The 121,896-nt window shown below is 41.7% G+C and overlaps 2 protein-coding genes across 4 annotated transcripts; both read left to right on the top strand.

Moving 5' to 3' along the window:
• Window positions 1–17,981: 17,981 nt before the first annotated feature.
• TMEM131L (transmembrane 131 like) lies at window positions 17,982–97,468 on the top strand. Its single transcript, XM_063156342.1, has 35 exons — window positions 17,982–18,105; window positions 18,418–18,488; window positions 25,522–25,565; window positions 52,075–52,146; window positions 53,050–53,173; window positions 54,214–54,330; window positions 56,375–56,485; window positions 62,260–62,337; window positions 64,278–64,431; window positions 66,230–66,288; window positions 66,644–66,752; window positions 67,712–67,817; window positions 68,459–68,612; window positions 69,242–69,412; window positions 69,717–69,786; window positions 71,766–71,883; window positions 72,461–72,599; window positions 73,595–73,704; window positions 75,331–75,403; window positions 77,444–77,586; window positions 78,201–78,343; window positions 78,669–78,855; window positions 79,945–80,130; window positions 81,016–81,165; window positions 81,711–82,324; window positions 84,462–84,613; window positions 85,887–86,011; window positions 87,541–87,698; window positions 88,513–88,698; window positions 89,779–89,857; window positions 90,895–90,977; window positions 92,322–92,442; window positions 94,510–94,598; window positions 95,421–95,563; window positions 97,056–97,468. Exons 1-35 carry the CDS (start codon window positions 17,982–17,984, stop codon window positions 97,332–97,334), a joined length of 4,842 nt encoding a protein of 1,613 aa, XP_063012412.1. The 3' UTR covers window positions 97,335–97,468.
• A 15,588-nt stretch (window positions 97,469–113,056) lies between these two features.
• Window positions 113,057–120,879, top strand: LOC134418270 (toll-like receptor 2 type-1). Of its 3 annotated transcripts, none has more exons than XM_063156337.1 (4): window positions 113,057–113,188; window positions 113,260–113,378; window positions 116,256–116,325; window positions 118,119–120,879. In XM_063156337.1, exons 3-4 carry the CDS (start codon window positions 116,312–116,314, stop codon window positions 120,502–120,504), a joined length of 2,400 nt encoding a protein of 799 aa, XP_063012407.1. In that variant the 5' UTR covers window positions 113,057–113,188; window positions 113,260–113,378; window positions 116,256–116,311; the 3' UTR covers window positions 120,505–120,879. The 3 variants fall into 3 exon arrangements, with proteins under 3 accessions (XP_063012407.1, XP_063012408.1, XP_063012409.1); XM_063156338.1 differs by having other exon boundaries at window positions 113,146–113,188; window positions 113,281–113,378; XM_063156339.1 differs by lacking the exons at window positions 113,057–113,188; window positions 113,260–113,378 and adding an exon at window positions 115,744–115,994.
• The last annotated feature ends 1,017 nt before the right edge of the window (window positions 120,880–121,896 follow it).

Below are 121,896 nucleotides of genomic sequence, written 5' to 3'. Positions count from 1 at the left end.
TATAATTAAAGCAGTTACTAGTGCAGTGGGTGAAAATCAAACCTGTTTTTAGCAGAGTCTGTTGCTCTGAACACTATCAGGAACAGTATCAGGTCCGGCTTTTCAAAATCTCATGAGGAGATTATCTTTACAATACTAGGCTGAGGTGTTAGGTAGGCCTGCTCTTTGGGACTCATGTTGATTGGCCACTGTGAAGTAAGAGAGATGCAGGAGAAAATATTTATGTCTACCTGATCTACTAAGAAACCTTAATTAAAGAAAGTTGCTGATTGTTTCTGCCCTGAAACATCCCATTCTTCCTTGTCTTTTATCTTGCCATCCACATGCTCTGTACAACACCAAGCATCAGCTCTAGGACTCACTTTATGGCACTTGCAGAGTGTTAAATGTTAACTGTCACAAAGGTTTAGGTTTTGACACGAGTCAGTTGCTAAGCCTTTCATTAATGCATGATGTAAAATGTCATTGTTGTTTGGGGGTGTATGAAAGGGAAAATCCGGGCTCTGACACAAATGGCACGGAGATGCTGTAGTCACGTGACAGAGGTGGAACCGAAACTTCTTGGGACAATGAGGGGAAGAGAAACCCAGTTTGTAGTTTGTGATGGTGACTAAGAACTTCAATGCAAGAGCTCCTTAGAGAGTTCTTCTGTCACCCAGGCATATTTCCACCAGTCAGGTGATCTGGTTGGTGCTTATCTCCATGTTTCTTTTAGAGGTGAGGTTTGTATGATCATACTTTTCTGTCGTATATCTTCTCCTTTTCCCTCCTGTTCTTAAATTACCCAGTGATTTCAGCTAGGTTTACTCTGAGGGGCCCTGGTACAAGCTCACAATTTATTTATCTCGTCTGTTTGGCTGCCTGCCTGATAAATACAGGCTTTCCCTTTCCCACCTACCACTTTTGGAACTCTGAGAAGGGGTAGAGCATGCTGGAGGTGGGAGGAGGAAGAAAAGATGTCAAAGATGGTGATGGAATATGTGAGGGTCTGGCAGCATTGCTGGGGCTGAGATGGGATGGTGTGTGCATCCTTTCAGTGGGAAGGAACAGGTGACTTAAACAAATGATGTCCTTGACTAATCCTCGGTGTCACACATGTGACTGGGTTCTTCCATGATGGCAGCAGGTAACGCCAGCTAGACACAGTTCCTGTGTAAGTATTCTTGTGCACAAGGAGTCTGCCTCCACAGCAAGGATAGCCTTTCTCTTCAGCCTCTTTTTCTCCTTGTCCCATTTGCGTTTTCTACCCCTCCACTGTCGTTTCCCTTTTAGATCCGCTTGCGGCAACCACGTAGGCAGAGCAAGCGAAGCACTGCAGTCTGTACAGATGGCTGTCTGTCTTACTCCTCCTCCCGCTGACACTGCTGTCAGCACACACACCTTCCAGTGCACAGGCATGCGGGAAGGGAAGCATCTATCTCTGCGTTAGACTTGCCTGTTTAACCTGTATGCACAGAAGGTTGCATGTCAAGAAGACCAGGGAGCAGAAATATCTGTGAACAGCACCACCAGCACCACTGAACTTCCCAGTGTCACTTCAGACTCTTCTATAACGCCTCACAAATGAATGAACAGTTTTTGTGCTGTGTGATGGTTGTACCTAACCTAGTTAGAAAAAATTTCCTTACAAAAAAAAGTTCCTGCTGAAGTATTTATAAAGAACAGTTTTTAAGCAAAACCTGCTGCACAATTTTCCATTTCCAGTATTTGATGAAATCCCAAGTTATTCGGAGAAAGGATGAGCCTTTCCATATGAAAACTTAATTTTAAAATATACTCCATCCTTTTGTTTCAAAAAAACCTTACTGGTCTGGCAACCAGTGCTGAAGTAAATCCTGTAACCCATCCAAGGGACACCTTTTTTCAAGTGAGATGATGAACTTCTGCTGTGCTGCTGCTGAAACTCAACAGGAGAAGCTGTTTAAAATTATGACTTCTAGAGAAAGCCAGTGATGGACGTACTGAAGCCATGTCTTACAGGGATTCCCACCCTAGATGGACACCTTTGATCACGTCACCTTTCTTCAGGCAGCACCTCAATGGCATTCTGGAGATGGGAATTTTATGTTGGGATGCAAAAAAAAAAAAAAAAAGTTCTCAAGTTCTCATTTTTTGAACTCTACAGTGAGAAAAATGGTCATGTATTCTCCCCCTTCCTGCTAAGAAAAAAAGGGGAGTAAAAAAGTCAATCACATGCTTTCTTGCATTATCATTACTAGCCATGCAAAACAATGCTTCTGGCTGATCCTGTCATTCTGGAGGATTTTTGAAGGAAGATAAAAAGTCAAATTTTCATACTTTGTTTTCAGTTTCTCAGAAAAGTTAATTACCTATTTAATCAGATTTTTTTTTCCTTGTTATGCTGTTCTCAGTCAAAGACATACTCCCAGTAGCAGAAATGCTTTTTGATTAATTTTTTTGCATGGACACCAATTAATCATCATAATAAGCTATATTCTTCTGTGGGCTTTTTTTTTTTCTGAAATATTACTAGGCAATATACTCTTCCCTAGGTTTTAAAAAGTCAGTCAGCTCCTGAGATCAGTGATTAAAAAATCCAAAATCAAGGCTCTGCAGCAGATCTGATTGTTATTTCTGTGGCCATTGATGCTGTACCTGTCTGAAAAGGATATGTAAAAAATAACACTGAAGAAAGTTATACTCAGTGCTCCAGAACACCAGTCTCTGTATCATCTGGTGAAAGGCAAGAAGCCTGGATGATGCGTTCCATTTTTGGTGTAACTACCATCCAGAGGCTCAGCAAATGAGTAATTTTTTTTCAAACTAAGCATTGAACAAAGCAGCTTCAAATCCATCTTTGTAATCCATCAACTTTTTCTGGTACTTTCAAGCTGTTTATAGAAGATACCTTAGATTGGGGCTAGTAAAAATGAAAACAGATTCACAATCAAAACTTCAAAATTTAAAACGTTAGGTTCAAAATTGGATATCACATTGTTGAAGCTGTCTTTGTGTTCAACAAAAAAAAAATCTAGGAGCCCCTTCCTTGTCATAAACTGTTTAAATCATTAGAAGATTGTACAAACCTAAGAGAACCATTCATGTCAGGGTAGGAAATAAGTCTTCACTCTTTCAAGTAGGCATGATCGAAAATCTGCATTTTGGGGTTGTGTGTTTTCATGCTTATTCTTTCTTCAGTGCTTATACTGGAACTAAGAGAATTTTCTGTTAAATAGCCTTTACTGCTATGCAAATTTGACTGATGACTGGATAGGAACTTGGGGAAATGAAAAAAGGGAATTTAATGTCAAATTTTTTGGTTCTTTTTAGACTTTTCCCTCATCAGTCTTGAGCCAACACAGTGGGCATTGTCTGACCTCTGGTTTGAACCAACTTCCCAAATCAGAAAGCCATAAATGGAAAGCATTGATTCCTGACTTGATTTTCCAACTTACCAACTCCCCAGCTGCATCCTCTAGCTTTTGATAGGGAGCAGATAGAAAAAACAATAGCAATGAGTTTTTGCAAGGTTTTTTTGGCTTTTTATTGCTACTGTTATTGCCTAGCCTATCCTCATCCTGAAATAGGGCCAGAGGGAGGAGAGTTCGCTGCTTAAAATGCACAAGTAAGATCTATGCTTAGATCCACCTTTTATGGCAGTTCCCCTCTCTGCCCTTCTAGACAGCTTTATTTTTGACAAATTTACCATAACAAATGCATATCTTGGCAAGTGAGTGGTGAATAGTCATACTATAAGTGCTTTTGCATCATAAACTAGTATGCAATAGTGCAAACAATAATTTACAGTTTAGTTTAAAAAAATTCTGAAAACAAGGCTTGCCAGGTGTATTACGGAGTTACTGCAAGAAATCCTTCGATGTCAAGCTGTCTGCTTTATCATGTAGGTTTTTTTCAAGGTAACATATTTCAGAGACTTTAGTTTCATACACCATGCCAGTACTAATTGCACAGTCCTGTCACCTCTTGTATGAACAACAGCAGTGATAGTGGGACCCGTGGCCTTAGCTTTTACCAAAATTAAAGAATTTCTGCCAGGAAGGCAGCAGAGGATGATTCTGCTCAGAAGGTTCTGTGTTCTTGAAAAAGAAACATTTCTGCATTGAAGTCCTTTCAGCTTGCTTGATTTCTGAGTACTTCAAAAAACATCTAGATCTGATTGAGTGAATGTGTTTTCTCATCAAGCCTGGGTTTTGCCTCTTGTCTTTGCTCCACCTGACAGGTGTCATCTTATCTTGGGCTTGAGCCGTTAGAGGCTGGCCCGGGAGCTGGGGCTGCGAGGTTGTTCTGCAGTGCTGTGGGTGGCTGTGAGCAGAGATACTGCTCCTTGGCTGCTTGGGTGCACAGAACAGCCTCCTATCTGGGAAGCTGGAAAGCTCTTGATAGCCTTCCATGAAAAATATTTGTGGCAGTGCCAGTAGAACCTTATTCCCTTTATTTTAGAGCTCACATTCGTTTATTTATCTTTTCAAGTCTGTGGCCAGCCTCCTATCCCTCAGCCTTCATAGTGCAAGGAGAAGCAATAAAAGTAAAATATAAAGTAAATGCAAAGCAGACCAAAGACTGAAGATGAGTGGGAGGAAAAAGCCTCATGACTTTTACTCTGAAGTCAAATTTAACAAGAGAAAGAGCCTAGAGGTCCCTCCTCCCTCCCCTACCTTGGGTAGCATGCATTTCTCAGTTTGCCCTGTCTGTGTGACAGCCACAGGAATAAGCAAAATCTGTGCCTGTAAAGGCATCAGGAGTGCTGCCCTCCTAGATTCAGCCAGTCCCATGTGCCCTTGAATTTGACAACTGAATTTTCAGCCTGTTCATTCATAGTAGAACTGAATGACAGAAGAAAATGACAGCCTGCATGAACTACCTTGAACAGAGGTGCTCACCTGTCTCTGGTTTTTGCATGCTGAGATGCAGTGCCACTCAGCCTGGCTAAAGCTGTGTCCTGGGAGAAGCTTTTGAGCCCCATATTCATAGCTTTGAAGGTCATAAAAGCACAACAATAGGGAGCTGTGACTGTTACATTTAGCACTGCCATTCCAGGCTACTTTAAAATGTGTTGTTTTAGTTCTGTGGGTCATCTGGTCAGGTTCTTGGTTCAGTTAGGGGAATGGGATGCTGATGGTTCACCATCCTTTAAAATAAGCTCTGTACCATAAATGCTTTCTTGTTATTCTCAAAATTGGTTTCCATGGTAACTCTGTCGCTGGAACAATCTTTCTGTTGATGAAAAGGAGGAAAATCATTTCCTTTTTAGGCATCCTCTTCTCAGTAAAATCCTCTTTTTGCAGAACCCTGTTTGCCTTTAGGGAATCAGAATTCTTATCTCTGTTCACCTCCACCAAGTGTACTGAAGGTTTCACCCCTACAATTTCCTTCTTCCACTCCTTTCTGGCTTTTGAGTTTAAACCATTACTTTTGCTTCAGAGATAAAAATCTGTGACGTTTCTGCTACAGAATTCCTTGGCATGTGGCTTCTATCTTAACCTTCTGGCCAAAGCTTCTTGAATTGCACCTGATTTTTATGAAAACAGAATAACTGCTGGAGTGCTCTCTGCAGCAGGCCTGAGAGGCTGTGTAATGCAGGATGCTGCTGGATATCGAGCTTCTCACCTTTCCCATTTTATTGCTGACTTGTTTTTACAGCTCTGCCTCAGGATGCCTTTCTGCCAGAGCCCTGGATACCAAGGCAGAGCCCAGTGATCTGTGCTACAGTGTGGAACTTCTCTTGAGGAAAACTAGTGATTGCTCTGCATCAGTCATGCAGAGACTGCAAACAAGTCTTGAACTCTGCATGTGCTGTAATGTCTTGCTACAGAAACAGCTGTTGGTGTCGAAATGACACAAGAGGCAGCTTTAGCTTTAGCTTGATGTGGGGAAAGGTAGCCTCTGCAGCATCAGGTGGCTTTGAGACTGAATAGCTTTTGTGGAAAATGTGCTTCAGTCAAATGCCACTTAAAGTACAGTTGCATTGCAGCCTGGCCTATGGAAGGGACCAGCCTGAATATATCTTTCCATCATCGGCATAAACAAGTCTTGCTAATTTTTTTTCTTGAAATTAATTACATTTTACTTATACCTCCATCTTACCTGCAAACTTAGGGAAAGATCTTTACCCCACAGTGCCTTTTCTCAACTGAAGCTTTAAGCTGGTTTTCTCAACTGGTATGCTTTAAGCACAACACAGCATCTTTTGTTCCTGGCCCCCAGGCAGGTTATTGAGCATTTTTCAACATCTGCCTGGACATCCCTGGGGATTCAGAGTGGAGCTGTGCTAAATGCCATGGGAGGCATTTGGGCATCTGTGTCTCTTCAGAGCTTTTCAGGAGACCAAGTTCTACTGAAATCACTGGGCGCCTAAAAATCTTCGTAAGTTAGTCTCAGGTCTCTTCCCTACCAGATGGATTAAAATAAATAAGGGAGATTTTGTGAGGGTTTTTTTCCCATTTTTCTGTTGTTAAGGACAGCAGGATTGTAAATCATCCTTTTCTGTGGGAGCAATTGAACCTGGTTCTGAATACAGCAGAAATATGCAAACTAGATGAATGTCATTTTGCTTACTACTGTTTCTAGGGCCCAAAATACATTGGACAGGATTTGAGGTCTCAACAGCAGCAGATTTTTTTTTTCAGAATAACTTTTTTTGGAGTTGACAGTAGTGTTGTGTCCTTTTCCAGTTTGACAGTCAGTCTCATCCACATTTAATGCTTTTGAAAGATGAATGCATAACCTTCAATTACTAAAAGCAGAAATCAAAATCAACCAGATTTCAAGTTTAATCCATTATGCTTTTCCCCATGTTTTCTTGATTGGAATGAGAGTGTTTCCTAGGAGACTTAGAGGTGAGTTTGCATTCTTTTCCTTGAGAAAGTTGCATGAAGCATCCTCTGTTTTCACATGCTTGTCATGCTAAGTATAATAAAGAAAATCTTGTGAATTTTTCCCAGATAGGTAGAATTGGATGCTTAGATTTGGATAAAGCAAAGGAAGAGAGCCTAATTCACCAGCTGAAGACTGATGAGTTGGCATAAAAACTAGATGAGTCCTTTTGTGGGTTGAGCTAGAGTATGTCCGTGCAAACTCCTAACCGCTGGTTCTCAGGACTATGAATTGTGGGGAATATAAGATTCTAGCTTTTTACTTCATGTTTTTCTGGTTAATTGTGCAAAAATTTGTCCTTTTAGAAATACCAGCCTGTCCTCCTTGCTATTGTATGTCATATTAGAATATAAATATATAAATAATTTCAGAACATTTTCTATGACTTTTTTTTGTGAGTTTTTTTTTTTCTGTTACTAAGGTGATTACTTAGTGAATGCATTTAATTGATTTTGTTCATCCATAATTGTATGGCCACAGATAAATCCAAGCAGCAAGGCACCAAATCAGAAGTCTGCATTGAGTAGGGATCTGTTTCTTGATATGCTCAATTAAGACCAAACAAAATATGCCAACAGACAATGTAATTCCTTTAAGGAGTATTTCTAGCTTGAGTGGTAACATGCTTTTACATCTGTATGATTTACTGTCCCACTCTGTCTGTGTAATCCTCTAGTTCATGCTCTTTACACATGGCAGTTACCAGACCACAAATGTATTTTCAGGCTGAACCTTTCACCCTTTTTTTGCTGTAGGAAAAACGATTGTATCCCTCCTTTTGGTGTTTCAGGGAATCATGATAATGATTAAATTGCCTCTTGAGATTCCTATACTACCAGTTTCTAGCATATCTGTAAAAGAATATTCTTAGCATCAGTTCTATTTAATTATTCAAGTTATTTAACCTAATTGTGAACGAGCTAAAAAAGTCACTTGGTAAGATTTTAGGGGCTTTATCCTGCTGCTGAGTGCACACATATGTGCTCCTGGACATAAAGAGCTCGGAGACTGAGAACAAGGTACCAGGGTTACCCCATGTGTTTGCAGTACCTTGACCTGGGAGTGGAGGTTTGATGAACCACCCCTCCACAGCAGGAAGCACCAAAGGGAAAACATGGGCAGATGCTGGCACTGTGGTGTTTGGGCTTCTCCTCATGTCAGATAAGGGGCTCTGTGTGGTGGTGCAGGCTGCTGGAGCCGTGCTGGATAATGCCTGTGGGGAGTTAAACCATCCACAGGGATTCTCTCCTGGTTTCATTCTTCTAGCACTTAGATGAAGCTGCTAAACTGAGCAATATTAGTGGTGGGCAAGGAAATTCCCTGTGCCACAGGCTCCAGCACACAGCTCTAACAAGCCCGCTCTGTATTTCTGGCTGTATTTATTTTGAATTTGCTGCTCAATTTTAATGACTGAATAGATCTCAAAGTTGGAACAAATCTGCAAGTGACAGGACCCTCAAGGTGCCCCAGAGCTTCAGCAGCAGTGCTCATCCATGGCCTCTCAGCTGCCAGCTGGCTCCCAGGTGGCCCAGGGGCAGGGTAGGGGGGGACATGGCACCCACCAGCAGGGACTGGAGACCCTCTGGGACCTGCAGTGGGAGCGTGTGCCGTGCATTGGCAGGGCAGGAGTGCACACAGCTGCAGGAGGCTGGCCCTTCACCAGGCAGCCTCCATATGTACATCTTTCTCCCACTTCTCCAAAAATTAATACACTCAAAAGTAGTTTAGCTGCAGGGATGCACTGTAGATTTCCTTAGTTTAAATGAAGTGGATCAGGGACTATATCCCCGGCTGGGGTTAAACAGGCCATATATTGTTGCCTGCCTTTTTACATCTGGGAATAAGCTAGTTGCTTGTTAACGGTACCTAGCAAGTGAGAGAAGAAAAGTGGCCTTAAACCTGACTCTGGCAAGGAGAAAAATCAAATGGAAAATATGCATTTTTAATACGCCACTGGGTAAGCATATAATAGAACAACATTCGTTGTAACCTGATATCCCTCAGGAATGAGGGAAAAGCTGACTGCTTGCTCCACTGAGCCAAAAAAATAAGAAAACATGTAAGTGCAAGTGTGCAGTCAGCAGCATAAGGAATAACGCTTCAGAAAGCTGAGAGCAAAGCTGGAGTTCTGAATGTTGAAACCCTAACAGTTTTACATAGAAACACAACTTATTATTGGTAACCTCTTTGTAGGGATGTCTTCAGTGACCTGAAGAAAGTCCATATCCTTGGCATTTATCCAGCCACCAGATAGCTGTTGTGGCAGAATCTAAGGAAGTACTTCATGTTAGCAATCTTTTGATTTCTTGCTGGAAACTAAACAGATTTTGGATGTAAAAATATAATTCATTACAATAACCAAAATGTATTTCCTAGGGCAGATGTGGTGTTTTCAGAGGTCTGATGTCTTATCAAGGCCTGTAGAGGAGCAGCATATTGCATTTCATTTGAATATCGCTCAGCATATACAACAGCTTGGAAAAGCAATCCTGCATGACCTTCAGGCACCTGGCAGAGTACATTTTTGGCACAGCAGGTGGAGAATGAGGCATCCAGCTCCTGTGGCTGATGATGTGCACTGGTTCCCATCCAGAGTGTGCTGGAGCTGTACTGCTTCCTGTCCAGCTGTGAGTGCCATGCCACTGGGAATAGCTGGTGACCAAAGGGCCACAGCCCTTGGGATGTCAGTACAGCAGCTGAATGCTTGCACTTCCCTGGGGAAAGGGCAGAGCTGCTGTGAGGTGAAGACCTGTGCATTGAAAATATGCTCCCCTAATGAACAGAAAGTTCCTGCAATTATTTGGAAGGAGGCTGTACAAGTGTCATTTTTGAAAGACAATGATAGAAATTACAGTTGCAGGGAATTGCAGATGTTCTGTGAAAAGAAATGTACAAGCCTAAAATTGCTCCCTGGGAAATAAAGTAAGTCTTCAAAATTTTCAGATGTCCTGATTTTCTGCAGCACTTTTCTAGGCAACATTCAAAAGTGGATTATAAAGTTGTAAATATCTAGGCTGATTCTGGCTATAGGAATTAGACAGAAATATTACACTTTCAGCTCTTCCCAGGACAGCCTGGGCCTCTCTTCTCCCCAAGGTGCTCTGGGGTCTGCATGTGACAAAGGCTTCTGCAGAGACTCCTTCAGCAACCAGACCATTTCAGGTGAGGGGAGCCATGTGGCTCCTGTCCCAGCATTGCCTCCCTACCCTTGGCTGAGCTGTCTGTGGGTAGCGCTCAGGGTTCATGTCTGTTTGTGCCTCGGAGGGAAGCTTGTCTCTAACTGGGCACCCATGCCTGCCACCCCTGAAGAAGCATCCCACATTTACACATGATGTTTGACTTCAGTGGTGATGGAGCTGGGCCTCTGGAGAGAACTTCAGTACCCTGTATTGCAGAAGCGCCATGAGATGCTCCACTCCTGCCTAGATTTTACTGCTCTGCAGTGTAAGTATCCAGAAAGGTCTGTTCGTGCTGTGGGTTGAGTATGGGAACCATGAGCTTTCTTGTCCTCATGTCATTTGGGTTGTACTGCTCTAAGTACCCTGTCACCCACACCACTGCTGCCCATGCAGCCTGGGTGCAAGGCAGTGCTTCTCTTCATCCCACATTAAAACCACCCTTGACATGAATACTGTTAAATGCCAATGCTTTGGGGTGGTCAGGAAGGCTTTGTAATAGCACCCCTTGTCCTCAGGGAGGGATTTATTTTCTCCTTTGTTATACTGTGGCTTTTTTTCCCCTAAATGAGGAAAGAGCTAGGTGCTGGAGGAGAGCACTTGGTGACAAGCTGGTGGCTGCAGCCACACAAGTTTTCAGCAGATAGGTGAGCCGAGAGGTCAGGCCATGCCCAGAGGAGATCCCTCCTCATAGCAACTCTCACACAGCAGGCAGGGAACCTGGCTGCAGTTGGAGAGCCTGACCTGCATGTGCATCACGATGCCCTGGCACTGAGCTGGGCAGCAACCAGATCCCTGGATTCTTTGGGCATGTTAAAAAAAAGGTGGCCTTATGTCTGTGGCATGAAAAATCCCTGGTACTTCACAGACTGTGCACATTACGTTGTTTTGGGTTACCTAAATTTCCTTCTCAGTTTTGGATGGAAGTGAAACTCTTATGTGCTGTCAAAACTGGCAGGGGGGTGGTGGAGGGGGGAGGAGAATTTTGCACGGCAACATCTTTTTTTCAAACAGATCATTCAATCAAGTAACTGCAACTCACAGGTTTTCAGTTGCTCCCCTAACTGCCCTCTGGCCGGTACTATGAAAGAAATAAACACATTCAACTTCTTTTTGTGAAAAGAGAACATCTGTGACCCATTATCATAGGATGTGGAGGCAATCTTGGAAGCACAGCTCTGGCAAATTTGCCATTCACTTCTCCAGGAGTTTGGCATTGCTGTTCTCTTCTATTTCATCAGCATGTTTATTTTTGTTATAGTAACACTTCAGGACTTAAAAAAATAGCTACAGCAATAGTTTACAGTGTTTTAGTAAGCTTCTAACAGTACTGTTTCCAATTTGGTTGTATTTTTAAATGTGTTTTACTTTTGTGCTATGTTTTTTCAATGTCATCAATGCGTCTTCCTCCCTTAAGAGCATCTGCACACATGTGGAAGTGCTGCATTCTTGACAGCTGTGCTTTTTTCTGACGTGCTGTGGCACTAAACTGATTCTGGTTGCTTTACACTTTGTCCAGGCTTCACCCCTTTGAGCTCAAATTTCCCATGCCCGTTATCTGCCTCCAACTAGTTTATGTTCATTATTTTCAATTGCAGTGAAAAATGGCTCCACTGGGCTGAGGACTGAGGTTAAATAAGATGACATTTTACCCCCAGTAAAACCTTCTACAGCTATCAAAATTGAAAATTAGGCACATGGTAACTCTGCTGGGGCTCACACCGTGTCCTTTTCCAGCCCATCAAGCTTTGCCTGCAGCTGTGCCCCCATGAAGTGCTGTGGTCTTAGGAATGAGATGCAGCCTGCGAGACACGACATGGCTCTGAGTGCTGCTGAGGTGTGCCCAGCCATTACTGAACAGCATTTGTCATGCTGTGAAATCCTATTTTACTGTTTTATTTCTAAACCTGCTCAGGCACCATGGCTTTTTTACAAAGCTGGTATTTATTACACCTGTTTGCTACAGACTGTCCTTTCAATCTACTTATGGGCATCCTGTTTTTACATGGATCATTGCCATTTTTGTGGGGGTCTCCCTCTCCTCATCATTTTCCCTAGTGATCAAGAGCATTGGGGGTTTTCCCAGGGAAGCCTGACAAGGCAGGAATGGGGACTTCATGCCACTGCAGCCCAAGAATACCTGTAACCTTCACCACCTGAGTGAGGTGGCATGGGTAGGGTGGATGCTTATTTTTGGGATTCAAGAGGATTTTCTCCTCTCGCCTTGAGATGTTACCAATGCAGTTTCTCACTGTGGTTATGCAAACTGCATGCCCTTGCCTAGAAATGGTGACAAGCAGGGTGGTACATTGAAAAATGAGTGCCTCTTTGGGAAACCACAGTTTTACTGATGCCTGTTTTACTGCTCTTTCCCTTTGCTCGTAGGTAATGTAGTTCTGCATTAAATGCTGCCTTTTGAACAGCCCTGGGATGTGCAAACCACGTAGAACAAAAGCTGGGCATCTTGTGGAAGCATGGCTGCTGCATCCTGCCTTGTTTTTATTGTGTGTGCTCTAGCTGTTATTTTCTTTTATTCATAACAGCTTAGAAACACACATATCAATGGCTTAGAAATCATTCCAGAATGAGAGAATAAATATGCAAAGGTACAAATCTCAAAGGCAGAAAAAAATTTAGAATGCTTTTCTTCCCTTTAGTCCAGGCATGACATTCAGTGGTAAAAACTCAATGTGCACCCCAGATTTTCTGTTCCCCCTCCTCTTTTGTGCCTAGGTACTGCCAGGCTCTCAGAGCAGCGTGTCATGTTTTCTACATGATGCCATCACTTCAAACCATGCAGTGAACTCATGGGTTTAGGGAGTCCAGCGTCATTGTCTCTGAAGCTTTCAAAGCTTCGCTTTAGTTTAAATGCCTCTTTAAGCACAGACAAAGCTCCAGCAGGCTTGCTGAAACTAAATGAAGCTTATAAAGCTTTGAACGCTATTGTAACATGGTGGGTCCCGCAGGAGACTGCAAAATCCTGCTGTGTGCAAGGATCCACCACGCTTTCAAGTGGATGCAGTGTATGTGCTAAAAAATGTAGGCAGAGCAGGGCAAGGAAAGGACAGAGCACATCAGCATATTTTTTTAATTACCTAGCATTTGATTGATACCACAATGGTAACAGTGCTTTTAAAAATAAAAATATACCATTCTGCTTTTCTTGTCAATATTTCAGTAGTTGCACCATTCAAATAACTTAATATTGTTCTATGTTCATCAAACCTTCTGTGTGATCATATAGATGCTTCCTTTAGCATGCAGATTTTTTCAATCAAAAATGCATGAGAAGAGGGAAAATGAAAAAAAAGTAGGCCAGGTAAGTCAACAACCTAGAAAGTCAAAGCGAGCTGGCAAAAATTCTGCTTAGAAACAAGATGTTTCTTATCCGCAGTAATGAGTGCGGTGTCATTAACAGCTTATTGGGGCAGTGCCGCTGCCTGTTCGCTCTCCCGTCCTCAAAGAGGCGATGGATGGGCTGCTGACCCAGATCGGACGCGTAAGACGAGAGCGATTCCTCCCTGACAAGCCCCAGCAGAGACAACTAGTCATTAATTGTAAAAATTCTGCCAGCGTGTGGTTTTAGAAACAATTTGTACTTCTTTAATTACTCTGCCAGGGCAGGCTTTGTCCCAGACACTCTTATCAGGCTGAATTAGTCTTTAAAAGAATTAGGCTCAGCCCAGCTCGAGCTGCACTCACAATCTTCGCTAAGAATCTTTGCTCGGAATGGGGGGGCGAGGGGGAGCGTGCAGTGGTGGAGCGCATGACAGTAATTGTCACCAGAAGGAAGAGAGAAACTCTTGTTCCCGTACTGTTTTATTATTCTAATGATGCAGAGGGGCCCTGGCGGAGATGGCAGCCCCGCTCTGCTGGGAGTTACACAAACATTGAGCTGGAGGGAGAGTGCCTGCTCCCAGAACGCCGGCTGGCTAAGCAAGGCAGCGGGGCCAATGCCAGGGAGAAAAGGGAGGGCTGCTTATCTTCAGCTGTCCCGCGGGCAGCCGAGCAGACTTTTACGGCTGTACCCTGCCAGATTCTCTGTCGCTAATTTTTTTCCCCCTTCCTGTGCATTCAGCCATGCGCTGGTCTTTGGGGATCACACAGGTGTGCACTCAGGTTTGAAGGACCTGGCTGTCCTTGTGTGGGACGGAGCCCTTGGTGAATGCCCTGGTCGCCCAGCAGGGGTGTTTGGGGAAAGGCCGTCATTTGGGGCGGAATGAGCTAGCTGGGCGAGGAGATGACCCAAGGCAAGGCGTTATCGCCTCTCGATCTCTCTTTGGGATTTGTAGCCTTATCAGGGGGAACTGCCCAGTGCTGCACTTGCTGATAGGGCTGGCCCCGGGCGTGGGGATGTGTAGCCATGGGGCCGATAACAGGAACTTGGCAAGGGAGGGAGGCCACTGGGGAGGAGGAAAGGCCCTGAGCTCCACTGGAGCCTGATGCAGACCCTAGGATGGGCATATCAGCTCATGCCAGTGGGGCTTGTCACTGCTGGTTTCCCTGCTGGGGATGGCAAGGTGAAGGTAACACTGCAGAGTGAGCTGACCACTTTCTTGGGGCTTTTAAAAGGAAAATATACCACCTTCAGTGCATACTGCCTCTCAAACTGCACCTAATTGAAATACCTAAATATGCTCAATTTATGTGGAGCATTGACTGCATGTGGTGCAATACATGGCTGCAAATGATATGATTGCACACTATAAAGTCTTCTGCTGGGCTCAGTTCCCCCAGAAATTAATTTTGCCTAGTGTTTCTGTAAAGTCTCACATCTTTTTTGAAAGGTAAGTAACTATTCCCATGTTGCAAGTAATAGGGATTTGTAATGGCATTTAGGGCTGGATTAATTTCTGTGTGCTTTATGATTTGCAGAAGTTTACAGTACTATTTCCAGACTGCTGTAGGTAAAATTTAGCTCCTTTTCCTTGTAGTTCAAGGGCAAGGCAAACAGTAAAAATAAATATTTCAGCAGCATATCCTACTCCTGAAAAAAACAAGTCAAAGATTTTAAAGTACAACAGCGCAGGGAGTTGTTTTGCATGAATACTGTCTACAGCCTCAAAAAAATCTTCTCTAGCTGGAAAACAGCATCATCAATAGGTCTGTGAGCTTCGAAGAGCAGTGTCACGTTTGCAGAGAGCAGGAGGTATTGCACCAGGTTCACAAGCTGGACCATGCCCCCCTAGTGCATCATCCAACAAGTTCCTCATCCAAATGTTTTAACAATTGTTTGCTTTGCCCTGTTTGCTTTGCCGGGTGAGTGGGGTGAATCCATTCGCTCCAGATTAGTCAGTATTTTCTGAGGAACAGAAGAGTACCCTGGTAGCCCATCAAAGAGGGCCAGCAGGGACTTGCCAGGCAGCCTTTGTTTCCCCTTTCACACCAAGCTCCTTCTCACCCGTAGGTCTGCAGTCAGACTAGAGGAGCGAAGTTGGTCTAAAATGGAGTATTTCCACATACATGGCATGAAGTACATCTCATCTCATCTCATCTCATCTCATCTCATCTCATCTCATCTCATCTCATCTCATCTCATCTCATCTCATCTCATCTCATCTCATCTCACACCAGAGGAAGAGTCTCAGGTATATTTTGCTGGTAAAGGGATGCACAGAGGCACAGGAGCAGCGATGTAATTAGGCTGCCTGCTCCCCTCTGATGCCTGTTACACAACAAGTATCTCCCCATACAATCACATCGTGGCCCTGATTTCCTCCCAGTCCTGCCCACTGCATCTGAAAAAGCGTCCAGAAAGCAAAGTGTTCTGCTGTTCAGATTGGTAAAAGTGGCTCTACCATGACTGTAGAAAGCCTTGCTTCCCCTGCTCCCCAGCCCTTTCCAAAGCTGCAAACATATATCCCTTGCTTTACACAGAGCAAGGGGGAACCATTTCCAGGGTGAGTCTTATCCCAACCTGGACTGCAGCTCAGGCCAACTCTCTCACTTGACATTTTTAAACCTGCTTAGCTAAACCAAGACTGTCTAGGAGTTTCCCTTTAAACCCCAAGCTGTATCTTGCCAGATCCCTTCCTGCAGGCACTGAAAATGGAGTTGACTTTCAGACAGGCAAAAAATTATCAACTCATGCTGGCACAACTTTTTAAAAACTCATCAAGAAAAGCTAGTAAGTTAAAATAATATTACTCTACAGCTCAAACGACTACTCCAACTGGAACCAGTAGTTGCAGAAGCAATGGGAACTGTTTGCTACTGAATGCACAGCACGTTCATGGTGCCATGCAGCCCCTGGGTGGGGTTGTCATATAAGGAGGAGGTACTCTCTTTTTCTCTAAAGCAGGTACTCAGGCACCTGTCCAAGCATAGACACGTTAGCCGACACAGAAACATCCAACCATTCCTATTTTGAAAGGCTGTGTTTCTCTGCCAGCCCTGGGGTGCTCTGGGGCACAGGTGCAGGGGTGCCACAGTGTTCCTCTGCCCATGTGTGGGAAAGCCCAGGCAATGAGGTTAAAGACACAGGGGGACAGCGTGGAAAACAAAAGACCTGTCTAACCATTAGGGAGCAGGAAAAAGAGGAGGATAGGGGCAGGAGACAAGGCTGCGTTGCCAGCTGTATTTTGGTGGTTGTGCAACATCAAATGCCAAAGTCTTCTTTAGGAAGAGAGTGGGCACTTCTTTGTGGAGACCCACCTGCATCTGCAGTCAAACCTGAATGGCCTCTGGGTGGGAAAAGCTTTTCCAAGCACTGAGCAGAAAGGACATTGGGCAGGTGACCCACCACTGCTGGGGACCAAGGTCCCAAATGTCCTCATGTGTTGTCTCAGTTCAGGACTAAAAATGGTTTTTGTCATTTCTTTAGCTTTATTTATGAGCCTTTGCTGACCGAGTCCCATGCTGCCAGTGTTTGTGTGAGTTACTATGTGTGATTGGTAAGGGGAGAACCAGATGCAATCTGGGGCCCGTGCAAACCTTGTTAGCAGAGTATTTGCTTTATTTTTTCTCCTTGAGGTTTGCAGAACTAGTTTAACAACTGTTTTTTCCCATAATTAAGGCATCTGAGGGGGCTTTTTTTTTTTTTTTTTTTTAGCAGAAAAGACTTTTAAAAAAGCACTTTAAAATGCAATTAGAGGGTATGTGAAATACATGTTAAAACCTTGTGACCCTCACAAAAATCTCTGGGCTCTGTTCTACACTTCTGTTTTGCGAACACTGTGTAATTCCTTGAGAGATCCAACAGGCACCTGAAGAGTTGCTTAAGACCAAAACACTGTTGCTTAAGAACAGCAGCAGCGACCCTAAACATATAGTGCTGCCAAGCAGTGAAGGAATACTGAGGCAGATTAACCGGACTGGTGGCACTGGAAGAGGCTGCCCTCCCTAGAGACCTGCAAAACCCATCTGGAGGAGTTCCTGTGTCACCTGCTCCAGATGACCTTGCCTTGGCAAGGGGTCGACTCGATGATGTGCAGAGATTCCTTCCGGTCCTAGCGATCGTCTGATAACGATCCTGCGCAACAGGACCACCAGATCGGGGACTTTGTCTTCCCCCCTACCACGCGCCCCCGCCTTCCTCGCTGCGCTCTCCCCTCCCCCTTCGCGCGGCATCCTGGTTCCTTCCCTTCGTACTTATCGTGCTTTTTTGTTTCTAAAAATCACCGGGGAGCGCCGGGCCCCGGCGCGGTGACATCCCACACGGGCCTAAGGGCGGGCGGGGTGTAGGGCAGCTCGCGGTCCGACCGCACGGCCGAGCTACACAAAACCGATCCGTCTTTCCCACAACGCCTCTCTCGCCTCCCTGTTGCTTTGCGGGGGACTCGGCTGCGGCGCCTCCGGGAGCGGCGGGGCGGTCGCGGTGCTGCCGGGCCATGTGCGCGGCTGGGGCGGGGCGGGCGCAGCCGCGCTGAGGCGAGGGCGGTGCCGGTGCCCGGTGCCGCCGCCGCCCGCCCCGCCCCGCCCCAGCCGCAGCTCGGCGCGGCGCGGCTCGGCATGGCGGGGCTGCGCTTCCCGCAGCACGGCGGCTACTGCCGCGCGGCCGCGGCCATGAACCTCCTGCTCGGCGTCTTCCACGTCCTCCTGCCCTGCTTTCGGCCCGGGGAGGCGCAGGGACAAGGTGAGAGCGCCGGTGGGGCAAAGCGGGGCGGGGATGCTGGCACTGCCCGCTCCGGGTTTGAGAGCGGAGCCGCCGCCCCCGTCGCCGTCCCTCGGGCGGCTGCCGCGGTGGCAGCCCGGGGACACAAATGGGGCCGGGACGCGGCTCACCTCTCCCCTCGACTCCGGTTCCCTTCCTCCCGGCCCCGCGGTACCCGCCGGGCCACGCGTCTCTGCCGGCCCGCCCCGGCGCGGGGAGCCCCGGGCCGCCGCCTGCGGGCTCCGGCCGCCCGCCCCCTGCCCATCCGCGCTTTCTCTCTCTCTGCCCCCGCAGCCATCGAGCCCATCCCCGGCGTGGTGGAGCTGTGGCAAGCCGAGGAAGGGGAGCTCCTGCTGCCCGCCCAGGTGAGGGGCGCGGGGGGGGGGGGGGGGCCGGAGGGCCCGGGGCCGTTGCGGGCGGTGCGGGGGTGTTGGGGCCCGGCGGACGGGCGCGGGGCCGGCGGGGCGGGGGCGGCCTCGCCCGCCGCTGCTGTCACGGCGCAGCCCCGGCCCCGCGGCCCCCCAGCCTGGCCAGCGGCGTGCTGCTTCGGCTTCATTTATTTTCTGTTTGGGGTCCCCCCCCTTTAATTATTTATTTATTTTAAACTAGTGCTTTTGTGGTCGGAACGCACCAGACGGGCCTGTCGTGAATATGCATATATTTATATCTCAGGCCTGCTCAGGTGAAGCCATTTTTTCCCCCTCAAATGACACATCATTTATGGTGCCGTTCCTCTCATTCTAGCGCATTTTGTTTTTGTCTTGTTTAGCCGCTTTCGTTGGGCAGTACCAAGATGTGATAAATTCTGTGCTGGCGAGAGGAGCCAATATGGTACAATGCCCGGCGGGGCAGGAGAGCGAGGAGGGGCGCTGGGAGCGGGGTCTGGAGTTTATGGCATTTGAGGCAGTCATTTAACTCGCACTGACGGACTCTGCCATATGTTGAGCTCGGCCTTCTAGACTTCCAGGCACCAGGCTCATAAACGGGAAGAAGCAGTCCTTAGGGACATCATCTTATATGAGGGGCAAAACCGGGTAATTTATTTGTCTTCAGCCCATATATCATTCTCTGTTTAGTGCTCAGCCACTGACACTCATTAATGTAAGGAAAAATAACAGAAGTGCTGTTTCTTAGCTAGCTAACAATTGATGCTGCTTCCCAGCACCCAGCATTTTGTACTGTGGGGTTATGAAGTGTTATCTATTGTATGTCCAAATGATTTTATAAGATACATTTGTTGTGCTGTTGAGATTTTGCCTGTTGCAGATGTGGTAGTAGCTAAGGGGAGGTGTAGAGTCACTGTGCAGAGATGCTTGAGGAGCACAGCCTTGTGCATCTGCGTTCTTTACAGTGGAGATGTTAAGATGCATTAGATGTAGAACTGTGTAATGTAGTCATTTTTAGTTGCTTCTCATAGCGAAGCTGCAATTGAGTGATGATGATGTGATGTTTACTTCCTGAGGAGATTAGGTCCTCTTGGAAAACACTTTGTTCTTGAGCATCCTCATAAAAATATGCTTTAGCTTGGCTAAAGAAAAACCAGGCATAAATGACCCGTGAATTTGGCATAGTTGAGCATATGGTCTTGCTCAGTTCTTGCAGCAGTGAAAACAAAGCTGAGGCTGCTGTTCCTCCATCATTTCTGTAGAGGTTACAGGCAGGAAAGAAAGAAATCTTCTGGCTTCAGTTGTGATGGAGTGAGAAGTAAATCACAATAGGCTTGCTGATTTAGGAGGTTTAAAGTCAGATGAGCTGGTCTCTGAGTACTAGTGGTGCATTGACTGGTTTGCATGGGTTTTCCCCTCTGAGCTTGAGGACTACAGCAGCATCTGATGCATGAGTGCCTACTCAAGCTGAACGGAAGGACTGGGCTCCTCAAACAGGTTTTAAGACAAAAATTTGGTTACAGGCCCTGATGCTTAGTCTTTTGTTTCCATCCAAATGTGGATTTGGGCTTTACCCAGCCCTTGTTGGGCTTTAGCCCTGTGGCCACATTTGAAACCACCTTTTCCATTTGTTGTGGTGAGGAGGAAAAGAGGTTTCCCAAAGTCCCTGTGGATGTGGCGAGGGACCCTTTCAGCACCTCTTCTATGGAGCGGTGGCACTGGTGCACAGTGGCTGGTCATGGCTTTTCCCTGGATGCCCAAGGAGTCAAGGGCTGCCCATCCAGCCACGATCCTCTGGCTGGTATTTGTGAGGTCCTAAAGACGTGTCAACATCGTTGCCCTCCTGGGTGACTGCTGGGATGGTGAGGGGCATCAGTGGAGAAGCCAGCATCAGTTCCTGAGATGTGGAATGTCGCTACATCCGTTAACATCTGCTTGCCCTTTGTTAGAGAGATGTTTAAACTTGCAAGAGGTTTATTGCTTGTTGATCACGTTTCACTTTAAAAAATGGTCTGACCTACTACTGCTACAAGGAGGTTTTCCATGTTCTCTTTCTTGCAAGAACAGAATTTTTCAGTTAAACCCTTGATGAGGATTGTTGCCCAGTGTTCATGTATCACAGCAGTGGTGATGTGATGGTGAGGGTGTAGTAACAGGGAGAACCTCCTTGCTTTTGAGTGGTTAATAAATGTTGTTTGGTAGGGAATATCCAAGAGTTGCTTCATTCCCATGTTTGAAGATGGGTCTTGATGAAGACTTTGGGAAGAGGATTGTTCTGGCCCCTTGATTTTGTTTTTCCTGCTTCTTTTTGGAGGGAGTGTGGCACCAATGAGGATTTCACCTGCAGAAGGGAAAAATCCAGGGAAGGAACTGTGCATAATCCTCTGCCAAAGCACCTCCCTCCAACTGCTCTCAGCAGGAAAATGGATTAGGTTGCCCTGTCTGCCAGCCCTTTAGCCTGTTTCTGGCGGGTTACCAATGCTGTCTGTTGGATGTTTTTCTCTTTCTGTCATGGCTTTACACTATTATCTTATTTTCCATGCATCATCAACTGCCTGCCTGTGACAGAGCAGTTTTGAGCATTCCTTGCTGCCTGCAGAATTTGAGGATGAAAGTTGGGTGGATTGGTAACCCATTCAGCCATCCGGTTGCCTGCGCATGCTTTTGTTCCAGGAGCACGTAGCGAATAAAGACATCACGTTAAGGGGTGAGGGAGGGGAAACAAAGCGTTTTAATATTTGTAATTGCTTTCTAGGCCTTTCACAGCATCGCTTTGTCTACGTGAACTGCATGAATTTGCATGCTGGAGCGCAGCCCCCCAGGGCCCCCGTGCCTCCACCCCGCCTGGTTGTTCTACCTTCTGTTTCCTCTTGCTTCCCTTTCATTGTTTGTGCTTCTCGTGTGCCCCCTCCCAGCTTCCCTCTTATACGTATTTGTGCTTTTCCTTTTTTCTCCTCCCCTCAAGCTTGTGGGCTTTTGATTCTGGCTTCCTCTGAAGGCTGCAGAGCTGTTTGGGGATGGCTCACCTACTGCTCCTGCTCCGCAGCCGAGCCCGAAGGGTGCCCGGAGCGCTGCAGTTGGTGACAGTGTGCGTGGGCTCGCGTGCTGGGGCTGAGGGGGAGCTGGCTGTATCTAGCCTGCTGACTGTCTTCCACTGCTCTGCTGCTTCCTCCAGCATTTCAATGTTTCTTCCTGGATTCCCTTTTTAGCTCTGAGACCAGCTGGTTTTTCCCAGTTGGATGCGGTGGCTGTATTCCCTTGTGCCCATTTCTTCTTTCTTGTTGAAGGTGGTGTGAAGCGTGGAGTAACCACAGAGCACCCACTGGCCTTGCTCTCCTTCTCCTTGCTCTTAACCTCCCTTTCATAGCAAATGTCCCTGGGATGGGCAGCTGGATTTTTCTTTGAAAACCAGTGGGATTTTGACATGGAAAATCTTGAGTGTGAGAGACTTGATTAGAGCAGTTGTGGTTTTTATAGGTCCCTTATAATTTTGTGGTTTTGCATGTTTGTTTGCAACTTGTTAATACATACTCAAGTAAAATGCTTGAGAGAAAAGCTCCTTTATGTGAGACTTGACACCCAAGCCGTTCACCACTAAAGGCTGAAAAAGCTCCAGATATTTACAGCCAGGTTGTAGCACTTCAGTGCAAAGCTGAAGGGCAGTTAGTTATGTTTTAAACATAACATATACATACAAGTGTAGGAAAGAAATACAAATGGCAATTGTTGTTCAAGGCCTCCACCACTTAAAAGAGGTATCAGAGAGTCATAGTTGTGTGTTTCTGTCTGTGAGAAACCATGTAGGTGGTTACTGGGAGCATCTGAAGGCAGGGGCAGGCGGTTTGGGTACCTGCAGAGCGCTTTCACTTTGGCCCCTTCAGTTCGGAGGGAGGGACTACCTTAAAATGACGTAATGAAGGTTAAGTTTTAGTTCTTGTTATCACAGCTGAAAATGACAGCAAGTCATCAAAGTCAGTGTGTACCAAAACTGTATTTTGGTGTCAGTGCAGTGCTTGACTGATGTGATGGGTTTTCTGCTGTTCCTGTGTGTCACATGTAGGAGATGAGCAAGATGTTTCCTTAGAGGAACACCTTGTGAATGTTTCAGTTTGGTTGCATATTCTAAGGAGATTACAATAACTTCTTGTTTCACTTTACTGTGACATTGTTTCAGGTGTTTGAATTTTAGAGGAAGATACAGCAGTGTTTACTGTATCATAGTTGTTATAGGCACTGAACAAATACAGAACTGCTGGCTGAGTTTTCATTAAAGGGCTCTGCTCAGGTTTGAAAGATGTTATTTTTCTCTTTTCCCAAGTAGTAGGAGCTTGTCTTCAGTTTCTGTTCTTCAGTGCAGCTCAGGGGCTAATAAGGTTAATTGTTCTGCTGGTTTTGAAAGCTGATGAAGACCTTGATCTTACATATATTCATCAGAGATAGGCGGCACTGCAGTGTGGCATTAACGAGCCCATGGGCTGTGCACCTACTTCAAAGCAGGGTTTGTCTGAAGACACACAGTTTGTGTGAAAGTCTGAGACAGGCTTGGAGTGGGAATTGTGTTCCTCTTTGGGCTTTTAAAAGGCTTCTCCAGACCACCAGCTGAGCTTCTGGATGGTGCTGATAGGACTTGGGGCTGGATGGCCATGCAGATTATGCAGTAGCTGTCAGCTCAGGCTCTTGAGACTTGTGTGACACAAGAGGGGTGCTTTCAGGGGCTTTCCAACAAAGATAAGAACCTGCCCCATATTCAGGCTAGTGTTAGGAGGAAGGGAATTTTTTTCTTCTCATAGGTAGACTGTTGGGAACTGCATTTTCAGGAGGTCTTGCTGCCTTCCTTCCCCCTGTAGTCCTGTAGTTTGAGAATACTAGTTTCAGTGTAAACCTTCATGCACATGTAGCCTGGATCACACAGAGGGAGTGAAGACAGGAGAAAGCTGAACATTGAGGTCTGTGTGTGATCAGAGTTGAAGGTGATTTTTAATTTTTTTTTTCCTTGCACAGTTGAGATGTGCTGTGGCTGCACTGTAGACTGGGAAGTTTGCTTCATTGTTGCTTGGTGAAAAGTGAAGAGGAGAAATAGTAAGGTGGCTAGTGTTAAGGGTGAGCACAGAGTAATGACACAGACCCAGGTTTCTGATGCCTGGCAGATGCTAAGCCATTTAAAGGAGGAACTAAGCCATTTAAAATGAGGATAGGTTGCTATCTGGCCGTGGCAGAGGCGCTGTTTCTGGAGAAGGTGGATAAGGAGTCCTCTAGTTCTGCTTGGTATTGTACTGAGGTCCTAAAAATACAAAAGGAGCTTGGAGAAGCTGGAAAATGTGATGGGTTTGTATCATGCCATCCTGGTGAAGTCTAGCAGACAGTCTTTGCAAGGTCTCTAGAGGAGATGGCTGGGTCTTCATGGGGGCCAGGTGCTGGGACCTCTAGGTAGATCTGAGCTGAAGAGCTTTGTTGTGTCCTGCAGATCCTGGACAATTAGCATGGTGTTTCTGACCTCTGGGCAGGCATACAGAAAGATTATCAAGTCCTCAAATTAACTTGTACTTCCCTGTCAATCTTGTTCCAGATTTGGTTATGTTATGGTGGAGGCTGTGCTGCTTCTCTTGTATGAGCTGCTTGTGACAAAAGATGGAAGTTCAGATGTGTCTGGTAGCTTTTGGCAAGATCTGTATTAGTATTATCCATAAGGTCATTATTTTAGACACAATAATTATTAGCATTTATGTTAGCATTCAGCATATTTGCTGCCAGAGTGTGGTTGTCATTTTTCCTCACTACATGAAGCTCAGATCTTCAGAAATCCTGATGTCTGTCCCATTCAGTAGGCAGGTAGGACTGCCTGATGTGCTTAACATCTGAAGCCTGTAGAAAGATGCTTTGTGTTTACAGGTGGTTTTTTTTTTCCAGTATGTGGTGAAAATAGGTAAAGTCAAAGCTGGTGGCTTGGGGCCTGTTCCGTGATATGCTTACGTGGGAAACATGTAGGAGGGGTGGTGGAAAGTACAGCCTTTTAATTTTAAAAGATTTTTTTCCCCTTACCTTTTCATTGCTAAGGTCTTTAGTTCGTAGAGTTTGTAGAACCATCACCTGCAGAAGCAGAAGCTGGGAAAGCTCACCAGCTGTTCCTGGCAGGATGACTGTGACCTCCTCCTGAAAAATGTTAATTGCCCTAAAGTTGTCCCTGGTTTCATCAGCAGGGGTTGAGTGGCTGTAACACACTTCATTTTGAGTTGTACCTAAAGCTTTCCTGGAGATCTTGGCCAGTTCAGAGTAGCTGCCTCCTTGTTTTAAATGGATTTCCTGCAGGGAGCTCATTGAACCAACACTTGAGTTCATTTCTGTAGACAGCTCAAAGTGGTTAGTGGTGAACTGCAAGCTGACACAATTCAGCTGCATGTCTTGAAAATTACCTGAGTGCAGCAGCTGAGCTAAGATGATGTGTTCAGAGCTTCTGCTCTCTCTGCTTTCTGTACATTCTGCTAATCAGTGATAAGATCTGGGTTTGGGACCCCACCGTGCCAGTTGGAATGTGGTACTCTGCCTTTGCTTTTGGCATTGACAGGTGATCTGCATTTCAAGGCATTCTGCATCCTATTTCCCCAGGTACTGGCTACTGAAATTTACTGATGGGGCAGAAAATTTGAAAGTAGAGGAAACAGTCTTTCTGTAGTTTCAGGGTAATTGTTGGCTTTAGATTCTGTGTGTGAGAGGATTTTGTACAGATGCATAAATGGAAAATGGGTCTGTTCGGTCAGCGTTTGGGAAGAGCCAGCAGAGTACCTAGGTTAAGTCACCATTTATCCTTTGCAAGATGAGCTGAAACCTCAAATGGGATGTCCATCAACCACCTTACCTGACTTGTAAAGGAGTTATAGGAATTCTAAGTTTCTGAATTTGTTTTGCTAACAAGTCACATGAAAATCCATCTGTGATGGAGTTAAAGTGGTATATATGTCCAGTGTAGCATGTTGCGGTTCTGAGATTCTTACACAGTATTTTCTCTGTTTGTCAGGCTGATTCAGAGGAGGATGTGGAAGAGCATCCACAAGAGCAAAGGTAAGCTAAACTCAAATGGAAGCAAGAGCATTGAAGTTCATTTTGATTTTTGCTTTAGGAAATACCAAAGTGTAATTAGGGCAGACTACTAAAACATTACTTTTTTTCTCCTGCCTGTTAAATAGTTCTTTATTACTTGTGTCTTAAAATTTTCTCAACTTAATGTTAATATTGATTTATTAGCAAAACCAGAAAACCTGTGCTCTGCATATGCAAGTACAAAATACCTTCCTGCATCTTTTTCTCCTAATCCTGTCTCTAAGATGAATTTACTTCTCATTGCTTTCACACAAAAAAATAAATGTTTATTAATTGTTTTGTTGTATATTTTGTAATTAATTTTTTAAGGCAAGGAACAGTGGTCCATTACAAAATTTGTAAATGTAAGCAGTCTTGGAGTGCTAATTTGCACCAAGGCAAGGAAAGAGGTGAGGGAAATTTAAAGCCAAAGGTTTATTAATGTGTTGCTATGGAACAATAAATATTCTACCCTTATGTCTTGAAATCAGATACATAATGAAGCTCTTCAAAACTATAGCCACAACTCTGTGGTTTCTGTTAATATCAGGCCTTCTGTTTGGAAGGGATGGGTAAATAGCATCACAGATAATTTTTTAAATATGCATTTTGTTTCCTCTGAGCGTCCAGGTTAAAATGCTTGGACATCTACCAGTGAAACACTTCCTTCCTTTGGTATGTGTTAATGTGGTTACAGCTTTCAGTACCATGCCAGCCAGAAAGATCATAAGACTTAAAACAAACATGTGGAACAGCACTGTTTTCTGAGGGCAGCAGTCAGCCACAAATGTTATTCTCATTTATCTCCAGTCTTTGCCCTTAGCTTAGTTCTGAGAGCAAACAGGTCTGATAACACACAAGCCTTGGGAGCTGGCAGAAGGAGTAAGCCTGGGGAGCGGGATGGTTATGATGGGTCTGTCCTGCACTGCAATGCTTCTTCACATGGCTTTTCCCCTTGCTGCCCCATTGGGAGCCTTCTCATCTGAGCCCAGCATCACATTAAGGCTCCTGTGCCTCATCTCCGTGGGAATTACAAAGATGGTTTGGAAACAGGATGTGAGAATTACTGTGGCTGCTGACAGCTGGTGCTGATTACTTGTGCTTGCCTAAGTGCCCCAATTCCTACCTGCAGAGGGGATTTTTTTTTTTCTTACCTCCTCTTGTGAAAAGAAGGGTAAAATACTGAAAGCTGCATTTCACTGCACAAATACAGAAGTTTCTGATTTTTCTTTTCATCTGGGAACTATTATGTTTTGGATGCAGAATTTTTACTGTGTAACTTTATTACCTGCATGCTTTCTTTATTGAGAGGTAGTCAGAAGGAAGCAGTCTCTAGTGCTGTGCTTAAGTTTGTTTCTGATTGTTTCCTTAGTAGTCAGAGAGATGTAATTTAGATGGAAAAAAATTCTCTACTTGCCTATTTTTCTCTGGAGGTGGATGGGGTAATTGGCTACTATGGCAATAATAAAAATATTGAAAATAATTAGTTCTTGAGACTCAGAGAGGAAAAAGTGATAGGTGATTTGACTGGGTTTTTTTTTTTTACATCATTCAGGTGCTTAAATTTTTTTTCTAGTAATTATTCATTTTCAAAAATGAATTTGTTTTTTGGGAGTAAAGTTTGTAGAGGTTCACTTGCATGGTGGAAACATCCTTCTATTGTCATACTGAAATGCTTCAGGAAACTTGCCTGAACAAATCCTGGCTTGTGTGCATCTTCTAAACTATTTTGGTTTGCTGCTGTATGTAAACACATACATAGACCTGTGTGCGCTTTACAAACTGAAGGAATGTTATAGTGTGGACTTCACGAAAAAGAGGCAGCAAAGGTACCTTGGAAATATTAGAATTTCTTAGTTTATTTCTGGATTAATTTTCATTCCTGTAGCTTACATTGCTATATGGTGAAATCATGGGGATTTCCTTTTCCTGTAGCAGCAAAACCTGAAGCTTGCAGCATCTTCATCTCATTGTCTGACTGCATGCCCTGGGGAAATCAGCTGAAGCTACTGTAATTTGATGTGAAGCCCCAAGAAGCAAAGCACCTTAATGTACGGGATAAGCAGAGGTTAAAGGAGATAGAGAAATCAGAAATTTCCCCAGAGATGAGGGAAGTATAGGGAGTTCATAATCTTGGTGCATAAAGGAGAAAGTCTCTTTCAAAAACATTGTTTTATTCAGTTTTTGATTCTAGGTTAGTGGGTTCCTTGGGAGCCTGTTAACCTACTTTGAAAAAAGCAAACACAACAAAAGCAGTGAAGTATTAACAGTCTGTTAACGGACTTCCTGTGCATGTGCCTCATCAGATCTTCCTTTTGGGGTGGTCTTCTTGGTTTGCTGCTCTTGTGGCAAGTGCACAAGGGAGATGAATGTGGTCTTACCGTTTCTACCTTAGGTTTAGCTTTAACAAATAGAGAAATTTGCATGGAGGTGAAAGACATTGTCAAAATAGTAATTTTTGTGAAGAGCTACTTCAGAGGTGAATGAGAAATGGTTGATTAGGTCCATAGGTTTGCAGCTGCCCTGAGCAAGGAGATCATTATCAACTCCTTAATTTCCACCCTACGATTCCTGCTATTCTGATGCTTGGATGCTTCCACAGGTTCCTTCATGCTGTTTTGTGTCTCTGTGGATCAGATTCTGAAATAAGAAATGCAGCGTAGTAGACACTTGAGTACTGCTTCAGGCCACAGACTTTAACACAATTAAAGTCATGTGTATTTGTACTAGCCTGTCAAAAAGCTTCGAGTTTCCTTAAAAACCTTTTCTTACATTTGAAAGCCAGGAGTAAAAAGATGCCTTTCATAACAGTCAATGACAGATGTTGACAAGAAAAGGTTTTGTTGTTGTGTTTGGAGGTTAGTTTTTTTTGTTGGTTTTTTTTTTTTTGTTTTTTTTGTTCGTTTGTTTTGTTTTGGGGTTTTTGTACACCTGCCCCTTAATCCAGGTGATTTTGGTTGCCACAACTGGCAGTTACAAATTTTGAAGGTTTAGATTCTTGCTAAAGCAGCATAATGAGTCAGGATCCAGGAGAATGGCCTGAAGTTGTGTAGGGAGGTTTAGGTTGGATATTAGAAAAAAGGTTTTTCAGCTTTTCTTGTTGGCCACTGGAACAGGCTCCCCTGGGAAGTGGTCAGAGCTTCAAGCCTGACAGAGTTCACAAAGTGTTTGGACAGTGCCCTCAGGCACCTGGTGTGGCTCTTGGGGATGGTTCTATGCAGGGCCAGGAGCTGGACTTGATGATCCTTGTGGGCCCCTTCCAACTCAGGATATTCTGTGAAATGCAGAAGTCTGGCACAAATAAAGAGACAGTACTGTCAGGTGACGTGCACAAATGATGCTATCAAAATTTTTAGCTTTCTTCTTCAAGGAAGTAGACTTGGACTACAAAAAAAAAAATTTCATGTGTATGTCATTATTAGTACTTGGATTTTGAGGACTTCTGGAGAAAGATCTTTGAGGATGCAGTTTTGCAGCTGGGCAAAGGAATTAAGGAATATTTGCACCAGAATAAACTGCTGTACTCAAGTGGAGCACACATTCTTAATATGTGATGCACAGTGATTGTCTATGAGAAGGGAAATCCAAATCCATAAAATACTAGAAGTATGGAATGAAATTAGCCAGGAAGAGGACATTTTCCAGCCTTTTCCTATGGCAGGGCATACTTTGCTTAGAGTTGATGGGTATCAAGTGCTAGGAAAATTCCAAGTGTGATGCATTTGGCTCAGTCAGGCATTTCTGTTGAACCTTTGCCTTTGATCTCTGGAGAGCATTTGACCCTGTGGGCTGGAGCTGCTTGGAGCAGTAGGTGTATTGGCTCCCAGTGGGCTCCTGCTAGGGTGTCAGTGCAGCCTGGGAGTGACAGCTGATGCCCAGCACTTTGACCTCTCCTGATTGCTTGGTGGAATTACTCCTAATCCTGTTGTTTTTGCTGTGCCTGTGAAATAGTGCTCCAGATATGGAGGAGAAATTGAAGGTAGAGGTAGCAAGGGAGCAGCTTAGTAGCTGCCTGAGAGAGAGCAAAGCAGTGGAGGTGCAGACTGCAGAATTGCTAGGGGGTTTAGGGAATACTGAGGAGATGGAGTTACAGCATTTGTTTCAGGAAGAATCTGGACTGGCAGTGGGAGAACGAACCTCCTGTGCATTTTGAGACTGTACATTGCAATTCCTCCCTGGCCACAGCTTTGTCTCTAGCCAAGAGGCACAAATGAGCTCTGGCACTGTGGATGGAGTATTAAGACACTTCAGAGGTGACTCATCCTTCCAAAAAGCCTGTGGTCTTAGTGCCATCGTTTTTGACAGTCCCAATTAGAAAGTAGTGGTGTGGGACTAGTGGTATGCCTGTGTGCCAGATAACTAGCTTGGGTGGTGGCTATGGCAGGAAAAAAAAAAAGATTGAAGAATAGGTTAGGATCAACCAGATTTTCTTTTTCCTTCTGCTTTTTTTAACTGAAATGACTAAAAATTGATTTTGTGCCAGCAGAAATGTATGAATATTAAAAAAAAGGTTTATGTTGTATTTATATTTAAATATTTTCTATTAAAATCAAAATCAAAGTGAGTATGCATTGAGAAAGTGTTTCAAAATGAAAAGTTGAAAAGTAGTTCTGAGAGTGTCAGTGAGTGCTTAAGCTGTCTGAGAGGAACCATCTTAATATTTTCAACCTAAACTTGTATGGAGTACCACTGATCATTTAGACTGTCATTAAACTTACCCCAAAAGTAAATTTTATATATATACATATATATATATATATATATATATATATATATATATATATATATATATATAATAAGCTGCTTTTATTAAGAGTTTAGTGTTTTTAAAAATTTTTCTTTTGCAAAACAAGCAAAAATCCATATGTGTATTAATAAAGAAAAGAAAAAGCGGAGTTTCTTGGGAAAAAGCTTTTTAGTCCCATTACTGTACTTGCATAAGGTACAATTTCTGTATGCACAGAATGTATGTTTCTAGTGGTTAGCACTAAAACCTTCTTCAATATTGGCAAACTTTTGTTTTTAATTGATAATCATGGCTGTTGTATCCCACTTCCACTTTGTCTAGATCATCAAGGGACTACTAATTTTAAGTTTTACTGGATGCCTAAAGAAATGAAATTTACCTAATCCTTAGAAGTAAGGGAGGAGAATTAAGATGGACACACCCACCTATAACACTTGGGTAAAAATCCCTAAGGAAACACCTGTAGGGAACACAGGGTATTGTGAAACTGGACTAAAAGCAGCTTACTGAAAAGAATTGCAAGAAGTCAGTGAAACTGGAGGTTCTCTTGTAGATGAAGAAACAGATAGTTCCTTCCATAGTAATCAGTGTTATTCTTTCTCTCCTTCCTTATGCCTTTGCCAGGCACAGCTAGGGTGGCAGGCTGAACTCCTGCTGCTTTAATTGTTTATCTCTGTTTTATGTGGCAGTTGATTTACTGATGAACTTTGCCTTGCTGAACTTTGTATTAGATGCTGTTAGGAACAGCTCTTCATGTGGGCATTGCTTCTTCCAAAATACCTGTCCTTTTACAAAATTATGTTGCTTGCCTGATGGTACAAGCAACCATCAAAAAATGTGCCTTTTTTTTTTTTCCCTGGGACATTGCATGGCAGTGCTGTGTGCTAACAAATGTTTCAGCTATTGTTTGTTTCTTTATTTCTAAATTGTTTTCAGACATTTCATAAATGAGACAAATTGCCCAGGCCAGCTGTACAGCGTTCCATACCAAACTGAGGAGGTGACCCTGTGGTGGCTTTCTGTGATCATGAGATAATGGCACATGGCAGTCTTGCACTTGTTTGCAAAGAAATGTCAAACTTCTGTCCTCAGTGTAGGTCCTACTTGACCTTGATGGAAATACTTTAAAGGTGATGTGTGGCCATATTTAATTACTCTGAGACTTGCTGTTGCAGTCCTACTCATCATCAAAATCTTGTCTGTTTGCATTGAACAAACTGCTGGAATGTATATTTCTCTCACTTTTGTGCACTCTCTTGGGCTGGAGGATGTTCATGGCTGGACCAGACACTCTGATCTATGTTAGCTTGTATGCCATCTAAAATAGACTTTCTCATCTGTGGGTGACAACTTGGCTTTGAGAAATGAAGGCAATCATGGTATGGAAGTTGCCAGTTGGCACTTCTGCCTTTGTTTGGCTCATGATGCCTTGAAAAGCCACACAGGCTTCTATGGAAACACCAGTTTCTATACTGGTAAAAATAGCAGGCTGGGGCTGTGAGGTCATTGTTTGCACAGGGATTAGTGTGTATGGAGAAATTGTGTTTGTATGGAGAAATTGTGTTTGTGGATATGTGCTACTGGAGGAAACTTTCTCACGTGTAATGATCTGTTTTAAAAGGACAGACTATACGTTTTGGTGCCCTATATAGTTACTTCTTTGTCTTCTTCTGTTAATAATGTCTTCACTTTCTGTTCTCTGTATCTTCTGCAGATCTCTTGCATACTGTCTTACGGCATCTCTACTTTTTTTTTTAACTTCTGTCTCAGCCGTGCCTGAAATGGTTGTAGTGTCTGTACTGCCAGAGGAAGAGGATGTCTTGCACTCTGTGGCCTGGTGCTCTCCCTTGCCTTGTGCAGCCCTACAAGTTCTCTGGATTATAAGAATTTGTTTTATTGCCAGGTTAACATTTACTTGTGATCATTCTCTGGTTGGTTTCCCTGTTGCTCTTTGGCAGCATCAGCTGAAAATGTGCACGGAAGTTCTCCCTCAGTGTCTACAGGCTGTTGTGTGGGACGGGTGCCCTGTGTCACCTGCAGGACGTCATCTCTGTTCTGTTTGTCTCACGCTGGTGTGGCACTGCTCCAGACCTTGTGGCATCTTTTTGCTCTTTCCTCAGTCCTTCAGACCTGCCTCCTCCTGCCCCTGCCTTTTGGGCAGACTGGGAGTGGATGGTTGTGTGGTGATACCTGTGCCAGGGCTGCTCCCTTACCTGCAGTGCAGGAGGAGCTGGGGAGGAGCCCAGCCAGATCTGCACTTCTGCTCACTGTTGGTGAGGTGGGTGAGATGAGCAGGCTAGTCCTCTAAAGTGTGGGGCTGAGATGGACAGCTTCTTGTGTGTTAGGAGTAACACCTTCGAGTCAGTGGCTGTGGGGTGGGAGTGGGGCAAAGCACTTGCACTGGGATGATGGATAGCCTGGGGGACAGCTCCTGGGTTTTGGGTGGATGGTGTGGAGAATCACACAGTGGCAGCACTGTGTGAACAGTTGCTAGCTGGTGCACACATGTGCACATCATTTGTTGTGCATGTTTTTTTGGGTTTTTTTTTTTTTTTTTTTTTTGGCACTTGGTAAGCTCCCCACAGCCTATATTTTGGGATAGAGCCCACCCAGAATGCATGCCCTTTAGAGTTAGGACAAGCCTGGTCTGAGCAGGTGAGACAAGGGCATATAGTGTCTTATTTCCCATTGTGTTTGGTTCAGTACTGGCTGCAGAGCTGTGTGAGAGCAGAGGCAGGTCTTGGGGCACAGCCTGTTGGTGCAGTCATTCAGCAAACACATGGGGAAGGTGAGCTTTTAATGCCAGGCCAGTTGCACGCTGCTATGGCTCTGCAAATCTGCTTGGGAACATGGCATTTTTCTTGTTAAACTTAACCTGATTTGTTTTGAAAAAGGGGATGTTGGGACACATTTTGTGTGTTTAGAGAAGAGGGAAAGAAAAGCAAAAGTAAACAGCTGCTGTGGCGTGTTTGTTCATGTTCGTTTGTAAACTTGGTGTCCCCGTAGCCTGTACTTGCTGCTTATGTAATATAAGTAGTTCAGAATAGGAACTTTCTTATTATGCTTCTACTTTTCCATTTTAATACACTGGTAATGGATTTCAGATGTCTGTTAATCTCAGGCTAATCCTTCTGATTTGTGGGCAGTGGGCCACAAAGGATTTAGCTTTTGGTCTGTGCGTTTATTATAAATAAATTATTTTCACCTCCATAATAGCTGTTTCTTAGTTGCCTATAAGAGGACTTAATTTGCAGTAATTTTACCATTTTGCAGTTAAGCAACAGACATCTGGAATTGTAGACCAGTGTCAGCAGTCTGAAAATTGACACAATATAAGAATTTAGCTTCACCATTTTTCTACTCTTGCAGATTGGCAAATTGTGACAAAATAGAAGAAAACCTAAACAACAGTTTGCTCACTTGTAGGAATTTATGTGCAGTCTGCTTCTGAATGACCAACCCCATTACTCTCATTTGATTATTATAAGCAGAGCATGAAAGCTCTTGAAATCTATCTAATGTAGTAATAAAGAGCTATAGGCACACTTGTTACCTGACTTTCATCTTTGTGGATACTCAAAGGTGACACAAGCCTAGCTTTTAATGACTCAAGTATTTTTTTTTTGACCGGGAAAGGTCCTCTAGGAAAGCGGTGCTCATGCCCTGGCAGTGGCTCTGACTGCATGACTTGTGGACACATGGATGAAGAAGCCTTTTCACTAGTTTAGGTGTTTGCCATAGTATAGTAGTAGTTATAAATAGTTGTAAGTTCAAACCATGTGTTGTCTTTAGACATCATTCTTTATCCACTTTCTTCAGTATGTGCTTTGGGAAGAGACTTTTTCTTTTTGGTGGTTATTGCAAAATACCCAACTCCCTTTTTCATCAGGAGAGAAAGGCCCCATCCACTTCACGGAGGGGAACAGTATATATCAAATATTATACTTGCATGTGACACTGGTGTGTATTAACTCTTTTGCAGAGTTCTGAGTACTCACCACAAATATTTGCTTTGTATTTGTAGAAGTTTGCTTTCATCAAATAAGCTAGTCACCTGGGAGAAACATGTGATCATTGTGAATAATTTAGGTGTCTGCTTGTTGTCTCAGGGGTCCACCATTCTGTGTTGTGTCCAGGCTGCCAACTGAGATAAGGAGGATAGAGGGCAAAGCTGTGGTGTTAATTGTCACCTTATTTTTTTCTCACCTCCTTCACCTCCTGGCCCCAAAGTGGTGTACAAAAAAAGTTGAGGGGTTTTTGTTGTTGTTGTGGTTTTGTTTTTTTTTTTTTTTTTCTTAATTGTCTTGTACCTTTTAGAAATAGCAATGGAAATATAATTAGGCAAGGATAACTCAGGATATTTTGTGCGTGTGTACAAAATAGACCTTACTTTCTGTAGAACAATTTGACTTGATATAAATACGGGAATTTCTCACACACAGAAGCAGCTTTTTTTGCTCAGAATTATGAGGAGAAGAAGAAGGAAAAAGAATTTCTTAGAGGAAGGTGAGAAGTAGGCCTCTGTTCTTATTTTTACTGAAGTTCTTATCTTCCATGTCTGCTTCAAGATACTGTTGCAGAGCTCTAGCTAGTTGTTTACCATCTGACCCACCTGCTTACCAGAACTCTGCAGATGGCAAAATCAAGAAATTTAAAGTGCAAAATAAAGCTTCTAGTTACTGCCTGATAAAAACCAACTTCAGCTTTAAAACTTTGTGAGGACACATGAAGAAGCTGTAAAGACTTGGAAATAATAATAAGAAAGATGGTGTGTCCTGTTCACTGCTATCAAAAGTATGGGCTGTGTTGTTGTTTGTTGTTTCCCAGTTGGATTTTATGAGAAAGAAAAAGTTCTGTTTAAAATGTTTGTTTGTAACAGCATGTTCTGTGAGGAAATATGAGAAATGCAGAAAACAACTCAATATTTATTAAGCCTAAAACATTTTTTGGCCAATGCGATGGTGCCAAAAAAAGTAACATAGTTGCACTTGCATTATGAAAGAGCTTGCTCCTTTTGCAGTGCTAAGATTTGAAGCTGGTCTGGCCTTTGGAGACACTTGCACATCAATAGCATGATAATTTGACTCACATGAAAATGCTTGGGAAGACATTCAGAAGCCTGAGTTTTAAAAATGTGTGTGTGTGTATGAAAAAACAGTGACCTTAGGCTCAAATTGTTCTGGTATAGATTTTTGCTAACTCTTTTGCATGTATAAATCGTTGTATATTGCTTTTGAGTTTTTAAAATTGCTATTCATTATTTTAATGTTTCTCTCTGGATCCTATTTGTTTTCTTTGAGACAGTGAAGCATAATTCTGTTGTTGCATATGCACCTCTCAAAACAAAAAGTTGACTTTGAATTGGATAGGGAGTCTCAGCTTTACAAAGTAGATAGAGATAAATGATGACTATCTGCCCTGTTGGTAGCACATTTACATTTATCTCATGAGGAGAATTTCCCAGCTTTTTTAAATCATGTGAATGTTGATATCTGATCTAGTAGAAATTGAATAATCTCTCTTTTTTTACTCTTCTTTGTTGTACTCTGAGACCCCTGAATTCTGCCATGTTCCAACAGTTTCCCCTCCTGAATTAATGGAAGGCTTGATTGAAAAGCTTTTGAGAGTTCCAGGAGAGGATCCAAAAGGGAATTGTTATAGAGACTCAGATTTCTAGGAGTTCTAGGGACTGGCTTTGAGTCACTGTGAGTGCTCCTGTTGACTCCTGCACACTTCTTTCAGAGCTGACAGTGGCTGTCAAGAAGTGAATCCAAACGTTAATACTTAACACTTTTTAAAGTTTGTTGGTGCTGAGGTCTGACTTTTCTTGTGAAGCTGCTTCAATTATTTCTGTGATTTCTGGTTATTATCAAAAGCAAATTGAAAAGATAATCTGGTATCCTGCTTCCTGCTGGTATTCTTTTTCTAGTGAGTGTTTCCAAAAAGCTCCTCTGTGGGCAGCATATGGGGTTGGTGACATGAGGCAACTCTTTGCAGTCCTTCAGCTGCAGGTATTTGTTTCTTATCAGTGAGGACAGGAACAGGTTCAGCAGCCATGTGTGAGACAAAATTCAGTTCATACAAGTGTGTGCACTTCAATGCCATCTCCTGGCATTTGTTGGAGCAATGTGTTGTGCTGCCAGTTGGGAATGCACTTGGAACAAAGTGGGACTTTGGAGACTTGTTTGACTCTGAGCCAGCAGTCTCAGTATGATGTGTTTAGCACTGGAGAGAGAAAAAACAGATGCATGCTTGTTTTTTTATTATTTGTGAGGAGGATCCTTTGAATGGCTTCCAAGGTCTTGAGGTTCCTGCATGTTGTGCTGCCTTTTTACTCCACGGCTGTAGCGCGCTTGGACGAGAGGTGCAGTTTACACAAGCAATTGAAATCGCACGTGCACTGGATTTTTTAGGCTCTCGGACTTCCTCGTGGCTTGTGTCAGCACGCCAAAGTGCACCGTGTTCTCAAGGCTTTTCTGGGTGGGAATATGTGGAAGCTGTCAATTACTCCTCTGTTCCAGGCCGGCGGTTCATAAACAGGTGTGGTCTGTGGGGACATTTCCCTCATTTAAAACCCATCATTTTCACTTACACTTTAGTGTTAGCTGTTGTCATTGCTCAACACAGCTGAATCCTGAGAGAGTTGAATGATAAAGAGCTAAACTAGTTGAATTCTACTGAATTATCTGACAATACAGTTGATAAATTTTCTTGGATGATAAATCGCAGTGATTCATTAATAAAACGGTTGCATTTGGTAGAAAATAAAAAGTGTAATTTTAAAGTTTAAAGTAATTACTTGACTACTTCTTGGGGTATGAAGATGTGCATTGCATGAAATGTCACAGTAGTAGGTACGAGGTGTCATCCTGAAAGATTTGGTTGCCTTTGCAGTAGTTAATAATGCAGAAATTATTGTGTGAAGTTGTTTGCTCTCTGCTTGAAGAGTAGGGACAATCTTACAAGGATTATTAAAAGGGTTCAAAATTGAAATATAAAAGGTTTGTCTTTTTACCTTAGAACTCTACCAAAGTTATTGACAAAGTGACTGTCATCATGCACAGAGCTGGACACTCATGGTTTTGGTGCAGTCTGGGCATCAAGCACTAGGTCCTGGCTGAAGCAATGCCATACAGGTCAGCCCCTGCACCATGCAGTAGCCTCAAATGCTGAGCATTTTGGAGTAGTGATGCTGTCACTGTACCTGAGTGCTGCCCAGTGCGATGGTTGCACTGGTGTCCTGATATTAAATCTCTGGATGGAGGGGCAGTGGGGTTTTGCTCTGGGATGTGGCAGGAGGACAGGGGTGGTTTTGTTTCCCCTCATTAAGTTCTCACTGTCTGGCTAGGTGCCTGTCAGTGTTTGTCTTGCAGCAAACTACACTATGAGGTTGCACTGAGTGCAGTTTGTTCCCCTCTTTGTCCCCTCTGAGCTTATCAGTTTGTGTTCTTTGGGGGCAGAGGCTGTGGCTGCACCTTGGGTCCCACTGGAGTTCCTGCTGCAGAAACAAAAGGCACTCTGCAACCACCAGACCTTTCCCTGGGAGTGCTGCTCACAGGTCACATCTGCTTTGGTGCATAGGGCTCTCCTCTTTAGACTGATTCCTCTTACCAAAGCTCAGAGCAGTGTGTTGGGTAAGACAAAACTCAGCTGAAACAGGATGCCACCATCCATGCATAGTTGCCTGGCTGTGGGGAGAGAGGCTGCCAGCCAGCAAGTTGCACATGGCACTGGAAACTGCTTGGATGTGATGCTGAACATGACTGGGCCAGAATTTGGCAGCAGGGGAAGGACGGGGTGTAATTGCCGGAAAGGCAAAGGCAGGGGAAAAGCATGGTGACAAGTGAAAAAACACTACAGACTGTGAACAGAACAAAGCAAGGCAAAAAGCCGTGCCCTGATAAAAACACCAAGTGAACAAAGATACCGGTAGGTAGGGAGCAAATGAGAGCTTGCTCATTTCAAGTGATTGCCAAAACTGATAAGGGACAACAGCAGATTTCAATCTTAACAATGAAGAAAAAGATACACAATAACAAAAGGGAAGTGAAATGAGAGAAAGGAGGGAGTGAGTGATTCATAACTGTGTGCACCTTGGGTAACCACCACCTCCGTTCACGTCAAATGATTTTAAGGGTCTCTGCAAAACAGATACGAGTCTCTTGGCTGTGGCTGGCAGATGTGTGCAACAGTTCTGCTGCACACTGACTTGGTGTCAGCTATTATGCAGTCAGTGAGTCAGGCCTCACTAGTGACATTGTAGGTCACCTCTCAGATTTTGCCTTCATAAATTTAAGTTGCATTGTCCTATCGATTGCATTTGTGGTTAGCATTTTAAAGTTAAGGTGTCTGCACGTCAATAAATGTACAACAGTAAATACCTGAACACAGAGATGATAAGTACACTAACCATGTGTAAGAAAAAATTGTGTAATTCTTGGTTTGTTTTGTTGTTTTTTTTTTGTTTTTTTTTTTTTTTTTTTTTTTTTATGAAACTAGAAGAACAAGAAGCAATGTGCTGCCTTTGGCAAGCGAGCAGCCCTGTCATATATTGTAGAATAAGTTTTGCAGTTCCTTACTGTGTTGTGGATTTAACATGCCTGCTCAGTTTTTGTGCCTGCCTGCTGGTGCTGTGGGCCATGTACATCTCTGGTTTGTGTCTAAATCTTGATTCCTGGCAACTGAAGAAGGGCAGAGAGCTGAAGGGCCTGTACTTGACCGACTCCTTGACCCATGCTTTACGTGCTTTGTTGCTATTAACTGCCTTTCTTCAATAGCTATTGTCTGATTTCTGTCCTGGTGTGTTCTGTCTTTCACTGGAGGCCTTTGCTGCAAGCCTGCTGCCTGCAGCTCCCGAGGTGCCTGCTGCCTGCTTAGGTATTTCTGTGGCCCATCGCTGACCCAGTTTCTGCAGCGTTTAAACTGCCCTTTTCAAAAGGGGACATTTCTGGCCTTTGTGAGCGTTCTCAGTGTTGCTGGGATAATGTGGCTGGTCCCGCAGATGCGGGTAGTCACTTTAAAACAAACACACACCCCTGCCCTGGTCCCCATGCTTTCAGTCTTGCTTGGATTTTTTTTTCTCTCCTTGTAAATAAAAACAATTATTCATGCTTTCTGGTCATTGAAGCGATGGGCTGTGTTTTGTTGTTTCTGAAACAATCACTGAAACGTTTGCTGTGCAGGGAGAGCAGGGCAGTGCCCAGCCATACAGAGTGTACGCTTCCAGATTTTAAGATGAGGACCTTTGCCTTTATACCCAAGCTGAAGAAGCTTGTTTGGGACTTGGAAAACTTCAGGTTGTCCCATGTCATCTGTGACTTTCCCATGCTGCCTGACTTGGAGGTTAAGCTGTTCTGGGTGTGCCTACTGGTTTGGGGACAATGACACTTGGCTTGAACATGCAGATCTTCTTTATTTTCCCTTTACCCACTGAAAGCTTGCAAGCTGTGGAAGGGTAAGATTGAGTGTTGAAAATGTGACTTTGTGGTAACTGCAAATCCACATTACCTACTCCTGGCCATGGTTTGGGGCAGCACCTTAAGTTTCTTTATTTCCTCTGTATTTTTGCCATATTCGTGCCAAAAGCCACATCTTCCATCTTTACATGATTGAAGATCTGCCTTACAAAGCCATGTTGCTCCTTTTTTAGTGTAAATTATTGCCATTGAGTGACAGAAGAAGTCTCTTCAGAGGCTGGACGCACTTTGCTGATTTTTGTCTTGCTCTTGTGTGTCCATCCACATATCCAAATGCTCCAATAACAAGGGGCAAAGTGCTGTGTGTGAGTCCTGCTCCTCAGTCCACCTCAGCTGCTCCTCTGCTGATGAGAAGCCCCTCTGGCTTCAGTGGGACCTTCGTGTGGGTTCCCATGCGGGACCATGGCATCAATTTGCTTATCTTGAAGAACAAGAAGTGTTGAGAGATGAATGGCCAAGACCAGTTAAATACACCTTTGGGCTGCAGAGGGATCTTTTTCGTGTCTGGAGGAGCTTTTCCTCTCGTGGGCAGCTTGAGAAACCCCATGTTTCTTCTGCATGCAGAAGCAAAGTGCATCTTTTACTGCAGTGGAGGCAGATGTCTGGTTAGAGGCTTGTCAAGAAACTAAAAATAGCTTTAGTAATGCTTTGCCTTTGGTTTCACAGGTGAACATTTCCAGTTGGTGAACTCTGATTAGCTTCCTAGCTTTGAAATAAAGGACTAAATGCAAGAGTCTAGGGGAGGTAGAGTTTTAATATTGTACTTGATTGCAAGTACATTTTTTAGAGGGTATAAAATAATCAAAAGCTGACTTCCTGCTGGTTTTTTTTCTGCTAATTTTCCTCCCTTTCCTCAGAGCTATCCTGCTGAAGGAAACAAATGTTAACTTGTGGACTTTAGGTGCCCCTTGCTGGAATTCAGAGCCATAACATACCTGAGGTTTCTTTGGTGGTAGACATTTTGTTAATAAACCTGTGAAGCAGGCTGTGTTTCATATGGTTCTGTGTTGTATAATAGCAGAATGCTGCAGCATTTTTACATCAGAAGAAATTGGCTGAGAGCATGTGCTGTGCATTGGTTTCAACAGATCCCAGATGTTTTGTAAGGACCCAATGGTTTCTGGGATAAGTGTTGCAATTACTAATCCTGGTAATGCCAATTTTTTGTTGTTTTTTTGCCAGTTTGAATTTTCTGGTATAAATTTTTTCATATCTGAGTGTTTCCTTTAACAGCATAATCTAGTGAACCATAAATACACAATAGTACTTAGGAGTAGGTCAAAAACACACCGTGAGCATGCTTGTTTTTATTAATAGCACTAAGTCATGGGGCTGTCTTTCCATTTTGCACACCCCAAAGCAGAGTGATGAGTGACACAAGGCAGGAGAGCTCAGCAAGCTGCACTTTTCAAAAGGGGCAGCCTGGGAAATTGGGCAGGCTCTCCACAGTGGTGTCCTGTCACCTTGGGGGTTTACAGGCTTTAGGTGAAAAAGTGTGACACTGTGCAGTGTCTGACACTGTGCAGGATTCCCCTTTCTTTGTCTGACTGCAGGAGGGGATGTAGTTTGAAGTATAACCAGAGTTTTGTATGGGAAGCTAGAAGAGAAAAGCTCTTTGTTTGAGAGTAGGTTTATGACTGTGCTGTTGAAGCATAGAGATGATGAAAATGCACAGTGCTATCAGTTAATAAATGCCAGTGAACAAAAAAATTGTCTGCATATTTTTATTGCTATCTTTAAGAGGTTCTTCATAAGGTTCTATATGTTGTGTCCTATCTAAAAAAAATTCCACACATCACATATGGCATAGATTCAATGAATTAGTGCACCAGAACAGAAAGCTTCAGCAAAGGATGCTGAAACATTTGGAGGGGGCCTAAAGAGGATGTAGCACATCCCAACTGGGAGGGGTGGAAAACAAGAACAAGAGAGTGATGCTCCTGTGAGAGTGTTGGTGGTTTGGGGTTGAAACTCCTTTTTCACTGTTGCTATTTGGCTAGTGACTTTAACTTTTCATCCTGAAGATTGGTAGTGGCCCCTGGAGTGTGAGGGAGCAGCTTAGTTTCCTTGGCATGCATAGGATGTCTGTGACCACAGCTTCCCCCTGCAGCACCACACTTACAGTACCTTACAGAAAAGTGTAGCCTTGCTTCTTCTCCATATATTTTTATTTGCATCATATTTTCACATTCATATAGTACAGCTTGTGAAAATGCTTTTCAATTACATGAGAAACTGTGTATTTTTTTAGGAAACTTATGCAGTTTAAATTTGTGGTAACAAATTTGAAGCATTTGGAGATGCTTTAGAAAGTCTTGTATGAAGTTCCATCTGGTAGAGGAAATAATTAAGTTTTTAATAAATTTGTCAATCAATAACTGTGGCAATAACTTCTGTCCTTATAAAACTGAAACATAGCCCTGAGAAAGCTCGTCTTGGTCTATTACTCAAGCAAGTGGTTTGGTAAAAGGATTTTGCAAGTGGTGCATGGTTTTAAGGTTTTGAGGGACTTCCCCAGCATGTTATCAGTTTGTAAAATAAATTACTGCCAGTAGAGTGAAACTATATATTGGAGTGTTTGCTTTTTTTTGCATTTGTAGCATTTAACGCTGCCTTTTAACGTGCTTGGAGATAACTTGTGCAGTTTTCCATACTGAGCTCATTTTGGTTGTCTGTTTTCATACTGGCTAAAACAAGGCATGATATTGAATGCTCATGGGTAAATTGCTATTCTTAAAGGTTGATGCTCAAAGATTATACTTTGTTTTTAAAAATTTGGGCTGAAATTCATAAAAGAGGAAAAAATGCAAAGTCCAGGTTGATGCTTTCCACTATTGGGGTACTTTTGTAGCTTTGAGATGTGATTTTAGTGACTTTTCTGTAACTTCTTTTGAGGGAAACTGGTATCAGATGCACTGTCCAGATCAACAGGAATAAATTAAAAGCAGAAGTTACTACTTTTTAAAGTCCTAAGTCTGAGTTTTCTTGTGTTTGCTTAGTTTCCTTTTTAGTTAGCATTCTTTTTTTCTTTTCCCAGGGAGGAGCAAGGCAAGGGGAAGGGTCGTGGGATTTTTGGCACTTAATGGGTTCAGTGCAAACGTTTCCTATGGGCTGTTGAGATCCATGCTGTCCTACAGGCCTTTCCTTATACAAAAGAAACTAAAAGGCTTGGATTAATGTAGAAACAGCAAAAGGCAGCTCCAGTAGGAAGATTATCACTCTTAATTACTGTAGGAAGATTATCACTTCTTAATTACTAAGCAGGTCAAGCTTATCAGTGACCACAGAGCTCTTTCATGCATTTTGCTGAACTGCTGCAACTTAAAATGGTTTCTCTCAAGATAGAAATTTTTGGCTGTGCTTGATGTAGAAAAAGGAAATGGTTGGGTGCAGTGAAATTTGACAAGAATGTGACTTCCTATTGCTGTGAGCTTTGCAGCCCCACAGTGCTTCCTGTCGATGCATCCTTCTTTTCTCAAGGCAAGTGCCAGATTCTCAGGGCTGGAGGAAAACTAGTTTCCCTGGCATGTGGAAATGAAACACTTGAAGGAGGAAGGGTTGCTACTTACTTGACAGAAGCTGGCCCTTTGCTCTTCAGCTTGGGGAGAGTTTTTGAGTAAAACTGGATGTGCTTGATGAAATGAATTTTTATTTTTACTGTTAAAAACAGAATTGCCGTTGGTATGTTTAAAAAGGTGAGGTCACGTGGATCTCTTCCTTCTCTACTAGTAATTGTTCTGTAGGCATGCTGCAGGGAAAGCAAATAGGTTCATTGTTACTTTTGTGGGAATTAATTTAATTGAGGCAGGTGCAATAGAATTTATTTCTTCTGAAATACCTGCCTCTTGTTTTGTTCAGTTTGTAGTTATGTTAATACCGGCCTGTGCTTGAAAACTGCCCTTCCCACTAAAATTTTCTGCTCTCATTTTGCCATTGCAATGACAGAAATAAAGGCTTTGCTACCTAGTAAGTAAAAATAATTGTGTTCTTCTTAGGTAAAAGGCAGGTGGGTTTGTGGCCCATCTCCTGACTTTTTAAAGGTTCTTTTATCCTGCCTCTTTCATGGGGCTGTGCTGTGAATTTTGGCTGCTTTCAATAAAAGGCTTTGAAAACTGTGGGTAGGGAAGAGTCATTTAAATTTCATGGTATTTCAGCTCAAGGCTTGCATTAGTGCTTTGGTTTTAGCCAGAGAAGGCAGCATGGTGACACTGTGGAAGCCTTTTCTCTAGGTACTTCCCCATGCACCCTTTCTCTAGGGTTCGTGGTTTCAAAGTGTCTGAAAAAGGCTCTGAGCAGCACATCTCACTTGAAAATGTTTTATTTTCAGTTCAGAGATGCTGGGCAGGAGTGTGGCTAGAGGACCTGATCTTTCAGAGATGGGGAGACTGATAGCTTCTCTTGTAGAGGTTTTGAGTTTTGTGAGAGTTGGGCAGTGTTCTTCAAAAAGCAACCATTTCTGTACATGAATTAAATAGGACAGGGTGCTTCAGCTTTGGCTGCCCTTATTCATTGTAGTTAATCGAGTAAGGTGGGCAAAAATTAACATCTCAGCAATTATTTGTGATCTTAGTGGCAGTTTTTGAAGAACAAACCTGTGTTACGTAGGCAGTCTAAATGTTCTGAGGGTTTTTTTGAGGTTTGGCAACTAGAGGGTCAGCAAATTATGCAAAAAAGTGAATTTGGCTAAAAAATTTCGATGTTTAAAAAGGAAAAAAAATTAGCATGAGCTGGTTTTGTGATTTTTGGTTTTATTTTGCAAGCTCATGGGCTAGAAGCAGTCTTCAAAGAGACATGAAAATGCAGTAATTTCATAAAACCTCATAAGTCCAGGACCTGGTAAAGACAAAACATCAAGAATACCAAGGCTCCTGATGGAGCCAAAACTGTGTGTTTGTGTTGGGCAAGTGGCTCTTTTAATTTGTCTTGGGAAGAACTTAAAAAAGAAAAGAGTGCATTATATAGTTTCTGCAGTTTTAATTTTAATGGAAGATTGCTGATTTCTTTGAAAAAGATAAATTGTAAAGAAGCTTATAAAAGAGAAAAGCAAGCTAAAGATTTTATTTGAGAGCAGTTATCAGAGTTTACCTCATGAAATATTGCAGAATGTAAATGTAGTTGTTGAATTATATGAAGCCAAAAATAAAATGAAAGTGGATGTTCTGCCTGGCAGGATATTTGGGATTTGCTGGCAGCAGTAGAGGTGCTTCAGAGGAAAATGTGTTTGATGTGCATTTTGAACTAGTGGGCCCTGGACAGGCATCCAAAACAAGTAGCTTGTTTGCTGTCTGTCCAAGATGCCTAAAATGTCCGTGGTCCCCCTGGAATATCTCTAGTGAGTTGCTTGAAATTCGGGTAAGTAAAGAATTCCAAAGAAGCAATTTCAGAAAATAATTTCAAATGAATTCAAGTAATTGTGAATTAACGTCTTAATTTACTACAGATTTCAGTTATTTCAAAAGTTGGGGATTGATTTATGGTAGGGAGTAATTCCATTTTGCTCTTAAACACACTTTATTGTGCTGCTCCTGCTACTAAAATGCAAACCACAGGTGCAGCTGGGGCAGAAAGCCTTTTCTTTTCACCAAGATGTTCTCTGTAGCACTTTGTCCCTCACTGATCATCATCTCCCCTAGATTTCTTTTCAAGTCTTAATCTCAGTTTTATTGTGGTCTGTATTTAAATTCTTTGGAGTTGGTTGTGAGGATAGAGAGAAAAGCCAGTTTTTTTTAAATCTGTGTCCTCCCATTTACACCCCATTGAGAAATGTGGCTTTAAGGCCTATCGGGTGAGATGCTCTTGAGTTTGATCATTGCAGTTTTTGTTGTTTTGTACTGAATGAAACTGAAGCACTGCTGGCTTAGATAAATGCTGTGCAAATGGTTTGTGTAAACGCTATTGCAGAACTTGGTAGAAAAGGGGAGGAGCACAGGCAGTGAGAGGAGAGAAGGTTGCCCAGGAAGGTGACCCATGGCTGTGGAAACACCAGGGCCAGAGGATGGAGCAGAGCAGGTGGCTGGAGCAGAGCAATGCATGAGGGACCAGGTGGAAGTATGGAAGTAGTAACAAAATGGTTTCTGCTTTACACAGGCTAGGCTTGCCTACCTCTTTACTTCACTGCCTTTGTAAATAAGTCATCTGCTCATTGAAACTTTTGTGGGCAGGTCTTAGCTATAAGTTGCTTTTCCAAGTTCAGTAGTTTAAGAAATAAAAAAGAAAGAAAATGTCGATAGACTTGCCTTCCTCCTTAAATTATGCCATAAATTATGGGATTTGTTTTTAGAGAGCTTGTCTCATCCATTTCACTGGTTTCTTCTGGTTTAGCTGTCCTTGCCTATTTTCCTGTAGCACAAACATGCAAAACAGCAGGTATACATGCACATGTTAGTTGCCAGATAACACTGTTTTGGCCTTTCCTGCTTTCCACAGTCTGGGATTCAGTCCTTGATGCATGTAGTGTGCTTCATAGGAAATAAAGGCAACCATCCTTCTTACAGAATTATAGAATGGACCGGAAGGGACCTCAGTCTACTTCAAATATCCCTGCTGTGGCAGTGACAGTTCTACTAGACTGGATTGCTCAGAGCCCCTGTCCAGCCTGGCTTTGAACACTTCCAGGGACAGGGCACCCACAACTTCCCCTGGGCAATGCGTTGCAGTGCCTCATTACCCTCACAGTCAAAAAGAAAATTTCTTCCAGAAGAAGCACAGCTCTCTGGTAAAGCATGTAAGTGAATTCCTAATGATGGGTTACAAATCCCAAGCATTCAGAAGCAGTGAGTCAGTCCTCCCTGTCTTCCTAAAAAATGCAGTGCTAAAAATAAAGGAGCCTTTGGGACCTCTAGGTTTCCAGCATTCAAAATTCTCATTTGGTCATTCTTTTTCTTTAAAAAGTAAAAAAAAAAAAAATAATCTAGAGAGACTGAATGATTCATGTATTGTCACAGGTTGGTACAGGGCTTCAGGAGAAGTCCTGTAAGTCTCTGGAGCTGAGGGTGGCAAGTGTGCCTGCTCTTCCCCAGGTGCCAAAGCCCCACAGGGACACACCATGTATAGCTTGGCCATGAGCAGTGCAGGGTTATTGCAAGCTGGACAATTTCCTGGTTTCTGAGGACTCTTTCTGTCTCTAGGAAGGAAGTTAAGGTTACAAAAAATTCATAATTTAAAAACCGTTCCTGTTTCTGGTTTTGGCAGAGTTCAGAGTTGCCTTGATAGTAAACTCAAGTTTTAATTTTGTATTTCCAAACAATTTCATGATCTCTTTCAAAGGCACTGTGTGTCTCTCAGGAGCTGCACTTTAATGTTCCTAATACTGATAGCTGCTTTTACTACCTTTGGTAAAGGAGAAGTTGAGAGAAGGGAGGGATTAGGGATATGATGAACCAAAGCTTTGCATTAGCTCTGCATAAGACTTTGATTCAGCTGCTTTTTCTATTTCTATATCTATTACCCCTTAATTACCTCTTTTCATTTGTCAGAATAATTTCTTTGCATCAGCTGCAGTCAGCATGATTAAAAGTATCTGTGTTTGATTGTTTCCCTATGTGTTCCATTCTGTGTTTTCTTTATCAGATGTAGTTTAGAGGAATTGATCTAAAATTAGTCAGTAAAGAGAGGTTTTATTTCATTTTCTCTGTTTCAGCTTGCATAAAAAAAAGTACTTTCCTGTACAATACATACATGCTTTCACATCTCAAAACCTCATCTTGTGGGTTCATTAACATGACTGCACTGGTCATGCAGAGTGCTAAAATGCTCAACATAAGTAAAATTTTACTTTTATCAATATACTGAGAAATAAAACACCTGTACTGCCTAAACAGATACACTCAAAAAGGACCTCTTGTGTGTTCAAGAATCCAGTCCTTTTTGCCTGCTGCTTCCAAGAAAACCCCACAGCCATAAAGCAAAAGGCCTGACAATAAAATGCCTTGCCCTGACTTGCTTTTTTCAGCATGTGCTGTGAACAAAGCATACAAAAAGGAAGGAAGAAGAAAGGGAACCAAGTAGCATTTGTGATTATTTTCAACTACAGACGTTCCTATCTGAATCATCAGATAATACGCATGCTAAGATAGTATAAAGTAATCAATTCATGTGAAGAATTAAAGATACAAGGAAGACATAAAAGAGCTAGTAGAAAAAAAAGCAACATTGGGATAAATGTCCTTCCAGGAAATGTCCTTCACTTTTTGTCAAATGCAGCTTATTCTGCAGATTGAGTATTTTATGTGTATAATCAGATGAATTAACTCAGTTTTAAAATTACATTTAAAATAAAGGCAAAACAAGCAAAAAACCCCAATGCAATCTCCAGCAATTTATTGAGATGGATCTGCTCTTTTGTTTGGATTTTTAGGAGAAATATTTCTCTTGTGATTTTGACCAGTGAAGTAGGAACAAATCTCCTGTGAAAAAAGATCTGTTTCTGTTGGAATTTGGGAGAAGCATAAGGCTTTTGCTTATTTTAAACAAATGTTTGTAATATACATTGCATAAAAATATTAGGGTTTGGGACTGTAAATACTGACCTGGTTGTTTACCTGTATTTACTTGATACATCACAGCCTAACAGAACTGAAAGAAGCAAGGGCAAAACAATATCAATGCTGTATTTAACAGTGCTCTCAGCATTCCTATATTAGCATCTCCTTTTGATAGTCCCAAACCAACAGGACACCAAAACGTTCTTTCCTGAATCAAGAAACACTGTGAAAGGCTGGAGCTTCTCCATGTTCAAACACCTCTGGGGCTTCTTAGTGGAGGGAATATGGTAGCTTAACATTTTACAGCTCATGCACCTTTTAAAAAACAACAAAAAAATTCCCCCCAAAACGCTGCCCTAGAGTTATGTGTTCCTCTGCTTGCACAAGTGATTAATGGTGCTTGCATTCCTCCATCCTGCTCTTCTCCCCTGGTGTCACCCCTCTTCCTTACCCTACCTCCCCTCCAGCCCACTTTTTTCAGTTCCATATCCACCTTTCTCCCTGGTAGGCATTCCTGATGGTTGTGTGCACATTTGGATTTGTCTCTCTCTCCTGGGTGTTTTCTGCAAGCGAGGGTGATGAGCTGAAGTTTTCGTGGGTTCACCCTCACCTTTCCTGCCAGAACCTGTCCCCAGAGCCTCCTGGTGCTCTGGGTGACCATATGGTGCCCTCCTCAGTTTTTCTTACTCTTTTTTCCTGGAAATGGATAGTTCAGGGTGTCAGGGTTTTAGATATATTGTGTGGATGGAGAGGAAGAGGGGCATTGCACTGTTGGGCTGGGAATTGATAATAGCACCATTTAAACTAGAATTTTGATGCATACCGACCGTTCAAAGTAATTGCCAAGAATTTCCTTGCCCTCCTCTGTTTCTTCCTCCTCCAGTTCACTCGTGCTTAAAAGTATCCTCTGAAATGTTGGAATTGAACTGCTCTATCAAAATCTGCCATTCAGAAGATGCTGTTCAACTGGTCTGCCAAAAAGAGATGCCATGGAACATGGGGACCAGCTTTGTTAGATGGCATGCTGAATGGGATGCTAGCAGATTCTTAAAGCACTGAAAGAGTAAAACTGGAAACTGGGCCTTTTCTGTTGTGAAGAGGCCTGTTTCTCCACACTTGTTGTTTCAAGACTTCCATTCTTAGGCAGATATTTCTGTCTCTCCCAAGCCTGTGACATTCTCATGAAAGGATCCATGCACTTTTTTTGGACACATCATCTGTAGTTAAAAGAGCAATTTTGGGCATAATTTGAGGTGAATCTATTGGTAAGATGATGTTCTTAGAGAAAAAAAAGTAGGTTTTTTTTGTTAGAAGTGACTTCAAATTTTAAACGTCTAAGTAAATTGCCTTGGTGTTTATTTCAGTGTCAGATTCCCCACAGAGCTCTGAATTGTGTTTGGAACATGGGGATGCAGAATGGTGTTCTGCCAGCTTCCAGCTGCCTTTTAGAGACAGAAACTGGAGAAGTGCACTTCTAATGTAGATGGGCCTGTCTCTTTCTCTGTACAGTGGTGCACTTCAAAGCACATCCTAGTTGTTCGATTGTCATGAGCAGAATGTTCTCCTGCCTGTTCCCATTATTCCAACCTGTCATCTTTTCCCTTGAGGGGAAAAAAACCCAACCCAAAGCAGTGGTAGTTCTCTTTCCACCAGTTCTGTTGTTGAAGAAACTCAGCTCTCAGGTTATGTTTTGGCACTGCTTTGGGGCCTCTGATGAGTGGTGCAGCTGCCCTGGAGCTGGACGGTGGGCTGGGTGATGGGCATGGTGCCACAGGAATGTGGCTATGCTGCTTTCTGGGCCAGGCTGGAGCTTGAAGTGACTTGGCAGCTTTTGTGGGGTGCAAAGCAGAAGCTGGATGTCTTGTAATCACAGGACCATTCCTGGTCAAGCGGTGTGCAGGGATGCTCCAAAGTTATCTCGGTGCTCAGGAGCCTGCTCGGAGCCTGCACAGGTCATTAACTGAGTCTTGGCTTCAGCCATGCAAGGTCCAGGCTGCCATCTCCAGAAGGAATAAATGGCACCCCTGGGATCCTCCTGCTGCTACTCTTACAGGGATTTTCCCTTTTTTTTGACTAGTAGAGGGTTGGCTGAACAGCAATACAGTGCATTTTTAAGAGCCACTGCTACAGCATGGCCATGTTCACCTAGACCAAATTAAGTGCAGTCTCCAACATCCACTGCTGCATTTGCACCCAGCTGGTGCATTTGGTACCTATTGCAAAGAGCAAGAATTGAGAGGAAAAGAGCTGATGCTGCTAGAATTCCTCATAAGGAGGACAAGTCTTGGAGAGCTATTGCCAATTACATGAATTGGCAGAGAGAAGCACTCAACTTCTTGCTGTTGTCAGGAAAAATTTTTCTGGTGGGAAGAGGTATTTCAGCAGTACCTGTAAGATGTTGTGGTGAGGTTCAAGGTCATATTGTAGTGCATTAACCAGTGGCTTAACTTTTATTCTGCTGTTCATGTGTATGCATACAATAAAAGGATTTGAGGGCCTTTAAGAAACATGTCTTCCTCAAATATCTGTGGCTTTTACTACAGTAGTAATTTTAATTTGTATATGTTACAACAGTACTCAGACTTAACTTCTGGGTATGTACCTGAGGCTGAATTTTGGAAGGGGAAGAAGGTGCTGGCTGTTGCAGTGTTTCTAGGAATGGAGCAAGAGTGGGCTGCTGCAGAGACAAGGTGATTGGAAGGAGGCTGTCACTAGCAGCTCCTCAGGAATGCTACTTGGATACATTGCATTCTGCCTGCTACACTAGTGAGAGAATTCTCTCCATCCTATGATTCTATTTTTTTATAAAAGTTGTGGGCTTTCATAATAATAAGTATTATTTTTCCTGACTGGTAATAAATTATGATGTCTGTTGCTTTAGAATATCACAGCAGGATTTTGTACACAGTAAGAGATATTAAAGGTGTAATGTCACAGAACTACATTTTAAAATTGGGAACCAATTGACTGTACTACCACAAATTATGCAAAGCAGCTGGATACATAATGAGACCACAGTCCATCTCTCCCTTCTTTGGCTCATCCTTGCTAGGATGCTTATTAGCATCATCCAGTAAAGATTAAACTGGTTCTGGCTATTCAACATGCAGACTGCTTCTGGGGAAGCTTTTAACAGGGTGCCACTGGGTATGCAGATAAAATAAACAAATGCTAGGCTTGTTTTTTATCACTGTGGTTTTTGGGACTTGTGGAAGACAAATTTTAATTGAGAAAATGGTGAAGATATCGTGGAATTTCTATGTTACAGGGTATTGAGTAATGTTGAAATAAGCTAAAAATGTCCTAGAACTAATAGGAACTTTACTGTGACTTTTTGTAGGGCAAAGGAAAGATGATGGTATATGTGCTTCACAGTATATTTTATTCTGTTCTGCATAGAAGAAGCAAGCTGGCTTTTACATTACAGTCACAGCTATATAAGCACTTCTTCGATCTCTGCTTTTGCCCAAGCTGCCATTTACTTCTCTACCTCTACATCTCTCAGGTGGGCTTGTCCCAGTGCTTCCATAGATATTTAATTGGCGAGTAATCTGCTCCATGCTGACGTAATTTTCATTCCTCAGGACTCTTCCCAGTTGTTTTCCCTGTGCAGTCCACTGCACAGCCCCATAAACAGGTGTGCCAGCATGGCTGTGGAGACCTGTGCAAGGAAGGAAGCTTCAGAATAGAAGGAGTTAAGAGCCTGCAATGTATCTTCCTTCCCTGCAGATTGTAGCATCATGCCCACTAAATATTAATTGTGGCTTCTTTTCCCTTTTTTTCAGCTTCTCAGCAAAAATGCCTCCAAATGGGAAGGCCTTACATTTTCACCCATCAGTTCTGCATTTTGGAATGCAGTGAGTATCTTACATGATTGTTATTTTGGTTAATAATGAGGTGTGGAGGAACAGCTACACTGGGTAGCTGTTGGGTAAAAAGCATTAGCTGGGATCATGCCACTGTCTGAAAAACAGAGAAGTAGTAATTGCCACAGAGCTGGAAGTACATTTCTTGCCTTGCAGTGTTTTGTAAGTTAAAATCAACATAGTTCTGAGAAGGAGGAAAAGATAATTGGGAATATAATACATTCTGGATGTACATTTCAGGTGATTGTGCATGGATGTCAAATAATTGCTTCATGCTGGTTGTTCATTTTTGAAAGATTGCCTTTCTAGTGAGGGAAGGACTTCTTTTTTGCCTCTTAATTCGGATAACAAAATCCAGTCCCAAGCAAAACATACTGGTAGAATAAATGAGGTTTTTCTTAGTTCTCTTTTAAGAAAACTTTAAAAATTGTTCTTAAGTGATAATGAGACTTTGATCTCTCAGTAACCAAAAAGAAACAGTCTCCTTGTGAGTTAAAAGAATATTTCAGAGGATGCACTGAAGGAATGTCTGAGATGTTGGGGTTTAGGGTGTACTAGCTAAAGCAGAAGCCTCAAGACAATCATTGCTTTAGCTGACAGAACAAGACTTCAGTTATTTAAATATTTTTATCCAAAACTTTGTGCTTTGTAAGGGTTTTTTTTTTTTTAAACTTCTAGTTACTCCAGTGAGTTTTGGCCAAGTGTACCTCGCATCCCAGTGTTACATATTTGCCTTTGTATACTAAAGGCAAAATTTGTTTGGTGTGTTTCCAGAGATAAATTACAAGTAGGTAACTGTTGCAGATGAACATGTTTTAGGGTAATCTGTGTTGTTCCTTTCATGTGCTTATAAAGTGAATAATTTATTTATCTTTTTTTTTTCTCCTGCTTTAGGTTACTGGGGATACCCAGAGCTAAAATGCTGCATGCCTACAACCCTAGTAGAGATAGAGATGTTGTAGTCAATTCAGTGTTTACAGCTACTAGACAGTTTCATGTGTCTCCCGCTCATAGCCGGGTGAGTGTTGATTTACTTTTGGAAAGTATGTAATGGCCAGGTGCCAAGCCTTCCTGCTTCCTCTGGCATGAGCTCTTCATTCTGTGTTTTTGTGCTTTTTTGTAGGACCTCCAACTCTTTTTCTGTTTTGCTAGTGGTTTTTTTGTTCACTTCTACTTAGACTTGTTTGGGAGAAGCCATCCAAAACCTACAGAAGGAAATGTGTTTGACAGTAACAGAGGAGGAGAAGAATTTTTCAGTGTTAGAGAGGCTGTTTAAATCACATTCTGCTTTAAGCAGCATTATGCAGTAATCCACAGGCATGTGGGTGTTCTACAGCCCTGAATTTTCAGTCTTTTGAACGGTCTTGCATATTCGTCAGAAAAACCTGCAGTGAAATGTTTTATGTATTTTGCATTGCAGTAATGGGCATAATTGCCTTTATGATCTAAGACCATTATTTCAACTCTGATTTTTTTAACAATATAATGCATGTTAAGAATGAATTGCTGTGATCTCAGTTGAATGAAGCCCAGCTTTTATCCTCTGCTGATGTGCAAAGGGGTTTTATTATGTTTTCATCTGATTTTTGCTTTTACTATAGCTGAATGGGTATTACTGTGCAGACATAAATATCATTGTTATTCCACAGCTACTGAGAGTGTTGCCCAAGTTCAGCTTGGCTGATTTGCCTGTGTATCACAGGGGCACTGATTCACTTTGCAATAGCCATCTCTCTCTGTGTGGGGAGGTGTCTGTGTGCACTCACAGGCTGTCCGTGCTGCAGGGTTAATATCCAAAAAGAAGCCTTGGCTGGTGAGGCCCCATGCTAGCTGAGAAACTCCAGCTATAACTTGGCAAGCTGCTGTGTAATCTCAGCTCTTTGTAGTGAGAGTTGAGAGTTGTACACAGATGAATCTTCTCAGTGCTGAGGTTCTGCTTAGTGGGATTGACAGATGGGGATGTACATGTGGAAGTGTCCTCTGGGCCCTGTGACTGAGTGGGGAGTGTGTGATCACTGGCACCAAGCAAGCAAGCAAGCTTCTTTGTGCTCTCTGCAGGTGATTCCAGCCATGGGAAAGATGTCTTTCAGAGTACTCTTCCTGCCCACAGAAGAAGGCAGCATTGAAAGCTCATTATTTATAAATACCTCATCTCATGGAGTTCTTTCATATCAGGTAACTGCTCTTATTTTTCATATCAGGGAACTGCTCTTATTTTTAGCTTGAGTTTTGGATTTTCTTGTGTTTTAAAAATTGGTTTTCATAATTTTAGGGACTTTGAAAGTTAATTGAATTCCTGATATGGATCAGGTGGGGTAATGTTCCCAATTCATCCCTTTTACCAGATCATGCTAGTGTCATGATCACATACATGTATGTGGTTAAACTTACAGCTGTTAGTGGGGCCAGTTGAGGTGGTAAAACCAAGTGTATTTGTATGTGTGTACTTAAAAGATCATGGTTTAATTAGTTTCATATATTAGTGTCGTCTAGACAGCACTGTGCTGGAATGCATTTGTTGGGAAAAACCCACAAGGAATTATTTAAGGTTTTAAGGTGGTTTTCAGCTACTCTGCAGGATTTTATGTAAACACATTGGGGATGTAGCATAAGGTTAGAGGTTTAGGCCCATAAAACATGAAAGTTGAAGTAATGTTTGTGCCTTAAAGCTGTCTGTTTTCTGAATAACTGAATAATATTCTGAATAACTGAATAACTGAATTTAAGAAGGTCTTTAGCTTTTAAAAAAAATTTAAGGGACACTATATACTCAATTCTTGGATTTTATTATTTTGACGAAGAAAAATCTTAACTCTGAATTTAGTGATTTAAAAAGAATGGCAGTTTTAATCAATCATCAAACTATTTCATTCCTATACTTTGATCTTGTACTGGAAAACAAAGCTTCTTAAATAAAAGCTTAGGTAAGTTCAGTTGAAATACTTGGGATTTTAATACAAATGTTGCAGTTATCTAGTATTTATTAGAGGTAATGGCACATTTGGCAGGAACATATCAAGGATGAGGAAAAAGTGCATTATAGAGTGATTGACCTTTTCTTTTTGACATCTCACCCTTCTCTGTGCCCTTAATTTACTGCCCAGTCAGCTCAGCCTTTTATCAACACGTTGCAGGGAAGCAGTTGTCAGTGCCTCCTCAAAATCAGTTTGTTTCCTGTTGGACTGCTGCAAAAATCAGTAGCAGGCTGGTTTTCCTGGACATTTTCACCAGCTACCTGAGACAGAGGAAGTAGCTGTCCATGTTTTCAGCTTACATTAGGTTTAAGAGTCATAAGGAGGCATGACTTGAGTGTTTGATGCACAGTTACAGTGCTCTTGAGAGCCCCAAAGCTTTGAAACATCTGATGTATCTAATGCATTTGTTCGAGAGTATGTTCAGAAGAATCAAACAAATGGAGACAAGGCACCACTGTATTATAAATACCTCAATTAAAAAGAAAAAAAGGCATATTCCTTTTGTTTTGGTATTTTCTATCTGTAGTCAGATTTTCAGTGAGCATAAAATGCATTTTGTTATCCTCTTAATTAAAAATATGTGGATTTTTCCTCTTAAAAAACAACAAATATATGCATACAAGTGAAAAGCCCAAAGTAATTTTAGTTAGCCCCTAATGATCCCCTGCCTCCTTGATCTCTCTTGGCTCCACACCCCTCAGTTATTGTGCATCTCCTTGTCAATAAATTAATCTTGGTGGAGCAAAATATAAATGCAGTAGAGCCATCCAAATTACAACTCTTACAATGTTCTGAAAACTGCAGTCTTTAAAAACCAAAATAATGAGAAAATATTTTACTCCATTTTTAAGGCAAAGCCATTGAATTCAATATTCAGTGAGGCTAGTAACAAAGTTTTCTCAGAAATTATCTCTTTCCTAAATGGTGATAGGTGTATTGTAATTGCCTGGAGAATAGTAGGAGAATGTAGATGCTTCGTTTTTGAGATAACCTGATGTCCTGCTAGTGAGTACTTTGTTTGTCTTTGTAATAGTGCCTGAATGAGTGATGATTCTTAATTGCCATTTATGTCCATGATAACTTTTTACATTGGAACTTTATGCTTATTGTCCTTTAAAAGAATTTAATGTGAAAAACTGATCTGTTTTTGGGAAGATTATTGTTATTAACAATGTAGTTTTGGAAGATGCTGTTAAAACTGAAATTCTAGATATTGATGTAATGACCTTTTTTTTTAATACCAGGTTTTTGGAACAGGAAGTCTGATATCTTCTCCAGAAGAACCTAAAGTGCAGCTAGCAAATGCCTACTTACTGCTTCCACAGATTCAGAACATCCAGGCATCACACACACTGGTACAGTATACATTGCGAGGGGAGAAACCCAAGTCTGTTTAACCACAAAGATTTTTGACCTCAGGTTGTGAGGATGCAAGGAACATTAGCAAAAAATCCGAGTACCAGTGACTGCAGGAGAGAGATTGCAAGATGCAGGGTTACTGTGATCAGCTGCTTCATGAGACAGTCTCATGAAGTTGGCATTGGCAGTTGGCATTTAAACTATTCACACTTGTTGTTCTTCGTGCCCCTGTGGTGGGGTACCCTCTAAACTGTGCTGGCAAAACTATTTGTGAGGCTCTGCTCTGACTGAACTAGAGAATTGGTCTGCCCTAAACAAAAAAATTAACTTTATAGCATAAAATTGAGAAGGATGGGAAGCTGTATTGGTTTGTTCTGTTTTTCACTTCTGGCCAGTTCCCCATGCGAGTTTCCAGCAGGGTTGCACCAACAATTAGCCACAGTTAAAAAGCATGGTGTGCTGCATGGATGAGACTGGGAGCTGGGAGTCAGGCTGCAGCATCCCCTCCTGCCCCTCTCAGTGCTGAAGATACCAGCTTTGCTTACTGGGAGCAAAGGAGCTCTGGAGAACACAGCCAGCTGAATTTATGAGATGTAAATACTGGAGTTGAAAGAAGTTTAATGATTTCTGTCATTTGGTTGCAGTTGCAGATATTTTCATAGTCTTCCAGTCCATACAGAACCTCTCAAGTGAATAACAAATCTGAAAAACTGATCTTTCAGATTTCCTGTTGTATTATACACAGACATTGTTTTTCCAAAAACATACTTAGAATACCTTAGCATGTAACAAAATGTAATACTTTATCTGAATGTAAGCTGCGTTAATTGCCTGTGTGATGCCTTCTGCTCTGAGAAAAAATACCAGCACAGATTGTATTTTTCAATCTGCTGTGTATATCTTAGGTCAATCTTACCTCTATCCAATGTTAGGGCACAGTTTCCTTCTCTCCCTTTCTTTTCCTCCATACCAGTATCTTCCCTGTAGTTGCACAGTTGCACTTGCTTGTGGACAAACAAAGACAGACTTTTGGAAAGGAAGCAAAAATCTTCAGCTTTTGTAATTTGGGGTGCTAGAGGTAGAACTGAGAAGGGTTTTTTTTTTTTATGCTGTTAATGTCTGCTTCTTCATATCTAGCTCAATGGGTTGTTGTCAGGTAGAATCTGAAAGTTGCATACATGCCCTTTTACAGTTCATTCTGAATTCCAGAGTGGAGGAGCTATGGGCTACATTTGACATTTTCCTCACTGTAGAATGACAAACATTATCCTATGTTTTATTTGTATGGAGTACAAGTTTGAGGTCATGTTTAGCAGTGCAGCATGATACCACCTGGCACTAATCTTGTAGGACATGAGGTGGGAGAGAGCATTGACTCAATTCTCCAAGCTCTGGGTGTAGTTTTTCTGTGCTGTGTTGTAATTAATGTAACACTCTTCACTGCATGTTATCAATTTGAGCAGCAGTGGGATGGGCTCCTCAGCTGTTGAAGATTATAGATCTAAATATTGGACAGGAGTTTATGGTTTGAGTTTGAGTTCCTCTCAGAAGAATGTTTCTCTACAGCCAGCTGTCCTCTCCAGAAGTGCCTTTTTCAATTCATCTCCCTTACATTCTCATCCAGATCTCATTTAAAAAAAGGGTATCATTATGTTTTGTCCCGTTTATATTTTAAGCTCAGAAGATGTGGAAGGAAGAGAGGTTGATGAGGTTTGAGTGAGTGACTACACAAGGGCAAGCTGAAGGATACATAACTATTACACATAGAATGGAGTCTTGTAGTGAAAAAGCATTTAAAACAAACCAGTCATACTCACTTAGTCATATGCACATTTCTTTTCCCCTGTTTATTTTTAACTGACATAAAATATCTATTTTAATAAATTGAGGATAGCATGAGTCTCATTTGCACGTCCCTTTTCACCTTGGGATGATTGAGTTCTAATCTTGCATGACAGCTTTTAGTTTGAAACATGGAAGGTGTCCTTACATCTGAAGTCCACTTATACTGCTTGGAAACCTCAGACAGAGAGCTCCATGCTGTGTGTCTGTATTTTGCCTTCTATTTTAAAGGTGGTTGTGTTTAAATTGTTAATTGACATCCTTGGTCATCAAGGCCAAAAAATCTTTGATATCATTTAGTCCCATTATGTGCTAGGTAGAGTGACTTACCAGAATTGCTGGAGGCCTTGTTACCCCAAATACTTACTTTGATGGTTGGAAACCTACACCTGACTTCCAATTTAAATTGCTTTGTGGCCATTTTATATATAGAGATGCACATTTAATTTATGTAACTTATCCTGCTTCTGACACTTAGAAGTGTTTGTAGGTGGCATCAGAACTTTCACTTTGTCAAGCTGAAGTGTCCATGCTCTGTAGTATCTTTGGTAATGGGCTGTCCATTTCTTCACCAAATTGACCACCCCTTTTGGAGCTTCTTCAATTTGAAACTATTTTGAAGGTCAAGGCCAGAATTGTAAATAGGGGGTATGGGTAAAAATTCTGCCACTATAGGCTATTTGTGTTGGAAATATAACATATACCTGGGGATTACAGATGGAAGTTTAAGGTAATGTTTCCATTGGAAATACAATGTGCGACAGGTTTGTGTTTGAATTTTTTGTTGAAAATGAACTCCCATGGATTTTGTGTGTTGTCTTTATCTTTTAATGGGCAAAGCACAAAGGCCTTTCTTTTTTCTTCTTCGTTCCTGCGTATTTTTTAGCAGAAACTTTTGTGCTTAATAAGAAAAGAAAAAAGCAAACTTGCCTTTCTTACTGTTGAATATCTCCATCTTTCTGTGACCCTTTTCAAAGTTTGAGCTTTTGAAGGGTTGGGATTGGCATGCTCTGCCTGTGCTCCTGGATCCCAGGATTTCTGGGTTTGTGGCTCACTTGTTGGGAGGAAGAAGAGCAGTGTCCCACAGTGTGAATCCGTTGTACATCCACGTGGCCACTCAGCAGTGGCTAGTTACCACTAAGCCGTGACAGATGGTGCAGCCCATATAGGTCATCTTTGTTTACGCAGCTTCTGGGTGTAGTCTTTGCTATAGTTGCCTGGTTTTTGGCATTGTTTAGTATTTGGACAGCACTAAGAGGGTAGCTACATCACTGCCTGGCTGTGTTCAGGATGGTGGAAATGTCAGAGGAGGAGTGGCGTGCAGGGTGGAAGGTCTTATCGTAGGAGACACACAGATACCACTTTGCTGACTGCCCAGAGGAGGTCAAAGTTTATGAACTGACAGCGTGGGAAATACTGCAAGTACTGGCAGAAATGTAGCACTCCTTAAGCTATGTTTTGCTCTGGTGGGCAGAGGATCATAGAAGCAAACATGTCCATGTGTGGTGCTTGGGTGTGGAGAGGGAAGGAAGGAAGACAGTAGAGCTTTCTTGGTGTGCTATCCTGATAACTGCCTGCAAAAAACTGATGAAACTCTGCTGAATCATTATTACAGGGACAGCTTATTAACACCATTCAGAATAGAAATACCACTTTAGGGCCAGGGATTGTCCAGGACAGGAACTTTGAGGGATCAGCCTACAGGAAGAAGAGGAGGTTTGTTCTTTTTCAGTGATACTGTAGACAAACTCCAGGAAGTGATTTGAACTCTACAGTCCTGGTAATGATGCAAGAATATATCCAAAAATCTTCGAGACCATTTGTGTGGTTTCTGTCAGTTGTCTTTGTTCATATAGGATTTGTGGGTGCTGAGTATGTGTGTACATTCAAGTACGTATGCCCGAGTACCTAATACAAAATAGAGGCACCAGGTAATTAAGTGGCAGTGCTTTGCAGAGCTCTCTGAGATTTCCCTGCTGTGCCTCTCCTTTTTAATTTGCCCCTGGTACAAGCACTGGCTGCATAACTCAGCTCTCTGCTCTGATTCATTAGCAGTGGTGTTTACAGTATAAATGGAGTGATTGCACTGCTGGGAGATGGTCCTGGATTTGTCTGTTTGGAAACTCTGCCTCTGACAGTGTTTCCTTCTCAGATGCATTATCTTCTCTTTAGGGTTAACTCAGAGCCATCCTGCTGGTGCTGTAAGATATTGGGCATATCAGTTATGCATTATTGTTTGCCTTAGAGAAATGCAAATCCATTTCCTGTTCTGAAGATAGCCTCATAAAGAAATAAAAATTTCCCTTAGAAAACAGATCAACAGCAAATATACCCCAGTAACATTATTTCCCCCTCTGTACATTTGAAGCTTCAATTTTAAGGACAGCAGTTCTCATCTTAGATCTATGCCAGGTCAAGAAAAACAAAGACTGGAAAAATACAATCTAGCTGATTTTTTTAATATGGATGTGGGGTCTTAAGTTACTTTAAATGACAGTAGTGTTTTTCAAAGAAGCACTGAAAAGGGAACTTTAAGCATCAGGTTTTATCTGATCAGAAAATGACCTCCAAAGTTTTAATTTTATTGCCTTGTTAAAACTCCACTAGCAGCCATGTGTTTGGTTTTTTGAGGTTTTTTTTTAGGTTTTTTTTTAGGTTTTTTTTTTTTTCCTGCTCTCACAATTTGATACAGACAAAAACATCTGTAAAAGAAGACAAGACGTTGCAGGGGTTTGAGCCCCCAGAAAGCTGTGCTGGGGACTGTGTTTGAGTTGCCACTAACCACATTTACAGGGGCTACGTCGCCCTCTTGTGTGAAGCCTCAGTCATTTTGGTATGAAATCCTGTTGAATTTGGAATGCAAATATTGGCTTCCTTTTGGCAGTGCTTTTATAAAACTGGACCCCATGAAATGCCACACATGTGCTGAATCTCTCTACTCATGTGCCTGTCCTATTTTTCCTGTACTAAAAAGGCATGAAATAGGATGCTAGATACCTTCAAAAATTTCTTCAGTTTTGCTTTTCACCATCAAATTATTGAAATTGTTTAAAGTCAGTTTCATCAACACCTTCAAAAACCTGAACCTGCAGATACCCTACTCAGATATATCAGTATCACAAGAGAACAGAGGGTGGGAGTTCCACATTAGCCTCAAAATTAGCTTGACATTTGGCTGTAAGAAAGGCACTGACAGAGTGACAGGTCTGCCATTCTGTTTCTGGCTTTTTTGTTATTTTGTTTTTTTAAAAATTTAATTCAGAATCGAGATATACTGGCTGTGCAGCTTGTGCCAGTAATTTGGCAGTGCAGATTTCCAGATAGCTTTCATTAACTATACTGGACTTTGTTAGTGCTGTTACCCCATTAGATTTATGAGTGCTTTACAAACTGCCACAGTCAATGTCATCTTTTGTTTTCTTTTCTTTTCCTATTCTAGTGAATAAAAAGGCAAAACAAGTATTTTCTGTCTGTCCATTTTGGCATGAAGCCTATGTATCAGACCACGTCCAAGAAGCATTATGTCCTTGGCCTAGATACTGTATTTCAGTATCCAATCAGCAAAGAAAATACACAGAAAACAAGGAAACAAGCTTTTATATTGCACACAAAGGCCCTGTTGAATACAGGTTTTTTGGCATAAGAAAATTTGTAAGAGTACTCATGCAGATGCTGTATAAATATTTAATAATCAAGTGTAATAATAGTTTGATAAGTAGGTAGATATTGATGGAGTCTTGAGATTCAGAGACTGATTACTGAACTATTGTACAGAGTAATTGTATTCATTAAAAAAATTCCTTACATTGCTATGTTACTTATATGAGGAAGCAGTCCTATTATCTTTATAAATTATGGTATGTGAATTGGATTTGTATAATATTTGAAGCAATGTGTTTGATGTTTTCTTCACTTTTCTTTCTTACAGACAGAAACTATGAATGCTAGTCTATTACGGGTTCAGCTTGAATGCAGTTTACCTAATGACACATATCAGCAAGTTAAGGTATGTTTTATTATTGTTTTATATCTATGTAAGTCTTCTTATTTTAAGCCCAGCTTAGAGGGACACTTTCCACAGCTGTAGAAGTTTTAGCAAAAATGTAGTTTTCAATGTCTCAGTTTAAAGGGGAATTGTGCTTTTATAAAATTGTGTTCTCTGATACAAATTAAGTGTCACACATACCACACAAAAATCTTTAGAAGAGAAGGAGATGAAAAATGATACCCACCACCCCATAAACCTCACATAAAAACAAACCAAAACCACTCCAACAGGCTAAGCATTCTGATGTGTAGGTGTTGTACTGCTGACGTGGGGCACAAAAATGATTAGATTTCTGTGATTTCTTTTCTCCAGAAACTTTTCACAAGTGTCTGGTTCCCAGTGAGAAGTGATCAGTGAGCTGAGAGGCTGAAGCCTGGGCTGTTTCTCAGGGGAGCATGAGGGCAGCTGGGCAGCGCTGAGGAGGGGCTAGTGTGTTAGCAGAGTGTGTTAGCCTCTCCAAAAGCACTGAGCCCTCAGGAGAGGAGGTTGTCTCGTGTCCTGGGCGGTGCCTCCCGGGTTCTCCTCCCGTCTCTGGGTGTCCTCACAGGATGGGCGGGTGCTGCTCGGTGCCCACGCCGTGGGTGAGGAGCTGGCCCGCGCTGTGGCCAGTGGCACCTCGTGCCCCAGGAGCAGTGAGGAAATTTGTAAGAGTTTGAGCAATGAGGCCCAGGCTCCATAGCTGTATTCCTGTGTGGAGCACGTGTTGCACATGGTGGCATTCCTGAGCCGCTTCACTTCCCCGTTTGGTTCTTGCGGTGCGCAGTGCATTGAGGGGCTTGAGGTGCACCTGAGCACTGGAGCCTCTGTGGAGTGCAGCTTCCTGCCCTGTGCTCTCAGCTTCCCTAGGGAGGCTGTGTGGAGTGCAGCTTCCTGCCCTGTGCTCTCAGCTTCCCTAGGGCGCACCACGCCTGTGCCCCAGTCTCCATGGCAGCCCATCTCCTGCTCCTGGCAGCTATTTCAAGTGCTGGGGGTCTCTGATGCTGTGTGAGCTGTGTGAGCTGTGATCTCATCCTCAGGCACTTCCCCACCCCTGCTGTACTTGCTTGTGCTACTTGAAATCTCAAGACTTGGAAGTGTTCTGCTGCACTTCTGAGAGCACTTCCCATGCCAGTTTTCTCCTCCTAATCCTCCATCCTGAGCAAATTAGTCCTCCTTTAGTGACCTTTGTCGTTTGAATTTAGTGACCTTTGTGGTTTGATGCAGGACTAATTAATGTTGTTCACTGTTGGTTGTCTAGTTCTATTTTGCTTTGTTGACTTCAATTTTTTTTTGCAAAATGGTGTCCGTGTCCTTGTAGTTGCTATGACTTAGCTGTGTTAACAGCAGCCACTACTTACAGACAGAAATAAAATCCTATTTGTATTTTTCTGAAGTATTCTAGCCAGACAACAGTGTTTTCTATTAAGAATTGTACATGTATGTTTGTTTTTTTAAAATTACTTCAGTGAGAAATGGAGACAAAAGCACAGGATTTGGAAAAATTAACTATAAACAGACCAGTGAACATGAACTGTCTTCCTACCATTAAGACACATGCATCAGTCTGTTTATGGCACATTTTATTGAAGGCAGAGGATTTAACAAAGGAAACTGTTTTACAGTTCCTGAGGTGAGACTGACTAAGACAGTTTATAAATTTGCATTCTCTCAAGGTTCAGTGTCTTTTTGAGTTGTTTTTGTCTTTGTTTTTGCTGTGCTCTCTGTACCTGCACTGTGTTTGGTTTCTGCTGAGATTTTAGCAAAGGTCCTAATTACTTTTGTTTTGCCAGCACTTTGGTGCTGGAAACCTTGTCTCTTAGATAATAGCTTTGATTAATTTCTCAAAGTTCATTAGTGTAATGAATTTTTTCTATTCTTCCCCCATCATTCACACACCATATCCCTTTGTCTCACTCCAGAGTTGCTGTTTTATGTCTGATGACCCAATGCTGCTAGAAATGAGCTTAACAGTAAGAGTCGAAAATGCCCAGCAAGATTTTGTGGAGCACAGACAATACTTACTGGAGAATCTTTTGATAGTTTATGTAGCAATTGAAAGAACAAAGACCTCAGGTAAGTCCTAAATCTACCTGTTAAGTGTAATTCAGCTTGGTTTTATACATAATTTGTAATTTGACATCCTAAATTGAGTCAAATTCAGTGACAACTTAATTTCACAAGTAAGGGAAACCAAGTAAGTTCAGTTAAACACAGCTAGCAGAGAATTTGTGTATGGCAGAGTTATCATAAACAGTTTTCTTCATAAAGGTAACAGTTGTAAAGTTGTAAACTAGATCTCTTTCATTCTTCAGTCCCTCATGTTTAAATAGTGTGGAAAGATGACATGGTCCTTTTAATTCTATAACTGCATTTCTGATTTCCCATGAATTAAATTGACCATAATGGGATTGTGAAGGCAGAGTGGTTTATATGGTACTGGGGATAGTGGCCATTATGGAAAGTAGGGGAATGAGGTAATACAGATGTGCACGTCATTTGTTCTTGTAAGCTAGAATTCCACAGGCAAAACAATCAACTCCTTGCAGTTTCTTTATGCTGCAAATCCTCTAAATCCGGGGGATTTTAAATTATTTATAGAGTCTTGCAGTCTAGTAGAATAGCTTTTTTTAGACATTTTTGCCAGTTTTCCTTTCTGATTGGAGAATGAGAAACTGCTTAAGAATCCAGATGAAAATAACATTTTTTAACGTACTTGTTGATGTGGAACATGATCTTTTTGTCTTTTGAGAGATGCATTTCAAAATCTAGTCACAAAACAATAGATACAATATACACAAAACAATATCTATGAAATGTTCTGTTTCCCTCATGCCTGTTCTGTGATGTGGTATTTCAAGAGCTGAAACTGAAATACCCACTGTAAACCTAGTTTCCCTGCCAGTGAGATGCCAGGGCTTTGTTATGTTGAGTTGTGGATGTACATTTATTCTAATGCTGGTAGAAAATTGTTCCCATCTGTTCTGTCAAGGGTGCTCACTGTTAACACTTTTGATGGTTAAAGTACTAGAAGTATCTTTTAGGGCTGTTTTCTGTTAAATATAGTGCAATTATAAGTCCTGTCTGTGCTAGAGGTTGGTCCTATAAGCCTTTTGGATTAGCTGTTGGTGGGACAGCAGGTAGGCATGGTCTGCACAGGGGAACTAACCAGCTGGGAAGGCTGCAGAGGAGAAGCTGTGGGGTGTGTGGAGCTCATAATCAATACCTTGAACCCTCTTTTGGAAGCTCACACTTGCAGTCTTGCTTTCAAGCAGCTGAGCAAAGCACACACATTGTTAGAAATCATGGTTGGTCAGGCAGGAGAACGTCCTTTCATGTCAGCCTGCATACACTGATTTAATGCAAGTATAAGCAAGGGCAAAAACTTAGTTACCTCCCTTGTGCAAGGACTGTAGTATGATGGTCACCTCTTACTCTGTCCTGCTGCCCTTCTTTTGGTCCTCTACATCTTCCTACTGTCCTGTGGATGGGACCATAGGTGCCAGTGACCAAAGGTGGTTCCCCAATATAGCAGTACCACCTTACCAGCAGGTGAAAGCTGTGTTACCCCTGTCTCCTGTTACTTTAGGCAATAGTCTGCTACCTGCTGGGTAATAGACCATTTCTGATTTGAGCCCAAAGTGCTGAATCCAACTTTGCATTATTTCCTGGAGATGCTTGCATTTTAAAGCATTTTTATTTCTCTCTTGAATGTTTGCCAGCTCAAGATGTGAACAGTTTGTCCTTTTTACAAGGGTATCTGTCACACAAAGATTTTAAATTTTAAATTGGGATTGCTTCTCCTGTGAGTGTCTGACAAAACAAGTGTTTCTGTCCTTGGTGATCTTACCATGGTGTTTATTCCTTTGGACAGGTCATTCATCAGTAGATCTGTATATCATGCATTCTGGAAACAGCCTGGTGCATATACAGGTAATCGTGGGCTTCAGGAAGTCATAATTTAGGGTGGTGAATTTGATTAGGGAATTAGCTTTCTCTAATAGCAGATTGATTTTGCTGGTGGCAAATGTCACACTTCTAAGTTTTAAAGTGTGCCCAAATGTCTAGTAGGTCCTTGAGATGACATGTTGTAGTTCAGTGATGGATTATTTTTTTTTAATATGTAAGAGCTGTTAACTTGAATAAAAATTCATGTGTTAATTTAGAAGATAAGAGAAAATGGCAGATGGTGGAATGCAAATTTGACAAGAAGATAGACTAATACAGGAGCTGCAGCACTAATAAGGGTAGTACTGCTATAAAAATAACTTGTCTTGTCTTCCTGCAGGAAATACGGCAGTTGTCACAAAAATATACATCCCTTGTGAAGTTTGAGCCAGTACTGCTATCCTCATCATCTACAAACTTCACAAAAGTTGCTTCTATTTCTTGTAAAGGTACAGGTAACCCATATTTGGAGATAATATGATTAAACAGGATTTAATTGCTGAAAAAAGGTAGCTTTTTTCAGCAGAGACCCTGAAAGATCTCAAAATCATCTTGTCTAGACTTTATTGAGAAAGGGGATGAATTCTTTTTGCTAATAGTTTCCACCCTTTTTTGTGTATATGTGGTTCTTCTTATGCTGGTTGAAGGCTCTAAGCTATACATACTTGAAAACGGGGCAAAAACCAGTTTCTGAAATGTTAGCTGACTTTACAATAAGCATAATTATTGAATGTACTTTTTCAACATCCTTTTATGGTTTATGTGGGTTTTTTTCTGTTTAAAATATGTTTTCTAAAAGGCTATTGTGCTTGGGTGGTCATTTTCTATGACATTGCTTGGCAGGACCATTGAAGAGGCTTGCCTGAAACCAGACGTGTTTGTGGAAGAGCAGAGATTGGCATTTAAGCATTCCTGACTCCAGCCTGCTTCCTGTTCTGGCCACTAGACTGCAGTGTACAGACTTGAAACATTAATGAAACAGGCTGCTTTCATAATGACATTGAGACATGTTTTCCTAGGGAAAACATAGATGAATAAGAAGAAAGAAGGGACTGTTATGTTAAGTGATTCTCTTTTTCAGAGGAATTTTTCAGTTGTTGAAAGAAGGCAGTGTGCTCTGATTAGTAAGAATGCTATGCCAATGACAGGTGGTTAAAATTGCTCTTCACAGCTTTATTGTGTGTGTATTTTTGAAGGTGTTTATCATTCATGAATACTTCTTATAGCAAGGTTTGAAATCTCTGAAAAAAATTGAGTCTTAGGACTCAAACAATTAGATATTTTACTCACCTGTGTGAGCATTGCATCAGCAAAGGTTGCCCTTTTTAGTGTTCTTGCAAATCTTCCCATGAAAATAATTTTGGATATGCTTGTGACTGATGTATTCCATGTGTCTGCTCTTTCCCAGCTGCATCCTGTGACAGTGAAAGTCTTTATTCTGACAACAGCAAGAACTATCTTTTGAAAGGCACTACAACACTCAAAGCCTGTCTTTTCTGTCCTGTAATGGAAGGGTAGGTTGGCAGTGGATTTTTGTTTGTTTGTTAACATGCACTGATACTATAATGGAAATACTGTGCTTTACTTTCAAGAGATGACGTTAACTTTCTTTGTCACTCTGATTCCAAGGTCAGTGAGGAGGCTTCTTCCTATTGTTGCTGTGTCATTTGCCAAATGTCACAAATTTAAAGCAGTAATTCTGTATTTTATCCCAAGAAGAATTTTAGGAGCCCATAAAAAGATGTGCTTTAAGAGCTTATATCATGTAAACGTTGCTTAGTCTATGATAAAATTTCCAGCACCCTTTTTAATGCAATGCAGAAGCTGGATAGTCTTAGAAAAAATGTGAAGTTTTTTCCTGCTTCAGTCATCTTTTGCTAATTTCATCCAGCCTGCTGTATCATAAAGCAATGGGCAATGTTGTACTATAGCATGACAAGAGGGATAGATACTTTGCATGTCTCTTTTACATGGTTCTTGTGAATTTTTACTCTCGTATGTCATTATTCCCAAATAAATAATTTTGTTCTTCTCTGGGAAAACTTAGAAGAGCCCCATCATACACAAATGCTATGTTATCTTCTCTTGTGTAGACCATTTGTGTACTCAAGAACAATAGCAGATGTATTTATATTTTTGATGTATTTACTTATAGGTATTTTGATGTAGATCCTTCTGCAGCACTGTTTCATATAGAACCACATCATAATACTTCAGGATATTGGTCCATATGGTTTACAAACAATTTTTACTTCAGCGTTGAATTGAATGAGGTCTTCATAGCCAGAGAAACAAAAAACCTAGTTAAGGTAAGCTTAATTTCTTCTTTGTACAATGTTTTGTATTTGATTTAAAGATATGGACTTTTGACATACAAAATGGGTTCTTTGAAGAACTCTGTGTTCTTAGAACTGGTTGGAATCCATTAAAAATAAAGGTTTATGTACATCTGTAACTATTAGGTTACTGTCTCAAGAGGCATTATTCACTGTCCAGCTTACTTTTGTATTGTTTTATTGACAACTGTTCCTTCATTTGAGTTGCAGCTACAGATGCATCAAATTACAGACCATTGCTCTGTTCTCAGAATTGTTGAATGTGTGTGTTTGTGCTCTCTAGGATTCAGCATTTCTTCATAGTGGAAGCCTTTACTGCATAGATGACCTTTAAAGCCAGTGATTTACTGGCACAACTGCTTGATTCAAATCAGGCAAATCTGGTTTAGGAATAAGCACACAATATAGGCATCTAAATGGCTCTTCTTATGTTTGATATTGAGATTTGTGTACGTGCACTGTTTGGATCAGGTATGAACTCATATGGCCATGTAGTAACAGCAAAAACACAAAAGACAAGAAAGTTCGCATTTTTTAAGGTACCAGCTGTGTCAGAATGTGCTGTACTAATTTTAATTCAGCTGTTGTTTGATTCTTTTCAGATTCTGAACTTTGCTGAACCTCTGACTCTACCTCCAGGCTGCTGGAATGTTTTTTCTTTGAAGCTCAATGTGAAAGACACTGTAACAAATGTGCTCTCTAGTATTTGTTTGTCCACAAACGTGGGAGTGATGTTCGAAATACCTCTGCAGATATATTCGACTGTGTCCAAGGTATGGTGTTCAGCTGTGTGTGTTGAATTGCTATTATGCACTGCAAACCCAGCTGCAGCAGTGTCTGTCAGGCCAGAAATCTGTTCTTAGTCCTGAAGCAAAAGCTCAGTATCAGACCACTCTGTTAGACCATTCTGAAGATTGAGAGGTTAAGTCCCCAGAGTTGAACAGCAATGGAATTATTGTTCTCTTGGCACTTAATTATCTTAATTCAAAATTCTCTTATTTGACTCTATGAAATTATGCACTGAGAAAGTGAAACAAGTGAATCTTGTTTGGTCATGTTTTTGTTTTGTTTTTCCAGCAGGGAGACCTTAATTTTGAAGCAATTGCCCACTGTGATATTCAGTGCTACTTGGGAAAGTCTGATTCAGGTAGGTTTGTCTAAGGCTTTTTTTGGCATCTAACTAGTTTTATTGTAGAAAATTCATTTTATATAGCAGGACTTGTAATGAGAATATTGAGATTGTTCATGCAAGTACTTAGTGTTCATGCAAGTACTTAGTTTTACATTTGTTTAAAAACAAATGTCCTGGGAGTATATATATGGCTGAGGGAATTGAGTACACGGCGCACTATTTCAGACATCTAATTCCATAGCATGTGCTAAGCTATTGTTCTGTCTTGAAACATTTTTTTTTTAATTTTAGTATTTAAGACTCTCCTATGAATTCTCATTGATGATGTATTGCCCTTTTCTTTCTTCATATGTGTTTTCTTGAGAGATGTCGAAGTAGAATGGTAAAACTGTCCACTAACTCAAAGTTATTAGAAAATGTGCATAACCTGGGCCCAGATCCTGGGAGTTCTTTTATGAAAACCAAACAAAAAATTGACCAATATCTGCTTATATCTAGAGTTAAATTTGAAGGCCTCCTCTTTATCTCTTTCCCACAGCAATAATTCCATAGATTTCAGCAAATATCAGGCTTGTAAAACAGCATCCTTAACACTGTATCATATGAAACAGAAGGAAGGGGTCTCTTTTTTTTCTGGGACTGAAGAATCCATCTCCAGATACTGTAATGCTGGGAGCTGTTTTAAGTACCTGACTAGCATTTAGCAAAATACAGCAATAGGTTTAACATGGCATGATACTGTCTAAAGAATGTTGAACCTGTTAAAAGCTGGTTCAGAATAGTGGTTTTTGCTCTCTGTGCAGTAAGGAGTTTCAGAAGGCAGCTGATAGCATAGGCTTTAAATATTTGAGCACTCTCCTGTAAATGTTTTCAAGATGATGTTTCCTAAAATGTGTCTTTGTGTGAGGATATGAGGAAGGCAGTAGTAGTCAGTCAGATGTGAAAAGGAGAATTGAGGTGACCAATAGAAACATGTGACTTGAACACTTACTGAGACACTTGCATGCTAAGGTCTGTATCTTAGAAGAAAATGTTTGCTTTTTTTTTTTTTTTTTTTAATCTCAATGAAGGAATATGGCTAATACAACTGAATACTTGTTGCTTACTTTATTTTCATCTAATAATACACATAATGAGATCTGTACTTACAGGTATTCTGCCTTCTGCTTTAGGATACTACTATTTGTTAAGCAGAAATGTGTAATGCATTAGCCTGGAAATACTGACCTAAAGAAATTGTAGTTAGATTATTCCAATAATCACCAATCTCAATTCATTACTTTAAACATTAAGGATTGTAAAATAAAGTACATGCACTTTCAAAATAAGTATTTTTTGTTTTCTTTTCAAAGAAGCTTTCTTTTCTAACTACTTAACTACTTTCTGCTGTGTGAAAATGCTTGAACCAATATGAGTGTAACTTTCTAAAATACACTAATCTTTAGACTGATGTAAAGCTTTGCAATTCATCTTAAGAATAATTTGAGAAAATTATCAGCATCTAGAAAAGAAGCTAAAATGAAAAGACTGTTTTTGCCAAACTGGGAATTGTTATGTTCCCTGCTGTGCCATGCTACTATATTTTTGAACCACTATATAGCATATTATCTTGGTACTTTACTGCCATCAGTGGACAGTACTGTGTAGACTACTGATGACATGATTACTCTTCAGTGGCATCTATTAGGAATAGCAGCAATAAAAAGGTCTCACTAAAGCATACACAGCCTGTGCAATGCCCATTCTCTTGTTTGCATGTACAGTTACTTTGGTTTTGCAGATGTATTTCTTTAAACAAATCTGATATGGAAGATAATATATATATATATATATACACCCTTGCTTATTCTCACTGTGAAGGGAAAAAGTGGGTTGGCTTTTTTTGTTTTGGGTCTGGATGCTTTGCAGATACTGATTGCTCATGTTCTCAAGTAGATTGGTGGAAGGAGCAAATATTATCTCTGTAAAATCTGAAAAATCTATTATCCTTTCAGCAAATCTGCTTTGGCAGAAGAGTCTCTCTCTGGACCGTTCTGCCTGGGACGTGGATTCCGAGCTTGCAAGTGACCTTTATGAAAGATGGCAAAAAATAAGACGTGGGGAAGCATGCAGGTCTGTACAGAATCTGTTGAGGTTCTTAATTCAAGCCAGTAGAGTGTTGTAAGAAAGAATATTTCTGTTCTGAAGTATTCTTAATTAGAACAAAACATTCTGGACCATTTTCTACACTTAAGTTAGTTTTCTTGAAGCACATGGAGTTTCAGAGCATCCCAGACTCCCCCAGCTTTCATTTCAAGGCACTGCCAGCCACAAGTAAGCTTTTCAGCCTAAAATGTAAATAATATTCTGACTCTAGTTATCTCACCAGGGCTACCTGGCATGAAGGCAGTCCAAGCATGTTTTACCAGCTCATTTATGGAGTTGCATGAGTCCTTCATCATCAGGTTGTATAGCAGTCTTAGCAGTCTTCTCAGGGTCTTTGAATGGCTTTCATGGTTTTTAGTCCCTGGCCTACATACACAAAAGTTAGCTGTTAAGCTACAGCTTTATGGACTTTCTTTAGTAGAGACCATTTCCAAGGAAAGATAAATTCATGCAGTTACAGGGCCTGGCAAATCATCTTGTAGTTCTTTGTTTGAAAGAAAAAAAAAGAAACTAATTAAGTTTTCTGCTTTTGCCAATAAAGCAGGAGAAGTATTTTAGGATCAGCTCGCTTTACTCAGCAGAAGAACTCTGAAGAGGAATCCTTTGCCTTTTTCTTGCCACGGTTGACTACAGAGCCTGGCCTTACACTCAACTTTAATGCCACAGCTGTTAAAAGTAGCATGGTGAGGATGGTTGTTATTACACTTTTTTCTGAGTTGAGTGTTTAGATTTTTTTAAATAACAAAGTTTGTGGTTAATATTTGGTGCTGCTTACATTTTCATATTGCTTATGAACTGGTGTTTTGATCTCAGTTAAGACACTAAATTTGTATCCCTTTGGTTCTTTGGTAAGTTTCCTAGCTTGCTAGTTGTAATACTTTAGTACAAGGAGAAGAGTAAAGCAGTGTAGGTTTTAACCAACAATTTTTTGTTATTGTTAAACTTTCTTGTGTTCATTATATAAGTTACATGTTTGTGGTAAAATAATTGAACATGGGACTAGGGATAGGGTGTGTTGTCATTAGTGATGCGTGCAAGGCTGTACAGGATGGCCTTCCTCATGCCACTGTCTTGTCTAACAGAAGTGTGTAAAACATTTATGAGAGATACAACACTTGCAGAGCAATGTATCTTCCAGCCACACTGACAGTTATTTCTTTCTTGTTTGTCAGATTTAGGTTTCTACTAACCTAGCCTAGTCCAGAGCCAGTCATATGGAAATAGTTTTCCTATGCACATATTGTGAATTACCTTAATATTCCATTTGTCCAATTTAATTGTTAGTCATTACAGAAATTTTTATAACCTGCTTGCATTCAGACTTCTCTAAGAAGGGATGGCACCTCACTAACTTTCTTCTGTGCTAGAGCTTTGTTCACATCTGTCTGCATAAATCAAAATCCAAATGAAAGGATTGTTTGGGGAGTGGGGGTGGTCTGTATTTTTGTGTATGTGGTTCAAAATGCACTCTTAGCTGATTTTGCAAATTCTGACATTGTGGTGACATGTCCTGCTGTTACATGCAGTCATGTGCATGTATGATTATACTGCATTGACACAAAAGCCAGATTGAAGTCCCTTGAAAATGCAAATTGTATTGCTATTGTTGAATTATTTTACCAACCAGTTCTCAAATATGTAGTTTTTAACTCTTTCTTTTCCCCTCCAAACTATTTAGGTAAAATATTTCGTACTAAGAAACCCTTCATCCTTCCCAGTTACGTTGCAGCTTCTGCCTCTTTCTTACTACCCTGATCCCCAAGCTTCACTGAGTCTGCTGAACAAATGGTAATAACTATCTCAGGATACTGTTTTCCCTTTTAAAAGATCTTATTTGCTATGCCTTATGATTGTTACTTATTGGGTTTTATTTAGTTTTTCAAAGTGTAACTTAGATGGGGATTATGTTCTGACCCATTTTGGAAGACAGAGCCTTGTTTGGGGCAGCTCCCTGTATGGTGCATGCCTTTGTGGTGTACCTCATCATCGATAAAACACAAATTTAACATGTTTTAAGCAAGTTTGGGCCTGCCAGATATATATTATAGTTGTTCATCTTCTAGTATCTGAGGCTTAGTGCAAGCTGCCCAGGTGAGGTGAACAGCTTACAGGGTTGGGCTTGTGCATCTCCTCACAGTGCTGGTTGGTATCTATAGAGTCTGTAGACAAATCAGTGAAAATAAGGTATCTGAACCATCCCAGAGAAGAGTTTTCTTCTTAGTCTTTTCTTAGGTAATAACCCTGGTCAAAGAGGAAACAGAAACTGGGAAGCAAAATGCAGATTCAGAGGGAGCAACCTCAGCATAAATATTTAGGGTCAGCTAAGTAAATGTTTCTGCATTGTTTTAGCCTTTCTGTTTTAGATTTGAGATGATGATCTAATGAGAAATCTAGAGGAGAGTTAGACTAATAATAAAGGGATCTGGTGAGTGAGCTGAAGCTCACCAAAATAAGCCCTGTCACACTTGTCTTTGAAAAAATGTTATAGTTGGTAGGTGTGTGTGGTTAGAGACAGTGGGATTGCTCCTGTGCTTAGGTGTATCTTGCTTATTTGGGGTCCCAATCCCTGTGTAATTGCTTCCTTAACCTCATTCCTTTACCTAGGTACATGCATGTGCATATATATGTCTGTGTATATATATGCACATTAATAACTCCATCTGTTTGCATACTAAATATTATTTCCACATAGACTCTTTCTAGTGGTTTGCAATTACATTTTCTCTGTATTTGCACACTTGTGTTTCTGCAGATCTTCTAACTTCACCAGAAATCACATCCATTAACTGGTTCTTTTTAAGCTAGTGTCATAGATAGTTATGACAAGTGAGTTTTCATTCAGTGGCTGAAGGTCCATTCGTCTATAATCTATATTTTATGTGTTGGTTTTCTTATGTTGGTTTTTAATGCTTAATGTCAAATGCTTATAATTTGCATTTGGACAAACAAATCAATTGTTTTAAGTGAATTTGATTTGCACATTATGTGATGGAAAATAGGAATTTGTCCCAAACAAATCATGAGCAGAAAGAGGGATTTTTGAATAAATTATATGAGATTTAATAATGATTATTTCTTAACAGTTATGTCAGCAGAAAGAGTTTGAGGGAATTTGTGTTTGTGTGGCTTAGAAATTCTATTTCTTGACTGTTATCTTTTACAATATTCTACACTGGCAGACCTAAAATGCCCAGCCATTTGTCTGTTTTCCAAATGTGTGTAATCCACATAAAACTGATTTGCAGTGTATTCTTTTGAAATGCAGACCCACATTTCCACCATATTTCACACTGCCAAAATGCAATTGTAAAAGCAGTCTCTATTTAAGAGTAGATGCCAGCATGTAAAAATAAGTCAAAACAGTTCTGACAGGCTGGGTTTCAAATGCTTAACTTTTTGTTTTGGTTTATTTAGGTTTGGCATAAATGTGCAAGCTATCAACTTCACAACCACCGAATTCAGGCTAATGGATGAATGTTCTCACAGGGTAAGATGGCTAATTTTGATAGAAGTGGTCTGACACACTAGAGAAAGATTTTTCTAGCTATGCTACTTCTGGGTTCTTCCCAAGAGCAATTTAAAGCAGTTTCACAGTGTTTTCTTGATTCTTCATCAGTTTTGTATCTTTGTAGTTAATTATTTTCAGGATTTGGGTCAGTTTTGAATACAGCTGTAGGGAGGAAGTGCATGCATGCCTGCAAGTGTGTGGATGTGCTGTTGGGGCTTCACCCTTGGCTCCAGGCTGACCATGAAGTGGCGTCAGTGATGTCAGGAGCGGGCTGGTTCTCTTCTCAGAACAGGGAAGTAGTGTCAGGTAGTTCGTGGGAGGAGGAGCTGGGATTTCTACATATCAGCTTCATGCCGTTACAACTTCTGGATTCAGGTTTGGAGTGTCATGGTTCTCTCTGGTTCCCATTGCCTCATTTTTGAATGAGTGTGGTAGCACTTGACCATGGCGCACCAGTGCTGAGCTGTGCTTAAACCCTGAGATGTTGTGTCATGGATGACAGAGAAAATGCTGTATCAGGGATGCTGGCATATTCTGGTGACCAGAGTACTATCCAGAATACCCAGAGGATCTCTTCTTAAGACTTCTGGTTTGTACAAAAGGCCAGAATTAATGTATTTTCCTTGCTGTTTGGGTGTACTGCAGCTTCATCTTTAATGTCCTGTATAGATACAGGTTTCTGCACGTATGCTTTAAGATCTTAATGAAATATTTGTACCTTGTAAAAAGAAAAGAGTATGTTTGCTGCACTAATCAAAGCTGACCTTTCCTTTCTGGCAACAGTTATAAGAGTTGTTGTAAAAGAGAGGAGACAGCAGTTTATAAATCCTAGCCTGTAGGCACACTCTGAAAAAGGGATGGTAGTGTAGGGGGAGGAGTGAGCTTCCACAGTCCCACACACCGTACTCTTGGCCAAATGGAAGAATAGCTGTGGATCTTCACATCAGTGTGTGCAATACATGGTTTTCATTAGGTTTGAAGAGCTAGGGCGAACATGCATGGTTAGGTAGATTTTCAGCACATATGAGACAGATCTTGCCTTGTTAACCAAATAAATAGTTGCTAATATTTAAATTTTTGCATTTGACGTCATTTTCCTAGTCATTTTATGTGCAGTGAATTGTTAGGCTCATCTTTGTAGGGAGTGACATGGGGAAGTTTGCAAACACCATACATGACTTGCTTTTAATAAATACTGATTATTAAATGCAGGTTCTGATAGTTTTTGTGCATTATTTTTCATAAAATAGACTAAGAATAAAAACATTTTGAACTGAAAAAGATAGAAAAGCTGTTAGTACAACACCCATAAACCGAGAAACAACCAAGTGAGAGCCCATTTTGGAATCTTTATGGTTTTTTTGACTGCTATAGGTATCTGATCACCCCTTTCTAAGAGGGGACCTCAGTTCTGGAAGAGCAAGTTATAGGGCTATTTTCATTTTTCAAAGGCAGAAAGAATAAACAACAGTATTAAAATAATTTACATTATTTCCAGACTAAGTGAACTTCTGGTGGTTCTGGTTTTCAATTAATATAGTTGAGAATTCTCTTTGGCTTCCTTCCAGTGACTCAAATTATCAGCATATTTACCAGCAGTCCCTTTCTCACTTCAATCAAGTTGTAAGTCATGCACTGAGGGTATAATGGTTGCCACATTTCCCTGTGCAATCAATACACTTCAGTTCTTGTGTTGTGAAGTGTTTCAGGATTTCTTGAATATGAAAGACACTATATAATTTCTTTTCCATCTGAGGAAATAAAAGCTGTTTTAAATAATGAAGTAATACATTCCTCATAATAAGTGCAGTAATATGAACTTTTGCTCAAATAAACAATCTTATCTGATGTTTTATGTTGTCAAAAGGAAAGACTTTGGTATAACGAGTTAGTTAGCAGTTTCTGCACCTTGCCAGAAATATTCTGTGTGGTGCTAAGTGGTGATACAGTGCTTTCTTTATTGACATCTTTAAACACACATGTTTTCTGTGAGTAAGAAATGCATTTTTTGTTTAACAGAATGCACATCAGGAGGACCTCATCAGCAAGAAATGCAGTTCTGAGATGCTTTGTTTAAGTTTACAGCCACTGGAAACCAGAAAAGTTGGTGTAATTTTTACGCCTCTTGACTACAAAAGAGTGGCTTCCCTTATTTTAATCAGGTAAGCCAAATTTTAGTTGTAAGTGAGAATCAAGCAGCTCAATGTAAAAATGAATTTGCCAAGTCCCGGCACATAGACAAATGCTCAAAATTTGAAAGTCAGAATACCTCTGGTTTAATAAAAATTGCTTAGACTGTGTTTGTGCCTTATGTCTCAGTCATTAATTTTCTTGATATGTTGTCAGAGGGTTATAAAATGCATGTGACTGTACTGAGGCAGTTTTGAGTTAAGAGAGAAACACATTGTATGGCTTTGCTGTTTTCAACCCGACTTAATAATGATAGGAGTTATTGATCCGGTGAGTCTTTTATGCAGCCAAACTTTGGTTACCTTTGTAGGAAAAGGGAGTTTATTAATTGAAGAAGCAACCATTTTCACTAGGTGACACAGTTGTTATCTAGTGCCACTGGTCGCTAAACTTGCTCCTTTACTGTCTGAAATTCACTAGGGGCTGGTTCTGAAGTGATCCTGTCTCTGTTTAGGAGAAAACTGTCTAGGTTTTGCTCCTGATTCTACACTGTTATCTTGGTTTGGCACCTAGAGAGCAAAGCCATGACTTTGCAAACTTAATTTGTGCTTTAGTGGCTGACTGCTTGATTTTTATTTTATGGCAGAAACAACTTAACTGTTCTGGATGTGGTGAATGTAGAAGGCTTTGGAGCCAAAGAATTGCTTAAAGTAGGGGGAAGACTCCCAGGTGCAGGAGGATCCCTTCGGTTCAAGGTGCCAGAAGCAACACTAATGGACTGCAGACGACGTGAGTAAGGAGACACAGGTCTCTGCTTGTGCAGCTGCCTGCTTTGCTCTGCACTGGAACTCATACAGAACAGTAATGTTACAGAAACAGAATGGTCAAAGCTGAAGAGTTTGGCCATGAGAAGTGTAGATTCTCTTTTGTCAAAACTCTGACTGAATATAGTTAAAAGTTTTAGAAATACACTACTGCAGAATAGTCTATATTAGATCTTGGTGACTTATGGGGTTTTTTTTATTCAATTGTAAGTAAAAATAGCAATTTATTTATGAATGTAAGAAAATAATTTCATGCACTGTAAACTAATTGCTCTCTTTTTTCCTTTAAGAACTGAAAGACAGCAAGCAAATTCTATCCATTACGAAGAACTTCAAAGTAGAGAATATTGGGCCTCTTCCTATAACAATTTCATCAATGAAAATCAATGGTTACAGTTGCCAAGGATATGGATTTGAAGTGTTAGACTGTCGGGAATTTTTCCTAGCTCAAAACTCATCACGAGAAATCAGCATTGTGTAAGCACTGACAAATTTGTTGACAAAATAACTGAAGTGGAAATTTGAAATAATTAATTTCAGAAACAGACACTCCAATGGCATACCACACACAAAATTTTGAATAGAAATTTAGTAAGAATTTCCCTCAGGATAACACTAACGAATGGATTATATAATACTGGTTCTTTATATGACCCATTATTTTTAAAAAGCAGCATACATGCTTTTATCAGTGCATTATGAAGTAATAAATTAAAACGAAACAGTTGCCACAATTTTTTATTTGCTTGTTACTCTCTAAGCTTGTTCCAAGTAGCCTGACCACAATCTAGTCATGTTTTCTCAGCATTGCACATAGTCTAAAACTGATTCTTTTTAAACTATCCTTGAGTGAAAGATACTACTGTGACTTAAGCAAAAGTAAAGTTAATGTTACTGTAGTAAAGTAATTGTGGTTTCCCATACAACAGATTTACCTCTACTGATTAGAAAGGCAAGTTATACCTTCTAGCAATCAAGTAGAACACTGAGATGGGTCAGGGAAGTAGAAGAAGAGACAAATCTGGTGTTTCTTCTGCTTTCTGTATCTTTCCAGCTTTGCACGCTAGTACCTGGCCCTTTCTGAAATCATGCTGGCTGTATGCTGGGCAGCTGTGCTTTTGTTGATTAACCTGAGTTGATGATGTATATTGCCTTGATAAAAAGAAAACATGTCACAGTAACAAGATATTGTGAAGAGTCACAATAAAGCCACATATTTTGCCACTTTAAGATGACCTAATGCCACCTGCACAGTTTAAGCAGATAGTGGACACTTAGTTTAAGTATGCTTTAAAAAATATTATTAAATAATATTATTTCATATAACTAAACTGTTATTACTGGATTAATAAATTGATAATTCATAGTAATAATGAGACAATATTTTAGTAATTTTAAGAATGCTATTAAATTATTGGTAAATTTTATTAAATTAGTTTTCTTATTATTATTGTTGTTCCTGTTGTCATCATCGTATTGTTTGTATTTTTGTTATCAGTGTGACTTCAGAAAGTAAAATTCAGCCAAACAATGAAAAAGTAACACCACCTCTGTTTTTCCTGACAGATTCACTCCTGACTTTACATCTTCATGGGTAATTCGTGAGCTCACACTGGTGACTGCTGCTGATCTGGAGTTCCACTTCACGCTCAACGTGACTCTCCCTCACCATCTGTTACCGCTGTGTGCGGATGTGGTGCCAGGACCCAGCTGGGAAGAGTCTTTCTGGAGGCTCACTGTCCTCTTTGTAAGGTAAGGCTTTCCTCACAGCACCCCAGAGCTCCTACAAGATGCAGTGCATGTGAATGCCGTGGTGATAACACACATGGGCTGATGCATCCCTGACTGAGATCCCCCTGCACACTGTGCTGCTGCTTGCGTGGTTTGGACACTGGAAACAGTCAGAACACAAATGAAGTAACAGCAGTGACCACTTTGCCTGCTTCTAGATGCGACAGAAGAAGATTACAGGGATCTGACAAAACAGGAATTTTTCATTCTGTTTTCCTGCTAACAAAATTTACACTGCATGATTGAGATGGTGGTTTGATGAATTAGAAATATTTTTGCTTTGATCCATATATGTTTGATGCAATTAGTACACCGTGGAGAGAGAGGATATTTTGCATCTAAATTTTTAGTTCAGAAGTATGATGGCATTTGTAGCTCATTTTATGCCAGCATTTTCTCTAGGAAAAGAAAGAAACAGTATTTAATAAATACCTAAATAATGATGATGACTATCATAAATGAACAGTGGGCTGATTGGTCATATTATGATATGATGTCATGCATCATAATATGATATGATGTAAGACTACAACACAGTTACTTCTAAATTACTTTCAAGGATTATCTCTTTTAGAATGAGCTTTTTCTTTGCTCTATTTTTTTTTAAAGTTCATGACTGAGTTATTTTATCGAGCTAATGACTAGTAAGGCCTATAAGGAAAAAAAGGAAAAGAAAGTACTATTACAACTATCATTTTTAAGGCTGTATTTTGAGTTTGCCTGTCTTTTTATGTAGAATTTACCAAAAAAATACTTGAGAAGTGTATCTTGTTAGAAGCTTTTTAACCCTTTCACTGAATATTCCTGAAAGTTGTAGACACCGGTATCTATTGTTTTCTTTGGCAGTTTGTCCCTGCTTGGAGTGATTCTGATAGCCTTCCAGCAAGCCCAGTATATTCTAGCAGAGTTCATGAAATCAAGACAGAGGCCAAATCCTAGTGCTTCACCACAGCAGAACAGCAACTCTGTTGACGTAATCAGCTCTGATTCCTACAAGTAAAAATACTTTTTTTTTCTTCTTTTCTACTGTGTTTATTGTGGAGTGGTGCTTTCTGTCTGACCCTCACTGATATTGCTGTGTGCTGGTTTAAAGTGTTCCAAGCAGCCTTTTTTAGAGAACTTCCACCTCAAACCAGGAGGAATGGAGGAACTCAGGGGTTTATTAATCTTGACTATTGCGAGTAATACATAAGGTAAAAATTGTGTGATAAAATTAAAGGATACACCAGGTGTGACAGCCATGGAGAGAATGGAAAATGCATTGATGGTTCTCAATCTGACCCTCTTGAGTGGTCAGTCAGGCATTTACTCATTGAAGCATGTAAGTGTGTTGGAAGTCTGAGCAAATACTTAGAGTGTTGCTCAATTCTCACTGAAATCAAAATGTGCTTAGCTGGTATGGTAAATTAAAGACCTAAAGCAATTTCATGGCTTATGAATATACCCCCCCCCTTTCTTTTCTTACAACAATATCTCATAAAACAATTCATGATGGCTTTGTAAAGAAAAACAAATCCCTTTTTTGTTTTTTTTCCCTCAAGGGGAAGCTGCAAGACATTTATGGATTCCTATAGCTCCTCAGATAAAGGTAAAGGGAAGGGCTTCCTGTCTGTAGGCACTTCTTCCAGCCGAAGTCAGAGTGCGGCAAAGAGAAGTCCTGCGACCTACAGCCACTCTCAGAAGAAACACAAATGTTCAGTTTACTACAGTAAGCAGAAACCAAACACAGCAGCTGGCAGTGCCATTGCAGCTGCTGATGAGAAACAGAATCAGATTGCAGAGAACCAAATCTCAGCACCAAAAGAGGACATTTGCACTGATGTTGTCAGTGAGAACTGGGTAACTCTGAAATATGCAAATGGCATAAACGTTAACAAGAATTTAACTCTTCCAGAAGACTTTCTGGGTAAAGAAGAAAGTACACTGAAAAATACAGTTCTCGTTAAAAATACTTCTTCAGAGTGTGATCTGAAGGAAGATCTTCAAACATGTATGTTTCCTAAGGAAACTAACCTTAAAACTTCAGAAAATCTAGCTGAGCTCAAAGAACAGGAGTTCTGTTCTGTGAAGATGTCCAAGAAGCTACCTGAAAGTCACTTGCCCAGAAATTCACCTCAACAACAGCCAGAACTGCAAGAAATAAGGAAAACTAGTGGTAATTTTTTCTCAAATTCTATCAGTCTAAATTACTAAGTGAAATCTTCTGATGAGTTCACTGTGATCAGGATTTTGTCTTTTGCATAGGACAAGGGAATTGTGGTGTTTCTTATGTGTTCACTGTGCTTTGTCTGTTTACATTCCCAAGGAAGCAGCTTACATTTAAAGTTGTTTTATAAATCATAAATTTGCTTGGTTTACAAATTTCAAGCTTGTTGCTGTAGCATTTTAACTGCTAAAATAATTGATGTCATAGATCTGCTTATAAGACACAAATTGCCCTTGTCAGATATTCAGAAGGATCCCAGTTTGCTGTTTTCAGGTCCACTGAAAATACGGTGGTTGAATCACCAAGCAAGCACATTCAGAAGCAGATATTCAGAACTCCTCCAATAAAACCACCCAAAATAAGGAAAACCTTATCAGGATAGTGTGAACTTTTATTGTGTAAGAATCTGCAAATCAGTGTTTTCCACAGTAATTGCATAGCTGTATTTTTTTTATCTTGTTTTTCCTTTTTTGAAATTGTGGGGCTAGGCTGCCTGGGAAGTCTTACCTCTTAGCTTCACAATTCAAAATTTTAAGAACAGCAGAAGTACACCTGGGAGAAATCAAAAGCAGGATAGGAGAATGTATCCTCTGGAAGCTTGGCTTTACTGAGGCACTTGGCAAAGTAATTGAATGGTGAAAACTGGCATTTGCTGTAGCTGTGGCAGTTTATTTAGGGAATGAGCCATCAGAGAGGGATTTCAGGCCCTGCTGTCTTGTGTAGTTGCTACCATGGGCTTCTTGCTTCTTGTGTTGTTACCTGTGAGCTGTAACAGATACAAGCGTGCAAGCTCAGGTGAAGGCAAGATATTTTCACTCATTCTTACAAGGTATTTTGAGATATATTTTGAATATGAGTATTTTGAGGTACTCGTCATATGCTCCTAAAATGCATTGTTGCTTATTCTTTGCTTTGAATTAGGAGATAATTCATTATATTCAGTAGTAAAGCACTAAAGGTAATATCTCTTGTTGTCTATTAGCAGTTGTGGCTTTCTGCACTATCAGGCATGTGATATTTCTGTGTTTCAAGACATTTAGTAGGATGTGTTAAGTCTAAAAAGTACCATGTTGCAGTGTTTGTACTTTGATCATTACAGACCTGGTTTTGTGCAAACAGGGAGTTCAGGACCTCAGGTACTCACATGTTTGTATGCTGGAGAGCAGCAGAGCATTCTTTAGAGCTCTGGCACTCTCCCTCACCTGGTGTTTCATTCACATGTGCTCCTTTTGCAGTCCTCATGGCTGCCTGTTCCCCTCCAGAGGAGAGCTAGTATCTGACTCAGAACTGGGATGTTGTGCTTGGTTGGCAGGAAACTGTAAAAACATTTGGGTGTGCTTTTCCCAGTTGAGAAGGCCACTTCAGTTCAGTAAATGATGACATTTCTCACACAGAGCAGCTGAAAGCCTTGGTAGCAGACCACTGCTGATGTAGTGCAGTCTCTGAGATACCTGGAACCAATCAGAGGCAAAGTGAATTCTGTCCTGTCCTGGCCCAGGCAGAGCAGTGTGACTCAGCTGAGCTAGTTGTTGAGGCAGGCTTCCTCTTGAATCTTTCATCTTTTGGACTCTTAGATCAAAATAATTCTTCTTCCTCATAAGCCTCTCAAGTAAAAGAACATTTAGTGTGGAACCCATGCTAAAGAAAGGATGACTTCCCTTTGTCTTCACAGTGAATGCAGAGGACACTTCTGAGGTGTCAAGCACCAAGTAAAGGCTGCCCTTTCTCCCTACTCAGCTTGCAGGGGTTTTTTCCTCTTTGTTTTTTAACCCAATGTTCTCTAGCTTCAAATTCTACCAAGTAGCTCAAATTCAGATGAGATGAGCAGGACTTGTGTAATCTTCGTATGCGCTGGGAATGGTGTGCTCATGACCATGAACCAGCACAAAGCTACTTTTTGCAGCTGCTGTAAGAATTTTTACATTGTATTAGCTTTTGGTTTTAAAATTTTCCAGTATCATCAGCCTAGACATTAGTCTCCTATGTTTTGGAAAGCAATACAAGGCTGTTTTTACATAAAGGTATGTGGTTATGACTGAGAACCCCTTCTCTTCCCATGCAAACAGTTGTTATTGTTTAATTGTAGGGAATAGCCAGCAAGTGCCTCTCAGGAATGAAACAGAAAACTGTGAGACTTCAAAAAAGCAGATCAACCTAAAGCCTTCCACAGAGAAAAAGATTAGTAAAGGACCCAAGGAAGAGACTCCATGCTGTGCAAAAGAGGAGATTACTTCTGAGGTTGGTATTGTGATCTTTCTCCTTTTCAAATTTGAAATTCTCTTTTTATAGTTTATGTACATATATATATACCTATAGATATGTGTGTGTATGTAGGGACTATTTTGTAGAGTCACAGACCTGAAATGCTGTAAATCAGATGAATGAGGGAGAGTGCAATGTGCTGTCCCACATCCATTGTGTATTCATGCTGCTTTATGGAATGGTGAACAGTTTGGGTAAAAATCAAAACAGCCATATCACAGCCAGAGATTGTTACTGTTAGAGCAGGCACAAGCATACTGGAATCTAATGCCAGCTGTCAGCCACACTAATGATGTGGGAACATTCTCTGCAAGGGAAGTGGGCATGTTGGCCTTCACTTGCAGACCTGATCTCCAAACCCAGGGCTTTGCATCAGAAACTTGCATTTGGGAGTACAGCAGGCAGAAGCCCTTTAGCAGATTATGCAGTTGCTGAGAAGGATCGTTCTTCACCCCTAGTTTCTGAGTATGATAAACGCATCAAGACTGTACCTTTGTTGCAGGCAGCATAAAACTCTAAAAGAACTTCATCAGACAATTAGTGAACCTGAGAATCTGGATTATGTTTATATTCTGTGTACTGGATATAAATCCCATGGCAAAAAGGTGTAAGGAAGAATTGCTTACATTGCTTGGGGAATATGTGAGAAAAGACACGGTCTTGTCTTGCTTTGGGAATTGTTGTTACAAACTTCTTTGCCCATGTGGCTGATGATGCTCAGTTTGTTTCTTGCATTTCTTGAAATGACTAGTATTTGCTAGTAACTTACTCCATAATTTCCTCAGCTGTAATTCAAATAAATACCTTCCCCCACTGCCTCCAGTTGCTGAGGAAAGGGAGGATTTATTGCTGCTGAACTTGCACACCAGCTGATCATAAATCTGGCAGATGTTTTTTGTTTTTAGCACATTGGGAATTTTATTGACTGCTTTACTTTTTCTCCCTCCATTTTTTTATTTCCCTGAAAGTCAGAGCTAGATGCTGTGAAAGGGAAAATGCTAAGTTTGGGAATTCAGAAATTCCTATGTCATCATCTCTTGCTGTCTTGATGGACAGAGTCTTGGAAAGGCTGGTTAAAATGATGGTGCTGGAAAGAGGATGTGCTGTGGAAAGCTACTAAATCATGAAGTAACTATGCATTTGGGTCAGGCCATTCTGTCCAGAGAAATTTAGCTAGAAAAATCCAGTGGAGTTCATTGACTAAGTTAAGTTCATTTTACAATGTCTCAGCTTGTATTTTTGCCTTTAGCAAGAAGATGCATATAGAAAGAAGAAGCCTCAGGATAAAAAGGAAGGAAATGTACCAAATATGACTTGGAATAGAAATAGAACATCTAGGAAAAATAAGAAGAAGAATGTAAATATATCCACAAGGTATGTATTGCCTCACCAAATCATGAAGAAACCCAGAGTTGCTGTAATGTTTCTGCAGATTTTGCATAATGCATTAGGCAGAATTACTTTATCTATTTAAGTAAACACACATTAATCCTGTCCTGAGCATTTACTGTTAGGAATGTGCACTACTAAATATCACCAGCAAAACAAAAAATTTTAAAATATTCCATGTAGATAGATGCAGCCCATTCTGCATAGCCGTGGTAGCTCTCTGTTAGAGTCTGGAATGTGCTGTCTCTGAAGTTTGGATGGTTTGCTTCCTTCCCCTTGTGTAGTGCCTGGAGAAGTTCTAGTCATGTGTTCTCTTCACTGAAAAAAGGAAAATAAAATTGTTGAAATTATTCCACCTTCAGGAGAATCATCTGCTATATTGAGTAACTGGAGGGATGTTGTCCTCTACCAATTTTGGGAGAGAAATGTGTAGAAATGAGAGAGTGGCTTTCATTTTTGCTATTATGATTTAAACAACTAGAGCAGCACTAGATTGTAAAGAATATTGAGTGAGCACTGTGGAAAGTTACTTTTTTTTCCCCTGAGAATTGTGGTAATGCATTTTAAAGTCAGTTGTAAATTACTTTTAATTATTTTTTTAATATATTTTAAATTTAAGTTGTATGAATTATCAAAAAATACTTGTTACAAACTCCTTTTAGAATAGAAACACTACTGAGGAGAAAATCCTATGCCTTCCCCTCCCCCAGCCCTTTGAATTAAAGTCACAATCCTACAAAGCCTTCACAGACTTAATTTTTATTGCAAGTGCTTCTATTGAGGTCAGTGGACTCTAAAAGGAGATTGTAAATCTGAAAGGGCTGTTATATACACATTTCTGTTCATTTTGTGGGAAGTCAGTGCATGTGTAAATCTTTGCTGGATGCACACCTTTGTAGATAGGAAGAATAAAAAATGAGCAGTGAAATACTGAAGTTTAGGGTCTCTTCCCTGAACCAATTCAGCAGTTGCTGCTTTCTGAGTTAAGATGGAACTGTTCCATTTCTGCAGAAATTTGACAGCTGACTTTTAATAATTTTTCCTCAATATTCTCTGATTATGGTATTGGATGTAGACATTTCATTCCACCTTTACTAGCAAAAAGTTAAGATTGCTCCAGATTGGGATTTTACTCTAGTTATAGTTGTGCCAGTGAAATGAGCACAGGGCACATTTTTCTTTGCATCTAGATCTTTGTACACTGCTAAACTGTGCTTATCACTGCAACATCTGATTGCCTTCTGCCAGGTGCATTAGAGAATGGAATTAAATATCCGCATGTCATTTTGCCTCTCCCCCTGAGAAGTAGTAGTCTGTGTGGTAGGATATTGCATTATGTGAAAGGTTTTTTAGGTTTCTGTAAAGTTGGGGAATAAGACTCCCAAACCTACTGCTTCCCCTGCACTTTGCCTTGATAGCTGTGTGAGTTGAAGTGTTTGATGCCTGGAAAGGAAAACTGCAAATGAAATGTAAAATGCAAACGTTTTTTTTTTTGGGGGGTGTGTTTCTATTAGGGTCCCTGAGCAGAGTGAGTTGAAGCATATGTGCAGTGAATTTGAAAGGCCGGATCTGAGAGCGAATATTGGAATAAGAGCCTGGTGTCCTCAGAACAACGGGGAAAATTGTAAAGCAGACCAAAAAGCTGGGAACTTGTCCATACAGGGAGAAACAGGTATTGCAGTCTTAATTATCTTAAAATGGGGAAAGAAACAGAATATGAATTTTGTGGCAGTAGAGCATTCCTTACTTGAGAGACCTGTGCTTGTCTCCCTTTTGAACCCTGATGTGAAGATGACAGGACTGGTATGACACAGTGCCTGAAATAATAGCTGCTGACTTCTGAAGGGCTCTGCATGCTTCTCCATGGGGTTGGTTCATGGTGCAGACCAGAAAGTGAATCAGTCTGAAGCAATGATCCATCAGTTCTTGGTGAAGGAAAGACAGACTGGTAGTCTGGTTTTGTGTTCAGATAAAGCTTGGATACCTGCTTCCTGCCTTTCCATCAGGATTTTAATCATCTGTTTTCCCTGGCTTTAGGGAAGAGGAGATCTGAAGGAAGTTATCAATTTCTATAGGCTTGTCCTTTGCATCTCTAATGAGATAATAAGAGAATCTATCACTTATGAATTCATTACTTGCACCATTTTATCATATGCATGTTCCTACAGCCAGGATATGTTTCATGTCTGATGTATTAAGTATTTATTTCAAAGGACAGTATGCACTTCCTCTTTGAACCTATGGCCTATAGCAGCACTGTATCATCATTGCATTCATGTTACTGGGATATCATGTAGATCAGAAGCTCCTTATGTTAGGGGCTGGTTTAGTTACTGAAGCTACTAGCAAATATTTCTTCTCTCATCAGTAAATTCAGAGAATCCATGTAAATTCATGATTCAGATTACTTTTCCCTGACAAGACTTTCTTAAATGTTGTGTTGTTTTTTTGATTGGTTTTTTGTTTTGTTTTTCCCAACTTTTTAGAAAACTTTTTTCAGCGGTCCAAAAAGAAGTGTTTGGAGAAGTTTTGTTCTGATTCAAGCTCAGATTGTGGAAGTTCGTCAGGAAGCGTTCGTGCAAGTCGAGGGAGCTGGGGTAGCTGGAGCAGTACCAGCAGTTCAGATGGAGATAAAAAGCCAATGATTACTACCAGGCATTTTCTTCCATCCAGTAAGTTTTGCAAACAGCTCCTCTTCACAGTAGAGCACAGAGTTTTAGCCTTCCTGCTGATTGGAAAGGCCTACCACAGCATGGGGCACATGAACTCGTCTTTTGTAGAGCACCCCTTCGACACACAAGGAGGGGTGTAAAGAACTTTGTACTTGACAAGAAGTACACACATTTCATAGAGATGAAGATTACTGTCAGGCTCCTCAATAAGCAATATGCACTGTTAGTTGTCATGGAACGATGGGAGAACTGAGAGGCACTCAGAATAGCCAAAGCAATTTCTGCCTTTGATTCATCACATTATTTGGGGTTTTTTTAACATTAAAACTATTTAAGTAATGCACAAATGAGGAATGTGTGAAAGCAGTTCAGATTTGAGGAGCTGGGTTTGGATAGGTGTATTTAAGGTGTAAATAGCCAGAACACCTGAGCCACTTGACTAGTATGAGAAATGGGAGCTGTGCTTCTTTACTGCAATTCTTGAATACCTGAATATCACTAAAGTAGTTGAAAGTCATTGCCATAATTATCCAGAGTGATGTGGCACGAGAAGTAAATTTTAAAGTACTAAAGTGACACCAGGATATGTTTCATGTCTGAAGTATTAAGTATTTATTTGGTTTGGGTACCTGCAAAAAGATGGTTTGAATTATTAAAAAATATCCAGAAACTTCATGTGTATTTGTGTATGTATAAAACTTGACATTTCTTAATAATAGTGTGTGATCCATCTGAACCTGTGATTTGATAGATAACAAATCATGTATATATGGCTTTCCTGTTTGTTCAAATTATATTGCCTCCTAAGAAAAAGGAAAATAAGTCATTCTAAATTCAGACTTAATTTGATAGTAACAAGGAACCTCTCCTTCAAGAGTGTGGTAATCACTTCTAAATCATAAAATACATGTTAAGACTATGGACCTAGGTAGCATGCCTTGGAATTGATGCAGTTAGTGATAATCCAGTGTGAGAGAAAACTTGATTAACACCATTGATAATTCTGTTTGTGTGGATGTATATTCTGTGCATACTTCTTTTTTAAGGATCTTTGATTTTCACAGTCATTCTTTTCTTTAGGAGAGAATATTTCACAAAATGATTTTCCATCTGAAACTCCTATCACTCTAAATCTGTCTCATAACATCTGCAATACCAGGTAAAAAAATTGAATCTACACCTGTAAGGCATTAAAGAAACAACACCAACTTGAAGCCTTGTCTCAGTTTGATAGATAATACCTGTTGGCACCTTTTATCTTGTAATTTTTTATGATCATCTGATTGTACTTTCTAGTTGGAAGGAGAATCATCTTCAGTACATAAGAAGATATAAGCAAAATTGATTATGCTGCATAAGTACAATAAAAGCTTCCAAATGGAAAAAAAATGGAAATTGGTTTTCCACTTTGACTTCTTCCAGATCCTAGCAACTTATATTTCCATTACTGCTTAGTTGTATTTTTTTAAAAAAGGTGGGAAGACTTTCAAGTTGGTGCTATTTTTTTAATGGGAATAATGTTCTCCTAGGATATACAGCATGAAAATTGATTCCTCCCTCCCCCACATTCTTTTCTCCCTCTTTACTGCAGTGGAGATAGCATCTACAAGTTTTATTGCTGTGAATCCTCATTTCACTTCTCATTGACCACTCTCTGTTTTTACAAGGAGAAATACTCCAATCCTTTTCCTTTGGGATTCTGGTGCTTGAAAATGTTTTCTTTTATTCATTTTGACTAGTTCCTTTGATGGGTTGGCTTTGATAAATACCAAATTCACACTCATGTGTCTCTGTGTGTCTTCATGGACATAAAAGTAAACTTACCTGAAAGTTGTTCAAAAATTATAAGAGGTCCTACTGATGTTCACGAACTGCAGCTTGTTTTCCAGTTTTAGAGAACAGCTGTTGAATTAATTTGCAATAGGTTGATAACTGGATAATAAAAATGGGGTAATTAAGGTGTATTAATTTCATTCATTTTGCATGTGTGATAAGTAGCTGGCTTTTAATTGGAAAAAAACTTTTAAAAATTGCACAGTTGTAATTCTGAAATAGGAAGAATCAGGACAGTGGAAAAGCAATAGCACAATAGCAGTTATGATTGTCATTAGAATGTTTTCTACATCTCTGTATATTTCCTTTGAAATAGTTTGGATTATGAGACTTAAGAAATGAAATTTTCTTTTCATTCAGCAGAGACATGAACAGCATCCCCCAATATCCTGAGACCTTATGTCCCAATTTCACTGACATAGCTGCAGATCCTGACAAAAACAAAGGTCAGTATTAACAACTGGAGCTGTTTTTTTCACACTTTGCCAAGCAGTTTTGGTGATGTTGCTAATTACACATGCACCAACTTGATAGACACATTGTTACTAGAACTTACTTGCTTCTAAGCAAGTTGGGTGCAAAGTTAGCAAATGAAGGTTTAAAACCTTGACAGTTTTTGCTTATAACCTTGATATTTTTTTGTTTCATCTTCTCTGTGTCAAGACAGCATTTAGCTTTCAACTCATGTTCTAGGTCTTCTTTCTTTTTTTCATCTTCTTGCTGTGCACAGATTAATGTCCAGAAGCAATGCAGCTGGGAGATCAAGAGCACTGCTTGCTGTGTTAAAGTGAAGCTTGGCACCAAATCAAACATGACCATTTTTCTCTCTAAATATCCACAGTTGGGACTTGCTCTCTTTGACAGCAATAATGAGTGAGGTTGTGTAGCACTGTTAAAATTCTTGCGTTTTCATTGCTTGTATCTCAGAGGGAAGTAATATTAGCTTTTTGAGTGGGATTCATAAAAGCATCATGCTACATGGTGAGGTGGAGTTTGAAAGCTGGTTGGGACATGTGGTTCTTTGGGCAGCAGCATTCCCTGCCCTTCTGCTGTAGGTTTAACCTGTCTGATAGGATATAAATGCTGATTAACCTTCTTCCATGGTAGCAATATTGATATGTATCATGTGAAATAATGAAATAGAGCCAACTTTGCAAGCATTGTCTCATGGAAATTGCTAATTTGATTTTTTCTTTTCTCCAGCTGCCAGTTCTCATAGAGTTGATAGGAACCAAATATCTGTGGGCAGTCAGGACACGCAGTCTGTGAAGAGCAGCACAATGAATATCTGTGCTAGAGGCTAAATACAACATTTAATAAGTTCACAAATTGCCTGGTCAGGAATGGCTCCTGTCTGTTAGAAACCTGACCCTGTTCCTGCTGCATTTGTGTAGTTGGACTTCAGAGGTGATTAGTGACTAGTGACTAAGGGGTGGGCACAAGGAGGCCAGTGGGGATTGCATCCCTGCTGTTTCTCCTGCTCTATGGAAGTGTGCCATCTAGGCACTGACAGCTGAACACTTAAGGACCCTCAGCAGGAACTTCTTGTCCTGTTTTGTTGAATTCTGGTTTCTCGGTTCAGGTCTTACATATATCTTTTTTAAAAAACAGAAATATTGAGATGTGTTAAAAGACGGGCCTTCATCACAAAAAAAATTGCTTAGTAACTCTGGATTTTTTTTTCTAGCAGACAGTCCTTATTGGGGATCTGAGAGTAAAGTGTCTATGTGATAGAATCTTTGGAGTCTCCGTCCTGTTACTCTGTATTTCATTCCCCTTTCCTTTTTTAGGTCTTTACCCAACAGGAGACTTGTGGCCTGCCCAGCCAGTCTGCATGACAAACAGTTTGAACTACAACCTTGAGAATAATATACCATGCATGATCCAAGAAACCCCCTCTGTCCACAACAGGCAAGTTATATTTTGTGTAAAAACTACAGATAATGCTTTGTTCAGGCTTCTGTAATGCAGAGGACTGTACTTTACTAATCATTTTTGTAAAGGCAGATGATAGTTAAAATAAAAGTCGTTCTGCCACTTCAGTCTTAGTTCTAGTTGTTAATGCTCTTCCATGAGTACATTGTGATTAATTTTACTAATACAAATTCACTGCTGTCCCTGTTCATGTATAGATATTCTAGAACTTTTTTCAAGTTTAATTAAATACTTTTGGAAAGCTGTTAAATGCTTTCACTCATTTTGCAGGCAGAGGGCCTGACTTTGAAATCTGTTGCACTCTTGCTAAATGCGTAGCTTGTGTATGCCACATGGTGTGTTATGCAGTGTGTACTTGTGTTAAAGGCAGGAACAGACATTGTTATAAAGACAAATATTCCACTATAAAAGTGGTTTAGGGATACAAGTTGGTATGTTTCAGGCTCTGTCTATATTTGGGTTGATCTTCCTGTGGTAATGAACTTGATTAGCTCTTATATTTTACACTGCTTACACAGCAAATTTTAGTAATGAAAGATGTGCCACAAACTAGAGAGCAGAAATACTCTGCCACCACATAGCAGTGAAATATGGCCAGTTCTTCAAGTTGTATCCTGTCATCCAAAATGACAGGAGAAGTACCTGGGGGTCCTGGTGCACAACAAGCTGTCCCTGAGCAAGCAGTGTCCTTGTGGCCAGGAAGGTCAATGGTACCCTGGGGTGCATCAGGAAGAGCATTGCCAGCAGGGCAAGGGAGGTGATCCTGCCCCCTGTCAGCCCTGGTGAGGCCACATCTGGAGTGGTGTCCAGTTCTGGACTCCACGGTCAGTACAACAGAGATCAGGAGCTCCTGGAGCATGTCCAGAAAAGAGCTACAAAGTTGTTTAAGGGTCTGGAGCATCTCTCTTACGAGGAAAGGCTGAGGGAGCTGGGCCTGTTCAGCCTTGAGAAAACTGAGAGGGGACCTCATCAATGTCTGTCAGTATCTGCAGGGAGGGTGCCAAGAGGATGGAGCCAGGCTCTGCTCAGTGGTGCCAAGCAACAGGACAGGAGGCAGTGGGCAGAACCTGATGCACAGGAAGTTCCACCTGAACATGAGGGAGAACTTCTTCACTGTGCAGTCACCACACACCAGAGTGGATGGTCCAGAGAGATTGTGGAATCTCTCACATTCAACCCTCTGGACACAATCCTGTGCCATATGCTCTGGGATGGCCCTGCTTGAGCAGGGAGGCTGGACCGTATGACCCACTGTGGTCCCTTCCAGCCTTGCCCATTCTGTGACTGCTTTCATACACCTATCTCAATTTGGACTTCATAAGCAAAAAATACATGCACACCCATGCAATTCTGTGTTGATATTTAGTAGTGATAACTTCAGATAGCTGCTTGGCTGAATAGTAAAATTGAAGTAGAGCAGCTTCTTATGAAATCCTTTTGCAGACTGGATCCAGAGTTGGACTACTTCAGACTTGCTGTGTAGCAGGGCCTATTTTATTACTGGCATGTCTTTAGGAATTACTTTTGAAAAAATCTTCTTGAAATCATTTTAATTAAAGAAGTATAACCCCTAGAAATCTATGTGTATCTTAGAAAATGCACTGTTTAACAGGACTTTAGCACATTTGGTTGGGAAAATAGAAATCTCCATTTTAATTGTTATTCTCAAGCATTCAAATGTATTATGTCTTCTTCTGCCACCTCAAATCATATAATACTTGATTGTAGGGAAGAAGTACAGTTATTTTCTTTTTACAGGGAAGAAAGTTGAACCCAGCTAGGCATTGCAGGATTCTGGTACTGTCATTACAAGCTGTTCATTTTCCCAGAGGAAAAAGAACTCTGTGAGAGAGATTGCTGTGATTGTGTAGTGGCATAGAGTAGATACTGGCAAAATTGACAAGTGGAATGTGAAAAGCCTCATGATCAGTTACAGGCATTTTGCATCCAAGAGCTTTACAATAAATAAGTATTTCTAAGTAATTTTCAGAAGTTTTGCAAATTGTTTCTGACTGCAGATTTTTTTTGTTTTTCTTGAGACAGCTTCATTGACTGGAATGCAGCTTGTGACAGCCAGTTTTCCAACATGTATTGTCCACTAGAGATGAATGAATATGGTGCTTTCCCAGAAGGTAGGATGAAATAAAGCTTATTAATTATAACAGAGCATGGTTGTTTTCCTCTCACCTTTTATAGAACAAAAGGTTGAGCTGTTCTATACACGAATGTTCATTGCTTTCAACTTTACGTTTTCCAGCAGTGTGTTCTGTAGTAATAAACAATGACTGCATGTGGTGGATGAGAATATTGGCCTTTGTATAGAGCCTGAAAAGGCAGTATGCAGGACTTCCAGAGGGAATTGAGAGAAATGTTTGTGCTTACAGTATTACACATATCTTTTTGTACAATCTTCTTTGTTTCCCCTCTGGCAGGCTTCAGCCTTCCAGTGTGTGAAATACAAGGCCTCTTGTGACCAATTATCTTTCCAGGCTAGAGTTTCTTGGCTTGGGAAGCACACTGGCAGCAATCTAGAATTCTTTAGCATTACCTACCTAAGTACTAATGAAAGGTCAGACTGCAGAATCCCAGGCAGCACGCTGATCCCTTGGGTGCTTAGAGCTGAGACATGTTGGCGGTGAGGCCTGTGGAGGTTCTGCCATGCACGTTCTGTCTAATAAAGACTCTGTTCTCCAGCAGAGGGACTGCCAAGTCTTTATCCTGTCCTCCTGATAATAATTTGTTAGTGGGTCTCTAATACAGAGTGGTAGTCCTGTTGACAGAAATTGATACACTTCGCTGCTGTGCTACCCTGACGCTGCATGGAGTCACTGAAGGATTAGGTCAGTCCCAGCCTGGCTCACTCTCAAGAAGATTCAGCATTCCTCCACAGAAATGTTGGTAGTGTTTTATATTGCATAAGTCTTACTTTGTCTTCTTGATTTTATAAATTGCAGAGAACATGAACTACCCGAGTGGCTTCCCAGGTACTGCAGCAATGCAGAACACAGCCTTCATTGACCAGAACTGTCCCTCCACCTGGAATGCTCCTCCCAACATGCCACCTGCCTGGGAGCCTGCCAGTTATGTCAACTCCACAGTGAGTATTGTCACTGTGAGGCGCTGCCTTTGTGTGCTCCTTCACAGCCTTCCTCGTGTATTCCTGTCTTTTCCCTACCTGTTGCTTACATGTTCTTCATAAATCTTCTAAGTATTCTGATGTTTGTGTTTAATGCTAGCATTGGTAGCCCAGGTTTTTCCCAGCTGTTTGTCAAGGATGTTATTGACCTTGTCTGCAAAATTTTGAGATGATCCTTTTGCCTGAAAATTGACTAAAATCAGCTTACACATGGAAAAATATTTTGGGCTTATGTAGTCTACTGAGACTTTTTTCTGTGAAAATCAATGTGTCCACCTGAGGCTAAAACCCAAAAAGTGCAGACAGAAAAACCCAGAGAGATTTGAAAATTGAAGAGCTGAATGGACAGCTGCTCTCAGGTACTTTAACAGGAGTATTTTTTGATAGGAAATTCAAGCGATTTAAGCTGGATTTATGCAGATTTCAGAATCCTGGCTTTAACCTGTTATACTCCAGACTAGCCATGTTTGTCATCCCACAATGCAGTGTAGTAACTTCAGTTCAAGGTGGTCTTTAATTGTAACTATCTTCTCTTCTGCTCATTTTTCAAAATACTGTATTTTGGATTTTTTAAAAATTTACTATAGGTTTATTTTGAATGAAACTAAGTAAATAAAGCAAGAAATATTTTCAACTGTAAAAATGAAAATTTGTCTATGTTTAAAAGTGGCAAAACTGGTAGAAGAATTTTTCCTAAAATAAACATATATTTTATTTCATATTTTATTCAGGAATGCCAGGAAACACAGAAGGTAGAGATTGGAAAATGCATTAGATAATTCAGTTCATTTCCCTGGCGAGCTTTTCTCCACAATACATTTCAATGTTTCATTCAGTTTTAAAAGTCCCAAGACTTCCATGACCTTTGCTGAGAGACTTCCTTGCAGACTAATACATCTTGCCCTCCAGGAGGTTCTTTATAAGCTTTCAAAATTTTCTAACTAAATTCCCTGGCTCCCAATTACAGTCTCATTTTTCACACTGAATATCCCTTTCTGCTCCCAGCATGCACAGTCTTTCTGGACTGACGCACACTTCATCCCGTTTCTTGTCATTTCTAGGCATCGTTCTCTTTTCATTTTAACTCTCAAAGTATGCATGGTGATCTTTGTGTGTCTTCCATTTCTCCTCTATTTCCCTCAACAGTCTGACCAGAACTGAGTAGTATATTGTTCTTAGAGTAATATCTGTGCTGTGCAGGGAGGAACTCATGTGACTTCATTCAGTGGAGGGCTTTTAAACACACACACATACACTTACATTAATGCTGCTGTAATGTTTTTGGCAGCCATATTTCTTTGTAAACTCCTCTGTAATTTTCTACTTGTGGATTTCTTAAATTTCTGCATAAATCCTGCTTCCTCTCTCCCATTTAGTACTTAGCATTTCCAGATTTTCCTTGGCAAATGGTCCGTGTTGCAGTTTCCCATGCTGGTTTTATCTTGCTCTGCAGCCCTACCTCTCAAGCACCCGAAGCTTGTCTCCAATGTCTGGACTTTTTGGTTCCATCTGGGCACCCCAGAGTGATGTTTATGAGAGCTGCTGCCCCGTCAGTGCCACGACTCAACATTCAACCCACGTGGAGAATCAGGCAGTTATGTGTAAGCAGGAATACTATCCGAGGTTTAACCCTTTCCGTGCCTACATGAACTTGGACATATGGACTACAGCAGCCAATCGAAATGCAAATTTCCCACTTTCGAGGGACTCGGGTTATTGTGGAAACGTGTGAAAGGAATTTGATTTAAAAATGTGAATAAAGATGCTTGCAATTTTGATTACTAGAGTAAGCTGGTTGCTGGATAGATTACAATGTTGGTGAATATTTTGGCACTTTTATATTGAAAATAAATTTTTTTTACTGAAGTCTGAGCATTCAGTGCATTTTAAAAAGCACAGCATATTCAGGATGCTGTTATTGTCAGGTGAAGGCTACAAACTTGAAATTCAAATTTTTTATCATCATCAAGGACAGTATTAGTTCTTAAGAGCGTCCATGAACCTGTACTGCACATGTTTCTTCTGAAGTTTACATTCTGTGGTATAAACTAGGAGTGGTTTAGCAGTTGTGGGTACAAACTTACTTACACTCATTAAGTAATTACATCTGTACCAAATAGTAGCTGGGGACCTACCTGTTGATGCAGATCAGAGAGTTTCCAAATGGTGTCAATTCTAGTGCTGATACAGTTGTTAGTGAGTGCAGACTTTTGGCAATAGGAAAAAGGCTGAATTGTGGCTTGTTTATCTGGCTTCAAATTGCAAGCTGTCACTTGGACAATGTTAAGCTTGTGCAGTGTGGGTGAGTGGGCATTTCTTCCAGGAACTTTTCTTGTGAGTGACTCCTGGCATTTTGTGTTGTTATTTTTAGCTTTCATGTTGCAGTAGCATTTTCAGTGCATTTAATTGCGCTTGTTTAAAATGCCAAAGCTTGAGCTGAAAGAAATGTTTCTTTGAGAGCAGAGTTCACACCACTCTCCCAAACAGAATGATAATGTGCTGGCTTATGTTAGGAGACTAAAACTGAGCAGCTGAGCAAGTGCTGCCACCCATGCCAGGACTCAGTCCACCATGATGTCTCTGCTTACCCCTCCTGTAGAGCCTTTTTTCTGCATGGCAGAGTGTGCCTGGACATCAAAAGGAGGCAGAGGCATCCCTTAGGTTCAGAGATGTCCTTGGCACAAGGGCACTTGTCAGGCCTGAAGAGAGAGGTGAAAGTGGATCCAGTAGCAGTTTTGTACAACTGCTTAAAGAAGAGCCATAGAGATAGCAGAACCAAATTCATGTTGTGGTGGCCACAGGCATTACAGCAAGTGGCCGTGGTGATGGATTGCTCCATGGGAGGTTGAACATGAGGAAGAATGATGTCCCTTGGAGGGTGATGCTGCAGGAGAACAGGTACCTCAACAGGTGAAGAGATCTCTTCTTCATGTTCATGGCCTGGCTGAATGAAGCCACATGTGACCTGCTGTACTGGAGGTGGCAGTCCTTTTCCTCATGGGAGGTCACACTGGAGACCATCAGGGTCTAAACACTATTTTGAGGATTCTGCAAGCTTGAGCAAGTTCCTTACTTTTTGCTACCTAATTTCATCTTGCCTTTTGTTCACAGAGTGACTGAAAGACAAGAGCTCTGTTTGACAGTAAGAAATCAAGGCTGTTTTATGTTTTTATTCAAAGACAGAGCAGAAAAGGCACTGCAAAATAGTTCACAGCCTGCATGCAAGGCTACTCAGTAATCTGAGCTCTCAGACCTAAATTCTGGCCCTGCTATTCTCTTTCATTGCTGAGCTATCAGACCAGCTCCCTTATCTTGCTGGTTTCATGGAGAAATGCCATCCCAGGACTTGAAATATTTTAGCCAAAACAGTGCATTTCCACAAAAGGTTTGTTTCAGTAAATCAGTAGTTCCTGCAAAGTAAGCTTTGTTGAAAGTTACTCTGCCAACTATGCTTTCACGAGTGTTTGGGTTAGCTCAGAAGGTAGTCAGGCAGTGGTTGGGAAATTCAAAAGCTCCTACGTTTACCTGCTCTAATTGCTTGTGTGGAAGGTGCTCCCAAGCCTTCCTTTGGTTTCAATGTCAGAAAAATGAGATCGTTGCTGAATGCTTCTCTGAACTGTGGTGTTTTAATTGCTTGGTCAGGAATTAGCAGCTGGGTCTATGGCTGCTTTCCATGATGTGTTGTGCTGGGCAGGAATCTGTTTGACTCGAGTTTAATCGTAATTGCTTGTGATTCTGAAGGGAAGTTCACATGTTCCTATGAACTTTGATGCTCCTGAAAATGGTACTAAGCCATGAGAAGTAGTCATAACCACTGACATGCTTTCTGTGCACCTCTTGCCTATGGTAAGAGACTTCAGGAGGAATAGAGTGGGAGTATAAACCCAATAAATACAGATTTTAAAAAAAAATGATCCTTTGGTTTGAAATGGAATGAACTTCTTTATTCCTTGGATAATATTACTTGTATAGCATGCATGGATTTTGGACAAAAAGACACAGGAGAGAGGAGATGATGTGAAAAGATGTGCTTAGCTGCCTTAGTTTATTCTGTTAATTCCATTCAGTGTTTCAAGGATATCCTTATTTTCTGTGCACTGAAGGGAGGCTTTTCCTCAAGTTCCAGTGTAAGGACATGGATTTCTTGTATCTGCAGCAAACAACAACCTGAAACCCTGCGGAGCTCTGATAGGCACTGAGTCCCTGTTGTAAGTAAAGTGTATGTTCTAAACAGAGTCAATCACTGGAAAAGAGAGGAAAAATTATGCAATAAACCAAGCAAAGGCACTGGAGAATTCAGGGAGAGCAAAGCTGGATAGGAATGTTTGGAAAAGAAGACCTGTGTGAAAAATTCCATCAGACTTGTTAAAAGTGCCAACAAAAGACAAGGGGAATGAGCCACAAAGAGCTTGAGAAATATTGCTAAGAAAGGAAAGAATCATTCCCTTTAATCAAACCAGAACAGATCAAGAAGTTATTCCCCTAGGAGCTATGTAGTATTAGGTATAGTTTTTCATATAACTTTTCATGACAATAACTAAGGAATGTAACAATCTCATTAAGGTTACTAGAAATAATTGCTGCCATCAGGAGACATCTGTAGCTTAATTAGCAAGTAGGATTGGGCTCAGTTAAAAATCTTTCCTCCTACAGTACAGGGAAAGATTAAATAAATAATTGCTTGGTACCAAAGCGATTATAGTTCTGCTGGAGTGAACTGGAGAGGCTGCTCTTAAGACATCTCATTGTCATGAGCAAAGTAATTTCTAGCTTCTTGCCTTGTGCTTATAGCAGCACTAGGAGCCTCACTGATCTCTCTGAAAATGGTACTGTTTTAAGAGACTTCAGCAAAAGTTGTTCTTAGTTGACCAAAGAAATGCTTAAAATTGGAACGGGAATACCAAAAATACCAGTATAAAAGAGCAGTAACTTGCCCAGTTCACTAGTAGGGCTGATGATGGAATGGAGGGAAATCCCCATGGATGCAGTTCTGGGCATTCAGTATTGACTTCTGTCACCATGTGAGCACTACATAGTCTCGGGGCATTCACTGGTTTCCCAAGAAAACTGGGAGGAAGTGACAGTCACCCCTGCTTTCTGCTCCCAGCAGGTTTGTGGCTTCTTATATGTGTATTGAGAACTAGGGATACCACATTACCACTATCCTTGATTTTCACAGGCCATACTGGCCAAGCCTGCCTGGTTGGGCCAGTATTTCCATTATGGAACCAGAGAATATTTCTGTCACATTTCCTGGTCTGTTGGTACTGAGAGGCAGCACCTGGACAAAGCCAGAATCTGTGGCAGGATATTTTCCTGGGCCGGCCTTGCTGGGCTGCAGCAGGCCCCTCACAGCCTTGCGCTGTAGGGAAGGGGAGCATCCAATGCAGCTTCCCTGCAGGAGAGGGGAGTGCTCTGCTGGGACCCTGCCAGGTGGGGCTGGCACAGAGCTGAGCTTGCTCCTGCAGGGAGGCATTTGGAGAGCCCAGCAGCGTGGCTGCCACCAGTCCAGCATGGGAGCCTGCTTTGAGCTCCATGGGAGCAGCAGATGGGCGAGGCCGAGCTGCAAGTGCCGCCTGTGGGGCTCGGAGCGGCAGGGACAGGGCTGTCCCCGAGGCACATGGGGAGCACTGTCGTTGTTTGCTCATCTGAGTTTGTCACAGGTACAGTGGTGATTGGCAGATCTGTCCTACAGCTCCTGCAGCTGGAGCTGGGCGTGCAGGACTGTTCCAGCTGCTCACAGGAGCCATGACCAGTACTGACAGAATGAGCCTGAGGGCTCTGAGGGCAGGTGAGAGATCTGACTGCTGGGAGGCAGATGAGCTCATTGGAGAGCTGTTAACTTAATCTTCTGGAAGGGGTGGAAGCAAGGGAGGTATCCACCACCTACACTAGAGCTGGCAGGGCCTGCAGCTCCACCACCCAACTTCTTTCTGCCTCTGGAGAAGCCTTTGTGACTCCTGGGAAGTCATGGCCTTCACAGCACCACAGGTTCCTGTGGAGCCGTCTTACCAGGTGAGCTCCTGGCTGGTATTGACAGTGGTATCATTTGTTTTCTTCCCTTTCATTCTTGTGAAACACCCATTGTTTATTTTTCTTAGTCACTGAGTCACCTCCTTCTGTTTTTGCCCTTTTCACATACTTGCTTTGCTTTCAGCAGTTACTGGAAAATGTTCCCAGTGGCACTTCCCTGTCACCATGGGTGTGTTTAGCTTCTGCCTTTGACTGCCCCGTCCTGTTGTTCAGTCTCTCTGACTGCTTCTATAGAGAAAAAGGCTCAGGGCAGGGTTTATCATGTCGTCCTCTGCAACACACTTGAGTGGAGTGAAGGCTCACTGTCTCCCCAAGACTGCTGTGCTGCCTTGCCCTACTCTGTCCCTATGCAGTGCAACACTCGCCGTGCCTTTCTGGCAGAGGTTGGTGTCCCAGCAGGAGAAGGAGGTCCCTGGTATTGCTTGGGGCAGTTGCCCAGTCCTGCACGAGAAGAGGCTTTGCTGGGCAAGTCCCAGCAGTGCTTCCTTTGCAAGCTGAGGTGTGGAGGAGTGGAAGACAGTGGGTGAGCACTGTGGAAGAACAGAGCATGGGAGAGGATTTGTTGTCCCAGCCCTACAAGGTGGTCTCACAACTGAGGTCCTGAGGGCTTGCACCTACCTCTGCAGCTCATTACTAATGTGTAGACACAGGCACTCCTGACCTGCTGCAAACTGAATCTTGCTGTTCCTCCCTTCATCTCCCGAGTGGGTTTCTCTGCAAAATCTGTCTGCGCCAGCTTGACTAAAACACCTCCTTTGGAACTGTGGGCCACACGCTGTACAGCTCACTTTTTCTGCTCTGCTTCATTTCCTACTGAGTTCTTCAGCAACAACAGCAGCACAATCCCTCAGACCTCTTCTACACCTGGGGCTGCTCTGAAGGTTTTTTCCCCCGGTTGTATATGGATGTTACTCCCTGGGCTATTGGAATATTTAGCAGCCTTGTTTCGAGGTGGTGGAGGTCTGGGTGATTCCACATGGGCCCCTGCACCTCTCTGCAGATTTTACTGCTTGAAGGCTGCCAGCAACCTGCACACATAGGGACCATGCTGGCTTGGAATGCAGGACCTGCCCAGTGTACAAACTAGTGCCAGATGAGTTGTGGATTAGCTTCTCATCTAGCATGATTAGTCATTGTCAGCTAAATTGCAAGCAGCCAGGCTTGGCTTGCAACAGAGTGCAAGTGTTTGTGTCTCTTGGAAGGACAACGTCACCCTCACGAGTGACCAAAAAGGCCCCATCCTCTTCAGTAAATTCAGCTCTTGTGCAAGGATTTTGAGAAGGCAACAGATTTTACCCATGTAAAATCTGTCCCTGCCATGCTCTGGCTTATGACTTCTGTACCATGGGCTGACAGGCTGTGCTAGACCTCTTCTCCAACCACTCTGGAAAAATGCTCTGTTTGCTAGAAGCCATTTGGTTTTAATTTTGACTGGATGTACAGTTTGTGAAGGAAGCTAATGCTTTCACATGTCTTTGTTAGCACAGATGTGTAGGGAGCCTATGCCTGGATCCTGCTCCAGCTCTCAGAGACAACATGGAGGGTGGGCTGCCTTCCCTGGGCTGGCCATCAGCAGGTGCTATTTCAGTATTAGAAATAATATTCAGTAACAGTGCAGGGCTATTTCAAAATAGGAAATAACCTCCTTCTCGTGCAATGCTGGAGCGCTGCAGCAGTGCACAGTGTCTTACAAGAACCTGCTACCATGGCTGGTTCTAATTTAGTGAGAAAAATATTTCACTTTATTCACTGAACACAGCCTTGTTAGATGAAAGGTGATTTGCAATGTGGTGTAGGAAATGCTGAACAGTGCAATCCAGATGTTGAAGATGATAAGGAAAGCTTGCAGAAATGTCAGGAAATGCTGTACCATTCCCACCACTCTCCTCAGACCTGTGAGACAGTGGAGCTTATTGCTCTCTTATCAGCTGCATTCATATGAGAAAGGCATATGAAAGGCATCCAGCAGCGTTCCTCCAGCTGCTTGCAGGCAGGCTGGCTCATTCTGCCTCCAGCCCCTCTCACGATGGCACAGGTATGTCCTGGACAGGGCACTTGGCACTTGTGAGGCAATGGAAAATGACCTCATTGCTGCCTTGTTTTTAAAGCAGAGTGGGAAGCTCTTCTCCTCCTCAGCTTCCCCCACACTTCTCAGCCACACAAGCCACAGTCTGTGGTGTGAATGGCTTCTGAAGCTCAGTGGCAGTTTGGTATTGACCAGTTCTTCCCAGAGCTGCCTGCAGGTCGATCAGTCCCTCTGCAGACAAGCAAGCAGCTGTTAACCAGAGGAGATGCCAGCCTTACTTCTGTTGGTAAAAGCCTCTGCTTAATCCCAGATTGTCTTCTTCCTTTGGTTATTAGCCTTCAGTTAGGCATCTTCCAGTTCCTCCTGTTGGCTAAGGACATGGGGCATTCACTGTGTTTGATTTCAGGCTCTCCCTGTTAGCACTGTTACAGTTCATGCATTTGCCAAATGACTTAGCATACCAAGTTTCAGTTTTTCCCATCTGTATGTCCTTGGCATGCACTGCACTCTCCAGGGCTGCTAGAAATCAGACCAAAGGTGTCTTTTGCTTAATCAAGGTTCAGTTATCTAATTTTTGCTAATCAAGGTTCAGCTGTCTAATTTTCCCACACCAGCCCTCTGGTGAGCACAGATGTGGCTGAGCAATTTCTCCTGACACTTTGCTATCACCTTCACCTCTCACACATCACACCAAGTGCAGCTGGTCTCCCTCTCCCAGCTTGCAGGGTTTGCTTTTGCTTTTGATTGCAGTCTGGAACATCACAGCTTGGCGTGGCCTGGCCTGAGACATCTGTGGCTTGCAGGGTGGGATACTCCTGATGGTAAGCAGAAACCTGGGACACAAAGACCTGATGGAAATGCCCAGGGGTGGACAGCCTGCTAAGCTCACAGTGACACACTTTCCTGTCTGTAAGTACTTCTGCCTTCTGAGTGAAGTTTGCAGGCAAGATTATGAGTTTCTCTTGCAGTAGCTGAACTTCATGACCCAGTTTAATATCCTACAGCAATGTGCAACTGGTGATTGCCCTCAATTCACAATAGCATTAAGGAGAGATAGCTTTGTGCCTTTTAAAGATGAACTGCATATGTGTGGTGGAGGGTTTATTTGGATTTGTTTTAAGAAAGTAATCTTTCTATTTACTTCAAAGGTTTTTAATAACAATTCTGTTTAAGTACTGATAAACTACAGTTAGTTGAGGACCAAATAATTACTTATACAAATGCTTCACAATCCTTAAGTGAATATGAATTTTTTAAAATTAGTTTCCTTAGTAAAATGTAAGCCTGGATGCATCTTCCAGAATGGCTGACATGACTGATGCTCAGTAAGCTGCAGGTATGATTTTGGTTGCAAGAACTTCATGTGCCATTTCATATAATAGAGAATCCGGAAATCTAACCAAGTATTGTTCTTTCTGATGAGCTGATCTGAGGGATGAGTGAAAGGACATGGCCTTTGTTCTGTCTCCTTCTCCTTGCTTCCTCTTGTCTGAATAGTCATATATCAATTGAACAGCCCCATCAGTGAACCTGTCAAGCAGAAGTTCAGCTGTCTTGGGCAGACCATCACTCATATTTGATATAGAGAGTTTGTTAGACAAGTCCTCAAAAAACTACGTATTGATTTCTATGAATAAAAATAGGAAACAGATGGCATCAATTCCAAGTGGTAAAGTGGTTTTTAACTAGTCCAATAACTAGCGTTCTCAAATGCCTGTAAAATATTACAGTTTTATCTTAGCAAAGATCAAAACAGCAACTTTAAAGCACTTGCCAGGCATACACACCCATGTGTTCCAATAGATGACAGACTGAAGGTATCCTTACAGTAATGGGACTGAACTTGCCAATTTCAAATTCCCCCCTGTACTCCTGCAGTGAAAAATGCCTAATGACTCCTCTGGTTGGGGTTTTTTTATTATTATTTTTATTACTATTATTGTGGACCCAGTGTTGCTTCAAACATGCTGCAGGTATTAAGAGAAGTCTGCAAGTCTGGGATCTGAGAGAGAGCCTGGTAAGGAAGCATTTCCTGAGAGGAAGGAGTAGGAAGCTTCTGGAGCCTCCCAGGTCTCCTTAAGTGTCTGAGTACGTCAGCATCTACTGCTGTTTAGATCAGTCTGCTTACTCATGAGTAACTGTATTAATTCCTAGAAAAATACAGGTAGAAGACAGACATGGCATGCCCAACACAGATTTGCACAAGCAGGCTCTGCACTGCAGCACAGTCTCAGACAGGTTGTGTGTATGATGAGTAAGATGACTGAACCCATGGGAACTGCAGCACTGCCTAGCAGCAGGTGGAAATGCTGTGTGCCAGCTGCTGCAAACTCCAAAAACCAGCCTCAGCTGTACAGTTTATTCTGAAAACTGTTTTCCAGTTGTACAATTTATTCTGATGGCAGAGGAGGCCATTTGTCACAAGCTGGAATAAACCTTTTGGAGTCCACACTGTGTGGAGTTACAGTTGAGCTAATGCTTGGCCTTGTGCAAGATGCTGACTTTGATAAGTTGGTCTGCACAACAGCTGCTTCTGCTTTCTACAAACACTGCACACTGCTTTACAGTCTGTCTCTCTCTGGTGCCTTGCTGCTCTGCTCTGAGAGCCAAACCCTGTGCCAGGGGAGGGGAATGTTGCTGTGTGTGCCAGGACTCTTGGCCCCTTTTACCTTACTGAAACTTGCCTGCCCAGGACATAGGCTTCTCTTTTGTTTCCCTAGTTTGTGTGTTACATGAATGGTTGTTTTTAAAAAGTCTAACCTTTTACTTAGCTTGATTGAAAAGTGTAATTTTGGCAGTGGAGATGGAAATACAAGCACACTTGAGAAATCTCTGGATCTGGTAATGGTACCCTTCCCCTGCATTCCCCATCAAAGCAGCCTGGAGCTGAGTTTCTAGAAGCTCTATATATGAAGCTGAATGTCAATGTCACCCCAGAAAATTTCACCGCAAAAACCCTGTACCAGGGATTTTTTTTCCTTGATTTTCATCTTTCCCATTAGACTTTGTGTATCTCCTGAAACAAAAAGAGAAGGAAAGAATGTCAGCTGTCTTTTGGTGGGTAGGCTTAGGTTGTAGAAGAATCAGCAAGTCACAGTTACTGACATTTGTGTAGAGATTTAAGAATTAGAAAACAGTCCTACCACGAGCAAGAGAGAGACTTGGTGAAATTTTGAGATCCTGCTGCCTCTTTAGACACAAAAGCATTTAGCATTTACTTTTTGGATGTCCCATATTCAACTGACAGTGGTATCTGGACACCCTGGAGTTTGGATACCATAATTCCTGTAGGATTTCTGTGTCTGCTTCTGAGTATACTCAGGATGTCTCAGCACAGCTGGTGCTCTGACAATGTCATCCATCTCTGACAGTATCCTGTGGTTAAGTGCTCACTCATATCTTCTTTGCCCACATTTTCTGCAAGGCTTAATCCACAAAGCTTGTCCAGAAGAAGCGACTCCTTTTGTTCTGTGTCCCAGCTATAGTAGCATTTACAGATGTTTATGAAGCACATTAAAAAAATTCTCTCTCTGCTATGGAACTGCAGCAGTCATGGTGTATCTTTCCTGAATTTTCTTATTGTCCTGCATTTTTTGCAGGAAAAGGAGCAGTGGTGACAGCTTGTCTTGGTGATTTCCTCCTGCCATAGGCCTCTTGAACAGAAGGTTACAGCTTCCCAGAGCCAGGCAAAGCCAGTCCTTCTGTTGCAGGAGCAGTCTTGTCCTGCTACCTGCAAATGTATAGGGTAGATTGGATGTATGTTATTGTAGGGACCCAACTTTTAGCTGCTTTTCCACTGGTGGGGACAGGGAATTAGAAGATCTTGTTGCCCTTCTGACAAGGATCTTCCCCCCTGGAAGAGAGGGAACAAGGATGCCCTGCTCCCGGACAGGCAGCCCTGCAGTGCCTCAGTACATTCACTGTCTGATTTTCCCTTTAAAATGCAGTAAGAGTTCATCTGATTGCAAAGTACCTGCACTGCTAAAGGTGTGGCTTTATCTACAAAGTTGTTTTCTTGCACACCAGAAGTCATAGGAAAAGCAAAGGTTGGAGGGGAAGGAAAACCCCTGGCTGAACTGTGGAATGGGAAGTGCAAGCTTTTTAGGACAAACCAGCTCTGAGGCACCATGGTGAGCTTCCCACTTCCCCATGCCTCCAAGGCAACTGGGTGAGGCTCTTGTTCTGCATGTGATTTGCAAGGCTTGCTGAGCCAGCCCTAGTGTGGCTGCACGAGACCAGCAGCTTCCCCATCCCTTCCTTCCCTGCCAGAAGTATCCTTCACTCCTGATAGGCTCCCAGGGAGGTTTTTCTCCTCTTTGGATGGCAAGAATTTGGCCTGAGTAAGGCAGATCCTTGGAAAGACAAAGCAAGGTCTATTAATCATTGTCCATTTCTTTATTTATTTTGGGTATTTCCTGGTTTCAGTGTTGTACAATGTTTACCAAGGACGAGCAGCCAAAGTAAACCACATGAATGAAAAATTGCAAATGAAAGAGCCAGCAGCACGGCACAGCTGGTCCCATGCCTCCAAGGGCTTCAGTCGTTTCAGATTAGGTGCACACTTGGCATTCTTCTGCAAATATGCCTGCAAAGAATCATCCTGGAACAAACCTGCCTCCATGCACAGCAACTGACAGAAAGCTGAGGCAGGTCTGGAAAGACTCTCTAGCAAGAGGGGGGATTAATGTGCCTGCTTGTTAACTCTGGCAGAGTGTGCAGTCGTCATTGTGCCAGCAGAGCTAGGGAGAGCAATTGGAGAGGGATTATTTTATGATTGGTGGCATTCCTGGGGGATGGGGCATTTATCTGGGGCCTTCCTGCAAGGAGTAAAAAGCAAAGGGGAGCACAAAGCAGCTCCTTTCACAGATGGCAGACTGTTTCGACGTGAGGAGCCAAAACGGATGGAAATGTTCCCTTCTCCCTTAATCCAGTTGCAGACCTGACTCACCCTGACTGAGTTTCTGGTATCAATGTTGTCCTGTTACTCTGTGAGAAGTTATGAGCTCACAGATTTCTTGTCCAGCAAACCAGCTTGCCAGCTCCTTGCTGAGTTCCCCCTGAAAAGGAAAGGCTGCCCAGCCAGGAGGCAGGATTTTTCCACCTGCAGAAACAGGGAACAAGCCAAACTCATTCACAGGCTGTGCTTCATCATGAGAAGTATGAGAAATACTTTTTTTACAGAAAAATTGAGACCACTGAACAGTAGGGGAGAAGAGTCCAGCCAACCTTTACTTTATCCATCCCTTCCCTCATTACTTACTGCATTTTTGTTAGTGACTCTTGAAAAATTCTGTTCAGCTGGAAGGCCTTGCAAATATCAGAGGGGACACTGTCAGAGGCAACATGGAGGCACCAGAGAGATCGCCAAGAAAGATGCCACTCAACAGAGGGTTGTACATCTCAGTATGTTCTGCCTGGCCTTTCAGTCCCAGATGTGAGCTGGGAACAAAGAGTTCAAGGAATGAATCCCAAAGAAATAAAGTACTCCAAAGAACAGAATTTAGAGAAATTTGTTGACACTATTAATCATGGAACATTCAGGAAATTAATTTTAAATGATGTCATAAAAATAGCACATGAAAGAAGTGTAAATGTAACATAATTTCTATAAATAGAAAAGAATGTTTATGCTGACACTAGTGTAAGTTACAAGCTGAAAACAAAGCAGGTGGCCAGTCTGTTGGGCAGACATTGGATAATAAGACCCAAAGAAACAAAGATCTTCTTGTGCCCACAGGTGCAAACTTCACAGTGAGTTATGTGTTGAAGGACTGGAATCAGAATTGATACAAGGTAGGAGAGTGCATCTAATTTGATGTTCTTTCCTATGGTAAAGCAGATGTAAGGTAGACAAATTCTATTTCCTTGTGGCTATCTCTCAACCAGCTTATTCTGGTCCTGCAGTTCTGAGCTATGGAGATCTAGCTGTGGAGCTATATAGTTTCAGCTATGGCGATGGAATTTGGTTGTTATTTGCTGATTTTTTTACCTATATTTTCTCTGATTCTTCTTCCTTTGACAACCCTTCTGTCCAAAAGCTGTGAAATGCAGAGAAATTTACTTGAAAGCATGAGTTACAATGCTTTCCATACTTACTGAGATATACACAAGTCTTTTTGGCGTTGCTACAGCCCTCATTTTCATTGCTACAGCACTGCCATGCTCTTCCCGGCACATCCATGTAACTTACTCGGTGTGGGATCTCAGCACCTCAGGACTGATGTGCAGAGTGACCGAGACCAGCCTTGGGGGGCTCGGGAGTCCTGGAATGTTGCCAGAAGTGTCTGGTGGCTGGACTTTGATCCTGCACAGGAGACAACACCTGTATGAGGATGGGAGGATTTCACTGGGGTGAATGGTGAAGGGATAAGTTAATTAGTGTGAAACACAGGGTTTAAGATTTCTGTACAGGGGGGTCTAAAGAAGTAAGATGGAGGAATTGGGGCGTGTCCTCTTCTTCTTCTTCTTCTTCTTCTTGGCCTCCATCTTCTGTGGTGATGTTGGCACTTTGGGATTGGTTCTTACTAAAAGTGCACTGGTTAATAAGGGTAAAAGGTATTGGGGAAAAATGATAAATATTGTATACGTAATTTCGAGTATAAAGATAAGTGACCGCCCCGGGGGCTCGCAGTGTGCTCATGGCTGGCTGCTGAGCAGACCTCTGTCGGGCCGAGAGAAAATCTTGTAGATAAACAATTAATAAACACCGAGACCGAGAAAAGATCTGAAGCCTCTTCTCGTCCTTTGAATCGCGAGCTGTCCAAGGCCACTCCGGGCCTTTCCAGGCCACCTAAACAGCCGAGAAACCGACAACTCGGGATGTTGGAGAGACATTCAGCTCAAAGTTTGTAAATATAGGTATTTCAGAGAAGTAGAAAACGCCTTGGTTTTGAGGTTGATCATCATGGCATGTGTTTCTTTCTGTAGATAGTGTAATAGAGACAAAAAGGCATCTAGCAGCACAGGCACAAGTTACATGGTCTTTTCTGAATCTGTCATTACTAAACTGGTACTGTTACAGTCAAGAAAACTTACAGAAGAGCAAGAAAAGCAATCTGAGGATAATTTGGAAAGAATTATTAAAATAGCTAAGTGTGTGCTTGAAAATCAGCTTGGACAGTCTGTTTTCAATCATGTTCAAATTCAGAAAGTCAGAGAATGGTCCAATATTGGAACGAGCTTATTTTTTGAAGATGGTCTGGTGGCCCTATCAGAAACCACACACATTTAAAATACTTACTGACATCTTTTTATGATCAGGCTTTTCATTTTCATTAAAAATTATGTTTTCATGCATGTTTACAACTCGGTTGAAGTCAAGCTTCTAAAAAGTTTGTTTAAAAATTATACAATTGCAAAAGAAGGCAATAGAAACAATCCCTGCAAGAGACTCACAAAACATGTTGTTTTTCCAGTAAGTGAAAAAAACCCTAGGAAGTAGTACCTTAGATATTTTTGTATTTTTAAGAAATGTGGCATACTGATAGGCTATAAATCCAGAAAAACAGATGCACTGAAGAAAGAACTTCTGAAGTATTGAATAGCTGAGAAAAAAACGATTTGGAATTGCCTAGTTTTTTCTTTCTGAAACCACTGTCATGTCTAAAATATTTCATGGTATCAGATACAGGGGGAGAGAGCAGCTGAATGCAAAGCCTGAACTACCTGTGCAAAATACATCCTAGCATTATCTTTTTTGGAACAAATACAAAAATCTTGATATTTATAGTACATGATAATGATCTGCTTCATTTCCTGCTCAGATTCTTGCCCAACTGTTAAACACAATTGTTTTTCTATTGTATAACAAGCAGTTAAATATGTATCTCTGCATCCCAGCAAAGTGCTTTCCACCTCCATACAGGAAACAAACTCTAACTGGTTCTGCAATGACTTGGTCCCATTCCCAGGACTGTTTCCCTTCCATTAAAAAAAATTCAAAGAAACAAAATCTCCAAAACGAAACAGGAAAAAAACCCCACTTTTTTCAGCCTATTAGCACTAGTTAGGCATAAGCACAAAATATGTCCGTGCATTCCTCTGAATGAGGCAAGACTAGGTTTGCTGGACCTTCCCACACTGGAATGCACCAACATGCATGTCCCTTTGCCCAGCCTCTCTTGAAGGAGCTTTTGCTTGGAGCTGAGCAAAGCTTTTTTCCTCCTTATGGGAAATTCCGGTGCCAGGATGTTAAACCCCAACTTCCTCACAACAGCCTGCCAGCGATGGCTTGCACCCGCTGGGCTGTGACAGGGTATTTTCTCTCCTGGTGAGATGAAATGAAGCAGAAGCTGTCCAAACAGCAAGCATAAGAGATCCCATTCCTCTCTGGTCCCAATCCTGCCCCCCTGGTATTGCAGCTTGTGCTAGGAGCCCATAGCTGTAAGCGTTTGTGACTCTGTCTAAAATCCTGCAAAATCTTTGTTTGGAAACAGGAATGGCGCCTCTTCTTTTAAAAACTGGAAATATGGCTTAGGTGTCCAAACATCATTCTGGACAGCCCATATTAGATGACCTCTAGGTCTAACAGCCTAGGATACAGCAAAGCAAACTGAACAACACAAAAGAGTGAGATAGATGTAGAGCAAAGAAAAAAGTTAGTTCAAAACACTGTGTGAGTGGTACTTGAGAAAGCTACACAGAAGTATTTCCTGAAGACCTCTAAAAAAATTTAAGAACCAGCTTTGTACATTGATAACGTTGTACCAATCAACATTATGAAAATTGCAGAAAATATGATTTCTAGATTATGTCTGTTTTTAGGGGATGGATCACCAGCAGCAGCAAGCTGGGAGCCTACCTGCCCAAGCACATTTGGGTTGAACTCTGAGCTCCCAGTACCATATGAGTTGTCTCAGAGTTCTTATCTCGGAATAAAAAATATGTGCGGTGATAACAGGATTTTGTGTGTTTGTCACAGTGGTCTTCAGAATAGGGTGTCAAAACTTGCCTTTTTTCCCACTGTATCACTGGAAAAGATATAATTACTGTATATCCTAATATTTCTGTAAGAAACAAGTTTTTTCACTGTACCTAAAAGGGAAGATAAGAAAGGAACTGTGTTGTCCAGCTTTGCCTTGCATGTAGGCTGTTTCCTGTTGAAGCAGTTTCCTTGGGAGTCAAGAACTCACCTGAAATATTTTGGCAGAGATTACATGTTTTCTCTTGTTGAGTCATGCTGTTACAACTACTCTAGAAAAACGAAACTTTCCATATCATTAAGATAACTTTTGATGTCTTAGCGTGCAAACTTCCCTGCAAGATGCTCCTCAGTTAAAGTAGAAAATCAATGTTGTGTTTTTCTGACTGAAAGCTTTCAGGAAGGATATGACAAAAATAAATCCACAACTCTGCTTCCTTGGCAGAGGCAGTGCTGTAGGCTGGCTGCTGAATGACTAACCAGTTATATCATTAACATGGTCTGCTACAACTGCAGGATTGCCCAGAAGAAAAACAAAAATAATTGGGTCCTTTGCAGTTAAACTTCAAGTCTGAAGATCTAACCAGAGGATTGAGCAGCTGGCAGGGTAGGCCTGATACAGAACACAGCAAAATTAAAATGGTTTACTTTTTGTTATTGTGTACCTTTTTGTTGTAGCTTGAAGATGAATATCTGAAGCTCTGCAAGACAGATTAAAGCACAGGCACCAGCAGTGCACGCAAAGAATCTATTCCCAGGACCATGAAAGGATGCCAAGCCATTCTGCTTTCAATTACGTGAGTATTATACCTCCTGCTCCAAAGACTGCAAGGACAGATTTGACTTTTGGCTTTTCCTTGCCATCGTTTTCTGGGGACACTTAGGGTAAACATCCCAGGTTCAGCCTGCCTGACACTGCTGCAGCCAAGCTGACATACTGACACATCCTGGTTTCCAGTGGTAAGTATGAGGAAGCAGTTTTGTGCTGTTTACAAAGATTTGGAAAGTGTGCTTTCTGCTTGCATCACAAGCAGAAATAGTTTCATGGTCAATAGTTTCATTCCTCCCTCCCTTTTCTACTGCTTCTGCTTTTTCTTTGAGGCAGGGATCTGGGACCTGGGTTAGGTCCCCTCTGCACTGCTCACTTGTCCTTTCTCAGCAGAAAAGCAACAGGCAGCTCTCAGTGTGGACACTGACATAGAGAAGGAAGGAGAGGAAGGGGGCGGGGAATGCAGGATCCTTCCGTGTGAGACTGGGAACGGGAAGTGCTTAAAGAGTGCATCATGCCCAGTTTGGGTACTGCTTGTGCTGCTGTTGGATAAAGGGGAACATGTAAAGCAAGAAAGCTTCAAACATAACTGCCACATCTCTATCTTATCCCCATCTACTGCTGGTAAAGGCTCATGCAGTGTCTCCGCTTGGAACACCTGCAGTTACAAAGGCACAGCTTTGTTGCAGAACCATGTGCTTCTCTTAGGAAAACGTAGTGTAGGTGGAGGCATGGGACTTGTTTTAAACAGTATTAAAGAGGAAGGTTAATTATAGCATAAACTTGGAAGGGGAGAGAAAGCACCTAAAAGGTGCATCTTTGTTCAATGCTAAACATGCAAGTTACTCTGGAGGAAAAGCAGTTGAAGAGTATTCTCATCTTAAAAGACAGCAGCTTTCTCCTTCTTTAGAGTCGTTGATTTCAAAAGAAGTTTTGAGCCATGCTGCACCTCAATTTGAAAGGTAATGCTCTGGGAGGCAGGTGGCTGGTACCTTGTCTGTGTGTGTGGAGCAGCTTGTGGAGAGCATTTTTGCACATCTCAAACCTTCCTGAGTCTGGGTGATGTGATAAACCCTGACAATCGCCCTGACATTTCTTGGCATTTTAAGCAGCTTGCTGAAATGGACTGCTTGGTTTGTGAACTGTGGCGTAGTCACACCAGTGACTTCTTTTTCTGAGAGAAACCAAAAGCCTGGCCCAGTGTAGATCCATCTGTGATGAGAGGTGGCTGAGCCTGTATGTTAGGAAAAAGTGGCTTCTTCTGAAAAAACAGCTGGTACATACCTCAATTCTCCACAAATGCATGGTGATAAAGCTGTAACAGACGGAAGAGAGTGCCCATTTCGCACTGAATCATGTACATGCTCTTCTTCTCCAAAACTCTTCTCAAATTAATGAATTTTTTTTACTGTATCGGAGAGGTGCAGTTTTGAAGACAAAAATATACAGTAACATGTCTCATTAAACCCAGAGTTAATATTTTGAAAACTGAAGTCTTCCCTGTTGAAGAGCAAGAACCATTTCAGCTGCTAGAGGGAAGAGGTGGCTTTGGGGAAGTTGATGACGTCCTTTCACTAAAAGACTATTTCCCTCCCCCTCTCTGCCCCACAGCTTTGCCTCTATTTTACAATGTTATGCTCATCAGCTACCCTCTGTAGTAGTCAGAGAATTCAAGGGTATCTCAATCTTCCAATTTCTTTTTCTCTTAACCTAATGTGCAATGCTCATGTCAGTGCAGTGGGACTGAAGGTTGCTATGAGGTGCATTTGGGCTCTCTGTGCGCTTTGCCACCCTTGATCACACAGATGCTTCTGTGGGCCCTCTGACAAGTGGTAGGAATCAGTCCCTCTCTCTGCTCTCAGGCAGGTACTTCTTGGTGCAAGAGGTCAGCAAAAGGTGACAATTTCTGAACACAGAAAAGAAATGGTAACTGCAATAGGAATGTTAGTGTTTGAATTTAAAGGACTTGCCTTTCAGAGCTGGTAGGATGACTCCCTGCCCCTTTATGTAAACAGCATGCTTGGCTATTTGACCAACCATGTATTACTTCAGTCAGGTTAAAATGAATGCCATCAAACCTCCTCTCTCAAAACTGCCTTTGATGTTTACAGAGAGATACTTTGCTTCAGACTGTGTCTTCTGCTTCAGAGAGAATATCATTCCTGTTATTTATTTTCTGTTGACAACATATGACTGTAGTGTCCTAGGAAATTAAAGGATGCTGAGTGTTTCTATAGTACTCTCCTTGACTAAACAATTTGACTCCAACACAATATAATATATGCATCACTCTATATATTGATAATGTCTTACAGACTTACATAAGTTGGTTGAGCTGAGATGTTCTGTTTCTCAGCACAGTGAACAACCCCCAGTGCCTACCAGACAAAACGTATTGAAAGTAGAGATACAGGGAGATGGATCCAGTCTGCCTGGGAACTATTTCTGCACTTAATAGTGGAGGAAGTGATTGTGAAAGAATGACTTGCGCAAAATGGTTGCATCAGCCTTTCCAGCAATGGGAGTTGACTGACAAAAAGAAGAGACTGACACTAAATTTTATCTTTCAAAGAAGAGAGTTCAACTACAATCTCTTCTCATTTTTTGTGTCCTCAATCAGCAGCAATGGTAGAATTGGTTGAAAGTGAGTTTGAAGGGTGAGCCATACATGCTGGACAATCCTGGACTCTTCAGAAGCCATGGTTTCCTCAAGGGAGCCACCACTAGAGAGAAGAGACGCAAACTGTTATGATTCACTGGCTGCCTAGTTAAAGGACACTGGGAAACTGGGAACATGAAATTTTGTTTGAAGAGAACAATATTTTGAGGCTGAAATATTTTCTCACTTTGGGACTATCACCTCATCAGACCTGTCAAAAATTTCCAGCTTTTGTTGTGCTTGCAGGTACAAAGTGACCATTCAGATGCCTTGACCAGCACACAAGGAGACTGAAACACAGCATGCAGTACACAAGGTACGTACTTAACCTCTGCTTATTCAGGGTTTACGGGTAGCGTTCATCTGCACTACTGGAACTGTTTGCGGTTCAACCTTGGTGGAGTGTTCTTTGGCACCTGTGGCAGGAAACACAGCCCTTCTTTACATTAAAATCAGTATTGTTCTAATTACGTCCACTGTTTATAGGGTGACAGTAACATCTATATCCCATCTATTACTGGTGTTGTTTTACAGAAAAGTCTGATAGCCTTCATTTCATATCAGGTTGTTCTGCCTTTCCAGTAAAGAATGTGAACTGCTTACACAGTGTGCAAAAGGGTGTGGCAAGAGCTCTGCTTTTAGAAGCCCTGAGGCTGGTGAGACTCCATGCAGGGGACCCTCAGATCTCTTCCAGGAAAGTTTGTGCTGTTGGAAACCTCAGCCCACTGGAAGGGCTGAGAGGGAGAGCAGGCTCTGTTTGGGCTTCTGCCTGCCATGTAGCCATACAGAATGGGCAGGCTGATGCTGCATGGACTGTGAGAGTTTGTAATCATAGAATCACAGAATCATTTTGGTTAAAAAGGCCCTTAAGATCATTGAGTCAAACCATTAACCTAATACTGCCAAGCCTACCACTAAACTATGTCCCAAAGCACCATGTCTGCATGTCTTTTAAATACCTCGAGGAATGGTGACTCCACCACTTCCCTGGGCAGTCTGCGCCAGTCCTTGACTGCCCTTTCTGAGATTTTTTTTCCTAATATCCTGTCTAAACTTCCTTTGGTGTAACTTGAAGCTGTTTCCTCTTTTCCTATCACTTGTTACCTGGGAGGAGCGACTGACCCCACTCACTACACTGACCCCCACTGACTACAGACTCATTTCAGGCAGTTGTAGAGAATGATAAAGTCCCCTCTGAGCCTCCATTTTCTCCAGGCTAAACAACTATATCTCCCACAGCTGATTCTCTTAAGACTTAAAGTCTAGACTCTCCCCCAGCTCCATTGCTCTGCTCTTTAAAGGCTCCAGTACCTCAATGTCCTTCTTGAAGTGAGAGGACCAGAACTGAACACAGGATTTGAGGTGTGACTTCACCAGTGCTGAGTACATGGGGAGTGGTCCTGTTAGTCACGCTATTTCTGATCCAGGCCAGGATGCCATTGGCCTTCTTAGCCACCTGGACATATACTGGATATTCAGCTGCCTGTTGACCAGTACCTCCAGATCCTTTTCTGCTGGGCAGCTTCCCAGCCACTCTGACCATAGCATTTAGTGCTGCATGGAGTTGTTGTGACCCAAGTGCAGCACATGGTACTTCATTCTGTTGAGTTTCATCCAGTTGGCCTCAGGGCATGGATCCATCCAATCCAGATCCCTCTGTAGACCCTCCTTACCCTAGAGCAGATCAGCACTCCCACCCAACTTGGTGCGGTCTGCAAACTGAGTGTGCACTCATTTCCCTCATTCAGATCATTGATGATCTAACCATCTTCCCCTATTTGGAGCTGAAACATCCAGCTGTAACTTCTTTGCTGAGAGGGAGCATAATGTGAGAGATGAAAGAGGTGAGTGCCATAGAAAAGCAGGATACTAAGAATGGTCCTTTATGGTTCTTGACAATTGATATGGCTGTGCTCCAGGGATGAGCAACACACCATGGTTGCAGGTCTGAGAAGGTCAAGTAGGAGAGGGAGACTAACATCACAGGATAGCATTTAAAAAAAAATTAATCTGAGATTATTTAAAAAGTGGTGCAGCATTGCAAGAGTTTTCAGCTGCTGTTTGAAATTAAAATTTGACCCTACCATCTCTTTTTTCTGTTTCCTACAGCAAAATGTCCATCCAAGCAGACCACAAATCAAGAACTACACACACCTGGCAAGTGTTGGCCATCTACATGGCCTTATCTGCAAGCCTCTCCGAGCAACAAGCACTGAAGCAGGCTTGTCCTTCATGCGATGCCACTCAGCTTTGCAACTGCTCCTCCATGGGCCTGGAATTCATTCCCCCTGGGCTCACAGCCAAAATCACAGGGTTAAACCTGGCTCACAACAGGATAAAGCACATCCAATCCCAGGACCTGAAGCAAGCTGTGAACCTGAGAGCCCTGCTGCTGCAGTCCAACGAAATCAGCTCCATAGATGAGGACTCCTTTCAGTCCCTGGAAAAACTGGAGCTCTTGGACTTATCAAATAACAGCTTGGCTCACTTGTCCCCTGTGTGGTTTGGGCACCTTTTTTCACTCCAGCACCTCCATCTTCAAGGCAATTCCTACAGAGACCTGGGGCAGAGCCCCCCCTTTTCTAGGCTGAGGAACCTGAGCTCTCTCCACCTGGGCAACCCGCAGTTCTCTGTGATAAGGCAAGGGAACTTTGAGGGCATTGAGTTTCTGCACAAGCTGTGGATTGATGGTAGCAATCTCAGTCAGTATGAGCAGGGAAGTTTGAAATCAATTAAGCAGATTAATCACATGATCATAAACCTAAGAAATAGTAATATATTCTCAGAAATTTTTAGGGACCTTGTGTACTCTGTCACTTGGCTGGAAGTGGCAGAAATCGAATTACCGGTTGAAAAAAAAAGCTTGGTGCAGAATTCTACACGTCCTTTTAGGATGCAAAAACTCACATTTAAAGAAGCTTTATGCACAGATCAAACTATCAGCCAAACAATAGTGTCACTGAAGGAAATCACCTCTTTAAAAGAGTTACAGGCAATCAACTGTGTGCTTGAGGGGAGGGGAAGCTGGAACACTGAAGAAATTGCAAGGAGTGGACAAAGTTTTGTTGAAACCATAACGATAATAAAGGCAGTGATTCAGAATTTTCATTTGTTTTTTGACCTGGAGGGCATGGAGTCACAAATAAACAAACTAAAAAGACTCACTATTACAAGCTCTAATGTTTTCATGGTACCATGCCAACTTGCAAGAAATTTTTCATCACTTCTGTATCTGGACTTTCAGGAAAATTTGCTTGTAAATAATCGTTTAAATGAGACAATCTGTGAACATTCCTGGCCTTCATTGCAAACTTTAAATTTAAGTCAGAACTCTTTAAAATCTCTGGAGCTGACTGCAGTGTATGTATCTCGACTACCCGAATTGATTAATCTTGACATTAGCCAAAATAACTTTGGTGAGATTCCAGAGGAGTGTACATGGCCAAAACACCTGAAATATTTAAACCTGTCCAGCACTCACATTCCTAAAGTAACACGCTGCATTCCTCAATCACTAGAAGTGTTGGATGTCAGTGGAAACAACCTGAAGGAGTTTGGACTGGAGCTCCTGTCTCTGAAGGAGCTGTACCTCACAAGAAACCAGCTGAAGACGCTGCCGGGTGCTTCACCCATTCCAAACTTGGTGTCCTTGTCCGTCAGAAGAAACAAGCTGAACAGTTTCTCCAAGGAGGAGTTTGAGTCCTTCAGGAGAATGGAGCTGCTGGATGCCAGTGACAACAACTTCATCTGCTCCTGTGAGTTCCTCTCCTTCGTCCACCACGAGGCCGGGCTAGCCCAGGTGCTGGTGGGGTGGCCGGACAGGTACGTGTGTGACTCTCCGCTGGCGGTGAGAGGGGCGCAGGTTGGCGCTGTGCGCCTCTCCCTGATGGAGTGCCACAGGTCCCTGGTGGTGTCGTTGATCTGCGTCCTGGTGTTCCTGGTGGTCCTGCTGCTGGTGGCCGTCGGCTACAAGTACCACGTGGTGTGGTACCTGCGGATGACGTGGGCGTGGCTGCAGGCCAAGCGGAAGCCCAAGCGCGCCCCGCCGAAGGACGTCTGCTACGACGCCTTTGTCTCCTACAGCGAGAACGACTCCGAGTGGGTGGAGAACACCATGGTGCGGGAGCTGGAGCAGGCCTGCCCTCCCTTCCGCCTCTGCCTGCACAAGCGGGACTTTGTGCCGGGGAAGTGGATCGTGGACAACATCATCGACTCCATTGAGAAGAGCCGCAAAACGCTCTTTGTGCTGTCCGAGCACTTTGTGCGGAGCGAGTGGTGCAAGTACGAGCTGGACTTCTCGCATTTCCGCCTCTTTGATGAGAACAACGATGCAGCGATTCTCATCCTCCTGGAGCCCATCCAGAGCAAAGCCATTCCCAAGAGGTTCTGCAAGCTGCGGAAGATCATGAACACAAAGACCTATCTGGAGTGGCCTGCTGGTGAACAGCAGCAACAGGTGTTTTGGGAAAACTTGAAAGGAGCCTTGAAGTCATAAAAGTCAGCAGTCCCCATTTCAACCTATTTCCACAAAAGGCAGTATATCCCTGTTTCTTGCTGCTAAAATTCTTTTCGTATTTTTCTTTGTAACTGCAGCTGGCTTTGTTTTATGTAGAGATAATTGTCATTTTACCAACTGGAAAAGGCCTGTTTTAGCCTTTCCATTGATTTGATGCTCTGGTCTTTAAAAGTCCCTGCGAATAACCATGATATTTGGAAGCCATGTTGGACTCCATATACTTTTCTAAGTACATTTTGCTGAGTGTGGGGTATTTCTGTACTTTTTACTCCTGTTACCACTCTCTCCAACTGGTTTCTAACAATGCCATTGTAATTTTCAAATGAAATTAAACACCATGAGCATTAATCAATATTTCCCTGTGTCCATTTCTTCCTGGGAATGCTTGTTTTTCTCTTCATGATCACCACCACTTTCCTTTCTACCTACCCACAGAAATAGCCGAAGCCTTCTATTTTTGGATGTCAGACTGTGTTTCTAATGTGTGGGCCAGATGGTGTTGTAGACTGGCTCGGTTTTAAGTTTTGCTCTTCTACTTTGCAGAGCATATTTATGTAATCACTGGGCCATGTAAGTCTGACAGTTCTACCTACCTTCCTTTGTAGTCGGTGAAGAAAATCACAGGGATAAGAGGCAGTTAATCTCTCTGCTTCAGTGTAAGGTATCTCCTAGAATTATCATATTGCTCTCCACTGATTACAAAGGGAGTCTAGACAAGCAGGTAGATACAGATGTTTACATTAAGGTAGTCAGTCCCACACTGAGTGCTTGGATTTCTTGTGTTTTAGAATTTCTTATGGGAACCTGAAATTTTCTCTGAGGGGGTTAAGTTAGGTGTGGTTTCTCTAACTCAACTCATTTTCATGTTCCCCATTGCTTGTTTTGCTGGAGTTTTAGTACAGGAAAGTCTAGATCTTGATTAAATTTTAGACATGCAGTTGTTTTGTGGTGAAATACTAAAGCCTTGGTGTATGGGCTGACTAAGTATTTGAAAAATAGCAACATTTGTATATTTGTATATTTTCTGTTGCTATATTTATACATCTTCACGTATATATGTGTGTGTATGTGCTTTTATAAATGTGTATCTATTCACACTCCTGTGTGTATGTGTACATGTGTCTACATGAGATAATTTCTGTAGGTGCAGCCTGCAAACACCACTTTCAGTTCTGTTTTCCTGTTACAATGTCATCTCCAGGGCTACCAAGTCTGCTAGGAAGCAATCTTTCTGTTAACTCTCTTGGAGAAATATAGCTCATGGCTTAATCAAGGCTGAACTTCAGGTAGTTGATGAGTGAATCATCCAAGAGCAAACACTGAGCCCTGATAAAATAAATTAGGAGAAATGTGTGTCTAGAGGTAAGAAGG

Source organism: Melospiza melodia, chromosome 5 (assembly GCF_035770615.1).
Source record: "Melospiza melodia melodia isolate bMelMel2 chromosome 5, bMelMel2.pri, whole genome shotgun sequence".
Taxonomy (NCBI): domain Eukaryota; kingdom Metazoa; phylum Chordata; class Aves; order Passeriformes; family Passerellidae; genus Melospiza; species Melospiza melodia.
The sequence above is the reverse complement of the archived record's forward strand: the minus strand, read 5'-3'. Positions and strand labels throughout refer to the sequence as shown.

What these genes read in the sequence shown, in the direction of transcription:
- TMEM131L (XM_063156342.1), top strand. Translation starts at nt 17,982, where the DNA reads ATGGCGGGGCTGCGCTTCCCGCAGCACGGCGGCTACTGCCGCGCGGCC. An exon ending in TCCAGGCATCACACACACTG is followed by an intron (nt 56,486 to 62,259) that starts GTACAGTATACA and finishes TCTTTCTTACAG; the next exon opens with ACAGAAACTATGAATGCTAG. An exon ending in AAGAGGAGATTACTTCTGAG is followed by an intron (nt 84,614 to 85,886) that starts GTTGGTATTGTG and finishes TTTTGCCTTTAG; the next exon opens with CAAGAAGATGCATATAGAAA.